This window comes from Rhamphochromis longiceps, linkage group LG17 (genome assembly GCF_057381845.1).
Source record: "Rhamphochromis longiceps isolate RC_006_pf linkage group LG17, R_longiceps_female_GT1.1, whole genome shotgun sequence".
NCBI lineage: Eukaryota > Metazoa > Chordata > Actinopteri > Cichliformes > Cichlidae > Rhamphochromis > Rhamphochromis longiceps.
This window is the reverse complement of record NC_140573.1, coordinates 34,855,394-34,977,011: the sequence shown is the minus strand read 5'-3', so window position 1 is coordinate 34,977,011 and position 121,618 is coordinate 34,855,394. Positions and strand designations below refer to the sequence as shown.

The 121,618-nt window shown below is 40.5% G+C and overlaps 3 protein-coding genes and 1 non-coding gene across 6 annotated transcripts in view; 1 reads left to right on the top strand and 3 right to left on the bottom strand.

Moving 5' to 3' along the window:
* Nucleotides 1–14,077: 14,077 nt before the first annotated feature.
* Nucleotides 14,078–57,968, top strand: pdzrn4 (PDZ domain containing ring finger 4). Of its 3 annotated transcripts, XM_085387270.1 has the most exons (10): nucleotides 14,078–14,221; nucleotides 14,360–14,589; nucleotides 40,788–41,053; nucleotides 41,837–41,939; nucleotides 48,895–48,993; nucleotides 50,524–50,586; nucleotides 53,372–53,473; nucleotides 53,661–53,768; nucleotides 55,281–56,339; nucleotides 56,431–57,968. In XM_085387270.1, the coding sequence occupies exons 2-10, from the start codon at nucleotides 14,521–14,523 to the stop codon at nucleotides 57,001–57,003; spliced, it is 2,442 nt and encodes an 813-aa protein (XP_085243396.1). In that variant the 5' UTR covers nucleotides 14,078–14,221; nucleotides 14,360–14,520; the 3' UTR covers nucleotides 57,004–57,968. The 3 variants fall into 3 exon arrangements, with proteins under 3 accessions (XP_085243396.1, XP_085243395.1, XP_085243394.1); XM_085387269.1 differs by having other exon boundaries at nucleotides 14,078–14,589; XM_085387268.1 differs by lacking the exon at nucleotides 14,360–14,589 and having other exon boundaries at nucleotides 14,125–14,221.
* Nucleotides 32,493–32,565, bottom strand: trnak-cuu (transfer RNA lysine (anticodon CUU)). The gene has a single exon. It is a non-coding gene; the product is annotated as a tRNA-Lys (tRNA).
* Nucleotides 57,969–96,147: 38,179 nt separating the features above from the next.
* gxylt1b (glucoside xylosyltransferase 1b) lies at nucleotides 96,148–103,098 on the bottom strand. Its single transcript, XM_085387056.1, has 7 exons — nucleotides 102,809–103,098; nucleotides 101,546–101,744; nucleotides 101,273–101,404; nucleotides 100,872–101,123; nucleotides 100,585–100,708; nucleotides 100,296–100,468; nucleotides 96,148–96,724 (listed from the first exon to the last, which is right to left on the bottom strand). The coding sequence occupies exons 1-7, from the start codon at nucleotides 102,997–102,999 to the stop codon at nucleotides 96,566–96,568; spliced, it is 1,230 nt and encodes a 409-aa protein (XP_085243182.1). The 5' UTR covers nucleotides 103,000–103,098; the 3' UTR covers nucleotides 96,148–96,565.
* Nucleotides 103,099–104,418: 1,320 nt separating this feature from the next.
* yaf2 (YY1 associated factor 2) overlaps nucleotides 104,419–121,618 on the bottom strand; it is a 17,889-nt gene continuing 689 nt past the window's right edge. Inside the window, exons 2-4 of the mRNA XM_085387031.1 lie at nucleotides 121,582–121,618; nucleotides 108,203–108,358; nucleotides 104,419–107,954 (exon numbers count right to left, since the gene is read on the bottom strand). The exon at nucleotides 121,582–121,618 is cut by the window's right edge and continues 89 nt beyond it. Coding sequence (XP_085243157.1) covers nucleotides 107,702–107,954; nucleotides 108,203–108,358; nucleotides 121,582–121,618 — 446 coding nt within the window. The 3' untranslated portion in view covers nucleotides 104,419–107,701. The remainder of the gene's footprint in view (nucleotides 107,955–108,202; nucleotides 108,359–121,581) is intronic.

The window sequence follows — 121,618 nt, the reverse complement described above, 5'->3', positions numbered from 1 at the left end:
AAACAATCTGTGTGCCATCGGTGTCCACTGCTCAAATGAGTAGATTTAATGTGTAACTCTTTTAAAAATACACAGGAGTGAGAGAAAAAAAGAGAGTGAGACGCTAAAAAAGTATTCTTCAGAAAGGAAATGGAGCATGATTAATAGCAATTGCTGATTATACTAAGAGTTATTTTGATATAACAAGTTACTCAAGGTCATGGTTGCCATAATGACAGAACTCTATTTGCACAATAAATTCCTTGAAAAGGTTGGGTTTTAATCAGAATCACCAAAATGTTCTAATTTTGAAAATTACCATCTCCATCTGTTGATACTTCTGCGAGTATATTGTGTAATTGTCCAGTTTAAAGGTCACATAAAATATTTCTTTTCAATTCCAGACTGAACGAGAATAGGCTACATATCAAAAGCGCTCCAGACTGGAAAAAAGTAAAAAAAAAAATTCCACACTGACAAAAATAAATGAGAAAAAAGGGAAAGTAAAGGGTTTCATATATTCATGTCAGATGGAACCACAAGAGACCTGATTATAGAAGATGAGCAAAACTGTAAAGCGTTAGCAAATTCATTAAAGGTTTAATTAGTGACAAATTATGCTTCTCATAGTATCTCACACAGTTGATGTGAGTATATTTATCTATGTGTTATTATTATTTTAAGGAAGCATGAAGCAAAAATAAAGTACAAAAAATGAATAATGTTAGTTTGTGTTAGATTATTATAATTTGTTTTAATAAATATCACAACAACTGTAGATTGTCTGGGGTTGTTCTGCTGTAGCATATTTCTGCTGGTTGTTTACACCTTTGGGTAATATTGAACAACCCAGTAACACAGTATGTGCATGCTTGGCCAAGCATGGCTCTAGTCCTTATCCATAAAGCTGAGGGATGATGTGTCCTTGAGCTTCTCAGTCTGCCTTTGAAGTTTTAGCTAAAATCTGTGCATGGGAGTGCCTGGATGGGTATGAGTATGTGTGTGTGTGTGCCTAGCCTTGTGGACCTCTGTAATCCTTTTAAGCACCTGGACAATAGAAGAACAGCTGGCTTGGCCTTCCTGTGCTCTACAGCATGGAGAAAAGTAGGACATTAATAAAGTGGCCAAATCTAAGAATATCTAGTCATCTATTTTTGTTGTATCAACTATGTTTAACTCTGCCCATTGTTCTATATTTGAGTTTGTCTTATGTGGCTTCCTCCCTTCATACCTCATGGCCCTGGTGCTCAATCCATCCTTACGGTTCAATACTGGCACAGATGTTGTGGAAAGTTTAAGGGGCCCACTTGTGCCATTAGTCCAGCAGCAGGGTCTGGGAGCAGCAGGGGAAGACTTCTCTAATCAGTTTTATTGCAGCTATTGGGTTAACACAACAGGGTCAGGCCCAGCAGCACTCCAGTGCAAATGTGTGTGTGTGTGTGTGCGTGTACACAGGGGGAATCTTTGTATGCTTATACCCTAAGGCAATAGCATAGATAGTAATGCCTTCCTATCCATTCTCTTTTGTGCTCTCTCTCTTTATCTCACACACACACACACACACACACACACACACACACACACACACACACACACACACACACACACTGGTCAGAGTGAAATGTGAGATTCACATGTGTAAGGGCTCCATTTGGTTTACATTCTGTGATCAAATAACTGCATGAAATCAGAATGTATATTATTAAAATATGATTAATTAAAATAACCGTAGCATGAAAAATAACAAAATGCAGCAACGCAGCAAGTTGAGCAAGATGAGGTCTTTGAAGCTCTGCTTAACCAGATCATCCACATGCTAATGTTAACATGCTCAACACATACAGTGTTTAGTTATAGACTGTGTGTGAAAGACAGACAGTTCATGATTTGCTTAACTGACTGATTTGTGCATTAGCTAACTTGCAATAATGTAATATTAATATCATCTTAACAAGATTGAACCTATTTTACACAATCATTTTACAAGAGAATGAAAACATCTAAAAATCTTTTTAAAAAATACATAAAAAACACAAAGCCAATAACCATTATGGTATCTCAATCATCGCAGGTTAGGGTTAAAGTTGTTTTTCTAGCCAGTTAGTTTTAGATTTAGTTGAGTGACGACTAACTTTTAAAACGGCATATTTTCTTTGCTGTCATTTTACTACCACTTCAACTGAACTGAACTGCTAAAATTTTAATTTGAAAAAAAAATCTCCTTTCATACTGTTTAAAATTTTGCTGAGTGGTACACACCTACTGCAGTATCTTACCATAACCCAAAATATTGTACCGTCATTTAACTTTATTTTGAATCTCAGCTTAAGTATTTTGTCTGTTGTTCAAATCAATTCAATTTAATTCAATTTTGTTTATGCAGCGCTAAATCACAACAGTTGCTTATGTTAAACATTGTAGCCTTTGAACATTTCTGAAGGATCCAGGTAGCTGTCCTGCTATACCGAACTTTGGATCTTACTTTGGTTATAGAACTTTAATGTAAAAAACCCCCAGAAATAATTCAGAGCTTAACCAAGAAGTAGTTATTGTTTTCAGATGATGCTTTGTGTTCTTCCAATCATAGCTGAATAGGGCACTTAACAAACAGCTAGTCGGCAGCACTCAAAGTACCCATGGCCCTTAAAGCAGCGGTCCCCAACCTTTTTTGCTCCACGGACCGGTTAATGTCCGACACTATTTTCACGGACCAGCCTTTAAGGTGTCGCGGATAAATGCAACAAAATAAAACCAGTACTGGTACCAAAAAAAAGAAGATTTATTCATAACACATGGGAAAAAACCCAGGGAAACCAAGTTAACGATAAAAACAATTAAAAACCCTGAAAACCATAAATTTCACACCCGAGCCTCAACTCTCGTGGCCAGGTACCAAACAACTCACAGACCAGTAACGGTCTGTGGCCTGGGGGTTGCCTAAAAGAACAAAATAACAACAAGTGATTACATTTGCTGTAAATTTGGGCCTTTTAACAAGGGAGTTGAGTTTATTTTTGGAATGCATGGTCAAGAAATCATTTCAAGAACTCCATGTTTTTGCTCCTTCTGCCTTGTCTTCATTTTTCAGCTCGGGAGGTTTCCACTTCGTTTCTTAAAACCTGCTCATGGTCAAAATATTTTATGTCAAAGAGAAAAGGATCATCAAAATTCTTCTAAAGGCAAATATGAATATCTTGGCAAATTTCAAGGCATTGTATTCAGTTTAAAAATGTTCAACCACATAATTCTGCAGGTCTGCAAGACAATGAATATGGAAGGTTAACAGGATTCAATCTCAAGGATTAATGTACAAAGGTAGACTGACACACCAGTGAGCAGTGGAAACCAGTGTGCAAACCAGCATGGATGAGTGTATAAAACATACTTGAGCTATCATTTTGTCAGAGCAAGTACCTTCTACGTGTTGTAGGTTGTTTCAGAGCCCTATTTATCCCTCCATGCTGCTCAGTTGTTAGAAAAAAGGCTGCTGAAGGAAACCTGAACCTGTGTCCCAGTGCCTGAGGACAACTCCACCCTTATGGGCTACTTGAACCTACTTGGTGTGAGGTCAGCCGGTCAGACGCCAGTTTGGCTGCTGGCTTACAGAGTAAAGGACGCTGTCACCATCACAAGAGCAGACTGGGAGGAATATGAGACCATAAACTGTTGTATATACTAAATAATGAAATTAGCCAAGCAGAGAGTAAAACAGCATCGGGGTGTCTGGTCAAGAGGAAGAAGAAGCTTTTCTGAATAGCTTTGTTTAATGGAGCACTGAAAAAGAAGTCAGTGACTGATTTAGCAACAATTTAACTTCTTCATATGGTTCCATTGCTTTTCTGTATTTTCTGAATTTCTGTGTATGTGCTGGCCTCGTTTTGCCTGGCTGCTCAAAAGGGACACAGTTTCTACAACAACTCATTAATGAATGATTTTTGCCCCACTGGCAGTCTGCAAATTATGAACAAACGGCTCCTCTGTGTTTTGCTGAATACATCCCAGTTAAGCTATTTAGTGTTTTTCTCACTTTTGTCGATTGACTGCCTTTTGTTCCTATTATAACTATGATCATAATTTGATAATTAAATCACTAGAATCACTTTTTTTTTTTTTACAGAGTCAGTAATTTTGCTTTAACAATCAGGATCGGGAGACAATGAGCAGAAAAGAGACAGTCATTATGAGGATTGGATCTGAGCGCTGGCCTCTTGCAAGCTAATTAGATAATAATGAATAGTTACAATGTAATTACAAGAACAAAAAAAAGAAGAAAAGAAAGCCACTTTTCAATTACTACAGTGCACCATTATTTGCTCTCATCTTCCAGTTCCCTGCTATAAGTAGCAAGCTAATCATATTTTTACCTAGATGAATGGTTCACATTGTTGAATAATGTATTGGTTATGGCTATTGAGAGCTATGTGTGGGTCGCCCCCAGGCTTTTCTCACGCCGTTGGCTTTGAGACGCCCAGTTGTCTGTACTGGCAAAAATGCCGCTGTTTAGTCTTTTAGTCTTTCCGTACATGCTGTGGCATTTAAAAGCTTTATCACTACAGGTGGCCATTACTGAATTTAGAAAATGGTCAGGTTAACTGACATTAGAACCTATTAGCATACTTTCCACTTTGGTCATAAGAAACATGGTGCAAATATCACTGCTGGAGAACACCGATCACGGTTGTCATTCTAAGGATTAATAAATGACACTTCATGAAGGACATTCTCCCAGGTTATAAAATGATTTACAAGTCCTGGAGGTGTTACCTAGTTTTAAAGATGTGCCTTTGCCTTGTCTGACTGTTGATTTGCTCCAATCAGCTGTATAGGAAAAGAAAGGAATGCTTGCACTGGTAAGTTATTTAACAGTTTCTTGGTATTCTGCTGCACAAAATGACTGTGTGATTATTATTTTTGACTAGTTCAGTTCTAATGCCCCACTACTGCACTACTCTGTCTGTTGTTCAATTCAATTCAATTCATGTTTTTTCTCAATGTATAGTGCCAAATTAATGTTGTTGTGATTTGAACATCTCAGTAATGGACCCAGGTAGCTGTCCTGCTATATCTAAGAACTCCAAACTTTCCTAATAGAACTGAATATGTAGATGTAGATCATCAATTTAAAGCTGTTAAGAGCTTAACTAAGAAGTAGTTACTATTTTCAGGTGGAGATGTGCAAAGTGCTCGATTTTCTTCTAATCATAGCTGCACAGGACATTATGTTAATGTGGTGTTAGGCTTTCTTTGAAGTGCAACACTTTCCCTGTGCCAGAGAGCTATTTTTGGTTAACCTTTGACTGGCGGACAGATCTCACTGACCGACTTTACTAATGAATATAAAGTTGCTCAAAGCCACCTCAGCCCTTCTAACCTTAAAGTGAGCTGCCGGTCAAATACTTTACTGGGTATACAAACGGAAGGGTAAGACACCACTCTACTACTTTATTGGAAGTCCAATTCTCAGATAGTGGAATCTTTTGTTTGAGGATAGCTATATTATTCTATACATAATTTCTTAATATTTGATTATAAATTCCATGGTTCTTAAAGTTATACAAGTCTTTGCAACTTTAAATGAGCACATGAGCTACAAGTTTGTCATACACCTCATCTACAAAAAAGCTATAATTCAGAATGATGAAACTGCTGAGCTGAGTTAAAGTGGTTAATATGAACTATAAAAAGGACAGGTGAATGAGGCGAATGACGCCTTGCATCTCAGATTTGCCTTAATATCAGTCCAAAGATAAAAACTGAAAAGTCTAAGATCATAAATGAAGCACTTTCTATTTTGAATTTATTGCAAAGTTTCTTGTTACTGCCAGCTCAACTGTTTGGGCCGACAATGTTAATGCTGAGAAATATACATGAGGATTAGGATATCGTAGCATTTAAAATGTTTAAGTATGAGCTGGAGATAACATGGAGTCTACAGTCTTCTAAACCATGTTGTTCCAAGGAGTTTTTTTGTGAGCTTTGTCCAATGTGGTCGAGTTCAGCCGACTATCTGCCAAGTCAGATAAAGTTAGCACTGCCTGATCTTTGGTTGTTAAATAATTCTTGTAAAGCTTTTGGGCGCGTTTGGGTTTTTTCCTCTATAGATTGTAAATAACAGATGGGATGGATGTAGCAACCATGATGTCGCAGCCCACTCTGGATTTTTATTCACAAAATTAACATATTAGCTGCTGCCTGTCCTTACTAATGCTGACAGGTAAAACACTAAAAGTTCACTAACCAAAACTGGAGGACAAAAGGTCCAGGTTACTGGTTTTTTTAATTAGCGTAGCAGAGGCAAGGCCTAGCAAGGGGCTAGCTACAGCTGGTGGTGTTTACAGTGCAAATCAAGGCAGTGATGTTATAACAAAATGCAAAAGGGTGTTGTTTTGTTTTTGTTTTTTAAAATGTTTCTTTTCTTTTCTTTTCCATGCTGTGATCACATTGATATCATAGCTCATTTGGGGCATTTTAACATACAAGTCTGTTGGGACTGACTTGCTTGCAGACCAACTTGAGGAAATTAAGTTTTTGGCACTGCTGTATTGGCTCGTTTTTCAGCTTTTCAAGTTGTATTATCATGCTGCAGTATGAATCCTTCTCTGGAAAGATACAAACCCGAGGCAGCATGTTTCTGTAGAGTTGTATTTCTCCTTGGACATCGATGCTGATTTACCAGAGTGTCCAACTCCATAGTGGCAATGACTTGCTCTACTGCTGGCTTGATACATTACAATCTCATCTGCTCGTTCGTCTCCTTATATACAGTCAGAATACTGATATGTCCAGTCCACTCCAACAACTTGTCCCCTGAGACCACTACTAGACAGCCTAAGACAGTAATGGCGTGTTACAGTCTTTATTTAGAAAAATTTGTAATGAAGTAGCTTTTCTCATGTGACCCAAGCCTGATGTATTGATCGTCTGATGGTGTGGTCACTTTTGGTCTGCCTGATCGCGCTTTAGATACAACTGATGTAGTTTCTGGGAAACGTTTTAGAGTGCCATTAGAGGCCTTCAATGCTGGAGGCACGTTTAGCTCCCTAGTCATTTATGTGTTTGTCAGCAAATCTCGGATTATGGATGAACCACAGTGGCAGTTTAACCAGAGTCTGGTAATATTGGTAATCCTTTGGTTAGACTGCAAACGTCAGCACTAAAAGAGATTTCGAGGCACTTGAAAAAAGTAAAAAAGCTAAAAGAAAATCTGAAAGTTCATTATTTGGTGATATCATCCTGAAAAGTCACCTTCAGAGATTAACAGGAAACACAATGACCTCATCAGAATGGGACAAAAGTGGTCGGAGGGAAAGGGTTAAGTGTTATCTGGGGGGATGTATCTGGATTTGCTCTGACACCCTTGACTGAACAAGTATGGTCCCTGTACCTGCATGACTAGTGATAAGGACTATGACACATCTGCGCTCTCTGCTCATAGTCTTAGCGGTGACAGCTATTCGTCATGCAGGCATGCTATATCTGCTTCTTGACTAGAAGTTCTTGTTTTTCCATGACACAGCCACTGCAGTAGATTATGTGGCAGTATAAACTGTCTGTTGCAGAGGAAATAAACTGCATACCATGTTTGCTTAGAGACAAAGGGTTTTCTTGCAAATCCTTACAAATGATCAACGAAGAATATGTTATAGTGTTCCAGTTTACTTGAAAAAATGTTATTTTTTTTATTTGTGTTGAGCTGACGTGAAAGAAATGTGTCTATACATGTATTCATTCAAAAAGAAATTACATATTTTTTATTATGCTAGTGGCTCAGGCTCACACTGAGCATCCTCTTCTTGACTGTTCTGTCCATATTTTGGTCCTGACTTACAGTGCTGCACGGAAGTCACTAAAATATTCAGCTTGTAAGAAGCCAGACTTTCTTGTCTTTTTTAAATTGGTCTGGAACAGTAGTTTGAAGCTTTCTGAATGCCTTTCAATGCTTTTCTTTAAACATTAGCTTCTTTTTCCCTTATTTGCAGTCCAGTCCTTGAGTTTAATCATTTTCAGACGAGTTTTTAAGCCACTTAACTCTGACCTATGAATCATTCAAAAATTTAAAAAAAGTTGTTCTGCAAAGGATAAACAAATGTTGTGATCAATCTATATTAAAATATAACACAGATTGGCAGGCATAAAGTGGTGTTTTTTCACAAACAAGGTGGTTTTCAAAGAGATTTTAGCCCAAAACACTGAGCAGGGCATGTATTGTGTTCTTAAGAATTCAAGGAACTAAGCAAACGGAGGACAAAAGAAGCAGCAGACCTAAAGCCATATCTTTAAGAAATAGGAATAGATCCGGCAAAGACTTGACACAGGACCCAAGCAATCTATCTGCCCCTCTATTTGAGCCATCTTCACTGAAGCCTCATCAGATATGGTCTCAGAAGAAGTGCGGTAGTCTTCCTTAAGGAAGTGAAGCAAGGAGAAAAAATTGCAGTGGCAATAAGTCTTATACAGTGATGAATCCAGATTGAAACTTTTTGGTCAAATATTGTAATATGTCTGGAGAAGGTCAGGAGAGAGGTACAACAGTGAGCCTATAGCCATCTGCAAAACACTCTGTAGGCTGTGTCATGGTTGTGGGCTGCATTTTAGCCAGTGGTGTTGAGATTAAGAACATAGAACAGTACCAACAGATTTCTATCTGCAGGACTATCTGGAAAATGTCATGATTGGGAATGGCTTCAGTTTTCAGCATGACAATCACCCCACACACTCCCAACACAGTAAAACCAAACCTCGATAGAAAAACAAGTCAGTCATGGATTGGCTTCCCCAGAGCTCGGTACTCAACATTACTGAAGCAGTGTGGGATCATCTTGACCGAGAAGGGAACAAAAGGCAGCCAACATCCAAAGAATCCAACATCCAAAGACATTCATTGTCTTTCAAGAAGGCTGGAGAACTATTTCTGAAGACTACTTGAAGAAATTACATGAAAGCTTGACTAAGAGAATTCAGGCTTTTGCAGAATAAAGGTAGTCATTCCAAATACTGACTTTCAAACTTGTTAGAATTATTTAAACTCAGTCTTTTATAAATATAAAGAACCTCAAGACGTTTGCACAGTCCTGTAAATATCTTACTAACTAAGTCACTTAGCTGCTAAATATGATATAGACATGAAACGTTCTCAGAGGACAAGTCCTGCTGTTCACTCAGTGTTCACTATACTTTTCTGCGTTCACTGCGTTTTAAAATATCACACATCAAATTACACTAAAATAAAAGGGTGACCACAGTGAGTATTTTATCTGCTAAACACCAGCATGTTGGTAATGGCACTGTGAGTGTGATAGCTCATAGCAATCCAACCTGCACTTGGCATCCCATCTGGTTTGGACCCAGGAACTGCCAAACCATTTCAGGCCCCCCCTTTTCTTTTTACCTGTTTTATGGTCAAAGTCCCAAGGGAATGTGCCAAGTGTAGCATGGAGGGGGAAATTTGGCTGATATTTGCAAGATGCTCTGATATATATATATATATATATATATATATATATATATATATATATATATATATATATATATATATCCGTCGCCCGGATCAACAAGGTCCGCGTCAGGTGTTGAGGAACCAGGGCACCCTGACGAAAAGTGGGCTACTGGAACTGGAAGGCATCGGTGGGCAAGAGACGAAAACAGGGCGTTGTTGGAATGCTACTACACAAGTAACCCCGGCGGAAGGGGCTACATGAATAGGATGAGGGACCTATGGATTCTTCGATACCCAACATCCACAATGACGGCGAAACAACTAGTAGCTCAGTGTTCCAACATTCGAAAGAAGGGACTGCTCTCACAGCTAGAGATTGACGAGGTACAACACAAATGCTACGGCAAGGAGGAGTCAGGACGCCAGGTCAGGGGGGCGATATCATCACCCCCACCCGAGATTGGGTACATAGCCCCAAGTGCGATAGGAGAAGGATCGTTGAGTGTGAGAGGAACTGACCTGAAAAATAGGATCATGGCCAAGCTTGAAACCTGGATCCCCCGTAGCCGGTTACCAAGATTACGTGAAGTACCCTCAGAAGGTCTGCTAGATGATGTTAATGCAGCACTACGGGCAATACCTACAACCACGATTACCGACACTAACAAGCTGATCTACAATATGGCAGCAGTGATCAGTGAGATGCTTGGCTACAAGTTGAACAGCGACAAGGGGCAGTACCCTCCATGGAGAAGGAGGCTAGAGGGCAAGATCAAAGTAGCACGGAGGGAGGTTAGCCAACTAACGGAGTTGCAGAAAGGTAAGACAAATAAGGTGCCTAAGAAATACAGCAAGCTGTCCATACCTGAGGCCTTGGAAACTGCCAAGCAAAGACTCACAGCCTTGGCCAGCCGCTTGAGGAGGTACACCAGAGCGATAGAAGGCAGGAGAATAAACCAGCTGTTCTCCACAGAACCAGCAAAGGTGTACTCTCAGTGGCAAGGGAACAATAAGAGAACAGCACCACCAAGGCTGGAGACGGAGCAATACTGGAAGAGCATATGGGAGAAGGATGCAACCCATAACGGCAATGCTCAGTGGCTAGAGGATCTGAGGGCAGACCACAGCGACCTCCCTGAACAGGGTCCAGTAACCATCACAGTGGCAGATATCCAAGAAAGGGTCTCCAGTATGAAGAGTTGGACAGCACCAGGGCCCGACATGGTTCACGCCTACTGGCTGAAGAAGCTGACTGCACTCCACGAGCGTCTGGCAGCACAAATGAACCAGCTGCTAGTTAACGAGAGACACCCGGAATGGCTAACCGAAGGTCGGACGGTCCTGATCCCCAAGGACCCCAAGAAGGGACCGGTCCCCTCCAACTACCGACCAATAACCTGCCTCAGTACTACATGGAAGCTCCTGTCAGGCATCATATCGGCTAAGATGAACAGGCACATGGGTCAATACATGAGCGGGACACAGAAAGGAATTGGCAAGAATACCAGAGGCGCAAAACACCAGCTACTGGTAGACAGAACAGTCAGCCGAGACTGCAAGACCAGACTGACCAACCTGTGCACTGCCTGGATTGATTACAAGAAGGCCTATGACTCAATGCCCCACAGCTGGATACTGGAATGCCTAGAATTGTACAAGATCAATGGGACCCTAAGAGCCTTCATCAGGAACTCAATGGGGATGTGGCGTACAACACTAGAGGCCAACTCCAAGCCCATAGCACAAGTCACCATCAAGTGCTCTGTCCCCACTGCTGTTCTGCATAGGCCTGAACCCCCTCAGTGAGATCATTAACAAGACTGGCTACGGATACCGACTACGGAACGGAGCAGTTGTCAGCCACCTCCTGTACACGGATGACATCAAGCTGTATGCCAAGAGTGAACGAGACATCGATTCACTGATCCACACTACCAGGCTATACAGCAATGACATTGGAATGTCGTTCGGACTGGAGAAGTGTAGCCGGATGGTAACAAAGAGAGGGAAGGTAGTCAGAACTGAGGGGATTGAACTACCAGAAGGCAACATTGCAGACATAGAGGACAGTTACAAGTACATGGGGATCCCGCAGGCGAATGGGAACCATGAAGAGGCCGCTAGAAAAGCTGCAACCACCAAGTACCTGCAGAGGGTCAGGCAAGTCCTGAGGAGTCAGCTGAATGGTAAGAACAAGATCCGGGCCATCAACACGTACGCCCTACCCGTGATCAGGTACCCTGCTGGGGTAATAGGCTGGCCAAAGGAGGAGATAGAAGCCACTGACATAAAGACAAGAAAGCTCCTTACCATGCATGGAGGGTTTCACCCCAAGTCCAGCACCCTGAGGCTGTACGCTAAGCGGAAGGAAGGGGGCCGGGGACTGGTGAGTGTCAGCACCACAGTCCAGGATGAGACAACGAACATCCAAGAATACATTGGGAAGATGGCCCCAACTGACCGAGTGCTCAGTGAATACCTCAGGCAGCAGAAACCCAAGAAAGAGGAGGGAGACGAGGAACCATCATGGAAGGACAGGCCCCTGCACGGTATGTACCACCGGCAGATAGAGGAGGTGGCTGATATCCAGAAATCCTACCAGTGGCTGGACAAAGCTGGACTGAAAGACAGCACAGAGGCACTAATCATGGCAGCACAAGAACAAGCTCTGAGCACAAGATCCATAGAGGCTGGGGTCTATCACACCAGGCAAGACCCCAGGTGCAGGCTGTGTAAAGATGCCCCAGAGACAATCCAGCACATAACAGCAGGGTGCAAGATGCTAGCAGGCAAGGCATACATGGAACGCCATAACCAAGTGGCCGGCATAGTGTACAGGAACATCTGTGCCGAGTATAACCTGGAAGTCCCGAGGTCAAAATGGGAGATGCCCCCAAGGGTGGTGGAGAATGACCGAGCTAAGATCCTGTGGGACTTCCAGATACAGACGGACAAAATGGTGGTGGCTAACCAACCGGACATAGTGGTGGTAGACAAACAGAAGAAGACGGCTGTAGTGATCGATGTAGCGGTTCCGAATGACAGCAATATCAGGAAGAAGGAACACGAGAAGCTGGAGAAATACCAAGGGCTCAGAGAAGAGCTCGAGAGGATGTGGAGGGTGAAGGTAACGGTGGTCCCCGTGGTAATCGGAGCACTAGGTGCGGTGACTCCCAAGCTAGGCGAGTGGCTCCAGCAGATCCCGGGAATAACATCGGAGATCTCTGTCCAGAAGAGCGCAGTCCTGGGAACAGCTAAGATACTGCGCAGGACCCTCAAGCTCCCAGGCCTCTGGTAGAGGACCCGAGCTTGAAGGATAAACCGCCCGCAGGGGCGTGCTGGGTGTTTTATATATATATATATATATATATATATATATATATATATATATATATATATATATATATATATATATATATATTTAAATATATCGATATATATAGATATATATAGATATGAGCATTATCAACAGTTTACAATTTGCTGGATGAGTTGAGCAATAACCATTTATCATTATGCTACTAGAAGGATATTTAGGGCATACTTGCTACTGTATAAACAAAATTGCTAGTAGAGGCTTGTAATGCCATTGCTGGACTCTCAGTTTATCTTAGCAGCATCTCTGAGTTTTCCATCCTCCGTTTTTCTTCCTCTTTCCTCTCATCCATTCTCTCTCCTTTTTGTTTCCTCACCCCTGTAGAGATGGATCAGTTGGGCTGGAAGCTAATTTGAAGCCAATCAATACTAGTCTGTGTTTCTTCCTGTGTATCAACCCAGTCCAGTGCCCTTGTCTAACTGCCGGCAGAGAGAGAGGGAGAGAGGAGGGGAGCATCTGTTTTGTGACTAACGCCCTCTGACTGTAAATCTATGGCAGCCGCTAAACACCACTCCTCCAACCATTGTGCTAAGTGCAAAAGACTATCTGATTGAATCCAAATTAGATTGATTTCAATGCCAAATCCAGTTGTTAAATGTGTGGACTGACAAAAAGCCCTCTTAGGAACTTGATTAACTGCCTTCATGGCATTTTAACTGATGTCTGAGGGTTTTTTTAATTATGGATTGAATGTTTGGTTGAGTATGTACACACAGAAAACTAACAAATGTACTTTACGGCATACAAACACAGATGCTAGTGCAGTCTGCACACTAGCGCTGTGCAATACTGCAAATTTTGATATTGGTCCGATACCAAATAAATGCAGGGCCAATATTACTGATACCAATACTGATACTGATACTTTTTAACATGTAAATAAGAGGGGGGGGGAGTTGTAAATGTATATGTCTCTAAAGCAGTTTGGGTCACCTTCTGTTATTTAAAGTAATTTAACCCAATTTACTGGACTACATATCTAACTTAGAGCATAGATAATCGATCCAATCATGCAAGTATCAATACTATGGATATTGGGATCTGTCTGCCCACCTTTACTACACACACACGCACGCATGCATGCAGCCTGTCCTTTCCTTTGCTTACACGCAACAGCACTGATGTTCAGAATCTGACTCTTCCCAAGATAAGAGCAGTCCCCTCCTCTCTTTTTCTCCCAGCCCCCTTCTCCTTAAACAGCCAATGAGGATGCCATCTATTCATGAGGTGGAGTAGGAGCAGCCATGTGTAGGCAGCCTGCCACAGGAGGAGGTGTGACTCCATGAGCCAAAAGTGTGTGTATGCACAAGAGTGTGCTCACACTGAGAGAGGAGGTGGTGGAGTATAGAGAGTGGAGGGAGAGAGTGTATGTAGGCATGCAAGTGAGACTCCAGGGAAGGAGTGACAGGCAAAGAGGGGAAGAAAGCCAGGTGCGTTTCACTCATCTAATTACTGCTTCACACAACACAAAAACACTTACAAACACACACTCACTTCACAAACTGAAGGTAGTACTTCCAGAGCCTGCGTTGAAACAGTGAATTGAAACACGTGTGTGGTGCGCTCAGAGCGACAGAGGGGATCTCTGAGGATACACGGATGAGAAAGAGGTGTGGGGGAGCCAAGGAAGAGGAGCCCGAGTGTGTATCGCCCAAGGGGGAGTTCATACACACCGCAGACAGCACACACACTCCAGCGGGCACTCGGCACTGTTTCCCTGACAACTAGAATGGGCTGCAATTTGTGCACCTTGCAGAAACGGGAGGAACACTACAAACTGCTCTACGAGATCGCACAGGTAAGTGAGACTTGAAGGAGAGTGCGCTGGCGGCAGCGGAATAATCATTGCCATAAAGTTAATGACAAGCAAAGGTGACATTGTTAATGACGGTGTTTTAAAGGGATCGGGGTCAGGGTGAAACAAAAAAAACCTCAACAACGAGGATAAACTCAGAAAATTGAGAGCAAATCTAAGAAGGGGGGTATAGGAAAGAAGCCGGGTTGAGTGGGAAACCCGGAGGAGAAGAAAAAAGACAGGGTGCATGAGAGAGATGCACAAAAATGAGTTTCTTTCAAGCAAACAGGCAAAGAGCCAGTGGGTATATGTGTGTGTGTCTGTGTCTGTGTGTGTATTTCTTTACTCCATCAAAGTGAGTGAAGCTAGTTATTTCTCCTCAGTAGCAGGAGATGTGAGAACAAGTTCAGCTCTTCTTCCCGAGCTGGCTCCGGGGGAATTCATCACATCTCCTCTGACTGTGACTGTCTAGAAGCAATACAGTTCAAAGCACAGCCAGCAAATGTGTTCTGCTGTTTTCCTTTGTGTTGTTTGTCAGAAATGGACTTCTGTGACCTAACATATGATGGGATTTTTTCCTGTCTGCTGTCATGTTAAAAAAAAAAGGAATTGTTCCAATTTAATGCTCAAGTGAAAGTCCTAAAATATAGAGTGAGAAATAAAACACATGATTAAGAAATTTTAGATACTAATGATGACGGAAACCCTGCATTACTGTAAAATGTGGTGAATGAGTAACTTGTTATATTGTACAGTGCTTGGCTGGTGGGGTGAATCTGCTGAGGAAAAACATATAGCCAAAAATAAATATTTTCTTTGACTCATTTCAGCAGGTTTCAGGTGTTTAAGACAACTTTAAACAGCAAGTGAAGGTTGGATAACCTTGTAATTTTCAGTTGCACACTTTACATCACTGGGAGGAAACACATGTTCTGGATCATCTCTTTTGTCGGGAACAGTGCTGGCAAACATCGGGCCAAAATTCATTCATCATTTAGTATCTTATACTGTTACAGACAGCAGCGAAACTAGATACAGCATGATGAGACTGAGCAGTGTTGTTGCACGCCAGTTCCTTTTGCTATGTAAAATATACTGTAATCATATACTATCATCCAAAGTGTCAATCTGGAAAATAAATAAATAAATAAATAAATAAAATAAAAAAAAAAAATAAAAAAAAAAAAAAATATATATATATATATATATATATATATATATATATATATATATATATATATATATATATATATATATATATATATACATGTACATGTGGGGTTCATACTTTAAATGTCAGCTTGTTGTCACTTAGTTGATGTTAATGATGTTTAATGACGACAAGGCAGCCGTAGGCGTCTTTGTTATGACCTCTCTAAAATGGAACAAATATACTGTCATTAACGTAACTTTCCACCACCGCATGATGCTGCTTTTATGAGCCTTATTCACAGCGCTGCAATCTCAAGCTCGTTATGCTTTCAAACTAAATGCCCCCATGCTTTTAATGAGGCGGTGGATGTTTGCGTTGTCTGCCTGGGTGGAGTGCAAAAAAATTGGTCACGTCAATTTAAGAGAAACTCTAGGAGGTTGCGGCTGCTTTTGTAGGAAACTGTTAATGGACTTGCACATACTTGCCAAAACAAAAGGCGTAGCTGTGATATGTTGGAACACTGAATGCAGTCAGTGCAGTCAGGATGTAGTCAGCAAAATTATAAGATTATGAGTATACAAGCATTTAAATCATACCCAGTTGCTGTCTTAAAAGTGTTTATATTTTTAGATTAGAGGATTGATGTCACTCTAAAGTTGCCAAGCAATGTGGTGAGCGGAGCCCATATAAAGCAGCGGTCCTAAACCCCCGAGTTGTTTGGTACCGGTCCGTGAGAGTTGAGGCTCAGGTGTGAAATTCATGGTTTTCAGGGTTTTTATTGGTTTTTAGCATTATTTTTTTAAATAATTTTTAGCGTTAACTTGGTTTCCCTGGGTCTTTTCCCGTGTGTTATGAATAAATCTTCTTTTTTTTTATACCGGTACTGGTTTTATTTTGTTATATTTATCACCTTAAAGGCTGGTCTGTGAAAATATTGTCGGACATAAACCGGTCCATGGCGCAAAAAGGTTGGGGACCCCTGATATAAAGTAAATCAGGTGACTAGGGATTAAATTGCAATGGGTGGGACTAAAGCAACTACCAATGAGAGTGCAGGATACCGCTGATTGACATGTGACCTGATAGTACATATGTTACAGAGTTACCCAGGTTAGCCCTGCGACAGACCTGGAAGGATAGATGGATACTTAGGCAACCAGATACTGAAATGTCCACAAGCAACTCCTTTCAAGGCAACGCAGGATGAGCGTGGACGTAGCATAATGCTTTCATAAAAAATCTAGCTGGAGTCTGGTTCCATGCACAGATAACACCATCATCTCTAAAACTCTAAATTCATGTACACAACAAATAAGAGCAATATTATTTGTTTCCATGTGCTTCCACTGCTCTTTGCTGCTAGCAAAATAGCTGCGGTCTTAAAAACCTGTAAGAACAGTAAATTGCCAATAAAAGATGGACATCAACATCGTGACATCATGGTTTATGGAGAACCATTTAACCCTTTAATGCCCGAATGATGAAATAATTGCCAAAAGATTTCTGGGGGTTGAAGGGGGGAAAAAAATCACACTGATGATATAGAAGTTTTAAAAACCAAAAATCCTTGAAGCCACAAAAAGCCCTGAAGTTGAAGTTTAGTATGAGGTACAGAATGTTACTCCTCTTTGCAGTCAGAAGGTAACCATGTCTGGCCATTAAAAAACTATCAGGTTTAAAGCCCAATGTAGGCTTGTTGTACACCTCACGATCTTTAAATTTCTTTTCAGAAGAAATTTCAAAAAGGAAAACTCCACAATTTCTTTTCTTCCTGTTTCAAATTCTTCTCCTGCAGTATTAATCCTGATATGGAGGGCTTTTTTCTGAGTGGCGACACCTATTGTTCATAAGATGACTGCAGTAAGTCTGGTGTGCCATCAAGTACCAACATAAATGATGAAGGGCTATGGTGACCATACGCCGATGATTTAACCAAGCCTGGTTTAGACCACCTTTCCTTCACTTTTAGGCCCAAAAGCTATATCTATCTTTATACGTCTACATTATAGACATGACATCATTCTGTTTGGCATAAGAGCAAATGCAACTCACTGATTATTACTGTTTTATATGACACAGATGCATTCATCCAAATGTCAGCAAGAGAACAAAAATGCATGTCTCCCAACCCTTTTTTTTTCGATTTGCAGTCTAGGACTGCACCACTTTCACTTTTCAAAAGGTTGGCATTGCTATGAATTAGCTTTCGAATGGCACCAAAAGTAAAATAAAAGAGAATAAGCCCACAGAACAGATAAATAAAGCATTTTTTAAAGTTAGAGCAAATGTAATATAAATCACGCAATTTGCATGGGGATTGGCTGGAACTAACACAAAAAGAAACCCCCATGCTTCCCTCCTATTTCAGCATCACACTATTGCCTAGGTCCTGGCACCATGGCAGATGTCCAAGAGTAATATAAGCCCCCCCCACCCCCTTACTGTTAAACGCTCGGTGGTGTGCATGTGACAGTCGGCGGACACCTACAGTCCTCATTACCAGTGTGAAAGAAAGTGGAGGAAGAGAAAGATAGAGGGCTCACCAGGCAGTAAGTGTGTCAGTATGACTTTGTACCAAAACTTGAGGCTGAGGGGATTCTGCAAATCCAGAGAGACTCCTCAACAATCCCACTGTCTCTCCTCCTTTTATCATTCCAGACTCATTTCTTCTCCTTCCTATTTCATACTTCTCCTCTTCTGTAACCTTCATTAGTCCCGCTCTCCCTCTGACTGGCTCCCTCTCAGCAATCTGTTGCTCCCCTCTCTCATTTTACTTTGGCACATGCACAGCGCTGCAGACTTTAAATGTGTTTCTGTTCTGTTTTACTTCCAACAGTGCTACCCAACAGGACACCACCTGCTCATTAAACAAGTGAAAAACTGAAGGATGCTTATAAGGTAGCTAAAGTGGGGCTTGGAACAGGTTCATAGTGTTACTGGACTCGTGTTTTGCATGAGTATTTTTGAAGATGTTGCGGTGCTATGTGTGTTGCACTTTTCATATTTAGTGGCCCTCTAGGTGGCTTTTGATTTTATTATTCAATTCAACTCGGTGTTTTTACATATATGCTCAAAATCACAAAAACAGTGATCTCTGGGTGTTTTATTTTGTAAGGTAACAGTGGGAAGGAAAAACACCCTTTTAAGAGGAAGAAACCTCTGGCAGAAACAAGCTTGGGGAGGGGCAGGGAGTGTGGGGAGGAAGACAGGACAAACAAAACACTGTGGAAGAGAGCCAGAGATCAATTATAGCTAATTTTTATTATGGAATAATGCTGTATAAACACATAGTCATTGAAAAAAGGCAACATTACTCCTACTGCAGTGTAATTAATAAAGGATTTTAGGGTCACCCGATCCAGCTCCAACTAATTTCTTTTGTCGTAGGATGTGTGAGTAACTATTAGTTTTGTTCATTAACTTTCTCTTAATTCAGATCCGGAAAGATGCTTACAAATCTTAGTGGCTACACAACTACACTACAAAAAAGCCCCAGAAACTATTCTAAGGTTGTCAAACCACATCTTTACTGATATACACTGATGTGTAAAAATTATCCATTAAGAGTACAGGGGAGACTGTGAAATGTCATCTTTATGGGGGAAAGAGTTAAAGGTCTAATAATAACTTCCTTTCTTATAAGAAGTTAGGAGTTAGATTGCCAGCTAGGTCACCAATTATGTCTGTTACTACAACACCAAGCCCATACAACCACAATCTCCTGGTGTGACAGAGCCTTTAGGGACTATGCGGACGAAACACTTACAAAATAGATTGTAGCTATTTTGAAGTTATGGTAATGGCTTGCCCCTGAAAATGGTCATATTGTATAGTACATGGGAACAGAGGACTTCAGAACATTTCATTTAAAAAAAAATACATAATAGAGCATTTTAAAGGCCAATTCCAGATTTCAGCCTGCAGGCTTTGCTGCTGTGTGCTACACCAGTGGCTATCTGTGTTCAGACAGCTGCACTTTTCTGACAGGACTGCTGGCTGCTCGACCCCAGCTGCCCAGCGGCCGTTGGGAGATTTATGACTTTCGTCAGACAATTTACAATTCAGTGTTTCATTTGTAATTTTGTGCATGAGTGTGTCTGCACTCTCCCGCCACAGGACTCCATTCACTATGTTGCAAATGCCATTCTGCGAATTTTGCTTGTGGCTGTGTTAAATCGTTCTAAAGCCTCTGGCCTTCAGACTCTCATAGGGCCTGTGCGCTTTGTGCTTTTAGTTGTAGCAAAGTCAGCACTATTTTACCAGACAATACTGACTGTGTGTGTGTGTGTGTGTGTGTATATATATATATATATATATATATATATATATATATATATATATATATATATATATATATATATAATATACACACACACACACATATATGATGCAACAGCCATTTGCAACCTAGTGCATTATTCCCTCATCTACATAATCCAAGGGTGTTTGCAGATACACTCCTGCTGTGTAAACCCTCTAAATAGATGTACATATTGTACATAGTCCTGCAAATTTAACTAACCTGCCTTTTTTTGTTTTGCTTTCTTTGTCCCACCCTGTGATTGTGTATTCCACCCTAATTTCCACCTGTATTTTTATCACTCAGTCTTCCTTGTGTGTATTTATAGCCTCACGTCTTCCTCCGGCCTTTGTCAGCTTGCCTGGTGTTCCTGCCTTTTTCCTTGCCTGGCTTTGTTGATCTCACTGTTTGTCACTGTTCTTTGTGCTTACTTTTTGTTTTCATTTTGGATTTTGCCGTACCTTATCCCAGCTTTTGTGTTTTCCTGGATTCTTGATCAGGCCCTACTAAAGACTCCTTTTATTTTCTCAACATGCCTGTCTGCGTGTTTACATTTTGAGCCTTTTTTGAACTGTAAAGCACAAACCAAGTAGTTTGTATTGTTTTCAATTGTATTTGCACACAGAGATGACGTACAGACATGAGCAGGATACAAAACTCAAAAAGTCACCTGTGATTTCATTCAATGAAGAACATTCAGCCCATTATTTTATTTCAGTCCAGTGTAATGAGACACTTAACTTCTGTCAGTGCGCCCCAGGGCAGCTGTGGCTACAATGTAGCTTGCCATTGCCAGTGTGTGAATGTGTGTGTGAATGGGTGAATGACTGAATGTAGTGTAAAGCGCTATGAGGTCCTTAGAGACTGAGTAAAGCGCTATACAAATGCAGGCCATTTACCATTTACCATTCTAATGGCTGATACACGTGTATTTCTATTTGCCACTAAACAAGAAAATCTATAAGAGTGCATTCTGGCAAGAAAATAGTAAAGGTTAATTAAAATTACAGTTAAAACAGCTAAGTATAGTTAAAGTGCGGTTTGGATTAGTTAAAAACAAAGAAAAAACAGTCTTGTAGATTAGATGCTATTTTGTGAACTGTGCATGCCATTGTTTTTCCTTTATTGATACTGCACTCTTGAACCTGTAAAATAACATGGGGCAGTTACTCTGCATGAGTGCCTTCATTTAAAATAATTACACCCAGCAAACACCCCTGAACTGAAGGTTCTGTGGTGCAAAAGCAAGCCTGCAACAAACGTAGTCAGAAGGTCACTTTGCTTCAAAGAGTGATCCAGACAAACCCACTTTTACAAAGCAAGAAATATTGTTCATATTATTGTAATAAACAAAGCAAAATGTATTTTCTCATATAACACATCTCTGACTGACAACTCATGAGGTCATGAGATGGTTGTAATCAGACAACCAGTCGGGGAATACTCATTTTTTCCAGTAACCAGTAATTACTAGTTGGTAACTGGTACCAGTGGGCTTATGTAAAAGGAGCCTTAGGTAAAATTCTGAATATTAAAGGTCACAAGCACAAGTCCAGTACACAGTGAGCAAGATGTTTTCTTTGTTTTCTTTTGCCTGAACTGATAAAAAGAACTACTACTAAAAATAATACTAGAAAGTCCAGTCAGGCAGTGATGGAGAATCACAGATATTGGCACTTTTTTTCTTTTGGGAACCTAAATGTTTGCTGAGCACTGGTATAATAAATAAGCTAGAAAAACAGATGATGCCACTGAGCAGTAAATAGTCATTCAGAAAAGCCTTTTAACAACAGAGAGAAGCAGTACAGTATGTGAGGCTTCCATACCGTTCACACCCTTGTTATCGCACTTCATCGTCTCGGTTATAGCACCTTGAAGTTACATTTGTCCATTTCCCCTATTTTTTAACTAGGGCAGCCTTTTTTGCAGGCACACCCTCCAGAGACAGATGCTGTGCCTCATGTCCAGCCTGTTAGACAGCATGAAGGGGGCTACATATTCACCCCTTTCCTCCTGCCACCACCTATGGTATCCAGCGAGTGCCACAGAGCAAGCGAGGGTGTGGTCAGACCCACACAGCCGTCACCTCCATATGGCCAAATCCGACCTCAACCGTGACTTCATCCCGCCGGTGTTGCCTGCGAGGTCGGAGCTTCTTCTCAACCAGTGTAGCGATGTTCATAGGTGAACATGATCAATGAAGTTGCACTAGGTGGAATACACATAACATAGAGGTCTGGGATTTACTAAAAGGTGGCATCGGTGATGAATGTAATCTTCTGCTGCCAGGCTTCAACTTTTATTGATGTGTTTGGGCCAATAAATGAGTCCCAGAGGAAGAAAACAGTTTCCTTATCAGAGGAGCACAACACACATGCTTCTTTTGTCTATATCTGTCTCCTTGATGGGATTTCGAGCTTTCGCAGGAAAGTATCGGCTGAACTGACCTTTCCATTTTTTTTCTTGCATTTTTTGGGCCCAACAAGTTGTCTGTCTGACTGTGTGGGTCACTGAGTTTGACCTTTCCACCTGTGACTGTAATTCCACTTGACAAGTCTTTCTCTCTCTCAAACACACACACACATGCACAGTTATGTGCACTTGCTGTGTGTAGTCAGAAAAAGAGAGGTCTCTGTGCTGAATCAGTGTGTACCTGCAGGATTGACAGCTTTTATGATCTGTCAAATTAATTAGCATGACTTGTATTTCCAAAAAAACAAACAAAAAAACACGTTAATCTAGTATTATGGAAATGAACTCTGCTGCTAAAGACAGATCATCTGGTGTCTTCCATCATGGTTATAGTTGCTCATTGGTGCACAGCATGGTGATAATACCACATGATTTAGAGGTGCATATGGCCTCGTCGCTGGCGCTGTGGGTAGCACGTCTTCTGGTCGCCGGCCAAAAGTGGAAACAGGAAACGGGCGATCATTCAGTGCCAGTTTAATACAGTAAACAGCGTCCTTGTGTCGCACGAGAAACAAATGAAATAGGTGGGATATCTTTGATAATAAATACAAGTATGTGTGTCTGTGTGTGAAGCTTAGCAGATTGTGGTGGACTGAAGCATAAGCGCATTTAATGTTCCTTTTTCTTTCTTTGTGCATCTGTGAGCAAACATGCTTTTGTCCCTGTGTTTGTGTCTGAGGGGGAGTCACAAAGTCAGGGGAAGACAGGTCCAGTGTGTGTGGTGGGGGAGGTTGCGGGGGCAGTAAGAGTTGTCGTTTCGCACCACCGGCCAACAATCTCCCCCTGTGTTGGCTCTGATAAGCCCAGGATGAAAGCCCTTTCTGTGGGCAGAGTGACACTCCTCGCCTCCCTCCCCCTGCAGCCCCTCCAGACGAGGCAAAGAACGCACACATGACGCGCGTACACCCAACTACACAGCACGGAGGTAGATATGCCTATTTGCGTATCACACAAGCAGAATCGCAGAGGCCATCCATTCACCAGCTTTACTGCATTTGTTCCCCTCCATTTTCACGACTGTGTAAAAATGTCATTCAAGCCCTCAGCATCTGACAAGAGGACTTATCAGTTGTTATCAGCCTTTCCCTGATTACCATACTCACTGATCAGCCAAGTGGCCTGGACAAGATAGAGGGGGAAAAGGGTGAGGTGGAGGTAAAATTGGAAGGGGAAAGCCAGCATGAGAGAGAATGAGGCAATTGAAAGCAAGGAAATGTGAGTTGTCCATCAATAAGTCTCCAAATTCTCCTGATTTTTTTCCCTTGTTAACCTCGCCCTCTCCAAAACACAAAGTGTCACCCTCGTCCTCCCCCCATCACTTATCAGTCACCAGACACTGTTTCAAGTCCGTTCCGTTTGGCTGCTCCTGTCTGTCTTTTTGCCTGTTTGTCGCTGTCTTTCTATCCGACTCATTAATACACTCTGGCATAACCCCACCGTCGGAGGTGGCATGGATTTTCTGTAGACCCTGGAAGGAAGAAGATAGCAGTGGAAGACACAGAGGCAGCCTGTCATTCACGTGTGGCACAGAGAGCCAGTAATTTTGTCTAGTCTCAGTGTGTGTGTGTGTGTGTGTGTGTGTGTGTGTGTGTGTGTGTGTGTGTGTGTGTGTGTGTGTGTGTGTGTGTGTGTGTGTGTGTGTGTGTGTGCTGTCAGCCAATGACTGTTATACAGTCTGAAGTCAACCTTGTGCCAGAATAACCCAATAATACACCTTATGGCCACACGCTGCAGGCTATGTTTTGTCAGGTTAGACAGATGTTATGACGAACCATCTGGAGCTGTTATGGATATGTTGCAGGCGTTTGCTCCTACACACTGCTGAGAAAAATGCACACATACGCGTGAAATATGCAGAAAATACTCCTCCAGACACTCGGCTGTCACAGCAAGGGGGGGGCACTGAAACACAACTTCTGAGACATAAAAACCTCACAACCTCCATGTTAGTGTAAAATCTCTCTCGGTCTTTGGAGAAGTTCATTGGCAGAGAAGGTGTGATTCTCATCTGAGACCAAATTTAAGTCATACTTTTAATAGTCAAACATCCTCTTTTTTCCCCTTTAATTTCATTGCCGGGAATTTCTCAAGCTTGCGGGATCATAATATCCACTGCAATGTTTTTCTTTCACGGCCTCCGTGTCGTCTGCTTGGCAGCATGGTGTCTGCATGTGTCTCGAAGACGCTGTTAGCGGTGTGCTTAAAAATGCAAATGGACTGTTATTGTTTCACAGTCAAGTGCGTTTTGAACCCACGGGGTGTATCCAAGGTCCAGGTGGTCTAGAGGGAGATTAGGTTACAGCTGGGAGATGGTGTTGAATTCCCACTTAACCAACTCGGGTTTAGGAGTCATTAGGCCCACTCAGAGCCTGGCATCGAGTCCAGTTACAGATAGAATAACACTAAACCATCTGCATAGTGGGGGGGTGTAACCATAAGCCTTATGCTGAGATGGGAAATGCCCTCTGGATGGCAGAGTGGCTGAAGCTCTGCTGTTGTTGTTGTTGTTGTTGTTTGTTTGTGCGAATATATATTAAGAGGTGCTTGTTGTGATTAGGGAATGCATGTCAACCAGTCTCACCAGCTTTTGTGCTGTAATACAAACCAACTCTCTGTACAGTTAAAGGCTTGTGAAAAAAGTGAAAAACAGTTCACTACATCTGCTGTTATTGCAATGACAGATAGAAACCTGAGGATGTTACGATCTGACGTTTCTCTGTGCTTGCAAGTGTCTTCATGAAAAATTAACAAATGCCCAAAGTAAAAAAAGACTTATACGTATGTTTACACACCCGCCCGCGTTTATGGTCTGGACTTTGATAAGCGTAAGACTAGAAATCCTTCTTTTGGAAAATTTGTGAAGAGACAGGAATCCCTATTTGATAAAACTGCCACACTGGTGTGTGTCTATCTTTGTGAGGGCACTGATCAGTGTAATGTATTCCCTAGCGTCTTAGCTTAACCTCAACAACCCCAGCTGTGTCTAACCCCAACCTTATTCCAAGCTTCACCCTAACACCAAATCAGTGTGAAAACATGACCTTTTTCCCAAGACGTCCAGTGATATGAAACAGAAACTTGTACCTGTAGAAACTGTGATAGCTAGGCATGACTAGGCACCCAAAGCCCACTTGACTGTTAACTCCGGATCTTTCAGTCGTATCACTTGGTCTTAATCAGTTGAAAGCTTGTTTTTATTGTCATTGAGAGTAAATAAACTTAAGTAGAGACTGTCTTGTAAAAGGATGTTACCAAGATCTTTGAAAAGATGTTGATTATTTTTGGAAAAATACAGCACTGTGGAAAAGTCTTGAGCCACCCCTCATTTCTTCATATTGTACTTGAGGGGGTGGGATATAGTTGTACATAGGAAATACACCAGGAAAAATGAAGATACATTATATAAGGCCAAAACAAAATTTAAACAGTTCTAATAAATTTGAAAGTCAATATTTGGTATGACCACCTCGTTTCTTCAACACAGCCCGAGTTCTCTTAGGCAGCTGTCTTCTTCAAATGAATCTATGATTGATAAATGGTAAATGATAAACGCTGGTTTTTATATATAGCACCTTTCTACTCTTCCTGAGCCCTCAAAATACTTTATACAAAATGCCTCATTTACACGAGCATTTTATTCAGTGCTTCATAAGTTTTACACTCCAATGGATGCATTGAGGAGAAACTTGGGGTTAGTGTTCACCACCCGAGTATATTTGGCATGCAAACTGGAGCAGGCAGGAATTGAACCACCAGCCTTGCAAATTGCAGATGATCTGTTCTACCTCCTTACTACATCCACCCTGAAAGTGAGTTGCATTGTGTGCTTTTCTATCCATGATGCTTTTATTGCATTGAGATCACTGTCATGCTGGAAACTGAAGCCTTCATGAATCAGATGCTTTCCAGGTGGTATGACATGGTGAATTGTAGTCTGATGGTACTTATCTTCCTAATTCCATCAATATTGACAAGTTCCCCACTACCCCTTGGAGAAATGTAGCATCACAGTGTTTTCTAATTTTTTTTTAAGTACACAGCATGTCGAAATATGCATGCTAATAGCTAATAGCTCTTTGGCACCTTGCTGGTACAGAAATACTATTTTACGCTGTCAAACTGTGTTAGCGTTAGCATTTTTTATAGATTTAACAAAAGAAATGTGAACAACTGGTGTTTTTGCAGCAGGCTTCTAATGACAAGGTGTCTAAAGATCTAAAGATACACAGAAAACTGGGTTGTTTTTTTTTGTTAAGTTGTTCATTATAGACACAACACTAATTCATCTCTTATTCATAGATCAGCATTAAGTGGCTTAACAAACAAAAAGCCTTTTGAAAGTGGTCAAGTACAAGGACTGGACTGAAAATCAATGAAAAAGCTGAAGTCAATGAAAGACCCGTTTAAAAATTCCAATAAAATTGTTCTTTTTGAAAGGAAAAAATACAAGAAAGTGAAAGGTGAGTCAAGCTTTTTTCACAGTACTGTATAGGTCCACAAACTACACCAGGGGTGTCAAACGTATGGGCCACAGGCCAGAAATAGGCCACCAAAGGTTCCAATCCAGCGTGCTGGAGAAGGAAGGCATCAATTTTGGATTTTTACACCAGGACGCTCATCATGATAGAGGCTGTCCTAGTGCTTAATTTCATCCAAGCATTAGCCACCGTTTAACCACTTAGAGACAACATATGCATGAATTTTAGCATTAGGTTAAAGGAACTGTGTTTCCAGTGTGTTTAGTTCAGCTCCTCTAAAGCTGATGATCAAGGCTCATGTTGTGGATGCACTTCTTCATGCAGGATACTAGAAAGCAACCCTATAAGTAATAACAGCTTTCACAACAGACCCCTTGTTGGGGAGAGCGGCCTTAAAAAACATTTTTCACTCTCTGTAGGAAAAATAACACAAAGCAACCCAGTTTGTGCCAAGAGCTGCATTGTTCAAACAACTGCTTTTGTACCTTTGAAACAAATATAATATTTCACACAGCTACAGCAAGCCCTTTTCAGGCCAGGTCATAGATCATTTAAGGCATGACCTGTGCTGTAGCCGTTCTTGTGAGGAGAGATAAACAATATGGAGCAAAAAGATGAGCGAATGTGTTCTTACTCAGTGAGCCATCATTGTTACAACATGCTTCACTGCCTTGTTATTTAGAAACTCATATGAATCAGATATGCAACACATTTTGAGAAACAATGATCTGATTTAGCGAGTCAGTTTGAAATTCGGCACAGCCCCGGCCACTAATCATCATCCGCCTTATATTATGTTGGTGGCAAACGTGATTAGATATTCACTCAGTCATATTGCAGACGTACACTCTACTGCCTGAAATGGTGAATACAGTTTAAGCCTTGATTAAGCTGGGTCGAATGAGGGGTAAATTGCACCACAGTGCGTCTCTCACTTAACTAACCAGCCATGCTTTTGGATGGAAGTATTTTTCATTGCTGGAAGGAGCTCTTCTCGCCCGCTCACAGCTAGTGAAGTGTGAAGTCGTTTTTCTTCCCCACCAAAGGGCGGACCGAGCGAGCTTCATGTGATGAATAATGCTAATGTGTTAGGTGCTTCCAGTGTGCATAAACATGCATCACTTTAAAATGAAATAGGCTAAAATTCGGTAGGAGGAGGGAAAATGTTAAGTTCACACTCTAGGCTTCTTTAGAGGAAAGAAAAAGACTTAATTTTATGCAAAAAGCAGCACATAAATCTTTGATTTTTACTGCTCCCCAGTAAAATGTTTTTACTTCCCAAGCTTTAACACTTTTGCTAATTATGCCCTCTGCATCCAGCTTCCTTCTTTTTGGGCTTTTTTTTTTTTTTTTTTTGCCTTCAACCACATTTTTGCCCATGTGAATAACTAAGACTCACAGCAAGTCTGCTTCAGTAATGATGCCTACTTCCTGAACATCTCATATTTTATTCAAACATACATACATCACAAACGTCATGGCAAAACAAATATTAAATATCTTGTTGTTAATCGCCAATCAATTAACAAATGATGTTGATATTTTCTTCTGCAAAATCCTGCAGAAAAATCTATGTTAGTTGGGTAGATGTTTGTCACTACTTGCTTCAGTTCAACAAGAGGCTAATTTCCGACAGATGTCACAGTCAGCCTTGGATTTCTCTGTGTCTCTTAGCTGATAATGAATATGGTGTCAGTTCCTTGAACCTGTTAAAACCCTAACAATGTTTCTGTATGGCTAACCCATAGCTATGGGGTTGAGTACACACAAGACAATAAAAACAAAAGGGTCCTCGAATGGAACGTGGCCACACTTAAAGGTATGAGGCTGGACAAGTTCTAATTATTTCTTATCCCACATCATTTTTTGAATACTATACATTACATCCTTTAATCCTTAAAAACAAATAATAACACTCATAATACTTAGAAGACTTAATATTTACTAGTTTCCCTAGTAAAAGTGAGAATCATAACAAAAACAGTGGTTATTGTTCAGTTTATAGAAGAAATGAGTCGACATTGGTTTAGGAGAAATGATTTGCCTGGTTTATGATTAATGCCATAAATATTAAAGTAGAAATGCTGTAATCTGATGACTTGTTTTGCTATTTGAAAAGGGCTTTCAAGGATAAAATTGTGCAAGAAAACGAGGCCATCTTCTTCTTTCCAGCTGCTTCTTTCATGGGTTGCTCCAGCAGATCATCTGCCAGCATCTCACCCTAGCCCCTGCATCTTGTTTTGTCTCACCAACCCCTCTGCTTGTCCTCCTTCACTACATCCACAAACCTTTTCTGTGATCTTCCTCGTTTCCTTCAAAATCTTCAAAATGTGGCTGGGTTTGCATGGTATTTAGTAACTAAGTGAAATCCAGACTCAACCTTTTCTAAATTTCAAAATTATGCACATACAGGAGTGTTGTTACATTTTCTCATACAGAAGTGTTACATGTAACCTCTTTGTGAACTCAACCGTCTGGATGAATTATTAGGGTCTAATCGGTGACCCCGAGAGCCTAATTCAAACTCATTGCTAGTACGTATCAAGGGGCTGGAGGAAGGGGCGCTCTATTGTTAAGCTCGGCTCGCTGGCTGTTGTTTTAATGGCAGATGAGAGATTAATGGCGATCTAATGGCTGTGGGGAGGACTCAGAGCAACAATAGAGTCCTGCTACAGTGCAGCCCCGAGTACATTAGCCAGTCAGAACAGCTATCTGCTATAAACACACACGCGTGAAATGCACACATGAAACTATTCACTTATTCTCCAGGCACCCAGACACATTCATATGTACAGATACACGAGTGAAAAGGATTCACACCGCATTTATTGATTTGTCAGTAAAGAAGTTTTGCAGTCATCCATCATCAGCGCATCCCATCTCATCACGAGCAAAACAAACAGAGCTAATTCTCAACCCGGCAACCCCCCAGTGTGACAAAAGGAGGCTAATTTATGCATTGGCGACATGGTGTGCGGGGAATAGGAGCGTGGCAGTGGGGTTGGATGCTCACTCTTGGATCGTGGTAATTGTGATTTGGTTGCTAGGATGTTGAGGGTAATGAATGTCTTGTTGATGCAGTTTGTAATAACCCGTGCCATCCCTGGCTGCTTGAGGACACAGAGCCTATTAGTTAAACACAGACACATTGGCCCTGCCATGATGTATGAGCCCACCATCTAGAAGGCATTAGTCATTTTATGAGAGAAAATAAAGCAAACTGCCAGGTTAGAGTAGGTGCTGAATAAGAAGCAAACCTCGACTCTTGCCACTAGCTTTTTTTAATCATCAGGTAGAAACTGAATGAAAGTATCTTTTAATTGAAGCTGAAATAGCTTGGATTGTCTCAGGGATGATACAGCAGGAGGCTGTTTTTTGAAACTGTAGCTCACACTCTGTCTTATGAATAAAATATTTTTTCCCCCAAAACGCACAAAATAAGGCAAATCATGTTTCATTCTAAGGCTGAACCAGTAAGAAGGATCTGTATTCATGAAGCCTAATTGAAAGGAAGCCCGTCTTGCATATAGAAGTGGTACAAAGAGCAGGAAATGAGATGGTTCTTAATGCATTCCCTGACAGATGATAACCTCTGATTTCCCCCCACTTACATCAGAAAACTGCTGCTTGGGATGACAGTCACAAGTCAACACTCTCTGATGTCTGCGTGCATGTTTTACTGCTGGTGTTGGTACACCGGGGTAGGAAAAGATAGACGTGTGGAGCGAGAGAGGAGAAAACCCTTGAAATACTCGAAAAAAGAACAAAAACAGAAACACAGAGATATGCGGCATCTGTTTATAGCAACTTCGGCTATATAGAATCTATTTTTAACCTTTTAAATCAAATTGAAATGGGTTATATGTCGACAAAAAGACGGGAAAAATACCTAGACTACAAGATAAAGAAAATCAGTCCACTGAAAAGAATTTAACAAATAAAAGTACTGATTATATCATATCAGCCATTATAAATAAAACAGAAGCAAACAACTGCTGTCAGTATTGTATTAACAGTAGGGAGAAATTGTGTGAAACCATCAACAAGTACAATCAAAAGAATATAGAGTACCATACAAATTGTGTACGAGACGACTGATGACAAAAGTTTGTAGGATTTTTTTCTTAAAGCTGAATATGATATAAACACAATCCTTTTGTAAGTGGATTTTCTGAACTATTTCTTTATATTCATCCTCCATAGCTGCTCGTCAGTGGTCAAGTGCTATTCGTGACAGTGGGGCTGTAAAAAGATGTCCGCTAATGCTCATGTTGACAGATTTGTGACCCTGTTATTTTTTTGTTTTTTGTTTTGTTTTTGTGAGCAGCATTAAACTTGAAATCCTCTCTAAATGACAGTAAATCACAAAGGTATTCAACACCTTTAAAAACTAATTTAGCGTGCACTGATGAGATGCATATTTGAAAAAGGTAACACCCTATCCTTCAAAATGTATCTGTATATGTAAAATCTGTATGCGAGGATAAAGCTACTAACACACTGGAAGCGATTTCCTCTTCTCTTTGAAGTTGACGGCTTGTTGCTTGCGGACAGTCTATGTTTCAGTTGCCAAGGTAACCTTCTAATGTGTTTACTACAAGGTCATATGCTATTCTTCACAATCATTGGTAGTCACGTCAGTCGATCACCTGGAAGTAGAGAAAAGTTTATCTTAAGCCCCGCTCACTTCCTGTTGCCTGCGCTTTTTTGCCTATAGTTGCCTTAAAGCCTAATTTGTCTGTTCAGCAGGAAACGCACTCTACCTACAGAGAAAACTCCAATCATATGACCCCCTATGAGCAAGCACTTAGCGACAGTGGGAAGGAAAAACTCCCTTTTAACAGGAAGAAACCTCCAACAGAACCAGGCTCAGGGAGGGGCAGCCATGATCAGCTGGCGTTGAAGGGAGGGAGACAGAATTTTTGCTACAGAAAAAACGAAGAAAAGTGTAGACTGCAGCTCATGTCTCTGCTTTTTGTGCCATATTTATTTACTGTTTGTTTTGATGCTTCTCCCCGTTCCCAGTGAACTCCACTCATGCTCCTTGTCCTATACTTGCCCATTTATCAACCAATCAGCATTCAGCAGATGCATATGGGAGGTGTACTTGGTGAAAACCCCACTCTGCTCAATGGCCAAATGAAAATGTATACGGGAGCGGACACATTTACGGAACCTTAAATTATGCTTCGCAGAATGTCATTCACTTCCTATGGTCACCACATCACTGTGAAATGCTTCCAGTTTGGATGTAGCTTAAGATTCTTGGTTTCTGTTTGTCAACTGAGCTGAATTAACCAATCTTATTGGAGCAGACTTTAGAGCAGAAAAAGATCCTGTCAAGAGAAGGTGGAAATGCAAAAACAAAACCATCAGAAAAAGAATACTTTGGAGAATCTCTGAGGAAGTTACGTAAAGAATTCGCAGCAGTGAACTAAATGGTTTTTTTGAGATTACAAGGGAAAGATGGACCAAACTCTATCTTCTGTACTTAAAACAGCTTCCCCCAACGTGGGGATCGAACCCACGACCCGGAGATTAAGAGTCTCATGCTCTATCGACTGAGCTAGCCAGGCTACACCTGCAAACCATTACCAACACTTTCCAAGCGCACTAAGATCCACATGGCTCCAAGTGATGTAAATTTGTGAGAGGGAAGGTCTGTGCAGACATCCCTGTGCCCATCAGTTTTTCTGAGTGTGCAGACTTGTCTGCGGAGACTTTACATTATACCCTTACAACTGTGCAAGTGCCCCAGGCAGCAGATATACACCAGGATTAACTACAACATCCTTCATGTCTCCAGTTGTCCTTGCCAGTGTCCACAACAGATTGTAATCAAAGGTTAAGTCATCAAGATATGGTTGAAGGATTCCTAGATTGTATAGTTTTTCACAAAATAAATATTACCACAGTTTGTGAAGTCTACAAACTCAGATATGTGCTGAGTTTTGATCCTTACTGGCTTCTTAATGTTTAAAAATGCTAATCAATGCATTTAAAAAAGAAAAAAAAACTTGGAACAGAAAAGGAAAAATAAGAAACTGTCTTTTAACTGTCCAAACAAACATGACAGCATATCTTCAGAGCAGAAAACGACATCTTGTTTAAGCACACTTGAGAGGTGACCATGACCCACGTTGAAGGGTTTTCAGTGCAGGATAAGTAGTTGAAGGACAAAAAAACAGCCTGTTACTTTCAGCGATTATCATTAAACAGAGACACACGGAAAACGCCAACTTCTGTAGTTTCAGACCATTTAAAGGACACTCCGCTGTAGCAACATTTCCACCATTTGCTCCCTGTGAGGCTAAGCTCCAGCAGCAACAAGCCAGCGTTGTGAAGAGTGTTTCCTTGAGGAAACACAGTCTAATCTTCAGCGCACAGGCACTGTGATGTGGAAGGGAGTGACCTGAGCGAGCTACTTAACATCCGTCCCCACAGCAGCTTTTTAATCTGTTTTTCATGTTGTCATGCCATCTTCCTCGAGCAGAACTAATTGGTTGTTTTCGCCTGTTATGCAGGAGCCAACATAGAAAAAAAAAATCACTGAAGGACACTTGTAACAACTTGAACGCACACTCACAGGACACGGATGCGATCGCAGGTGCAGACAAGTCCAAGTGGGAATTGCTTGACTCAGTTCGACAAGTAAGGGTCCTAATAAAAGCATTTAGTGAACTCTTAGCTTATCACACACACACACAAAATGCCCCCCGCCCCCTTCCCGGTCTGCCTCCCCGTCTGATTTGCATTTTGGTTAACACTCTAATTGCTTCTCATTAAATACCTTGTCACTTTGATTAATTGGTGTGATACAGAAATGTAAAACAGCAGAGCGGTACAATGCATAGTGAACAGTTTCTGATTGGAAAAGACGAACAAGCCCATCTAAAAAAAAAAAAAAAAAAAAAAAAAGCACCGGGACAATAAACAAAGTAAGTAAGTTTTTTTTAAAGAATCTGATTTATCCTGAGCTTCTCCTTCTGAAAAAAGGCCGTGCTCTAAATGTTTCAAACCTGAATTGTTTCTGGTTTGGATCAGTGCAACAATACACATTCATCTCTCCATGGACAGCTATTAAGGTGACTATAAGCATGTTAAGGTGCCCTTGAGCGCATCCCCAGCTGCTACAGTTGGTCACAAGCCAAAACAATTGGCCTGAGTTGATAGGAGTAAGCCATTAAAAACATGCTTGCCATTTCTAAACAATCAAACATAAAGTTTCCTTTTGTTAGTTGCTTAGACTGAATTAATGATAATAAAGATGGTGGAACAGTTGATAGTTGGGTGATAAGTTTGACTTTAACACACTCTGCAGTCACTCAGTGAGAAAGTGTGAGCCTGCTTTCATTACCTGACCACAAAGGCTAAGATCACTGAAAAAATTCCTGCTGTGACAGAGAAACAGAAAATACCTTGGAGCCAAAATATGAGGACCACTCATCCAAACGCCTTCACCCTCGCCAGCACACTTACCAAGTGTGAAGTAGATTGCATGAACAGTGCATGGTGAAGGACAGACACACAAACGCACAGGGACTTCCTCTCTTACATTTATTTTGCTAACAAAAGAGCTACGTGCTCAGACAATATTCTCTAATTAAAAATAGGTTAAAAATAATCACAGTAAAACTCATCTACTTCAGAGAGTCATCGCACTCGGCTTGAAGTTGGCTGTGACCGGGGTGCATTTGAACTTAAGCCGCTCTGTCACGTCTAAAAGCTATACAGATTCTCTAATGGCTTTAAAGTGGCAGCTTTTGCATGCTGTGTTTTTTCTTTTCTTACTTCAGGGCACTTTAAAAGTTTCAAGGAAACTAAACTTGACCATTTAAAGCTCAACTGCTTGGTTTTTCATATCACATAAAAAGGCACTCACGCTTTGAAAAAACTGAAGATCACTTGATCAACAAAAGATCGCTTGCGATTGGTTTTGAATTTGAGAGAAGATAGTATGTCTTATAGTCAGGCAAGAAAGCAGTGTTGTATTAACCATGTCTGTCAAGGAGAATCGTGAACAGCAAATCATAATCTCCATTTTTAAACTGATATTAATCATTGTAAGAATTGTGTTCTAGTTTAACCAAATTAAAACCTGAAGCAGTTTACAAATTCTACAGCTAAATGCAGTTAACTGTTAACAGGTTCACTTCCAGGCTAAACCTCCAAGTGTATCATATCTCATACATACATTTTTGAGTCCTCTACATTATTTATGTGAATTTTTCTATTCCTGAAAAATCCGATGTATGCATACAGACACATGTATTGCTACAATCATTAATTATGATTGCAATTAAATTAAAGTAAAGATACCAGCTTCCCAAAATTTGAATTTACAGGCAATTATTTCATGGTTCAGGCTTTACAGGGATAACTAACCATAGCCTGTATATAAAAGATGGATGTGGCTTGACTGGAAAAAGCTCCATGTGCTTAGTAAACTCTTCTTGAACGAGATCTTATTTAATACAGCATGGAATTTCTTTTTCAATTCATTAACCATTCAATCCCAACCAGTTGCAGCAAATGGCTGCCCCTTCCGAGCCTGGTTCTGACAGACGTTTCTTCCTGTTTAAATGGGTTTTTTCCATCCTACTTTCCCACAAGTGACAGTTCATCCCCAGATTGTTGGTCTTCAAAATATAAAGTGCTTTGAGGTTACTGTCGTTTTGATTTGGCCCTACATAAATAAAATTGGATTAAAAGGGTTAGGGTGCATAAGCAGTGGACTTGACTGAAAAGCTGTACGAGCGTGCAGGGATGCCGAGTTTCTCAGTAAAATGCGCTTGTAACATCTGATTTCAACAGATTAAAATAGCGAAACCAGTAAGTGGTCTAAGGTTGTTTATGAAAAATGGATGTAGCCAATCTATGTATCTGAGGCTTTGTGAAACAAGTCTATATAATGTAAACCTTTAGATGATAATATAAATCAAGGCTTTAGAAAGGCTGATTCAAATAAAGCTTTATTTAATCCCACTCAGATTTGTTCTCCTAGTTTTCCCTGGCTGCTTGTCATACATGCATCACATCTTATTCAGTTGGCCGAGCATATAGCTCACCAGTTGAACAGCCTGTCACTCAAATGTATGAAACCATGAGCTTCTTTGCTTCTGCAGCACTAGGAGATATTGCATGTGTTTTATTATTGACTTTTATTATTGAAATGAGACATTTGACAGTGGGCCCTCTCGAATCATCTCAATACAACAAAAGAAGAAAGAGAAATGAGATTTGGCAGATTACCAGGGCACACCACCTGCGTTTCCTTATTCATCACAATATGACAATTTCCATGAATGTAAAAGCAGTCTTGCATGCATTCAGCTTAGGTTCACAAAAATTGCGATTATGATCTGATCAAAAAAACAAAACAAAACAAAGCAAAAGAAAGAAAAAGAAAATACTGCTGGTGTTGAGCTTGCATCTCTTCAGGGGCAGATGAGGTCAGGGTTGAATAAATGGAGGGGGGTTCTGTTCAGGAGCTTATTGTTTCGTGGCCCATTGTGAACTTATTCAGTAGAAGATGCTGGTATTATTCAGTCAAACGTGCTTGCAGCAGCCATATCGTAGTGCTGTTTAAAGTCTGTCTGGAGCTAATGTAATGCTGGAATTGTGTGTGTGCATGTCTTCTCTGTGTGTTGGCTTCCATTTGCTCACAATGACACCATATCTGTCAGATTTAGCTGTGAGGCTGAGTGCTTTCCATCTTATCTCTGTGCAGCAAACACAACCATTCAAAAGTACAGCTAGACCCAAGCTCACCCATAGAAACATTTGCTGTTATCGCTTGGCTTTTCTTATCTCTCCTATTGGATTTCAAAAGAGGAAACAACATTTAACCATCTTAGTGGCTAACTGATAAAACCTTTTGACACATTTAAAGGGTGACCAGACATATAGAGAATATTAAATGCTTTAGGCCAGATGCTGTGCTACTTTCAGCCCGCTCTCAAGACATATAACAATCATTTCTTCATCATGGTCCACTAGTAACCCTTTATAGGCAATGGTGTGTGAAATGCCTGCATCAAAGGCAGCAAAATATTACAGAGAGCTTGGAAGTGAGGCTTGATAGTACCAAATTCTTTCTAGTCATTAAAGTAAAATATCAAAGCAAATTTTAACATTTCAGACTTGACAAAGAAAGGGACAGCTTACTTGGACTAAAGTAAGTCTAGGATAACACTGATATTCAATTCAATTCAGTTTTTGTTAATTAGCATCAAATCATAACAACTGAAAAGGCACTTTGTAATGTAAGGTAAAAACTACAATAACATGAGAGAAAAACCCCAAATGAGCAAGCACTTGGTGACAGCGGGAAGGAAAAACTTCCTTTTAAAAAGAAGAAACTTACAGCAAAACCAGGCTCGGGCCATGTGCCGTGACTGATTGAGGGTGATTGAAGGAAGACAGGAAGGGAGAAAATGCCTTGTTGGTGTTAGAGAAGAATGGCCAGACTACTTTCAGCTGATAGGAAGGTAACAGTTATTTAAATAACCACGCAAAAGATCATCATGCCTACGCCTAAAACAGCAGAACTCCACATTGGGTGCCACCCTTATCAGCTAAAAACAGGAAACTTGGACAAAAACAGAAAATAGAAAAATGTTGCCTGTTCTGATGATTCTTGATTTGGATGTTAGCATCAGAATTTAGTGTAAACAACATTAAAGCATGGATTCATCTTGCCTTTTATGGGCGTTTCAGGCTGCTACTGGTGGTGTAATGATGTGGCGGATATTTTCTTGGTATACTTTAGACCCCTTAGTACCAACTAGACGTATTTTTAGGCACCACACCATACCTTAGTATTGTTGCTAACCAGGTCCATTCCTTTGAGGTCAAAGTGTAGCTCTCCTGATGACTGCTTTTAGCAGGACCATATGCCATGTCACAAAGCTCAATTGGTTTCTTGCACTTTGCTGAATCTATGTCATCAAGAATTAAGACAGTTCTGGAGACAAAAGGGGACCCATTGATAGCGAGACGTATCTGCTGGTCCAACCTATCTGGGAAGACAGCACTAGCTAAAGATAAGCTAAGCTACATTTTCTTTACTAATTACAATTACTCAAAAATCTGTATTGATGCTGTAATGTGTTAAGACATCAGTTTGTTATAGCTACAGACAACAGATAATTTCAAGCATACTTTATATAAAAAGTACATATTAAAGATATCTTACTAATTACCTAACTATTGCAGAATTAGCAGCAGTAGCAGCATCTGCTACTCTATAGAATTTGTTTGGCACTGTTAAGCTCCCTTTAAATAAATAATTTAGATATTATATTAGAAATTAGATATACAGATATCTTGATATGTTATTTTAATTCAATTTTAAGTTTTGAAACTTTATTTTTTCTATTCATAAAATGAAGTTTGGAAAATGGTAAACCTTAAGTACAACTATAAAACGGTCAAACAGTAGGCTTTTGATACTTATTCGACTTACTGATCGTCTTATTGCCAACACTACGCTCGCTGAACACCTAAAGAAACACAACATGAACTACAGTATACAAAATTCATTCCACTCCAGGTGTAGCAGACCGCTTTGGACCTCGACCTTTCGGGAAGAATGTTTGGACAGAAAAGAAGCTTTAGTTTAAGTCTACTGGGAACGCTTTTTATTGGCAATGATAACCTTTAACTTCAGAAGTATATGAAGGCTCTGCTTAGATTGTTGGTTCATTACAGCTGTCCCCATGGGCCCCCTTGAACTGATGCTATTTTTAACACCCTCTTGGAGCTTCTGCGGGTCATATAGATGATGCAATGCTGTAATATTGTCTCTTTGTCACCTTGGTCACAGGAGCATGCTTCAGTAATGAGAAAGGGATCTTGTCATCAAAATGGAATTACTTCTTCATATTGATGGAATCTGCACGCCTATATATATGTCTTAATACACCTAGTGCTTATGGATGCACTGCTCCCATATATGCTTATTCACACCCCCACACACATACAGATAGAAAGGTAGATGCTGTGACTTAATTAAATTCACAAGTTAAAAACGCATCAACAGCAGGGAGCTGCAAACACGCAAGAAAAAGAAATACATAAATTTACTTTGTGACTCAGAAAATGTCTCCACAGTCCACATCTTAATTGTCTCAAAGCTTTAAAACATTTTTCGAACTTGTCTGCATCTCTTTATCTCCTCATTTGTGGCTTAATTATCCCAAAAGCCATAGATTTAATGCATATGATCTTCAAAATGCGCAATTCACAAGCACTTGCAGACAAACACACATGCACGTAAAACCTACACGTTCTGAGTCATTATCCCCGGTCTTTGTCACATCTGCTGGCTATTAATCTCGCCCATTTACCTCCTCAATAGTCAGGTTGAATAGAGGAACAACAGCAGGTAAACACGCCGGCAGGTGTACCCGAACAAACAGTTTCGGCCTTACAGAGCATTCCTACTGATTGGAGATTAATGTGCCCATCTGGACCTCATTAGAACTTAAATATGTGATGAAACTTTCTCGACACGTTCTTTAGGATGAGCATAAACAGAGTAAACTGGGACTTTTCAGTTACAGGTTTTGATTTCAAAGGTGTAGTTGCCAGGATTTGGTGTGTAATGATGAACTTGTGTTAGTCCTAAAAACAGCAACAAATGTCACATATGAGTGCAACATAATAGCAAAAACCAGTTGTACAAAACACAGATTTTGCTGCTAATGAGCACTTCCCAGAGGGTCGGTTGTTTGACCAATGCTAAATGTCAGCACAGGTCAAAATTCTGTAGGTCAATTCTGTAAAAGTGTTAAGGTGACATTGAGCTCATTAAAGACATAGGTACATAAGAATATACAGAAACTGTAGTGACTTGACTGGATCAACTGGAGGACCATACGTTGTTTCTGTGTTTCATTTATTTAGGCTTATAACAATTCTCCAGATCCACAGATTGGTTCATGCTTTGGTTTATCTTTAAAGGAGATCTTTACACTGTTTACACTCCAAGTTAAAGCACAAACATGTCCACCCATAGGGTAGGAATCACGACACTTTGGTAATGAATTTTTACCAGCATATCTGTTCTCAGTTGCTTCTCCTGTGGCTCAACATTTTCTGATCTTGCGATTTAAGTAAGTGCTACTTGCTAAAACTGGTGCTCCCAGTGGGGTGAAGTCTACTCACTCCACTTTGCTCATTTCCCTAAATCATTATTATTATTCTGCATCTGCATCTAATGGGCCTAATGGTTGGGATTCAGAGTAAATAATGCATCTGAGTTAGACTGATTTGCAGAAGAACATGAGGCAAAACTGCTCATTAAAGCATGCTTAGGGAGTATTCTCAAAAGCATTCTCTGTATTTTCTAGTACAGTCTCTGTGGATTTACTACCAGTTGAAAGGTTAGCACATTTTTGAATAACTGGTCAACAGTTAAAATGTTTGAACCTGCTGGGAAAAGTGTGCTGCGTTGTTAAAACAAAACAAAACAGGAGAGTGCTATATGTAAGGTGCTCTCGGCATCAAGAATTACAGGCAAAGTGCCCTTTATAAAAGCACTTAACTAATGTGGTAGTTGCTTCATTGGAAGCTATTAGTGCTTAACTGTGGAGAGTTATAGCTGTACTGAGATTTCCAGGTGTGAATGTGGAACCAGTTGCTCCTGAAAAGAGCGTGGATGGCTGTCAGATGCATCCTGGATTAACAAAAAAACACTGGGATCTTAAATACAAGGCTTGTTTCCTTTGCTTTCTCACAGTGACACATTGCAAGACTCACTTCCTGAAACTATTTGCTTTCTGTTTCCCCCCAGGTAAATGGTTTGGCCAAGGTCGAACATGATGAAGCAGTGGTGGAGGCCATCAGGCGAGACCCTATCGTTGTCCAGGTTCTCCGACGTACCCCCACCAGAGCCGCGGCGGCTGTCGTACAAAACGGCACCAGCTCGCCGCAGGACGTGTGTGTGGTCGATGTGTGCACGCAAACAGACATCACCTTTGAACATATTATGGCACTGGCCAAGCTTCGGCCTGCTACCCCACCAGTCCCTGACATTTGTCCCTTCCTGCTGTCTGACAGGTGAGGGCAAGCATTTACGTAAAGGTAAATGAGTGTTAATGTTACACAGGATGGAGATCCTTCCTCTAAATGTTTTTAACCACAACTAGGGAATTATACTCTTCCTGGCCCAAATGAATCTGAAGCTTACCGGAGGTTTCAACGCCGTTTTCTTTCATTTCCTAGTAGCTATTAAGCAGCCGTATCATGGTTTGGAACCCCCCTGGAACGCTAAGTACTCTGATATCATTATGCAGAGCCAAACCCGCATGTAATAATTGCTTCGGTGTGCTACATCCATTTTCTGTAATGGGACCTTTTGCTGGGCGATTAAAAGCCAATGGGCTGATAGAGCAGGCATTTTGATGCTACATCCATTCTGTGGCTGTTTACAGGGCTTGGCTTGGCAACAAATGAAATCACTTTGTCCCATAAAACTACGAATATGCTAGTCGTGGTCAGTGATTACAGAGAGGCTGTTACATTGTGACAATTTTGCAGAGGTCATGGCTTTATGAGGGCAATAGTTGATTACCAAATTGCTTGTTTGGAGTTTTGTGGTGAAATGAGAATCATTATTAAGAAATGTGATATAAAATAATAACTTACAATAGCTGGCAACATAGCTGTCCTTTATATGAAATTATACAGCCCTTGTGTGGTGTCTGCAATATCGCTACATGGATTTGAACAACGTCTGTCTATTTAATGATCTGACTAAACTGAAATAAACTGCCATGAAGCAAAGAGATAACCAGCACATATTTTAATGATCTTTAACATTCTACTTTTTCTTCTTTCTAGCTGTCACTCAATCCACACTATGGAACATGAGTTTTATGAATGTCCAGAGTACCTGTCTAACACCACAGCAGATGTGGAGAGGATCGTAGAGTATGAGTATGAGGTACAGTCTTGCATCATCTTTTCAGTGATCACTCTTAAGAGTATGTGTTACATTTTTTCTAACCAGCCACCGTTAGGGACCTCTTCCTCGCACCTCGCATACACAAACGTCTTTGCTAAAAGAAAACAAAATCACCTTTTTGTTTGAACCTACACCAAATTTACAAATGAAAAGAACTTAGTGGAACAATAAGATAAAGAAAACCTTGCATCCTTTAGACAAACAAACATGGGGATAATATATGCTATGAAATGATCTGGATGGACAACCTATAATGAGATAATCTGGCAGCTAGCTAGGCTAGACTGTTTAGGTTAGGTTTTAATTTTACGCTACAATTCTAGGAGTCCATAGCACTAGCAATAACACAGCCCTAACATTTGCTTTTACAAGATCAAATTTCCATTATGAGTGTTTGTGTACAACACTGAATTCAGTTATAACAAAATGAAAGCAGTTGCCACCTTGCAGTGCAATAAAGTAATTGTTTAACTTAATAGCAAAAACTGTAGCAAAGTTGACAAAATTAGCTTAAAAAAAACTGCTGTGAACTCAGACATGTAGATTTATTTACACAAGTGGCCAATCCTGCTATACAAGTACACATGTACTTCTTCCATAGGAATTAGGTGGGTAAGTAAGCCAGGTTCTTTACTACTACAGACCTCTGAAACAATGCACTTTAAACATATGATATCAAAGTGGTAATGATTTGGGTTTGTTTTGCAGCCACAGGACATGGGCACTTTGCTGTCATTGAGTTGACCATGAACTACACTGTATGCCAAAATATTCTTATTCTGGAATCAAATGTGAGGCTGTCTGTCTAAAACTTGGTACTGCAACAGGGCAATAATCCCAACAGCAGACCTACGAGAGAATAGCTGAAAAAGAAATGAATCAAGGTGTTGCAATGGCTCCGTCCAGAGATCAACCTGACTGAAATACTGTGTATGGACCTTACAGAACAGTGCATAAACACGTCTGCAAACCTTAATGAACCGAAGCAGTGCTATAAAGAATAGTGGGCCAGAGTTCCTCCACAACAAAGTGAAAGACTGATAAAATCAGACAGAAAATGATTACTTCAAGATATTTCTGGTTCTACAAGCTCTTGGATTATTGGGTTGTCCTTAGTTTTTTACAGTAATGCAGAGAGTCCTGTGAAACCTTTTCACATAACGGCACATATTTCTGCATTCTTAAAGTTTTCTCCTGGCACCAGCAGTTTAAAATTCATAAATTAAAATACCAAAATCTGATATTTGATCACGACCAATGGCATTTCCAGTTTACATCCTTTGCTTTCTGCTATTTCTTTCTTGTTTCTGCAACTGACTTTCCAATAAAAGTCCTTCAGTACGCATCAAAACTCTATCTGTACCTAAAGACAGACATTGCACAATACCTGTGGAATAAAAACCTCATTTAGCTAATGATGTTATTTTAATAAGAACAGATAAAACTTATTTTCCATTGATGTAGGAGAACAGAGGACACCATGAGTCAGTTATACACAATCTAAGAGGATAATACAAGGTTGGTCAAGATGTACGATGCTCACAAATCTAACAATACAAGAAAAATTGCAGACTGCAGTAATAGAAGAAAATTGGCCACCCCTTGTCAAAGCAGCATCTGCTCTTTAGATTGTTTTGTATAGCATAGCAAAGTCCCTGGATTTAGTGCGGAAGGCCATTCTTCATATAATTGTACAAAAAGAAAATCCCTCTCTGAAAAGCCTCCCAGTTGAATTACCTGTATGTTTTATTCACAGGCAGTTAGTTTCCCTTTTATCACGAACTGTCTGTCAGAAATATTTGTGCGCCTTTTCAGTCAGTCACTTCAAGCTGAATAGAAATTGTGAATAGAGCAAGCACTCATTGTTTCAGTGAGAGGGAAAAAAACTTGTAGATGAAATCTGTGGCATTTTAATTAAAGTGGCTAATCATTTCAAACAGCATCTGTTGTATATCATAACAAGAGTCTTTAGCCGTGAAATTCAAGGCAAGTTCTTTGCTAATGCCAGAATGTTAACATGTTCACAGTATATACACAGCTATGCAATATTTAGCATGTCAATTATAATTCTAGCTTCTTATGACTGCCTAACTAGCTATTAGCTGAAGCTGAAGGGAATTTCAATTGTGAGGTCATTGTTTTAGACCAGTAATTAACTTGTTAAAGTTAGGTGTCAGGGGACCACTTAAAATACACTAATCATTCATCACGTTTAGCTGACAAGGCATTTAACAAACAAGCACAAATGTGGTGCTGCCTTATAGGTGCTATTGTAAACGTGACGGGATCATCATTAAGATGTGTTCTCTGGGCACCAATAATGACAAACCACAGCTGTGCATATTCCAAGGCAATGCGTCCCAGATCAGGACCATGTGTATTGAGCAAGGTTTTGTTAGCAAACTGCTAAAAGAATTTATCACAACCCACTTCGGTATGTACACCTGTTTAACTGCTTGTTAATGCTAATATCTAAATAGCTCATCAAATGACAGCAACTTGATGCATTTAGGCATGAAGACAAAGCCAACATGACTACTGCAGCTAAAGTTCAAACCGAGCAAGAAAGGAGAAAGAAAGATGATTTAAGTGACTTTGAACATGGCATGGTTGGTGATACCAGACAGGCTGGACTGAGTATGAAACTGCTGATCTACTGAGATTTTTCTGCACAATCATCTCTGGGTTTATAAAGAATGTTCTGAAAAAGAAAAAATCAATTCAGCGGCTTATCTTATCTTATCTTAATCAGACTGCTTATAGCTGATAGGAAAGCAGTAGGAACTCAAATAACAGTATCTCTGAATGCGCAACACATTCACCCTTGAAGTAGATGGGCTACTTCAAGGGTTCCATTTACCATTTACCATTTACAGCAGTAAAAACCAACACTGGGTGCCATTCCTGTCAGCTGACAACAGAAAACTGAAGCTATAATTCACACGGGTTCACCAAAATTCAATTTCTTCTATGAAAATGAAACAGGATCAGAATTTGGCATCAGATTTGTCATGAATCCATACTGCCTTGTTTTGGCCCTAACTATACATTGTTTAAAGCCACAGCCTATCTAAGTATTGCTACTGACTCTGTCCATTCACAGTTTACCGGCAGTATCTTCTGTTGGCTGCTTGCAGCAAGGTAGTGTGCCATGTCACAAAGATTAAATGATCTCAAACTGGTTTCTTGAACATAACAATGTACTCAATTGGCCTCCACATTCACCACATTTAAATCCAATAGAGCACCTCTGGGATGTGGTGGAGCAGGAGATTCACATTATGGATGTTCAGCTGACTAATCTGCAGCAGTTGTTTGCATATATATACTATCGTGCCAGTATGGACCAAGTATCTGAAGAAGAATTAAAAAAGTTCTCAAGGCAAAATGGGGTCCAACCTGATACTTGGTGTGCCTAATAAAGTGCCCATTGAGTGTATATCGTTTGGTTGAGTGGATGATTTATGCTTATTGTTCTTAAATTTGCTAATCTCTAAGTTTCTTTTTCCTTCTTACTAAAATCTTGTGATTAAAAGAGCACATTTACCACGTGCACTTGCAAGGGTCTCCATTGTGACAGATGAACCGTACCAATCAGCCAGTAGACCTCAATATCATGCCAGGTGACAGTGATGGGTGATATTTGCTACTCCCGAGGTGCCTTCGCTGGTTTAATAGGCACTTCCTGGTTCAGTGAACTGCATTGTGGGTCATTAGGGTATTGTCTGCTGCCAGCTGTGGTCTTACCTTTACAGTCGTCTGGATAAAAGATTCTCCTGTGTGGGTCTGGGGAAGGTTGAGGAGCGGAGGGCTTGTGTGTGGTAATAGCAGTAGTATCAGAACAAGGTCAGCACACACATCTATGCACAAGCACACACATCAAATCAGCTGTCTACACTTTCCTCTGTCCATTCATGTGTATCTAACTGAAACATGAATTGCTTTCCTGTTGGATGAAACAGAATAGGGCTGCAATTCCCAGGAACATTACTTCTGACTGACAGGTTTAGCTTCACTTCAGTTTGATCGTACACATGGGTACCCCTGCAGTCATAATACCCTGCCAAATGTACCATACCACAATATCGTCAAGTAGCAACAGACTTTCAAAGTAGTTTTTATGTGGATGCTTTGATTACTATTCTAAAAGATAAAGTTCACAGTTGAATAGCAAGCCATTGCAGTTAGGGTACCCAGTACCATGCGGGTATGGAAATGGGTATTTTCTTCAGACACATCTTTTATATCCACCTACCAGGCAAAGTAATATTGAGGAACAACGGATTTTAATGAAGACTCAGTGTGATCACTAGGTTGCATAGTGTGGTTAATAAAGTGGCAGCTGCCTGCCAGACAGCATTCAGTTATCTGTTTGCCAAATTAATCCTGTTCTAATGTCGTAATTATGGACTGTCAACAGGTGTCAAACTTCAAATGCTGAATTTTTAATCTTCCAAACCAAGATTGAAGCAAATACTGGTATGCAAACAGATGTGCAAGAACAAAGGGTCCTATTGAGCGCTGGGTTGTGGAAGTATAAAGCAAAATGAAAAAAATGCAAAAAGGCCTAGTACCACTTTCTCTGGATCAAAATGAAACAAATTTGAAAGAATTGAGAAAAAACAAACGTACGATGAAACTGCAATATTTCTGCAGTTATTTCGAGCTGTAACTAAACTCTCTGCAGCAGGTACATTTCTGTGTTTCAAAACCCACAGCCCCAAATTTATAGCTTGGTTTTTGGACACTCTGCCCCTAACAAACAGTATTTCCTTATAAAGCTGGTAAAGACTACTACTACTACAGTCACATCCGCTTAATTCCCTAATGCTTAATCAGTTGAATTCAACTAAGCTGAAATATCTCTAACATAACTAACAGTTAAAAGCTGAAAAGCTCAGTGAAGCTGAAGCAAAATGTGAACACTAAGCCTGAAAAACAAGTAAAATACAGAATGAACAAATGTACTATTACCTATTTACCGCAATAAATGGCAATCAGTGGGAAGCCTGTCATTTAAAATCATCCACAATCTTTTTCGGATTGACTGAATTATGATCAATATAAATTCAAAGACCGCTACTTCGAAACAGCTAAAGCTGAAAGGATATCATCAGCATCATCATCAGCCACAATGAGGACACAATGAGGCAGTGAACATTACACTTGGCAGCTATTTCTTTTAAAATGAAACATGAAGTAACAGTTAAGTGCATATAAAAGTGAAATGTTACTACCAGATGTTTAATGTGGTAATAAAATGCCACCCATTGTCAATGTGTCGTTATTTCTCCCATATATTTGTAACATGTGGTAAATGTGATCCTCCCTATTTAGGCTGGGAAACCACATCAGTTGTCATATGCATTGCAAGCCGGATGAAATGACTTTTTAAGTCATTGCTGTGCCATGCTCCAAACTCAGCGGCACAGATTATGATCCAATCATCACTAATCAAATCACTTCATAGCTTTAGCACCCGTGGATCCAGGCATCCAGTAATCCACTGAAACCTGGCGAACCACCCAATGTGCACTGACGTTAGGCATTAGTGCTGCCTGATCTCACTGCATGCAGTTGTTATTTCACTGCCAGGGGCTGTACAAATCAACCAGTGTACTAAACTGCTGAGGAGTGTGGCTTGTCAAAACCAGCACATGGTGTTGCAATATTGTAAACTCCTTTGCACGCCCCACCCAACCTCTGAAGGTCAGGGCTGCTTCCACAGGGGGATAACATGCCAAAGAAATTAATTTCTTCCCCCTGTCAATCTTTGCCATCGTTGCTTCCCATGACAGAAAAAAAGGGGGCTGGGGATTTTTAATTCTTGCCCCCTATGAACACCACACCCACCCTCAGCGTCTTTATACCCCACAATCTATCCCACACAATCCATCCCCCACCCCGCCTTTCATATCACAGCAGTGAAATGAATTTGGCACTGAGGGGTTAATAAAGATTACCGTTGGAGTTATCTTATGCATTACATTTAGACACAGCTGAGATCAAAAGGAACCAGTTGTGAGTCAGGCTAAATTGAGAGAAAATTCCTGTGGGAGGGTATCAGTGAATGAAATGGTATCAAAACAGCCATCAAAGATCTGCACAGTATGCTGCCACATGTTCGGTTTACGTTTGACAGACTTTCATGTTATTGATTGACAGATCGCTTGACAGGGCTCCATTTGAGCCTATATCTATATATATGATGTCATGCGATACTTGGACTATATAAATTATTGTGCTGTATGTGTTTCTGCTTGCTTATCGTGTTTGGTGATCACTGCAGTTATATGTCTCTTTAAAGCAATACCCGGTAAAACAACGTGGAACTGAAAAACCTGCTCGGCCTGTAGATTCTCAATGCTGAAAATACCCAAATTCAAAAGGCTTCCTTACAAATCTTCTGCTGATTAAAAATTCTGTTATCAGTACGACTGACTAGCACCCTGCTAATCTGGCAACAAGCTGCAAAGACTGATAGGTTTTTGTACACGATAACACAATGACTGACTGCACTATAAGTCTTTACTCAGAAAGTATATAAAGTCAAGTAAGAAAGAAAGTTTTCAACGGACTCTGAAGAATGTGCAGTCTCGTGAAAAACTGCCTTGTGGAATCACCTTTACCTGCAATAACTTGAAGGTCTTGATTCTCTTCTGTTTTTAAGCCATTCTGTTGAAGATTTGCAGGTGTTGTAGTAGTAATCATTGTCCTGTTGCATGACCCAGTTTGGGCCAAGCATTAGCTGTCAGACAGAGGACCTCACTCTAGAATACTCTGGTATACAGAGGAGTTTGTAGCTGACTCAATGACTGCAGTCTGTGTCCAGATCCCGCGGCTGCAAAACAATACCTTTCTTTTGAGTAAAATGGTCCCGATCAAAGAGTCCTTACTGTTTTTCTTTTTATGTGTGTGCGTGTTTCTGCAACAGGAAGTGGAGCTATGCAGGCAGAACAGCCAAGAAAAGCTGGGCCTGACACTGTGCTACAGGACTGATGATGAGGAGGACACTGGGATCTATGTGAGCCAGGTGGGGACAGAAACAACACTTCTCATAGAAAACTGTCCTGCAGTGAAGCCCTTAAAAATAAAAAATGATTAAATTCAATAAGAGACAAAGCTGCCTGATCACGTAATAAACCGGGGCCCCATGATCAGCTTTGTTTGGAGTGATAAAAAGTCAAAGAAAGGATGAAATCACAGAAGAATTCTTGTTTTTACATACGAAAGCAGAGCACATGTTTGCTAGTCAAATATAAACTCAGAATAAGACATGCATGAACAAAAAAGGAAGTCAGCTTTGAAATGTGATTCCCTTCCTGACTTTCTCATTCCCTCCTCTTAAACAAGTTTGAATTGAAGGTTTTAATAAGCTCTGAGCGACAACCCCCAACACACAATATATTAAATGGCACATTTAGTGGAATCCACCATCTGAATGCCAAACGCACAAATGAAAGAAGAAATGCATTACGGATGTTCTTTTTTTTTTATTCAAATGATTTGCGCTGCTTCCTGTTGAAAAAAACCCCTTAAATAACACAAAATGAAAACAAATTATTACATTTTTCCATGACAGAGCTGAATGAATGATAGAATTATAGGGGCTGTGAAAGGAATTCAATAATGTTCAATGTTTAGTTTGACTGCAGGTGCAATTTCAATCCCATTATGAACACAAAAGGCAAGGCTGGGAAAAGTAAGAGCTACAGTGAGGATTAGCTCAGCAACATAAGGAGATAAATGGCAGAAACACAAAGACATGCAGTGTGGTTAGCTCATTTTCAGTCTTTTCAGAAATAATTTCATACACACTGTAACTCTGCGAGATGTCACTTATTCCTCCGGTTTTTCACCTGTTAGTTTTCGAAAAGCATGAAAAGGAGAAAAAAAGGGAAAGAAAAAAAGCGCAGGCACCTGCTGAACCTCGGCAGATTGTGACGGCTCCAACCGGCATAACAGATCTATTTTTATACATTTGATAGAAGGATAGAAATGCTAATTCCCAGTATTATAATGCATGCGGTATTGGTGTAACTTCCAGAAAGGCATGCTTTTTTTTCTTCAACCCCACTCCACCAAGTTTCGCTTTTTCTGCATATCGCTAAATCTCTTGATCTTCAATGCAAGAACAACAAAGTTTATGAAGTAGTTGTTGAGGGCTTTGGGTGGTGCCGTAGCTTATATGCATATCCACTGAGATGCATTTTGAAAAATATGCACTGCTGCGTCATTCTGCTAAACACAACGATGTTTATGCCACAAACACATGTTTTTAGTTTCTTCTTTCCCTTCTTTCTCTCATTGCTTTTATTCACTGCTTCGTATGTATCTCCATTTCCTTTACATGACACAAGTACCTGAGAAAATCAACCTGCATCATATCAAAAATAGGAGGCAAGAAAAATGAGTGTCATTTCTATATCAAAAAACAGACTTTTCTCCAAACATGACATAAAAGAGCGGCGGTGCAAGTGTGGTGCATCGCTGCTGTCTTTTCGAGATACAGAGCTGCGTGGTGATTGGCTGTCAGCATTGATTTTCAACTTCTTTTGTGCAGGTTGAGCCGAACAGCATAGCGGCAAAAGACGGGCGCATAAAGGAAGGAGATCGTATTCTGCAGGTGGGTATTTTCATGTCAGTGCCCGAAGTACATGAACAGCAGGTTATGTTATGAACTGACTCTGTGTCTGTGCGCAAGTATTCTTCACAGTCACATCACTGGCAGCATGTGATCTTGTACAACTGAACAAGACAAAAAAAAAAGAAAAGAAAACAGCAATACTCTGTTTTTCTATGTTTAATCTGGACGTCCGCCAGCTTGTTTTCGAGGCGGTCCTTTTTACAGAATATCCAAGCGGCTGGTGTCTCCAGTCTTGGAAAGCTTATGTATTTTTAATCACCTCGTTTTACCAGGGAAATTAAAGTCCTTAGCTGCAGTTACACCAGGCATTACATCAATTCTAGGATCGCTGTCTTTCTCTGGCAATTTCTCACTGTTCCTCGTTATGCAGAAACAGCCATGGGGTCACAGTGCGTACAGTGTAAAGATGGCACAATTAGCTGTGTATAGACGAGACGGGCTGTCAGCACTTTATTTATTAACGGTGAGAAATGTCAGTATTTTCAGTAAATTGTTGTGAGGCCTAAGGGGTTTTAAACAACAAAACATGTGCAGTTCTTTACCTTCAATTCAATGTTATATATATAGCGCCACATCACAACATCAGACTGAGTTAAGGTACTTTATATTGACTGCACAAAATAAAAATAAAAAGCTGAGAAAACCCTACAATCATGTGACCTTCTATGACCAAGTGATTTGGCGGCAGTGGGAAAGAAAAACTTTTTTAACAAGAAGAAAACTCCAGCAGAACCAGGCTCAGGGAGGTGTGGCCATCTGCCACGACCAATTGGGAATGATCAGATGAAAACAGGACAAGACAAGACATGCTATGGAAGAGAGCCAGATATGAATAATAACTAATTACTATTTGATATTACATTTAAATGTCTTAAATAATTTTCCTACTGGTATGCAGGATAAACAGTGAAAGGGCTTGCAGGTGTGTGTGACCAAGGTCCCTCGTTGGGTCTTACGCTGAGCTGCTTGATGGATTTTATGTTTTTATTTTTTGATCTACAGCCTGTTATTTTGCATTTTCTTATATTCATACACATGTTCAGATAAAATATGAATTAATATGTCAGTGCATATCAGTAAGTGCATGTATTTCTACATTTATTTAAATACCCTCATAGTACTCATGCAACTAATTCACTGTAAATGTAAATGCTTTCTGCTTCATTGGCTTGCACCAATATGTTGCTGGGCTGTTTAAGCCTCTAGAGACGCACAGTCTGTGAGGTGTGCTGCTGGCTTATAGAACTGTTTGCCTCTGGCCTTTAAGTTCTTTAGAAGACAATTAAAAAATGAGGCTTCAAAGCAATCACTTATCTTTAGATTTTACTGTGTCTCAGGAACTCACAGTGATTCAGAGGGATAAAAACTCAAGAGTTCTCAAAGCATCTATCTTAAACACTTAACGCAGACTTAATATTATTTTTTTAGCATGTTACAGAACTGATCTCTTTCTGACGCAAAATCAGATCATTTCAATCTAACAATCACAACTTTGTTGTTTTTTAATATGTCTTTACCTGCACCTTTTTCTCCCTCCCAACATCCCATCCTCTGCTTCTTTTAAGCGTGTCTCAGTATAATCCTTCACATTTCGGTTTCTGTTGTTGTCTCCCCCAAAACACCAACACGTTTTTTGTATGAATTTCCTTTGATTTTTGTTTTTAATTCCATGTGTTGAATTTACCTTCTATTATTGTTGTTTCTTCTATTTCTTGTTTCTTTATTTCGTTCTTTGTGTTTTGTGAGCTTTTACAGTATTTTCTATTTGCTACTGTTTTCACAAGTTGCAATTGCATTTGACCTCTCTGGGCCCCCGTACTTCTGGACTTTTATTGGGACAGTATCTCACCGCAACCTTACGACATACCTTGCCTCTATCACTTTACCAAACTCTCTGATGGCAGTTTTTGCCTTTTCTTTGGCAGTGGCTTAAACAGTCCTAAAGAGTGGTTGTGGTTTGCACCACAAAACAAAGTGACCCACACTGTTCCTTTTTTTTTTTATAACAAGTGGAAAATGACAGGTGGATCGTGTTACAGCCAGCAAGTGCAGTGTTAGATCCCACCACAGCAGCCTGGATCTCATTTTTCTGGTGGACACCCTGAATGTGTAGCCTATGACATTCACACAAAGGAGTTATTTATTCATATTGCATAAATCAGATAAGTCGTCTTATTATTGATGACCTCGGTAAGCAACATCTCAACTTGCTTCTAGTCTGAACAACAATATACCAACATTACTCCTCCTCCATATTTATTGCATTCAGCACTCCATTCTCTCTACACTGTTTCTGTTTCCCGGTACTATGAATGATTGTGGGGAGCAAGGCCTGCTGTACTCCTGGCCCTATTATCTTCTTCTGACAGGCCCATTACTCTAGTGAGGAAAAGATGAACGCCACCTGTCAAAGAACAGTTAATTGTATGTCTGGATGGTTTGGTGAGAGTAGACTCTTGTGAGGTCGGACTATGCACTCTCGAGTGAGTCTCTTTGCTATGAGTGCAACAGCGAAGACGTGGAGAGTGCCAAGAAAGAAATGTATTAAAAAAAGAGAGGAGGAATGGAGGAAGAAAAGGGTATAAAGGGGGATAAAGATCAAAAGACAGTGTGGTCAAGGTGGCTTGCTAAAACATTTGAATTCATTTTATTTGTGGTAGGTATATGGAGAAAAAGCATTTAATTTCTTTTGTAAGATATGCAGACTGTTGTGTATCAGTTCTTTCTCACTGACAGAACCATCTATTCTCATCTTGATGTACAGATAAATGGCTGTGAAGTACAAGACAGAGAGAAGGCTGTTGCCCTGTTGTCAAGTGAAGAAGCAAGGAGCATCACACTACTGGTGACAAGGCCAGAAATCCAGGTAAACACACATACACACCTACGCAGCCTTCCTGCCCTATCTTGACAGCCTGTGTCATGTCAAATAAAAGCACTTGCCTCCCGTTCCATTCCTGTCAGTGTGATTGGAGTTCCTGCTGACACACAAACACTTTCATTCAAAGCCAAAGAGAAAGAGGGAGGTTTCTGACAAGATGTTGTGATTTCAGTTAGATGAGGAGGCTGGATGGCTGGACGATGAGCAACAGGAGCTCATGGAGGAGATCCTCGAGGAGAGGAGGAAGCAGAAGGAACATGGCTTTGACAGGGGAGATGAGGTAAGATGGTACGCTAAGTGAAGCAACCAACAGACAAAGTGTCCATTAAAAGTACAGTGGTGAAGAGAGACTGTTTTGGCGTTGTTCTAGGCTAAGGAGGGGAGGAGGCGCGAAGGCCCCAAGACAGACCCAGGAAATGCTGGAGTGATTAGATGTCTGGGCTGTGTTGTGTGTCTGTTTCGGTGATTTTATATTGGGGTCAAAACGAACCAGACAAACAAACACAAAAACCCCCCACAAAAAATGTTTACTGAAAAATATCAAAAACTAAGAAATACCGGGGCAAATGGGTGGTAAATAAGCTATTAAGTACTTATACAGATTGTACTTGAAAAAGCAGCAAGTTGTATAAAGTATTAATAAAATATTTTTTTAGAAAATATGCAAATTAATTGTAATTTTGAACAAATAATAATAATGTTTTTTTCTCTATATTAATTACATAACTAATTATGCTTTGAGATGAAATATGTTTTGCTATCATCATCATTATTAATATTATTATTATTTTGCTTCTCACTGTAAATTAATGTATGTTACATATTTAGGTAGATGAGGGTTAAGCTAAGGTTTTTTAGCATGAGAACCTGTTTGACCGAGAAAGTGAGGTCTGGACGTTCTTGACTAGTTATTTTCACCACCTGCTGTACTTGACTGACCCTCAACATGTACTTTGGAAAACAATTCAGACATTGCCTTTGCTGCTGTGCCGATATTATCCTAAAACAGCAGTTTAGGTATCTGCAGGCTTTTAAATCCTTATGCACCACCTAGCTTAACTTCATGTAGTTCATTGAAACCTTGATGGTGTTAGTTTTTTTAATCTTTGTTTATGTCCAAAGATAAAGCAGCCAAGTACATGTTTATCGTGGTAGTTACGTTCTGAAAATAACCCATGATAGGTGAAATCAGCGAAGTAGCCAACTTTATTTTTTACAATTATTACAGATGTTTTAAGGCTGTAAAACCCCTCACTACACAGTTTATACACTTTTCTCAGACAGGCATGAACATTTTCACACTTTTCTCTCGTTTAAACACTCTCAAAGTTCAAACCTTTGTAGAAAAATAAGTCCAGTATTGTAGAAACCAAAAGCACCCGCGGTTGCCTTTGACGGTGCAAAACGTTTTGTCGACAGTGTTGTGTTTGTTGGGGAGAAAACTTACAAACACAGTACAACACTTCAGAGTCACACTGCTAGCGATCGAAGATTTATTTAATTTGACAAGCTAAACACATTCTGTACTGTACAGGAGACACGGCACGAGATTGATTGACAATGGTCTATTGCCAATCAGGACGCAGAACACAATGCGCTGTAAGGAAACAAACAAAAAAATAAAAGCATGCAAAACTGCACCAAAAAAATCTGCGAAACAGCAAGGCCGCGAAAAGTCAACCACGTTATAGTGACGGACCACCGTAAATCATTGACAACAAAGAATTTATGGTCTTACAAATGATTGAAACATTCATAAACTAATACAACTGTTTCTCTTTTAATACTCCAGAATCAAGCTGAAGAAGGGATGACAACAGACACAGCTACATGTTCTTCCAACAATCAAGACAGTGGGTTTGGACGCAGTACGGACAGTCCGGAGCACCAACCACTGCTGGCTAAACTCCAAAGAAGGAGCCCAGCTCATTGCCTAAGGGAGCGGTGGCGGGCAGAGCATCCCCACACCAAGCGAGGAGCTGTTGTCCCACGGGAAAACCAGAGCACGAGAACACTGTCCACAGGCCAAGGCCACGAAGGGGTAGGGAGTGTTCGCAATAGTGGAGGTGGGATCTTAGGTTTGGAGAATCGCTTCCAGCAACTCTTGGAGCTCAAGTGTCAGATCCGAAACGGGGGTGAGTGTGGGGTGTACTCAATTCGACACAGTATAGAGTGTAGCCTTACTGAACAAGGGGGAGAGGATGCCGATTGCGTAGATGACATAGGGGGAGGGGTGGAGCAGGAGTTGAGGATGCTAAACGAGGAACTGCGCAGCATTGAGCTCGAATGCCAGAGCATTATGCAGGCCCATCAGCTTCGCCAGTCCCATCAGCAGGAGCACTCACAGCCGTCGCCCTGTTCACCAGGAAGGAGCACCAAAGATGGACACAAGCGGCACAGCAGGCTGGCTGACATTCACGAACACCCAGAGAGGTTGGAAGCCGATAAGATGCGCGAGAAGGATAGCTCCAGTGCCTACAACACAGCAGAAAGTGCACGCTCAACACCACTGGGTATGGAGAGATCTCCTGACCACTCTCTGCAGAGACACATCAGCATTACCAACCAGAAAAACCTCAGACTGGCTTCTTCAACACCCTCAAGCCCTATTCCTATCCCCAAGCCCCAGGGCACATCTAGTCGTAGCAGACAAGCAGATCCAGGTCCTGTAATCTCAAGCAGCCCTGATCAGAGCAACCCTTCCAGGTCTGAGTCGGACCCTGCTCTGCCTGCAGATGATGAGAGGTGTGAGAAGAAAGGGAGGACCAGAGAGTCAAGGAGAGGGCTTCCTTACGCTTCTTCATATCACACGACCCCTTATCATGGCCAGGGAGGATCTAAGCAACTTCAGGTATAATGCATGTGAACCTGATGCTGCTGTGGCTTTGAGTAAAGCGCATATGAAGAACACCTCGTTGTTAACCCTGTTTTCTTTGTTGCAGAGCTACATGCAACTGCTACAGCAGCATTCATCCGTGGAGTATTCGCAGAGCCAGCTGAGTCTCCTCAGTGTCTGCCGAGATCCCGTGCACCGTAACGGACGCCCTGGGGAACCACGACTAGAGTGGAAGGTCAAAGTTCGAGCTGACGGGACGCGATACGTTGCCCGGAGGCCTGCTCGTGATCGCATACTGAGGGAGAGGGCGCTAAGGATCAGAGAGGAGAGGAGTGGAGGCATGACCACAGATGATGACGCCATGAGTGAGATGAAGATGGGCCGCTACTGGAGCAAAGAGGAGAGGAAGCAGCACCTGGCACGTGCCAGGGAGCAAAGAAAGAGGAGGGAGTTTATGCAAAAGAGCCGCCTGGAGTGTTTAAAGGAGGGACCACTGAGTGGAGCTGAAGGCAGGAAGGAGATCAATATCTTGGAGCTCAGTCACAAAAAGATGATGAAGAAACGAAATAAAAAGATCCTGGATAACTGGATGACTATTCAGGAGCTGATGAGCCATGGGGCCAGAGTCCCAGAGGGCTCCAAAGTCCATAATGCCTTTCTTTCTGTCACAACTGTGTAATAAAAGATATTAAGTCAGGTAGACAGCAATCGAGGAACTACTGCTTGTTTTTTCTTCTTTTTTTTAAGTGTACATTTCTGAGATTAAATCAAATACGTTAACGCCGAAGACGTCTGTAGCATTCCCAAAGCAACTCTGGAACTAACACTTTAAGAATGTTTGAATAGTTCAACAATCAATTGCAAGACCTCGGCCATACAAACTGTTTTTTACGCTGGCATTTTGGTAATGCTCCCTGCTTCTGGTAGCGCGTTGGTTCAAACAGATTCACGTAACAGACTGAGGGACCAACACATTAACCTTGTGTATACCATGTACTGTGTCTCCATTACTCTCGTTTCTTTTGTGTCATTGCACATGAAGCGACTTCACTTGCCTCGATCGAGGTGTTTGGCTGTTTTTTTTATAATGGGGGAAATACGATATTTTTCACACAGCTTTTTGTAAAGAAATTTTTACACTGAATGTCAAAGTACTGTAAGCATTTTATTCTAATTTCTTATTTATGTTTATTACCACCAAATCGTCGATGTCAGAAGTGACACTAATTGATTGTATTGTAGCCCGCAGTGAGAGAGACCTCATTACATTGCTAAAGGACTACGACTCCACATCTAAAACCACTGCTTTTATTGTGTTGATAAAGTCACTTGAGTCAGACTTGTCTGATAAGCAGCACTGAATTTAAGGCACTGAAAGACTCAATTTTGCCATCTCAAAAGCTCATTTTGTTCATGAGCTGGGAGGGCTTTTTTGATACAGCTTTACCTCAACTTACAGAACAAACTGACCTGTCAAGTATTTGAATTTTGGGGCAAAAGGAATGGCTGACCTTCAACCCTCCCTTTGAAACATAATCGCGTGAATTGTGTTAAACATGTTAAACAGACTCTTATTTATATTGTTTACTGTCGTTTGTATTTATTGTAAATTCCTTTTTATAGTCTGTCTAAAATGTTTCGGTGCAGCTAGCCTTGAAAAGGCAACACTTTTCAAGGTGCTGTCAATGAAAATGTATAATATTTGCAGCCTTTCAACTCAGTCTGCTGTTTTCACTGTAAAGTTAATTGACGAGGCCTTGAGTTCAGTATTTGTTGATGGTGATATTTGTAATAAAAGAACAATAAGAAAAAAAATCTGTAGAAAGATATTTTTTCAGTGAGTAATCACCTCCTGTTCAACTGCATATCTACCCAAATATCTAGTAAGCCAGTCACATTCTTAGTTATCCTGCAATAGGGTTAATCTGCTGGAGACTTCCCATGATGAATTGAGCATTTCTTTTTCACTCATCATTAGCACTCATTAAAAACTCACTCTCACTACTATATATTGCTATTTGTCCTATTCTCTTGTCCTGCTCTCTTCTCTTTCCCCTCACATCCACCTGGTGGTGGATGACTGCCACTCCCTGAGCCTGCTTCTGCCAGAGGTTTCTTCTTGTTTAAAGTTATTCTTTCCCACTGTTGCTTGCTTACAGCTTGTTTTCTGATCATCGAGATTCTTCCTAATACCACGTGCTACTCCTGTCAGCTAAGAAAAGTAAACTGAGGCTACAATTTATACAGATTAATTCAGATAGTAGGATGAGAATGTGAAATAAACATGAAAGCATGGATGCATCTTGCCTTGTATTTACAGCTCACAGTGGTGGTGTAATGGAAATATGATCTCGGCACTTTTAAATCCCTTTCGTACTTACTGAATATTGTTTAACTGTCACACCCAACCTGAGTGTTTTTGCTGACCATATCGATCCCTTTATGACCATATTCTGATGGTTGTTTCCAGCAGGATAACACATCACGTCAGCTCAAATTGTCTCAAACTGGTGTCTTGTCCATGTCATTGAGTTCCTTTAGGATGTGGTGGAATACGTTGATTCATATCATGGATCTGCAGCCAGCAAATATCTCGCAAGTGTGTTATGCTGCTGTGAATTAAGGAGTTCTGAAGGTAAACGTTTTCTGGTGAGTGTATACTGGAGCAAATTTGCATTCAGTAAATTATTTCACACAGCCTTTAAAGCTGTTTTTCTAACATAATTGTTGATAATGAAACATGACTATAGCTCTGAGGATCCCAGTTGTTCTACATTCAGATAGTAAACACTATCTGACAGGTAATAAGCACTTTTTCAGTCGGAATATATCCTTACATATTCTTACACTAAACCTATTCAGTGGCATGCTCAAGAGTGGCCCTATGAAACATAAATATTAGTTCCTAAAATCAGAATACTTGACAAAATTCATATCAATCATAGGGTGTTTCTACTATGCATATCTCTCCTACGTGTCAAAGAACCCCGAACACAATTTTTAGTGATTCGCTTTGAATGTCTTCTTCAAACAAACCATGCATTATGCATGCCGAGGACAGAAGTTTACATGTTTGGATTTGAGAGAGATTCTTATAAAAGTGTACTCTTTGCAGACTGCATTGTCTCCTGCAGAGAGACAACACATTTGATGTGCGCGGATGTGCATCAGGAAGCATGAGAGGAGGCGGGCGTGCTGTTTATCTGAGACTCATAATAAAGGAATGCGCTGTAGCTGGTGGAAAGTGAAGTGACTGATCGATACTGTGCAATCGGCTACACGCTCAAATCTTTGTGAAAGATCATAAAGAAATGATTGCTCAGTGAATTCATACAAGGTGAATAAATGCAGCACATGGAAAAACACCACACCTGCCTCAAGGCTTTACCAAGACTCATGATCTCCATATTCACAGGAATTCATAAAGCATTTTGATTATTTTTTTTTCCTTTGGTGTCTTCATTGCATGCATAGTAATTTAGCCTGTCGCTACAGTTTACAGTATTCATGTATTCATACCAGGATGACTGACTCACATTGTGGGGGGTGGGATATTGGTGCAAGGGATGGGTGTGTGTGTGATGGGGGTGCATGTCCATTTAGTGATAGGAGGCATCAAAGCTAAACTATACTCCCATTTCAAAGCATTAAAGAGACACCGGTGAAGTCTCCTCATTCCCTGTCAGTCTACTGTGTGTGTCCACAGCCCACTGAACTGAGGAATTAATGAGAGACATCCGAGTGACATCCCCATCACCAGGGCCTTTATGCATAACATTAAATCAGGTAAACACTGCACCTACTTTTCTCACAGCTCCCCATCTCCTCATATAATATCCAGCCAGTTTTATCTGTGTGACAGAAGTGGCACAGGAACTGAGGAATAATTCCCTGCAGTCAGCCTAGTATTATAAATGATTAATCCCAGTGTGCAAAGCAAAGATAATTGAATGTATTTGAATGTTGATCTATTACACACCAGTGGTGTTTGGTGGGCTAGGCATGAACAGGCTTGGATTTCCATACGTGTATGAAGCACAATAGCATGACCAAAAATACATAGCTTAATACTAAGCCTTGAAACTAAAGTTGCACACAAGCTTCAGGCTCTAGAGATAAGAGAATGACAAGCTTTGCCTTTTCTTCAGTGTTTCGTAAATAAGCTGTTATCACAGAAAATCCCCTCTTCAGAAGTAAACACGTCTAAAGTTTGAAGACTTTATTTTAAATGCACAGGCATGCAGACACTGAGGAAAGCTGGATGAATCAGATTCAGGTCACTGCTGATCAATATCTGGCTGTCCAACACAATCGGCACAAAGTCAGATCATATACAGATTCGGATAATGAGGGTAAATCCCACATTCAGCCCATAACACTTGAGCATATCTCCAAGAATTTCAACTTATGCCTTAAACAACTTTCTTGCTACAATTAGATTTGAATGTAAGCACTGCTTTAATACCAGTCCAAATATACAGACAAACATAACCCAAGTATTTCATTTATTATTATCCAAATTATTCAATTATCCATTTGTCCAATCTTAACTGGCCCTATGCAGAAACTCAAGCACAATGAGAAACACAGTCACTGACATATACCAGTATGGAAAGGGTTACAAAGCCATTTCTAGGATTTTAGGACTCCAGTGAGCCACGCTGAGAGCCATTATCCACAAATGGAGAAAACGTGGAACAGTGGTGAACCTTCCTAGTAGTGGCCAAAATTACTCCAAGAGTGCATCAACAACTCATCCAGGAGGTCAAGAAAAGAACCCAGAATAACATCTAAGGAACTGCAGGCCTCATTTACCTCAGTTAAGGTCAGAGTTCATGATTCAACAATAAGAAAGAGACTGGGCAAAAATTGCATCCATGGGAAAAGACACAGAAAATTGCAAAAGAAACATTTTGATGATCTCCAAGACTTTTGGGGAAATATTCTGTGCACTGACAGAAGATAAAAGGTGGACTTTTTTGGAAGGTTTGAGTCCTGCTATATCAGCATTTCATAAAAAGAACATCACACAAAAAGTAGTGTGATGGTTTGGGCCTGCTTCTTCTCTTAATTCTTCTCTTAAAGTTCTCTTAATTCATGGATCGATGAATTCTGCTCTCTACCAGAAACATCGGAGCATCAGTTCGTGCCCCGAAGCTTGAAGTCCCTTATGCAGCAGGACAATCCGAAACACACCAGCAAGTACACATCTGAACCGAATGGCTCAAAAAAGAACACAATTTTGGAGTGGCCTAGTCCAAATTCAGACTGAAGTCTGATTGAGATGCTTTGGCATAACCTTAAACTGACATAGCTGAAAACCCTGTAGTTATTTTCAACACATTTTTTTCTATCACCAGCTTTCTGAGCATGAAGATCATTAAATACACCTTAGTTTAAACAGCAAAACTGCACTGATTATTTGCCTATGACAGAGTAACAGAATAACCAGGATCTTTTGTGTATTCTGCCAGTTCACAGTAAAAAGCTTCAACAACAAAGTTTTGGGTAACTTTCAAGGGGTCATATCACCATGTGGGTGCCTGGTCAGAACAGGTTATGACATAAAAACCAACCAAGACAGTGTCAGAATAGTTTTCTCTCTCTAGCCTTTAATGTATTTGACCTATTTTTTGTTAATCTGTTAATTTCTTAATTAACAGATGTAATATGATATTCATTAATTGTCAATAATTCAAATAGAAACATGTACATAAAAGGGTTTAAACAAAAGGTTTCATCTATTGTTTTGCGTGCTTAAATGTGGGCTTCACTGTCCAAAGGTGCTATAGGAAAACCTGAGTATTGTTGGTTCGAGACACTGCGGTAGCAGTAATAAGTTACGCCCTGAACACAAACACACCCACATGTATTTCATCCTGGTTCGTCTTCCTTCATTCTTCTCATCTGTCTCATTCAAATTCCAGCGGGTGAAGTGAGCAGAGTGGGCCTGCTGCTGCAGCGTAGCTCATGAAAAAGCGCGGCATCCTGCCTCTCTTTAATCTAACGATGCCTTTGAAGGAGCAGCGAGTGAGAGAAACTAGAACAAAGTCAGGTGTTCTTTGCTGTGATGCTGGTTTAGACACTGTGACAGGGGATGGGTAGCACATTATGCATGTGTTTGGATGCTCACTGTGTGTGGGTCCTTGTGTGTGATTATAGTGTACAAATAACAGGAATAAAACAGAAAATTCTCAGTTGATGCTCTATTATAATAAAGAAAAAGATTATCTTGGGAGGGAAAGCATACTTCAAGACAGAACGTTAACCAGATATCATGCACAAAATAAAATAATCAAAAAAGTTATAAAAAATAAACATTTTTGTGAGTTGTTGTTGTATACTCTCTAAATTAATGTACTGTTTTTAAAATCAAGCAATTTTTACAGATGTTATTTTTTCATATTTTGAATCACTTATTGAATGATATCATTTACCATTCACTGAGATGCCCATAAGCTTTCTTTAAAAAAGTGGATAATGTACTGGCAGAAAATTACTAGGTCATTTTCTTTTCTTTTTTTTACACATTTACAGTGTTCATAATGTGTTTTTCTTTCGTATTTACATATACGCATATTGGGGGCACTTGCCTAATCTTTAATCCTAATACTAGTAAACTGAAAGAGCTGGAGATTGAACCAATGACCTTCCTATTAGTAGTGATCCACTCTATTCCTGAGCAGGAAACAGGTGCATAAGGTGGGTGTCAGAGAGAAGTCGGGGAACAATGGGAAAATGTGGGTGATAAAGAACGAAGCAAACAGTCACGCTACTCTGTTTTTGCAATTGCTAGCACAACTAGTACCTTTAATAATATCTATATACTACCACTAATAAAAACATCTATTAGAAATGTGAACTTAAATAATTCTGGGGCTTTTTTTTACTGTGAATTGTCTCTACTTTCATTCATTGTCATGGATAATAAGCTGTAGCTTTTTGCTGGTCCCTGATAAGAGAGTGTTAGGAGAAGAGATAATAATACATCCATAGCAAAAGTTGTAATTATCACTACAACAATAATAGGACAGTTGGACACATGTGTTTCATTTACACATGCTGTTTCAAGTAATTAAGGTGTTTGTAGCTGAAAGGTTGATTAACTGTGCTGCTGTGTGGTAATTTCAGCAGTTAGCACCCAGTTGTTCCAGTGAAATCGCTACAGGGCAAACAGTACAAGACTGTAGTTTACGGTCACATTAATATCTCACTATATTAATATGCCAAGCACATAACAGAGAAAAACAATTAACAACGTGAACTCAGTTTAAATCTTTGCGCGGTGTTGTATGCGTGACCTACAGATGACGGTTTGATCAATCAGCTTTGTTTCTCATGCCAACAAAATCAAAAAAAGTCTACCATACATTATAACACGCGGCACAATTAAGAGTTGTGTCTTATCATGGAATAAATGACTGATTAGAGTGGGGTAATGACTGATAATTTTCCATTCATTAAACTTCTATTCATAGCCCCAATTATGCGCTATTGGCTCATTCAGACGTCTAATTAACAAATGGATCGTTTTCGCCGTCTTTTCCCCATGAAGAAGGACAGCTGACTGTATTCTTCTGTAACTTCTGTAACGAACACAAATCGCAATCATCAGAATCCTTTCAAATATTTACAGGCCCAGGTCTTGATGCTTTCCAGGTCTGCCTGATACTCAAACAGGAATCGGTGTGTTATTACTGAGGTGGATTTCAAGACATGGAAGCCTTCACATCTATATTAAATACAGTTCTCCAAGCCAACAAACACTCAGTAGTGAAGAATAAATTGAGATTTCTTTAATCCTGACACTACAAAGTTTTTGTATGAACTTCACTGCATTGTGGGATTGTTTGGAGAAAGCAGTTGTTTTTGCTGCATTCACTTTTTTGTACATTTTTAGGCTTGAATGCAGCATAAATAAAGTTCACTAGGTAGTAAAAAAAAACACTGAGATCAATACCAGACAGGCTTGTTTTTCTCACACAGTGTTAGACGTGGGGCCTGTGCTTCGTACCGCGCTAAGTGAGTTAGCTGGATTAGATTGTTGACGATTTCGCGTGATCCTGGATCGTTCGGTTCCCCGAAGCCCATCCGGGACTTGCTGTCATAGCAACAGAGCCGTAAGCGTAAACCTGCTGGGGAGCAGGTTTACTTTATGTAAACAGGATTAGATCGTGGCCACGCAGGTATGTCCGCGTCATTCATACGAAAGCAACAGCGATATTCCACCACTGTTTCACCATAAATAAATAACATCAATGTAACTAAAGATAATGCAGCACTTGATCCTTTTATTGATTTCACACAGATACATACAGGTCATTCCCTAAAAAAGGGAAATGTACTATTAACATTCTATTACATGTATGTGATTATTACAGATGTAATTCATATTTCAGAGTAGTAATTGTAAATTACTTCGTGTAATCAAGATGAGAGACCACGGCTATAAAAGCGAAGGTGGATTTGGGAAGTCTGTCGCAGTCATATCCTGTCCGTTTACGCGAGCAACCCATTGCGGAAGGTGCAAGATTGATAAGGAGAGTCCTCAGAATTCAGTGTATATTGCGGGACAGACAGGATCCTTTAGCTCAGCGCGACAGTGTGCTCATTGAGAGATATATATTCCCGTGAGGGTATTATTCACTTAACCAACTTGTTGACGAGGGGGTGCAGGACCACCACCTGTCTTTTTGTGCTCTGCCCTTTTCTTGGTTGCTGTTATGAACAAACAAATAGAGTATTCCAGGGTCTCTTTCCAAGAGACGACAAGCAATATAAGTGATAAATATTACCATTCTGTAGAATATTCTTATATTTCACTTTTACTTGTTCCCATGTTCTAGTGGGTCCTGTTGTGGCTCTAATGTGAAAGGGGATATAATATAACATATTATAATATAATATAATGTAATATAATATTGGATAATATGGTGTGATATAATAAATCTACCCTACCGCCTACTGGTGTTGGCCAGAGGGGCCGATGGCGCGATATGGCAGCCTGGCTTCTGTCAGTCTGCCCCAGGGCAGCTGTGGCTACAACCGTAGCTGCCTCCACCAGTGTGTGAATGTGAGAGTGAATGAATAGTGGCATTGTAAAGCGCTTTGGGTGCCTTGAAAAGCGCTATATAAATCCACTCCATTATTATTGTTATTATTGGATTACTTACGAGTTTGATTTGTCAGCAACTTTCTGCCAGCCCTCTCTCCTTGCTTTTGCAGCCTTTGCAGTGTTCCCTTGCGTTTTAATTAAACTCTGAAACTCCTGAAATCCCTCACTCAAGAGTTCTTGCTCTGCTGCCGAAAAATACCGAGCGCGCTCCTTCGCCATTTTCGCCAACCAATCAGCGGGTTGCCGATCACTGTTTCTGCTATCGATGCGTATCCCCTTTTACGGCACCCAGTGATCGCACATTACTTCATCCAGCTGTACTAATCGTCAACAGCAGGTGTGTTCGGGGAACCGGATTAGCGAGCTCACGGTTAGCGCGATGATTTGATCTTGGATGTTTCATTTGATCTTGGATGTAGTAAGCGACGTACGAAGCACAGGGCCCTGTTCTTTTAAGTTGCCTTCCATTAGTATCAGTAGTACAACAGTATCCCAATGTACAGTTTCAGTTTGCTTTATTTTGTCACCGCAGTCTTTTAAAAGCCTCTACATTCAAAGACTTTGCAGCCACAGAGCTGTTACCTTTGAAAGAAAACTCACACCCAGCTGGAAGACTCACAGGAAAAATGGCTCAACTTATGCTTAATGAGTGGCATAAAATATTCAAAGGCCCAGCCCCAGTGCAGATTTAACACTTGTGGTAATTGGAACCGAAGGCAGGGTGGCAGGAAACAGAAAGTGTGTAACTTCTTTTCTGCGGGATGGTGGACAAAGAAGCAGATGATGCATAAATAAAAGCCTCACAGGGATTTCTTGGGTTTGCTAGGTGTGGCACAGCAGGTTTGTGTGTTTTGGAGAATGCTGCATTACACGATTCCCTTCTGGTTCATCATTCTCATAAAGCACTTCACGGAAAGAATCCCACGTTCTTCCTCTGAATCCCACCTGGGTTCATGCCATTCTCTATTTGGTGGTTGCACATTTCATATTCAAGTAATCTGCTGGAACTATGGGAAAAAAATCACTTAGCAACTCTTTCGAGAAACCCACATAAAAGCCCTGCTTCATATGAAGTAGACATAAAGGACAGATATGTTCCTCTTTAGGAGGAAAAGGCTATGATGGTGTAGCAGACTTTAATCCTGGAGTCTTGAGTCTCCTGTTTTAATCCATCCATCCACTTCTGCTTATTGAATTTAGTGGGGGGCTGGAGAATATCCCAATTGTCACTGGGCAAGAGGCAGATACTACTCTTATATGTTATTAGTAATTTATTTAATATATATGATTTCTTTCATTATCTAACACTATTACTGCATTCGGCTGTCATCCAACTCATAAGGTTTTGCACTACTACCTTTGTCCTGTGGTGAAAGATAAGAGTAGCCACAAACTTCCCTACAAAACTCCCCAAAGGCTGGCTCCAAGATGGGGCTTGGTACAAAGTTACTGGCTGAATAGAGGATCACCTGAATTTCAGTTGTTATTACACAGGACTAGTTTACCAGAGGCAAGACAACATAGCTCCTGGGATCACACTCATGCAAACCTGTCAACAACAAAAAGGTGACAATTAATGGATTGGTCTAACCGAGAGCAGAGCCAGTTCACACTTGAGAGATTGTGCCTCTCGTGTGGCTTGGGAGAGAGCGATAGCAGCACTCTGTGACCCATATCCAGATATAGTAGGTAGAAAAAGGATTCATTGGCTTTTGCACAGGAGACTTTGTAATTTTGGACTGTTTGTTTATTTATTTGTAGTTTCAAATTGCCATTTGATTCAGTTTATTAAAACACTGTGATTTAGAAATGGCTTTCAAACTGAAATGAGATGTTTATACTTCCACGGCTACATAATGCTGTGTTAAGAAAACATTTCATATATTTTTCTGTGACCAGCCTCTCTGAGTGAGACATTAAAAAATATTGTACGCTCAAGACAAGCTGCTTTTTATCAAATCCTGACTCTTGGGCGAAACTGCAATCTGCATTTTACAGAGCGATTTGCTCCAAAAACATAAGCAAAACTATGAATACCTACCACCTAATTTCTTGTCTTTTTAGTTTTATTCAAATATCCTCATAATAGTGTAAACAAGTCTGTAATATGAGCATAATTATTTGAAACAGTCTCTTTCAAGGACTTCTCTGTCTCAGCAATGACAATGGCAGGTGGTTGCAGCTGGTTTCATAACCCAGCAATTCTAAATCCTGGTTTATCCTGAGAGACTAAGGTATTCTGTTTCAGTCTCTCCTGTGGGGTGAAGGCTTTGATTAGACAGTGATGTGCTCAGCTATTGATCTGCCTGACTGCTCCTTATCTTGCTCAGTTATTACTGGTTTACTGCAGGCATCTTGATGGGCTTAGTGGTTCAGAGTGCTGTGCTGGGAATACCAGCTCTGCTCCGCTTGGGGGGTTTAATGCTCCCTTGAGTAGAGAGAAGACAAGCATAAAAAGAAACACCTTTTTTACCAAAAACTTTTTAAATGGTGTAATAAGCTATACATAGAATTACTCTTGTGCTAATTAACGATACTAATTCACAAATCTCATCCTTTCATAATGTTGGAAACTGAACCATTATCTTTACACGAAGGTCAGAAATATTCAGCATCTTTGGGTCACTTGACCACAGCTATTCATATGTGAAGTGGGACTTTCTGTTTTGGACTGCCAGCTGATTTGATCCTTCACATTCCCTTTAATTATAATGGATATATGGTCTCTGTGCCTGCAGAGCTGGCTACTTAAAGTGTAGCTGCTTTATCCTGTGGAGCAACACTGCAACATGCTGAGCTTTACACAGAGCCAGCCAGCCAATTACATTGTCAACTGTGGTAAGGGACACAATTACTTCCACAAACATCAGACCAGTCATTGCTGTCAATCCAAGATCTTGGATGAGCTTCTGTAGCAACAGTTTTTTATGCTTTTAAACTTAAATACTTTACTCACTACATCGCAGATTTATCTGTACATTTATATCACAGGAAGTTCATTATACTGCAAGTTTTTGCAGCCTATATTTTTTTATTAGTAGTATTTAAATTTTTTTATATTTTAATTATTTTTGCAGTAAAATAAGCACTTTCGAGCCTAAAAAAATTAATAACAACAAAAATACACATGTAACACATTAATTAAAACATATATTATAAGTATATTAAATTGAAATAAAACTGACCTGTTGTTCGAAGGCATACAAATTGAACTCTTACTCTCCCGAACACAACATTTCTTATCCATCCAGCCTATCGATCAAGGGGATATTCGAGCATTCAAGGCACTTCATACATGAAACGCCCTGTTTTCAAATGATGACTTCAGGTATAGCAACAATTTCTTCATACTGTTTAATGATATATGACTCACTATATATGACATTCACTAATTATTACAGTATAAACTCACCTGATAGTTTTTTCCAGGTACACCATGCTAGTACTGGCTTGGACCCCCTTTTATGTTCAAAATTCTTTGTAACATAGATTCAACAAGGTGGTGAAAACATTCCTCAGAGGTTTTGGATATATTGCCATGATAGCATTATGTGCATGCAGCAGGTTTGTCAGCTGCACATCCATGATGTGAATGTTTTGTTTAACCACATCCCAAATGGGCTCTATTGGATTTAGATCTGTTGACTAAGGATGCCATCTGAGTGCAGTGAAACCATTGTCATGTTCAAGAATGGCTGGAAGCAGCCATCAGAAGACGGGTACACTATGGTCACAGAGGGATGGACATGGTCAGCCGCAAAATTCAGGTAGGCTGTGGCATTTAAATGATGCTCAGTTTGTACTAAGGGACCTTGTTGAAGTGTGCCAAAAATATTTCCCACAGCATTAAACCACTATTAGCCACAAAACCAACCAAGAAAAGTTTTTTCCAGCCGTCGGTTGTTCAATTTTGGAGAACCTGTGTAAATTATAGATTTTTGCTTCATAGCTGTCAGGAGTAGCACCTTATGTGATTTTCTGCTGATGTAGCACACTTACTTCAAGGTTTGAGATATTTTGTGTTCAGAGATGCTCTTCTGCAACAAGTGGCTATTTGTTGCTGTTGCCTTTCTATCAGCTCAAAGCATTTTAACCAGCCTTCTCTGACATCAAGTCCAGTTTTGACCAGAAAACTGCCACACGCTGGATATTTGTTTTTATTTTTCCTGTTTTCCTAGAGATAGTTGATCAGCAGTTTCTAAAATATTCAGATCAGTCTGTCTGGCACCAACAACCACGTTCAGAGTCACTTAACTCACCTTTCTTCCCCATTCTGATGTTTATTGTCTTGTCTTGACTGTGTCTATGGGCCTAAATACACTGAGTTGCTGCCATGTGAGTCACTGACTACATATTTGCATTAAAGAGCGGCAGGTACACCTAACGAACTGTGCAGTCAATGTATATATAAACAACCAAAGTCTAACATTGACCTATAGTTACATCACTCAGTGTTTCTAGTTATTTTACAATTTTGTGTAATAAGCAATGTAAGCCTCTTGGCTACCAACCTGCAATAAATAAGATGATTTAAATTGTAGAACAGTGTTAGCATTATGTTCTTGTGTTTTAATAGCTGGTTACATTTATCTAGCTGTTTTGCTAGGTTGTAGAGTTCATGGAAATAGTAAGAGAGCTGAAAAAGTTGGCAACTCATTTGTTAGAATGAAACTGGAGTGTATACCAAAAAGCTTTTGCAGGCTTAAACAATGAGATACCCAGATGTTCTACAAATTTGGCCTAATGGGAGGATGCCCATTAATGTCCTTCTCTGTCATGCCCAGTAATAACTGCTGTGTGCATTTCTTTTGATCCTTTCAGCTAAGTCTATTGACCATATGCATCACTGGATGAGCTACTGAAGTGTTTTTCCAAGTTACTTCATTCTGGACAAATAGCTCCCTGAACAGCCTTCGTGAAAATGGGGGTCCTAACCAAGTGTCATTAAACCTGACGAAAGTAAATTGATTTCCGTGGCAAGAGGATTTCCAATAGAACAAGAGCCTCCATGAGATTATCTCAAACACGAAGAGAACATGTTTTTCTTCTTCATCTTTTTCTTTTTTTTTTTGTTTGGGCAAAGGTGCACAGATGGTGCCCTCTTGTTCGACAGTCCCTGTGAAGCTGTGGAAAATGAACACAGGAAATGAGACAAGTCCCACTCAAAGTAATTGATCTAGGTTTATGAGAAACTTCCCTGTGATGTTCTAGTTAAAGCACAGGGTGGGCGGGGGCTATGCTGATTTTTGGTTAAAGCCTGTTTTAAAGCTACATTATATGAGTCTCCATTGAACAGAGTGAATTTGCATAAAGGCAATAAAAAGCTGTTTAGTATGAGTTTGCTTTTTGCTTGATCAAATGGTATGTTTATACAAAAAAATATATTTTATGCTATCTTCATATGTCCTGTGATATTACAGTATCATACTGGGTATCAGAGATTTCCCATTCATTCGTCCTGTGTGTGGGGGTGAAACTATATACTTTTGAGTACTATTAGTTTGTTTCTTTGTTTAAAGTTTTGAGTGGATTTATTGCCATGTCAGCTGGCACTATGGGCGTGGTTTCACTTTATTTACCATTTCACTCCTGAGGTGGTGTGCAAGGGAGGGTCAAGTAGGGCTCAGGCTCACATATAACTCTTTCTATCACTATTGCTTCACTAATTCCAATATAATGTTATCCACCATTCCCGTTTGCTTTAATAAAATCAGCATCCACAAAGGTTCAATTTAGCCTCGCAGTGACTTAATGGTGCTTCTTGCTGCTGTTAACCATGTTGCCTGGAATTAAAAATTACAGCCTAAACCATTAAAAACCCCAAATAAAATACAAGCAAAGACAGCAAATTCACTCAAGGTCAGACAGTGCAATTCACAGAGACACTGCAAAAAAATCCTATGATATTTCAGTCAATGAGTTAACCACAAAATCCTCTGATACGACAAAGTATGCTGGACTTCAATTTATCACTATCTGTCCAACTGTAAAGTTAGCTGAAACTGGGTCATGCAATAGGACAACAATTCCAAGCAAACCAGCAAATCTACAACAGAACTGCTGAGAAACACATGAATCAAAGTGTGCTGCAGACCCATTCAAAGGCCAGGCAACAATCTCACTCAAATGCTGTGGTGTTGGATTATGGAGCCCCGCAGGAGACATTGGAGAAAAAATTAAATAAAGCTGAAGTTTTGGCCGCATTCTTCGGAGGCTGCCAGCTCGAAGCCGACCGGGAGGTCGAGGCACGATGTGCCGGGAGTGCGGCATTCCCCCCGGCTGTAGTGGGCCTCGACCTCCCATTAGCTTCGAGATAGTGGGTAACAGACGTCTCCGAAAACGTCGGAGCACTTTTGCAAATATGTGATGTCCTGATAAACCGAGCAGATATTTGACGTTTACACAGCTACATTCACGCCTCAAAACATCTTAAAAGTTTATTTTGTGACCCAGAAAGAGTAATATTAAAACTAAGTAGCTGCCGCCATTGTTGGAAACGAATTGGCTGGGCTGCGCTATGAATTCTGGGATAGGTTGGGTTACAAAGCATACACCGACTCGGCCTTCAAATGCGAGATCTCGAAAAAGTTTTGCAAGATCCCGAGTTAGTTTTGCGAGATCTCGCAAAAGTTCATCTTAATTTTTTTTCTCCCATGTGCCTTGCGGGGCTCTGTATTGGATTAAGAGAGCTAAATGCCCACAAATCTCTATGAACTGAAGCAACGTGAAGTAAAGTGGACCAAAATGCCTCCATAGCGATGTCAAAGACTGATAATGTCACAAAGAAAACAATTACTTCTAAAAGAAGTTCTACAAGGTACTGAATAATGGTGTGTACCCAGTTTTTCACACATTGCTTCTGCATTTTCACTTTTTTTTGTTGAATAAATAATAATACAGTACAGGTGTTTTCCATCTGAGGTTGTATTTACCTAATTTAAAGACCATACAATGTTTTTTTTATTGCATCCTACATCAAAAACCACTAAACCGACACAGTTAATATATCTATTCTAAGCTGAACTTCTTGTTGGATAACCGGACTTCTAGAAACACGCTCCCCCATGTCCTACTTCTTCTGCAACTTTCTATAACCAAACCAAAGCCCCCCTGCTTCATTCTGTGACTGTAATTTCTCTGCTTAGTTGAGAAAAAAAACAGGGTTTTAACTTTAAGCTCTTACTTTCCATTGTGTGCATTACTGTTTCCAGTGACAGCTTTCTTTTCACTTCAGATAATGCCACTTTTCCAATGTAGCACACTTAGCATAGTGGTGATTTGATAAATATAATAATGTTTGCATGCAAAATAAAAGAAGCTTTAAACATAAGCTAAGGCTGCTGGAATTAAGGTTTTGCATGTATTTAGTCATTAGCCAAAGGAAGACTTTGACCTGATGATGGTTCAAGGTGTAAAGTAAGTAAATGTCTCCACCAAAAATCATGCCAGTTCTGAAAGTAGTGGAAATTTCAATTCAAAGCAAAACTGTAAAAAATCAAGAAGATAAGATTCAAGATTACCAACGGTGAAAAATGATGTGGGTTCTTTCCATTATTCTTTCATTCAATCAATCAAGAATTAATATCTCTACATTACAATCTCCTCTGTGAAACTGCCCTCAAGCATCCTGAATCCTACATGAATAACTTAAAGGATATTCACTGTAGATTATCTAAATAAGATGTTACACTGGATACTGACAGGCTTGGTGTATTTTGCTGGCCCTCTGTCTCTATCTTCTGACTGCATATTACTTATTTAGTCCAAAACTAGCTGAAGGCTGAAAACAGGATCTAAGTTTTCATCACATAAAGAACACCTTCACACTTTAGAAGCAAAGGAAATAGAGTTCTGAAGGATGGGTATCAATAAAAGATGCATCTAAGCAAGGAGAGTGAGGAAATAGAAAGAAAAAATGAGCTCCGCCGGCAGCCAGCTGCGCCTGAGTGACCGAGAGGCCGGGGGCACCCCACCTCCGAAGTGGCCCGAGCGAGCCCCAGGCTCCAGGCCCCGATAAGCGGCCGCCAAGGAGTGAGCCGGTGTGTACCTGGACGCCCATCCCCGGACACAAAGAACCACCAACGCACCGATGTCTGAGGGGGTCCGCCACTGGCAGGGGAAGTGGTGGGTGGAGATAGGCCTCCAAACCTTGGAGGGCCTGAGATGTCCCCAGAGAGGTGGCGCCTGACACCCAACCTGACATATAGACACAGACATACAGGCACACACAGATACAACATCCATTCCCACCCTCATGCTCTCATATGCACTTACTCCACACTCAACCAACGTGGAGACAGACATAAAGAGACGTTGTACACACGATCACACTCCCCAAGCGTACTCTACAAACCGGGTCTAGGTGCCCCCGCCCCTGGAGGGGGGAACTGCACCCAGACCCAGGTGGTGTTTCCCTTTTCCCTGCGGTGGGGGGAGGCAGACCGCCCCGACTCCGCAGCAGCAGGAAGGCTCCACACTCCAGACCGCAGTCGGACGGCCAACTCCTCCTCCTAGTCCTAGCCCCCCTGCTCCAGCAGGTCGCAGAGAATGGGGGTGAGAGAAGACTCCAAACCTCCCTCCACCCGCTCATTGTAATGTTGATGCATGTGTGTTCTAAGGTGCATTTAAAACCCAGGAGGGCATGGAGCTACCTGCCAGAGAGCAGCAGGTAAGCGCATGGTCCCTCCTGCTAGCCCTCAATGTCTACGTGTATTTAAAATTGAGAGGTGGGCAACGATGCCAGGGGTGGGGTGTACACCCTGATGGTACTTTGGACTCCGTGTATCGTGCCCACCCCCAAGATCCTATATGTATGTGTAATGAGAGTGTGAGTAATGGGAATGTCTAAGTTGTGGGATAAAATTGAGGCAGAGGCAGCCAGAAGGGGACGGGGGGGGGGGGGGGGGGTAGCCTCCTCTGCACCCTGGTGACATACCCCTACTCCAAGGCCCTGCATGTGTGGGTGGTTGTGGTGGAGCGGGAAGAGGGAGGCAGCTGGAGATGGGGAGGGAGAAACACTGAAGAACATCAATAAAAACTGGTGGAAACCAAAAGTAGGTTGTTGTAAATCATGACAGAAGTATATGCTTTGGGATCATGCTAATTATATGTTTTTCCACAGCATTGCTCATTAAATATCAACTGAACAACTGGTCAATAAAGACAAACTCTGTACATGTTACATTTGTCTCTCCTTCTGACATTAATGTATGTTTGTTTCACACACTGATCGATTGAGTCACTATTATAAGGAGATCTTTCACCAGTCAGCTGCAGACCCTGCAGCAGACCTTCCTATTATCAGACAGTGTAACAGCCTCATAAATAATTGTCATTTGATAAAGAGTGGGGCAAATAAAAAGTAGACTCTGATGTCTACAAAATTCCCCCCAGGCTAGGCAATGCATACCAAACTTGTGATCCAAATATTCTACAATATCATTAAACGTGAAAAAGCAAAGCCTGTAGAGCAAGTTTGACGCTTTGGGCACTCTTTAGGTTCTGGGACCTTGACATTGGCAGATGGATTATTGGATGGGACCTCACTGGATTTGGGCTGGGTTCTGTATGCTTGATTAGATTGCACACTGTGTAGTTGGGAGGCCAGATAAACACTGGGCTTTTTTGCTGTGTTCTTAGTAGAGATGGACTGATCCGATATTACGTATCGGTAATAAGCAGCGGCTGAACAACAGCAACACGTTTAAGCTTGATAAGCTGTTGTTAGAATTTATTTAATATTACTTTCTACACCAGGATCTTTTTCTACGCAGCTGACGGCTGGTAACTGTGCAGGGGCGGATCAAGCAAAGTTTAGCCAGGGGGGCCGATAGGGCATTAACAGGGAAAAGGGGGCACAAAGACATACTTTTCTTTCTTATTCTCATTTAAAATGTCTAGCTTTTAATAAATAATTTTCCGAATCTTACACCCAGAGTTTTAATCTGATGTAAAATGTATAGAAGTCCATTACTGTATATAGTAACTATTAAGTCTAATATACCCTAGTAAGCTATAGTACCTTTTCCTTTGGGAAGGTACCATCTGTGCAGTCTGCAATTCTGTTGAAGAAAGATGTTGAATCTATTTAATTATTCTTGAAAAATAATTGATTTCTGTGCATTTTTTTCACACTGCATCAAATTAAAGTTGATTACGTCAATTAAGCATCATGAGGTGGAGGGTGGTTCCCTTTTTTTTTTTTTTTTTTTTTGCTGGGAGTTTTAGAACCCTATTAGTTAGGTTGCTTACTCTTTAAAATACCAGAATAGGGAGGATGGAGTAGGTTTAAGTTTATTAGATTGATAAAAAAAAAAAAAAAAGCAGCAAGATATTAAAAAAACAGTTTTATTGATTAAAAAACACACTATATCAGATTCATATCGGTATCAGCAGATATCCAAATTTATGATATCGGTATCGGTCATAAAAAAGTGGTATCGTGCCATCTCTACTTCTTAGATGTGTTCCTGAACAATTGTTGCACTGTCAATAGTGAATTTTACAGCTGGAGGAGCATTTACAGTTTTTTTAAACATAAGACAAAGCCTGACCATCTTCTGAAAATCCCAGGTTAGTTGCTGTGCACTGCCATAGTTGCCTAAAATATACTGAGTTAAACGACTTGTGTGATCCCATAACATGTAAATTGTGGAGGCGGGATGGTGATCCAGACCCCATTCTGCTTTACCTTTTATTATACCACAGTTTTTTCAACATCAACTTGACTCCTAACTAAATTATTGCAAAATAACAGAGAAATAAAAAGGATTCAGATTTCACAGACTCCTCACAAAAAAATCAAAATATTGTAATAAGTCTCAAACGCCTGGTCATCTACATCAGAGTTTCCTACACAGTTCTGAGTTAGCTTGAATTGCAATAATGATCTGGAGCTGCTGTCTGCAACGTCCTGTTGTTAGAAAGTCTTGAAGGACATCACTGAAGAAATGTTATGTGCATTATTTTTGAACTTTGCAAGTAATGGAGCAGCAGCTATAATGGAACCATAGAGAGGAACAGCCACACTCTAGTGTAGAAAGATGAACCCTGACCATCATTCATTGCATCATTCACAGTTAGAACCTCATGTTTAGTGACCCCAAAGGTCCACTGATGATTTAGGTAAATGAAATAATCCCTGTCCAGAGATTTTGAGCAATGGATAAAAGAAAACGACTCACTTTAGGAAGCAGAAATAATTGTCATGAAAGTATACTGTTTTCTTAGGTATCCACTGTAGGGGAATACTTAATTCTTTCTTTAATTAACATCATTTTGTGTGGACATTATTAAGTTAAATGACACAGCTGGTCAAGTGGAAAGGCAATTTAATTCAGACAACTTAAAAAATATATTACAATATTGCAGTAGACAGGGTTTATATTCATAAGTTCATAAGGGTTACACTGACTGCAGTAATAAATACCCTAGCAAGAATGTAGTAGCACTATACAGCAGCGGTCCCCAACCTTTTTTGCACCACGGACCGGTTTATGCCCGACAATATTTTCACGGACCGGCCTTTAAGGTGTCGCGGATAAATACAAGAAAATAAAACTAGTACTGGTACCGAAAAAAAGAAGATTTATTCACAACACACGTGAAAAGACCCAGGAAAACAGAGTTAACAATAAAAACAATAACAAAATAACGCTGAAAACCGATAAAAAACCCTGAAAACCATACATTTCACACCTGAGCCTCAACTCTCGCGGCCCGGTACCAAACGACTCACGGACCGGTACCGGTCCGAGGCCCGGGGGTTGGGGACCACTGCTATAGAGTATAGGGACATTTCACTCTGGCCCCTTCAGCTGCCATTACTTCTGTAGAGTATTTTGTCGTCTTCCATTGTTTTGGTTTTACTAGTGCTGAAGTTTTTATAAACTTTAGATGCTCTCTTGCAGCCCCAGAAATTGGAAACCCACTCAAGGGATATAAGAAATGCTAATTCTGTTCTGTCGCTTCTGGATGTGTAAACGGAAAACAGATAGCTAGCAAATTTGACATATGAACTTATTTAAGTTGTCAATATTTGCTTTTACCCACCGAAAAGAAATCCATTTGCATCACATATTGAATGCACCCTAATTTCTGTCCTCTGCTGATTACTTACGTTTTTCCTTTCACTGGCTTCTTGTCTCTACTAACGCCAACGCTTTCCCTGCAGGGCTCTTTGTAATCATGTAATCCAACCATTCACCAGATGAACCCTTCTTAAATCTCACTTATATTTACCTCCATGGCCCCCTCAGGGTGTTCAAGCCTGCTAATAAGCAATAAAATACAGCTGAACTAATACAACAAATTCTACAATTCTTCACCACAGATAGGGAAAGGACCTGAGGAAAACTATGGGGGACAGATGTATGCATGTATATGGCTATTAAAAGTAGCTCAGCTTAACAGACACAAACACCCAATTGTACATAAATACACACAAACACATAGTTAACCCTCCCCCTTCTAACTCCGGGTCCTCTGTGTGTTAATTGAAGGCCCATTTGTCTATATAGTGTGTTGTAAACAATCTAAATGCTAATGGTTAATCGTCACTTCTGTAACCCATGGCCTCGCAGGAATTAAAACACACCCCAATAGACGTTCATGTTATTTGATTAGAGCAGTTAGGTAAAATCGAATAACTGAACCTGCATTTTTATATTGCTGTGCCTTGCCTCCAAATAGCCAGGGGACATTTATGCTACATCGTAGACCTTGGCTCCTATAAGGGGTGCTGATGTGCTACCATCTAGGGATATTTGTTGTTGTATATCTATACATTTGTATCTATTACTGCATGACCATTATATAAAAGGAATGGGGATGTGGAATGTTAAAATGTGTTTTATACTATAATTTTTTTGCAATATATATATTATATTCAGTGTTTCTCTTCATTTTTCATGTCAGGGGAAGAGCTTAATTATACTTTAACACCGGCGTAGATGTTTAACCTTTTCTGACACCAATACATTAGTTGCTCTTCTTGCTCGATGTAAACACGAGGGAATAGATCCTCAGAGCCAAGCCAATTACTGGTGGGCAGTTCGAGTCTGTGCTCACTTGCACATTGTAGGAATGGAGAGGAAGAGGAGTGCAAGTCTCACATACTGGAAGCTACATGCTAATTAGATGGAAAGCTGCAACAGAAGCTGCTTTTTCTGGGTTACATGTGGAGAAATATCTGATATACCCAGACAGCTTCTACTTGATACCTTATATAACAGTACGCTGAACCGGGACTCTAAACTGATAAATATTTCATATCCTCAGTGTGTTTGGTGTGTTTTGACAATGATGGATAACTAAATATTTCCCACACAGGTGATCCGTGACTATCAAAACCATCTACTTCATCTTCTGGCTGTGCGTTATACTATGTAGTAACTTTCGAGTGCACATCCCGCTGAGGATAACTTCCATTGCTTAGACATTTTTTTGGCCAGATGAAAACAAGTGCAGAATTCTTCTGGATGAGACAAGATTTTCACTGCAATTATGCAAAAATAAGAGATTCGATTCCGGCGCAATCCCTTGTGAGGACTGAAGTCAAACTAAAAGGCTATTCGGCTTGTGTCTTGCAGCCTTTTTTTTATTTTTGAATAATTCCACACTTCCTGCATTCATTATTGCCTTCATTTTCTTGCTGGCGGGAAAGAAATCATACTGTGGTGTCAGAAAACACAACATATTCATTCCAGTGCTTCAGGCATTTGACTTCTGATGATGGTAGCTGTTTCCAAAGCTGTGCTAAAAAGTTAAGGCCATTTCCTCTTGCTGTAGTTTTCTTTATTTTTTCTAAGATTTTGGCATGAATCCTCAAAAAGTGTGAAGAGTGCTGGTTTAGTGAAGGACCAAACAGAGAGAAAGCGGGAAGTGCCATCAAGAACAGCAGATTTCAATGCATTTTGAAGGCGAACAAAAACAAACCAGATTGCTGGTTCAAAATTGCTTCGATGCCTCCCCATTAAGCTTTGTTTAAACAACTCAACGCATCACAAAGACGCCCTTTTTTTTGCGTATGGCACACACTTTTGTGCACAGAATCTGTCAAAATACATATTCTCCCCAAAGCATTCCCAGATGCCTCCATCCAAGGACAAATCAATTAGCAGCGAAAGACAGGCAGATGGTTTTGAAGGATGTCAGTGCCTGTGCCTCAGGTGAGAGGCATCGGATGGCAGCGAGCAACTGTCAAGTAGGATACTCATCTGAGTCATTCCCCCCATGTCATCCACACACACACGCACACACACACACACACCTCCCCGCGAGCCTCTGCCAATATCAGACACATGTAGCCACAAACAGCTATAGGACACTACAATCAATGTTCAGAGAGAGAAATGTGTGAATATTTCATACACATATTATCAAACTGAATCGCAGATTAGCATTCCCACAGAATTACCCCAGGTGATGCTGGAAAGGGCGCCTGGATTTCTGCGCACCTACAGAGCAAAAATGGGAGATCAAAATCTGAATAATTTAAAAGAAAAGGTTACAAAAATACAGGAATTAAACAAAAAAAAGGATATCTTAATTCTGGCTCTCAGCACTGAAGTATGCCAGTTAATGGTTTTGCTGATTTTTATACCTTCAAAGGGACAATACATCAAAGTGCTTAATTATGCGACTTCGCCTCCATCTTTCATTTTACCTTCCAACTGATAAGATAACAAACTAACTGAATCGGCCTCGCTGCTTATCAGCTGGTAACCAGGACGACCGTTCGGTTTGCTAATAACTGAGGTATAGTGGAAGCAGGTACAAAGACAGCCATTTTGGGGACCTGTGGCAAGGAATGATCTGCTGGCTGAGAGAAAGACCCACCAATTAAAGGCCCATTTTCTCCCATTCAGCCGTAATTAAGGCAGACAATGACAAGAGGATACACTGCACAGTGGCATGCATGGAGGGACAAAGGAACATAGACAAAGCATCAAACATAGGAAATCATTAATTATAAGACAAGAAAAGGCAGCACAAACAGCAGCATCTAAGAAAAAAAAGGTACAAAAAATGCTTTGTAGTGTAAATTCAGTCTGTTTGCCTAAGAAGGCTAACTTTTCACTCTTAGCACTGTTTGATTTGACTCAAATAAGACTGAAATGCAATGCAAAATAGCTATTTGACATCTTCTGGCTCATATCTCATATTTCCTCTTGTTGTTTTTCACAATATTTCCATCTTTGCGGCTCAGTAATTCTGGATAATAGACAAGCAGCATCCAATCATGGAAATGGACTATGTATATCTGCCAAAAAGATCCTAATGCTTGCTAATTGAGATTCATGGCTTGAAATACCAATCAGATAAAGTGATTAAGTCTTAGCTTGTCCATATCTTTAAATCATAACTTCCCCTCCCTGAGCATCATCATCATCTGATAGGCCATGTCTCATCATTTCATTATTAATCTTTCTTTGTTTTGGAGAGTCTCTCCCTTGAGAGCTCAGACTTGGCACAATCAGAAGATGTAATCATTCCTCTGCAGAGCTGTAAATCTCTATTTCTTCTTTGTCTTCAGTAGACTCAAAGCATGTGGGTCAGTTTCTAAACACTGTTGTGACAACATGCAGGGTGGAATTGAAATAAAGGCACAATAAAGGCTGTGGAAAGTAAACACAAAAGTTTAGCTGCTGAAAATTTGAACCTGACATATTTAAAATGGACACGTTACTGTAATTTCCAGCTCGATGTAATAGTTCTCGTTAGTCACCAAGATTATTACATAAAATATAGAAAAGCATAGCAGGTGCACTTCACATACTGTGTATACCCTTTCTTCTATGTGCATATACAAATGAGTAACATCCATCTGCTAATGAAGATGATCAAAAGGGCTCTTAAATGACCAGTTCAGCATCTGGAATCTTCTACCACAAAAACTTGCTGTTGTAACAGATGCAGTGTGTGGTTTGTGTAAGCTATCTATTCCACAGACACTGACACTCCCCTAGACAATCAGGCTATTGAACGAAGTGCTTAACCTGCATTTGTGGACGGCACGGTGATCTGAGTTCACATGCAGTGATTTCCATGAAAGAATCAAATCTGTTTTTAATGCCAAGATGACTGAGAAGCCCCTATGTACATCCAGTATTGATTTATGGTTTTATCCCTTGCAAACAGAGATTTCTCCCGATTCTCTGAATCTTTTGATGATATTATGTACTGCAGACGATGACATCATAGCCTTCACAATTTTACACTGACGAACATTATTCAGAAATTTGCAGATAGTGTTTTGCAGATTGGTGAACCAATGCCCAACTTCTCTTCAGTGAAATTTTTTATATCCAATCATCTTACTGCGCAATTGCCAATTAACCTAATCAGTTGCAAAATGCTCCTCCAGCTTTTTCCACTTACTACAACCTACTTTTCAGCCTTTTGTCCTTTGCCTTGAGACATGAGACAATGTAGTGGACACAGTCTACTACATTGGCAGAAATCCTAACCCACTTAACACACATATATACACAGTTTTTCTTTTAGTGTTTAACTATTAACACAAAGCTGCCAGCAGACTTGAATACCAGGCTAAAGGGCATTTTACAGTGATCACCATACAAAGTTTACTACAGAAACAGGGCAGAAATGAAGGTTACAATGCTACAACTCTGGCTGCTCCCCACTGCATTTGTTATCTGCTGAAGACCAAACTCCTGCTGCTTAGCTGAAGTCAACATTCACTCTGTGCCAACATCACTCTGGTTCTGAAAGCTACTAGCTTTTTATTAGCATGTTTTCTTAGTGGATGCTTGCAAAGACAAGAGTAGATGTTCGTGTTTTCACAGCTGTGTCTATCCTGGGTGCAGTTTTCACTTTGCAGTCATGTTCTTGTAGTTTTTGTGCAATAAAAATAAAAGTAATATTCAAACCTTCACTCTTCAAACGTTGTAGAGTGCTTCACCATTTTCCTCCTACCTGCTTGGAACTGAAGCATTGTGCAGCTAATTTTAAATGAACCACTGTGCAGATAATTGCAAAGGCTTTGTAACACAAGTGATATAAATGCAACTATAAGGTTAATTTAATGCGCTACATCACTATAGAAAAATGCAGCATGATTACAGTAACACATTGCATCAACATTCTTTTTTTAAACCCTACTTTTAAAGTTTTTTTTATAATTCTAATGTATGGTGCATATTAAGTACTAACTAATAATTATTTACTTTATAAGTAATGACTCATCTCAAGTTTGTTTTATCTCATTTGCCAGCGTAATATCATTAGGCCATGAAAACACGTCAGCTAATGAAAAGCAGCCTGTGTCATTTCAAGGAAATAACCTTGCCCTGCAATGACAGATTAATCACAATATTGAGCACAAATAACCCACAATCAAAATTTAAAGCTTTAATCACCGCCGGCCAATATAACAGCCTGACAGCTGAAATAGTGTTCACTTCCACAAAGTGTGTCTTTTTACAGTGGCACTGAATCAAAGTGGAATTAACCATTTTGCAAACACAACTTTTATGCGACGAGCTGGAGGTCAATTATGATGAGAAACTGTCCTCATAGTGCATTCATGGATCATTTTAGTTGCCATCTGCTTTTATTGCTCCCGTGTGAACAAAGAACTAGAGGGTCTTTTTTTTTTTTTTTTTAAAGTTTCGTGACAGTAAGTCTTCCATGAGCTACTGTGTGCTTCTCTTTTATTTAATATAATAATCTCTGAGATAAAACCTCTGCTTTTTCATTTCTAGTTCACCATATCTAAACACATCTCGGGCAAGCTGTACTGCGAGAGAATCTTTTTGCTACCAAAGTGTTAATTAAACTATAAATTCAGTCTGGCTGTGGAAAAAGCAGCAGCCCATATCTGTGATGGGTATGGGAGAAATGGAGCCCTCTGAAAAAGGGAGGGGTCCATTCATCTTGAAGAACATTAGGCTGATAGCTGAGCTCAGTCTATCCCTGTGACACTTGCGGGGAGTCTTCCGTTGGATGTAAAATTAATTTCACATTTCGAGTCATTAACCTCTTAATGAATGGGTCGGTACAATGTGGAATCCTTCCCTCGGACAGCGAAAGCATCAATGAGGGCATTGATTTCACTTCAGTTTCACCATCAAAGGAGCAGCACATAAAGATTCGGAAGCTATCACACTGTGCATGACCTTGACTGCAGTGTGACTGTTGCTTTGTGTTTAAGATGCCTGAGAACTCTCCACCATTCCTCTTCAATTGAGACGTTCCTCTCTCAAAAACCACGTGTCAGTGTTTATTTTGCTTTGTTACCCTTGCCTCTCTCCGAGTGTGTCTCCCCATCTGTGCTCTCAACAGCGGGAGCTGTTTCTCTCCTCAAAGTGGCGGCGATCTGAGCGACAGCCAGGGTTCTGCTGCTTACATAAGCTGTCAGTGGCTAGAGCTCTGTGTATTCCCAGACCAAAGTAAGGCCTGTCTGAGAAGCTGAAAAGCCTTTAATGTATATTCGTCTCAGCAGGAGGATCCACAGGCTGGGTTTTTGCCTGCCTCATTGCTGCTTGTTCAGAGCTCGGTAAAAGAGACATTAAAGTCTCAAGAGGAACACTCAAAAACCATTCAAAAACAGGTTAATCGACTAGGCAGTAGTTCCTTTTTTATTAATAGATATTAGTCAAGAATTTAGATAACATTTTGATAATACATATTATAGAATAATACAGTTGTTGTCAGACATTTACATGCATTCTTCACAGGCATGAATTTCATGTAATTTGGGGCCTTTTCTGATTTCCTTGAAAAGCTCTTTTTCCCCGAGTGGAATAAATGTACAGCACACATCTTTGATGACTGTAAGAACAACAATTGGATGCACAAGTTTAAAGTTATTTTGGAATCCACACAGAATCAAAAGTACATACAGCCTCCAATTGTCACGGTACGGGGTCCATGACCCAGTACCATGGGTTCATTATTGAACTGATAGTTCCGCCTATTATTATGACTTGTGATCTTTTGCTTATGTTACATTCTTAGTCCTTGGGTTATGGTTTCAGTGTTGCTTCCCTGTGCCTCATCATGCCTGCACTGTCCCAACCGTGTCTTCCTCTTGTCTCACATTCCCTAATCACACCAGTTTGTATTTAAGCCCAGTGTTTTTCCCTCCACGTTTTTGTCCTCCACGTTAGCTGTGTGTTCATCCCTCGTCCCGTGTTGTCAGGTTATGACATGCCACGCCAGAAGACGTGATTTTTATCTTATTTTTTTATGTGGAGACTTAAAAAAAAAAAAAAAAAAAGCATTATATCTCTGTCTTAGAAAATTCTGGTGTACATGTGGACGTAGTCCAAACATTCTCATTCAGTCTTTTCATGCATAGCCTTTTTAAACTGTTTAATGGACTTCTCTCCTTCTCCCCACCTGGGTTGTTTGCCCTGATTCTTTGCCTTTCCGTGTTTGACCAGTTCCTGTTTTTGATTAAATCACTGGATTTTGGACTTTAGTCTTTCTCCATGTGTGCTGCAGTTGGGTAATCCCCTCTGTGTACATTGCATTAAGTTCCTTCAGAGTCATATCTATTTGTCCAATTTCTTACGCTTTTCCAGTTCAGGGTTGTGGGGGGACCGAGCCCATCTTAGACCTTGGACAGGTCGCTAATCTATCACAGAGCTAACACACAGAGACAGACAACCATTCACATTCAGATTTACACTCGAATTATAATCATTGGTTAACCTAACCCCATGCATGTGTTTAGACTGTGGGAGGAAAATTCAGCAGGTATTCCGAACCCACGCAGACACAACGAGAACATGGAATCTCCACGCTCTCCATGGTGCCATCCTCTAAGTAATTAATTATTTTAAATTAATGGTTATAATATTTCCCAATTTGCCTACTGAATGTACTACCTCAAAATTCGGTAAAGATTTGACGGTATTCATTTATTTTTAATCAGGATAATGACTAATACCAACAAAACTAATGAAATTCCTACAGAGTGCTAGCTTGGCTCTAGCCTCCCAGAGTAATATATTTTATTCCGTTTTCACCAATGCCTCAGAGGAAACTGACAAAATTTGACTTGACAAGGAGTTTACAGTCATTTATTGTAAGTGAGTTCTTTTGTTTCTCTAAATGCTAATTCTGCTTTTGCAAACTGTAAATTACATCCTTTAAAATCAATCATGTCTTATATTTTCACTTCCCTATAGTATATTTGAAGCATTTTATATGTGAATGCAGTTTTGGAATAAACAGAGGTCTATCTTAAAGTGGAGGAGTGGGGTTTTTAGGTGTTATGACTGTGTTGGTACTGACCTTTCATTTCAGCGCTATTTTCCTCATCTCTCCTCAGACAGCACGAGTACGTCTTTTAGGTCGATAATTATGAGTTTTCCTAATTATATCCTGTGACAGTGTTCCTTCGTTAGGATTCCTTGCGATACTATCAGTGACTGATCACAACCATCAGCCTCATATCCTGCACCCGGAACATCAGGAGATTTAAGCCTGATAAACATCACAGATAAACTCTGAACACATTTGATTACGGAGACTTGGAACCCTGCCAGGATGCTTAGCCATTAGTCGTTATGCATTTTACTCAATGACACTGTTCAGGAAGCACAAAGCAGTCAGTGATGAAACACATTTGACAGCAAATCATCTTCATGCATCACTGCTTTTACCTGGGGAAATAATAGAGCTGTAAACAGACTGAGAGAGACAGTAACATTTAGAGTTTTCACAGGAAGTCTTGTCACTAAACTTGTGTGTTTGGTGTATGCCTAAACCCGCATGGAAATGTTCACACTCTAACCAGTCCATCACATAATATAACTAAAGGAAAAGAGCCGTAATTAACCGAATAGATCCTTTTCGGCACGGAAACAGACGGGATGTTACTAATGTGCTTCGCCACCTTGAGAGGTTTGATGGCGTGAAATCCTGTGTGCGTGCACACACAAATCATGCTTGCTTCGATTTGTAGCAAAGACGTTGCTTCGTCCTAACAGAGCTACACGTACGTGTTACACCCCTGAAAACAGGGGGGAAAGAATCACGAGAGTGATTATGACTTGCGTCTCTCATGCAGTCGTTTATTGCAGTGCAAATGAACAGAAACGTTTCACATTCTGTACTGCTTAATGTCACATGGTGGAAGAAAAACACTAAATAATAAACCAAAATACTAAAGTGCTTACTATATATATATGCCAGAACAGGTTTCCTGAGAAAATGTCTGACATTAGCAGCGTTTTTAGCTCCTGCCGTTATCTTACTGGCCATTATACAGTCCAAAACTGAGGCTCAAAACCGCCACGTATATGTGCACAAAACTGTAATACAAAGCTTACAAACCAATGAAGGATTACCTCTTAAATATCTTAACAGTGTACAAATTGAAAATATATCAACCTTTAAACACTTTTACCTGAAAACAGGGGGAAAAGAATCACCAGAGTGATTATGACTTGCATCTCTCATGCAGTCGTTTATTGCAGTGAGAACGCGCGAAAGCCCCCTAGTGGAGAATAGAGACACTACTAATCGATCCCAGAAAAGGCTTACTAGCCGATCAGAGATTTAAAGATTGCAGTTCTCTTAAATAGCATGAAAGCCATTGATATAACATGAAAAATATTAACCTCTTAACCATTTTCCTACCATATTTACATTATTTTTGTCCTTATATCAACTGATATGAATTAGTATTAACTGAACAGTTTTATATGCAGTAGTCCTTCAACCTGTCACATTCGTACAGGCAAATCGATAGGTGCTCACTACAAAATGGACTCAGGTGTAAATTAACCCACCAGGGAGCTGCCAAAAGCAGACGCATGCACAAGATCCATCAGGGCATAATTTGTACAAATATACGTCCGTTGCCTGTTAAGCAGCATGCTGATTTACGAGTTGCACTACGGCAGCCTGCAAAAGAGCATAAAGCAACTTAAAAAATGTACTTATTATTCATGAAAATACGGTTATTTTCATGTCTCTGTCTTCTATTGTTACATCTTTATTCTTAAAATGTTTAACATCTATGACAGCTGGGATAGGCTCCAGCGCCCCCCGCGACCCTGAAAAAGGATAAGCGGAAGCGAATGGATGGATGGATGGATGTTTAACATCTATTCTTTACATGCAAACGTATTGCAACCAACATGAGTAAGCTTGTTGAATGAATATTTATTTATTAAACTGTAAATTTAATAAATGACTCCATGAAATAAATAAATAAGTAAATGATGTAAATAAATTAGGTAATAATTTTAGGGAGCTCTTATTTCCAAGTGGCCTATTTCTTTATTTAAGGGGACATTAATTTTTAAATGCCTCATTTGTTTCCCTGCTTTTTGTTCCCATCTTGTAAATAAATGGGGTGCTTTTTAGAAATCAACAGGTACCAAATCAAAAGTTCCTGGAATAATTGAAAAAGCTTTTATAAGAGTGTAAGTGACTCATTTATGTTTACATTTGTATATGTGTTGATTTATTTTATAAATTTTAATTTGTCCATCATATTTACCACATTAATTTCTCATCTTTTAGGGCCTTTTATTTATTTATTGCTGACCTTAATAGTCTTCCAAACACAAGTTCTAACCTCTAGTACAAGATGCAAAGAACTGCAAGAGAATTTCACAAGATGTGGCACCAGCTCTGCTATAGTTATTATGAAATGTCAGTCTACCTTTGTGATAGCTCAGTGTGTGATCTGAAATGGTAATGCAGGAGATAAAACACCAGAGAATTTTTTAGATTTTGGTTTTTTTGTTCAGGAGCAATCTCATACTGAGGAAAAATCCATGGAAAATGATCATTCATCTTTGTGATTGTGCTTTTTTTACCTCGTGATTTTTTGTTTTAAGATCCCCAACTTTATTATTTTGATTCAGTCTCATTAGTCTTAGTGCAATTTTGAGTGAAAAAGCCCTTTGCATGAACCAAAACACACACACCATAAAGGCCAGATGACAATATTACTTTTTTTTGTCCTTCTAGTTTTCCCCACGATTGCCTCTCTTTTTGGCATAACTGATCTCTTATTACAGTGATATCCTCTCGGGGCATTAGACAAAAACTTCACAGGGCAGTCCTCCAATTAAGCATTCATGCCATTACATAAAAACAAAAAACAAATAAATTCTGCTCTTCAATTGGTCATGTCTTGGCTAGCAGAGCTAAAAACACTAGACTGCTCTGCTAGCTAAGTGATCTAATGTTAAAGTAAACAAAAGATATAATGTGATGCTAGTGGAAGTTGCAAACATAAACTGTGTCTTTTTCACAGTGAATGGTAGCAGTGATTGGAGTGAGCGGAGTCGAAACATTGATGTAGCTTCCAGATCTGAAAAATTGGTTTTCTGATTTGACTTGACTTGACAGAGGGATGCGGAAAACTAGTTCATGCATTTATTACCTTTAGGCTGAACTACTGTCAAACTGTCCTGAAAACTCCCTGAAAAGCCTTCAGTTGATCCAAAATGCTGGAGCACGAATACTGACAAGATGTATTTCTCCTATTCTGGCTTCTCTTCACTGGCTCCTTGTTACATCCAGAAACAAATTTAAAATCGTCCTCCTCACATACAAGGTCATGAATAATCAGGCCTCGTGACATCAAACCTTTATACTGTTTATGGGTGGAATCCTTTTAGGGAAGTCAGGTCTTTCTAAGTGTTATTGTAAATTTTGCACATGTCCTCTGCTGTAATTTAAATTTCGTACGTCCACTGGTCTGTGGCCTCAAGTAGCCACCTGTCTTTCCTTGTAGTAAGTGGCACCTGTGCCTGGCTGACACACCGGAGGACCAACCAAACGCTGCAGTATATATAAATATACACAAAGACACTTTTTATATACCACTTCTCCACCTTGTTCTGTCACCTCCTGCAGTAGAAAGGCTTAGACTTAACTCTTATTCCTTTAGTTACATGTGATCCCCATGTAACCCTGCTTTCTTTGTGCTGCAGATACTCCACATGTGCCAGCTTTTGTTCAGCCTGCCTACTCCTCGTTGCTTAATTCCTGCCTGCCCGCTCTCCACCAGCTCCACCACAATCTGGCGTCCTCGAACATCTTCAGAAATGTTAAAAAGGCCAGCTTTGCTCTTTTCACTACCTTGAGTCTCTCACTGAATCAAGACTGTACAGACCTACAGAAACTCACATTCACATGAATACAATTACAATCCTGCAGATATGATCATTGTAATTTTATCCTTTAATCTGTGGCATAAAAATAATCATCAGTCTCTTCAAAGAACAATAAAAAAAAAGTTTCAATATATGTTTTTAATTGGATGTAGGGTTTCATAAAATTGGGGCAAAATACTTTAATTGAGTACAGTCTGTGTGCAGAGGTGTACGCAAATTGAAGTAGCAGCTGTTTATGTGTCGCGATCAAAGCACTCTGAGATCCAATAAAGGGGAAAAAACACAACATGTCTTAAAATGTTAACAAAGTGTTTTAACAATGTGCTAAACATGCTACTTGTAGGGGGCAGTGGTCACAATACCCCAAATGTAAAATGTACATCATACACATATTCATAATTAAAATATGCTTCCAAAACTTCCTCTGTCACTGAATATGATTAAATGCACTTCGAAGAACATATAATGGACTCTCGGGAGCTGAAATAGGTGTGCGCGCCAACACACCTGCGTTGATACAAAAAGTTGCCCATTCACCCAAATATGTGCACACAGACAATAGCCTGAAACTCCCCTCCAGCCTGGCAGGTAATTGCTGTCTATGGGGGGACAGGTGCTTCTACAATAGAGCGCCAGTGTCCAGGCAGGCTCTATTCACTGCCACTGTAATTACCTAATTGAAAAGCTCACAGGGGAAAGAGAGAGTGTATTGGAAAAATATTCAAATGGCCACACCTGTATGTCCACACATAGAAGCATTCTGAATCGGATCCCTCCAGGGCTAAATATTGTAGCGAGCATGATTCAGAGATGGAGCGAAGGAGGGAGTAGTAATGGGAAATCTATTGTTGTAAGATAGGGATGCAGCAGGGAAAAGAGGAGGAGGGTCAGGGTGTGTTGAGATATAAAAGCGGCAGGGTCACTCTCATTTCTGATGTCAGCCTCTCCATCTCTGAGCCCTCTCCATGCTTTGGCTGTAAGTTTTATATGTGATATATAGTCAAGGAAGAGCAGATGGGGTCTGCGTGTATGTGGGTGTATGTGTTTCACGTGTGAATTCAAATACATACAAATATGCACCTCGGTGCTCCCATTCACTGCAGAAAAAACAATGCTCTATAATAGTTGTTATTAGCAATAATCCTCTACCTGTACGCTTCTGCAGTCAGATTAAAAGGAACAGTCAGCATTTTGGGGAATACTATTCTTTGCTGAGAGATTCATGACAATATTTCTAACATTTCCTGTCTCTACTGTAAATGTGTAGCTTATTTGTACGTGCAGTATTTCACAAAAATTACATTTCATAAGCAAAGTTACCCATTTGCTAACAGTAGCTTCATTTTAATTACAATCCAAGCAAGTGAGTGCATTTTCACAAAATATCTGACATTTCCTGTCATTGCTTTTAAAACCTTTTCTAGATTCTATATTTTGTCAATTCGGCTTTTGGAAACACTTCAAATCCACAATGAACATCCAATTTGTTGAAAGCTCATCCCAAAAACCTCACATGCTTCGAAAGAACAATAAGGTGCTGTCATTGTCCTTGGGTTTGGTCGTTGTTTGCCCTACTGTTGCAACCTTGTTTTGGCTCATTTGTGCATCCGTGGTTGACTACAAACTGAAGGAGCTCGTATGCCCAAGGCTGAGGTAGACTCATGCTGTTGTTCTTGAAATGCTCAAGAACAACTCCTGTAACAAACTCTTTGAATTCTGTTGCCTATTCTTCAAAATCACTGTGTTCGATCGGATCGGATATTTGTATTCAGAGTACAGCTGGACAGTTTGTGTGCTCTCCGATGGGTACGGGAAAAAAGAAGTCAGGCATGAGAAACTGCAGAGGATTTCAAAGGTGGATCCTTGTCGAAAAAACGGCTAAGGATAGGAATTTAGGCATGTGAGAAGAAAAGACAGAATCGGAGATATGAGTGCAAAATGAAAGGATAAAAAATAAAAGCCAGAAACTGTTTTAAGGACAAAAACAAGCAGTAGGATCACTTTTGGCTGACAACTTAATATTGGTGGGAGAATCCCAAATGCTGGCTCCCTTGAGCACAACACAGTCTCTCACAGGCCTGGATAGGCATCATTTGGCTTGGCTTCGTGGCATTTACTATGTCGAATCTGACAAACACACACTGCAAATAAGCCGTGAAGAAAATGAACCAATCTGCAGAAATTCCCCTCACTCTCTATCAGTGGAACAAATTCAGCGTCAGTGTGAGAGGAGATGTCATACTCTATCGCACTGGGCATCAAACGCACCCTGGAGTTGCACGCGCGTAAATAAGCGTAAGACATGACATGCTTCTTGTGGGGAACATCTTGGCTTAGTAATGCTCTCTTTCTCTCTCTCATGTCTTGCGAGAGTTCTATGTAAACCCCGTTAGATTTAAATGGCACCCTGCTGTGCAATCCAGCGGTGCACGTATACGTCTCCAATGTGGGGAGCAGGAGTTGCACATAGTATAGCAGCAATGTTATGTTTGTTTGCTGTGCGTACATGTTTGAATATGTGTACGTTATGTATCCATATACTGTATGCCAGATTTCATAAGTATAACAAAAGAGCAAAACTTAAAAACAAAACCCTCAACAGTAAGAAATGCTCCAAAACGTGATGATTTCTTTTGTTTCTTTCGGTGTTTATGGACAAATGAGTATTAATAAACACAACAGAAAGGCATGATTACTTTAAGTTAATATTAATTTAATATTATCGATTAAATTAAGTTGACTTTACTTAGAAACTTAAGCAAACTCATCTCATCTTTAAAGGATTTACGCAAACTTGTGCACGACTTAAAGATACGACACATGAACTTATAATCAAAGCAACATTACATGGTAGTTCAGCAAATTAGTAGTAGTTAAAGTAATTTAACTATGTCACTATTAATAGCCTAGATTTTTCATGGTATTTACAGTCATGTGAAAAAGAAGTCTTAACAGAACTCTGTGCAGTCCAAAATGCAATGCTCAGAGAAACTGCAAAAAACCAAGAGCTACGTTCAACTTCATGACAGTATATTGAGAAAAAGGCTGGACAAGTAGGCTGGTTTAGAAGGGTTGCCAGGAGAAAGCCTCTTCTCTAAAGACAACATGGCAGCACTTAGATTTGCAAAGTTGGATCTGATCAAAACACAAGACCCTACATTGCAGCATAGGACCTGGACCAAATACACAGATCTGACTATGAACTCCTGTGTATATCAAAGTATTCGAGGACAAAATGTGAGGACATCTGTCTGACAGCTAACGCTTGATAAAAGTGGATCATGCGACAGGACAACTGTCTCAAGCACAGCAGCAAATCTACAACAGAATGGCCAAAAAAAGAGGAACAAATCAAGGTACTACAGAGGTCCACCCAAAGTCCAGACCACATCCCGATTGAAATGCTGTGGCAGGACCTTAAGAAAGCTGTGAATAAGTAATGCCTGCAAACCTCAATCAAACAAAGGGCCAAAATTCCTCCACAACAATGTGAGAGGCTGATAACGTTGTATATAAACAATAAATTCAAGTTACTGCTGCCAAAGTTGGTTCTGCAAGCTACTGAATCATGCCATGTAGCTTCCTGCATGCTTTGACGGACGGACGGACGAATGGATGATACAGCACGGGCAGATGGACCATGGATGGACAGATGGATGGATGGATGGAGCATGGATGGGAAAATGGATGGATTGATGCATGGGATAGATGATTTGCCAATCACAGCGACACTAGTGGCTGGGCAATCGTGGCTCAAGAGTTGGGAGTTCGCCTTGTAATCAGAAGGTTGCTGGTTCGAGCCCCGGCTTGGAAAGTCTCGGTCGTTGTGTCCTTGGGCAAGACACTTCACCCTACAGCGAACATTTTAAAAACTTTCAGAAGTGCTCTATTCACTTTTTATTTTTTGTGATTTCTTTTTCAGTGAAAATGCCAGAATAAACGTATAAACTCTGAAGCTTCTGAAGATTAACAGTTGTGTACATTGTTATGTTTCTCCAAGCTGGATGTCCTTGTTTCTTCGGTTAACTCTGATCACAAGTGACTCCTAATCTGTGGTCCTGTATGAGCAGGCACATCACATCAGACTTTTGAAGCCTTGCGCAGGTCTCTGAGTGTTGGTGTGTCATTCATCACTACAGTCCAAGACCGAAATATCACAGCAGCTGCAGACTCTAAAGCCCTTTTCATCAGTCTGTCATTCAGATTTATCTTATTTTTACATTAACATTTCTCAAAGCCTCATTCAGACATACCCACACTGATGGAGAGCCACAGTGCCATAGGTGCAAAACAGCTGTTCTATCCCCCACTTCCACACATGCTTATTAGAAAGGGACTTTTAAACTAGCAATACCAAAAATTTACAAATTTACAGTGCTGCTGCAAATAAGAAACTTTGCCAGTTGGATAAGATGTGCATGTTAATGCCAGATTAGTAATAATACAAGCCTCATTGCTGTTTATGGCATTTTGGTGGGTTGAGAGACTCACAAAGACACACAAGAGTCATCTATCACTGGAATCTCGTGTGTATCAATTAATGAGACATTAATTGTGAAGTCCTGAAACTGATGTAAATGCCAACAGTGACCTACACGGCTCATTCAAACATGTAATTAACATATTTAGATGCAGTCAGATTCATTCATGGTAACGTGCGCTAGTTTGAAATGGGCTTTAGTGTCTCTTCCTCCATCCACACACAGCAAACAGATCAGCAGCAAAATTTGCCTAATTCACAGCAGACTGTTCTTGTGAACCTTTATCTAAACGTCTATCTATAAATCCTCATAAGTACAACTTCCAGCACGTAGGGTAACCCAACAGCTCATCGGATGTTTAGGGAAATGTAGGATACTGTGCTTTTGTGCTGGTTAAGAGATGCAATTAGTAAACAGTGTGTTGTTTCTTCCATGAGACAGCCCATAAACCTGAAATATGTTTCTCTCTGAATCTGCTTCTCTTTTTTTCTTTTGATGATACTATTTTGAGGTTCAACTCTGTTGTCAAGCAAAAGAAGAAGAAAAAAAACCTTCAAAAGATAAAGCTCTGAAGCAACAAAGTGCTCTAATTGCTGTATTGGCTATGACAGCCTCGTTCTTTTCCTTCATCACCAACACACTCCATCAGCCTTTTCTCTGTCCTCCTGCAGTGCACTCATCTCTCCTCTTCAACATTTTGTCCTGTGACAGTAGCGAAAAATGGCCGACCTTACCTGGATTTACCCCTCCCTCCCCATTATTTCTCTTTTTGTCCATCGCAAACAGACACATCTAATTATTTTGCGATGTGCCCATTTTTTTCCCCTCTGCATCTTCCACTCGAACCACTCTGAACACTGGAGGTCACATATTTAAATAGTTTCTCTTCCCATCCGCGATGAGCACAAAAAGACATAAAACCAGAGTTATTTATTATGATATAAAACACGCAGTTTCGGGAAAATGAAACCTTGGAAGATGGACATATTGAATTTTTCAAGATGGTGCTCGGTTCGAGCCATTGTCTTCCCCCTCTCCCTCGGTCTCTCTGGGGACCCGGCACTGTTACGTGTTGCATTTAAGCACACAGGTCAATAAAGGTAATTGATAAGCTCTAGGATATATTGTGATAAATGAAGGATATCTCTGGTGCAATAAATCAAACTACCTCTCAGGCTATAAATGGACAACTGTATGCCCCCGCCTAATGGGAATAAGCATAAACTCATTTCCGTATAACAGACAGACATCTATAGAGCTGTATTATTGGGCCATCACTTACACTTTATGAGCACCTCAGATACTGAGGCAGGGCCAGTGCAGCATCTCGGAAGGCCAGTTTATAGATTATTGGCAAGTCCATCGATCTGTCAGAAGAAGCCTTGGAATCACTTTTTCAACTGAGACGGGCAGAGCTGACAAGTGCCTTATACGGCTAAAAATTAAACGTAACGTAAGATGCTTGAATTTGTCTTCCTATTAAATAATACCAAGAAACTTACATTCCAGACTGATGAGTTATTTAATATTGCTTTATGGCAGTTTACTTGATATTCTCCCCATCAAAGGGTAAACTTCTTCTACAGGCACTAGTGAGCACATGAAAAACTGGTGCCCTCTAGTGGTCGCAAGCTGAAATGATCTTTATCCATTTTTATTTTGAACATAACAAAACAATGACGCACATTACTGTCACAAAACCGTCACACTCACATACACACTCGCAGTTATAACATTTTAAATTTGAACAATAAAAAAAAAAAAAAAAAAAAAACACCCAGCAGTGCAAAAACTATTTAAAACAAACAAATACTTTGGCATCAGGAAAGAGCTCACAGCTTATTTGCACATTCACCAGAATTATTTCAGCACAACTATATGCTAATATATATTTAGACAGCTATTTCACCCCATTTTTAAACTCACATTTCCATCATGTGTATACTGACACACGCTTTCAGTACATTGTACGCATTTTTTTTTCTCCATGGTCCTTTCTCATAAATAACTGCTGAGTGGTTTCTGGAAGCTGAACAAAAAAAGAAAAGTGGTCCAGTGCATGTGCCTCTCCAACTGAGCGCTGCAGAAAGCCTTTTTGTCCAGTTTTGATGAGATTATTTTCTCTTGTGGCTCACAAGGTTCAAAATAAATTCTCCAGTATGGAATAAAAAAAAAAAAAAAAATCTTCTGTTCTCAATTTTAAAAATTCATGAAAGGAAAAAAAAAAAGCGAAGTCCTTGTTTCAATTTGCGGCCAAGATCAGAGCTTTGTTACAAGCCCGTCTGGCCTGTTCTACATTGTAGTCCATTTTAGAGCTTTTGCGTCACTCTTGGTGGTTTACAAGAGCTGAGCAGTCATTAGTCTCAGTCTAAGACTAGCCCAGCTGCCTCAACTCAAGCAGCTGATGACAAAGTTTCACTCATTAGATTTTTTTTGGTGTTTAGGCTTTCAAGATCAGCAGGTACGACTTCAATTCCTTGCAAAAGCTCATCATCCATAAAGCCCGTGTCCCGTCATTGTCCTTCAGGTTCGTCACCGCTCCCGAGTTTTCCTGTTGATCTTTGCCACACTGTTCCTCAGTCTCTTCGTAAAGAGTGTGTGTGATTTACCACAATAAGTGTGTGTCGTTTTTAACAGTTCCTCTTCTAAAGGCTCCAACAAAGACGTCACTGGGTCTGTGCCGAAAGTGTACTGGAACGACAAAACAGGCCTTTCGTTAAGTCTGGCTTTGTGTTTTCAGCTTAACTTTGAGTTCAATTCCAAAGCTTTAATCTGTTTCAGCTTGGACCACGACAAAGAAAAGACGCGTGATATTTCAATCTGCAGTCTGTTCTGTATTCTATGACCTCTCTGCCTGTCCAATCCAATATATGGAAGGCATAAAGCGAGGACCTCCCTGCATATACAGAAAGCCAGAGGAGGAACGCATGTTTCATTTAATTTCTCCCTCTTGAACAAAAGCCTAAAGAACATAAAAAACACTAAAAACTAAAGAACATTCTCTTTGTGTGAATCAAAGCTCAATATCAAATTTGGCATTTCACATGTAATGGAGACCTTTGTGTCCAACACGCAGGCAAAATAACTTACACTATCCCATTTCTGTTTCTTAAGTATGCTAGTGTCCTTATGGCTCTGCAGTTGGCTCAGAAACGTGAAACGAGAAGCAGCAGAACTGATCAGATTTCCCAAGTGAGCGAGCAAAGTGGTGTGCTGAGCTGAATTTGTGCTCAGAAGATGCGTTTCCTTAGATACATTAAAAACTAAATCAGCTTCAATCATGAGGGACTCCAAATCTGATTGGTCTGCCAGGCTTGCACATAAACCGCTGGGTGTTGATGGGGGTCAGTTTTATGCTATAGGTTTACAATCCAGTAACAGCCAGGGATTAGAGGAAGAATTTCATGTCTTCCCAATAATGAAGGGCCCTTTACAATACTCTGAGGAAATCAATGGGGAATTACCATTTTTTATGCCAGCTCATTTACTTGCAGTTGGGTCTGATATTCGGTCACAAAGAGCAAGAGGTTTTTATGAGTGCATACTTATACACACCCGCTGCTCATAAAGTTGCATTTACAGTTGGGTGTATTGATTTTGTGCGGCTGATGGGGCGCTGCTGGTGCGAACGCTCCAACTCTAAAAGTGCCACCAGCTGTAAAAATTTAACTGCTGCTTCCTGGGCGCAGCTTTTTTTTGCAGCGGCGGGAGGGAGGAGATGCTTTACGACAGACAGGCCGATGTGCTGTGTTGGAGGCAGGGGCGGGGAGGGGCCGTACCCTCGCTTCTTTGTGTGTGGATGCAGAGCATGGACATTGACTTACACACACCGTCTCCGGTTTATTGGGAATATTAACTGCTAGAATAAAGATCCTGGTTAAAATATTAACCAGAAAAAGGGGGAAAGAAGTAAATCATTAGTTTTAGCATTAGCACAAATGATGCATTCAGGAGCCTTTGTCCTGCTGTGTAGCTGCTTATATATACACGAGTTGCATAACCCAGTGGTTCCTGGGCACAAAATGTGAGAGATGAAAATTGGTCTATTGTAGTAGTCTTGCAGTCATCTCACAATGTGACTGCTGTTATTATTGTCTACGTCTACAAACTCACTCATATTTAGAGGGTATGACGTACGCTTTCATTCTTGCTGCTCCTTCTGAGCCACAGTTTGTCTTGTAAATAACATCCTGAAATTTCAAAGTAAAGGCACCGTCAGAACCTGCCTTTTCTCACCGTTTCCCTAGCGATCATCACTGTGCCTCAGCCCCAAGTCACCTGACTGCACACCTGCTCTGTATTAGTATTCATTCATCATGTGCTGTTCAACCAGAAAAGGGAGTGTGGCACTTCCACTGTGGAGGTTTTGATAAGAAATTTGATAAAAGCTGCCTTGACTGGGGTCGTCTATCCTTGACATCACCGTCCATCAGCACAACCCTGCAGGGATAACGCTGCGCTTCTGCTTTCACAACAGTGACTGTGACAATACATACTTGCATACATTTCTTGGTAAATGCACATGGTACTGTCCTGCTACTATGAAGTGTAGCTGTACAACAAGCTCAAAGCATGAAATGTTTTTTCAGGAACTATTAAACGCACAAGACTAATCCATACTCTTGCATCCTTCTGGCAAACCAGACTTAAATCTATAAAAGTATTGTGCAGAATGAGTGGGTGTCTCCACCTGCACATAACCTGCTGGTTAATGTGTCTACTGCCATAATTGATCCTGTCCTGGAAAGCCACAGTCTTAACTGCAGGCCAAGGATAAGGTATAGATAAGGCATTACGCTGATCTATGTTCAATAGGAAAGCAATGAGGCTCCCAGTGTTGATGGCTTCATTAAGTAAATGCCACTCATGTCGTCAATATCATTACACTGCTGGTAAGCAACCCATAAACATCCTCGTGGGAGAAATTAGCTTTCCTCCAACCTTCTGCCAGTGGTGGAGATTTGTGTCTTCCAATGCAGACAATCTGAAGTCACCAGCACTTTTAGTCTTTAGGGTCAACACCAATCTGAAATCTCATCAAGGAGGGGAACGAATCAGGGCACGAGGTGTGTCTCTGGGTTCAGAGGGGCTATAAAAGGGCTTTCCATCAGACGTTGCGCTAAATTGCAGCTACAATACGTTGAAAAGGTTCAACACATCACTTTTTAAAGCTGGGACACTTTGAAATTAGCTTTTTGCTGCTTTTCATTCTGTCATATGAATGTAAACTTATCCATTTGTCTTCCACTAACAATATCTGTCTTTTGTATTTTTACACACCTGTTGCTTGTGAAGCTCGCACACAAGAATTTCACTCGCATGTACTGTACCAGTGTACCTGCACATGTGATGTGACAATAAAAGTGATTTGATTTTGATTTAAAAAGTATATAATCACTGTGTGTTGTTAAAACCCCTAAAACCATACACACACACACACACGACTGTCTTTTGCCGTTTCTGTTTCTAGACCCTTTCACGTCTGTCATGTGTGTTCAGGGTGAACATGCTCTCATCTGTGAAATGCACAGGTCGGCAGTGGTGGACCTGCTAATCCTGGTATTCTATGGCAAATGGCACGGCACCGACAGACCAGGCTCATGTTGTTTGGTCAGAGACATTTACACCAGTGGGCTGCTGGAGGTCATTTTGCAGCTCTAGCAGTGCTTATCCCGCTCCTCCTTGCACAAAACAGCAGATACTGGTCCTGTTGATTGATTAAGGGCCTTCTACGGCCCAGTTCATCTCTCCTAGAGTAACCGCCTGTCTCCTAGAATCTTCTCTATGCTCTTGAGAGAGTGCTGGAAGACACAGCAAACCCTCTGGCAAAGGCACCTATTGATGTGCCTTTCTGGAAGAACTGGAATACCTGTGCAACGTCTGTAGGGTCTAGGTATCACCTCAAGCTAGCAGCAGTGACACTGATACTAGCCAAACACAAAACAAGTGAAAGAATATTCAGAAAGGATAAGGAAGGAAAATTATCAGCAGCCTCCACCTGTGAAACCATTTCTTTTCATGGTTGTCTCATTGTTGCTCCTTTTTCATTAACACAAATCAGTTTCAACTGCTTTGTGTTAATGAAAAAGGAGCAATCGACCCCCTCTACTTAACTGACCAGATCAATATCCAGAAGTTTCACTGACATGCTGGTACACTCACATATTTATACCATACCACGATTGTTCCTTTAATTTTTCTGAGCAGCATAAATATCCCAGTAACACTCACATAATCCAAAAACACACCATGGCATGCTGACCTTTTTTATGGCTTCGTAAACAGCCCTGAAAGTAGGCTGTTTGTAGTCGTGGTAAACTCCTCTGTTTCCATGGAGTATGTAGATGCCATCCTCCTCAGCTGAGGCACAGTTGCTGCCATAGATGCAGTGATCCGGGCGATAGTTCCACTGGCACGGAAACTCCAGCAAGGACTCTGCAGACAGAAGCAGATGACAAAGGAGGCACAAACTTGGTATTCTGTACACTTTTACAGATACGATATGCTGTGAATTAGTAACTTAGTGTGTGTCTAAATGCGTGCAGTCATACCAGGGTTATAGTGGAAAATGATATTTAGTAGGTCCTGGTCTCCCCATGTTATGTTCAGTTTATATTTCTGGAGTAGAGGCATCAGGAGCTCTTCCCAGCGCAGCCCCACTGATGTCATGTCATTCTGTCAACACAGACAAGCACACACACACACACACAACATGATTATATTTACAGTTTTGGTGCAGGGAGGTTCGCACTGGCACTTTCATGGACTTGAGTGCAAATCCACTAGAGAAGGAGGACATCTTGTGGTCACTAAAGGTAATACACCGATACAACCTCACCTTAAAGAACATGCTCCTCATACGTGTCAGATTCATGAGCATGACCCCTGAGTTGATGCCCGTCCTGCCGTAGAACGGGTGACGGGCAAAGCGATTGTACCAGGCGATGCGGGGCTCCTCGTGCTCTGGAGCCATAGCAGCCAGCTGAGAAGAATTAAAGTCAGACAGGAACCTCCACAAGAGGTCCACCGGCTGCAGGAAGAGGATGTCTGAGTCCACATACACAATAGAGTCAACGTCCTCTAAGATGAGCTGGGAAAGGACAAAAGACGGAATATTTGTGATGCTCATGTAAGTGCAGAAAAGCATACTTCACAGACTTGAAGTAATCCAAAATAAAAATCACTACGAATACATTTTTTAACTTCACTCTTCAGAATTAAAATAATATTACAGCTTACAGGTAAGAAGAGTCGCTGTGAAGCGCAGGGTTTGAAGAGTTTCTTCCACTCTGCTGCATTCTCATTGGGGAACCTGATGGAGTAGACTCTGTAGCTGAACCTGTAGCGAATAAAACCAGGCCACGACTGGAACTGGAACACAGATATGAATGCACTGGTTTTGCTACCTGAAGTAATGCACAATATGGCATTCGTAATCATCAGCACTCAACAGAAATGGCTACCAATGTTAGGTTTCATTGTTACACTTCAAAAGCAAAGTTACCCACTCACAGCTTCAATGAAGCCGGCGTGAAGCTGATCTTCTGCAAAGATGTGCAGATGGAGGCGCTTGACGCTGAAGAGCACAGCAGACTTAATCATGGTGAGCGTCTCCTCCAGCCTCTCCCCGCAGGCCACCACAGCCAAGTGCATGGGAGGTTCAGGCCTGGTACCAGCAGCCTCCTGCTGAGCCTGCTGACGCATGATGTACCTGAGGGAGAAGACGTAATTGGAGGTGCGTTACACTCGGGCAGAGCCACACTCGAGATATTTTGGGCAAGATGATCTGAGTCCTATAACAGTAATAAACTTACCATATAGGAGGCAAGCTAGTATTTATTATATTCCTTTAGTGCAAAGGGTGGAGGATTTGGTGAGTGTGACTTGATCTCTCTAGAGCACTCACACTGTAGTTGTTTTAAGCCATGCCTGTATTTAACTGCACCCAATAATTCTAATCGTGAATAAATCCCCAAAGTAGTCATTTGTCACTACGGTGAAGAACTGTCCCTTTCTTTGTCTTATGTGAAAGAAACTTTTAAATTCTGGACTAAAAAACGTGTTTCAAAATGTATTTTCTAACCCCCTTAATAGAAAATAAAATCTCCCCAAAAATTGTGCTTCAGGCTGGGATACTTAAACCACTACGCTGTACAACAGTATTTGGCGCCCTCTGCTGGATTAAATATGCAAAGACGCTATCTAAAACGTATCCTGAGCCATTTCCCCCCATTATTTTCTGGGTACAAGTAGAAATTGTGATTATTCAGATAAATCTGTGACAGAAAATATCAACACGTTATTCAGATGTTTAATCCATTTAGTATGAAGTACCCACTTTTCTCTTCCTTTACTCTGCCCAAACCTGAACCATAGCAAACACAGCCATGTGTGGACACCATGTTGATTTAAAGCAGCGTGATAAAAACACACATTTAGGCTACGTCAGTTATTTTTGTACTAGCACATTTTTTTAATTCATTTGCCAAAGATATGGCTGTGGGACACACAATGTGTGGTTTACACAGATCCTACATCACTGACATATCGACACATATCTTTTATACATGAGACCTGCACGTTAAAGTGCAAACCTAAGCAGGTACTGTGCAGCATGTCTAAATATTTACTTGTTGAGCTTCCCTATGACCGAGTCGCATTCCTGTAGCCTGAGTGATTACACATGAGTACCTGAGCATGCTTTCTGAGTTTTACAGCTTGTCCCGTGAAGCACAACTACGTTGTTTCGATTTATTAAAACATTGAAAATCCTACCAATTGAACGAGAGTGCGTTTTTATCCGTGACCCCTCGCCTGGCTCCAGACGCTCGCAGTGGGATGAGAATCTTCTTTGCTCCGTTTCTTCTGGCGGCCACGTCCGAGTAAAAGAGCCTGCTGTAAACATACAAGCCCGAAAACACGGCAAACACCATGCACAGCATCAGTGCACGCATGTACCGCCGCATTATACAGTTTCAAAACGCAACTCTGAGCTGAAATCATTACACAGAAACTAGCATTTAATCATAGACCGCTAAGCTAGACGCCGCGGTAACGCACTTCCGGCGGGGATTTACAAAATTAAACTCATTCCAGCACCAATTACGCCCTCTGGCGGTGGTTTGTTTTGTTTTTTCTTTGGGGGGGAGGGGGTGTTGTTGTTGTTGTTTTTATACCTTTAAAGGTTTGTGGAGAACAGTCAAAAGTCTTACTTATCTGACTTTATGTTCATGTTAAGAAAATAAAATAAGAAGACAATATATGATTTGATGTATATAGCAAGACTTTTTATTATTTATTCTGACTCAGTATAATACTATTATTAAAATTAAAAATTCTGAGTATATATATATATATATATATATATATATATATATATATATATATATATATATATATATATATATATATATATATGTATGCCGTTCTGATCCTTTTATTTATTTACTGGATACTGTGTATGTATAAGGATTTATCTGATCTAACCTGCGTAATTTTTTTTTTTAAAGTACACTTAGAAAAATGGGGAAATAGGTAACTTCAGAGCCATCTTGACGAACACAAAGAACAATTCAGAGCACAGTTTCTCTTTATGTCCAACAAAATGACATTCTTCAACTTGGACACAGTAGCTTATTGTCAGAATCTTGCTTAACTAAAAAGGCAATCAATATTTTTATTTATTCATGTTTAAATAACTAACTTGAAAGCATGCCTAATAAGACCTCTTGGGAAACAATTTAAGTTGAAAAACTTACACTATGTTTTGAGTGTGCATCACAGCCGATTTCGACACTAAAAACTGGACAAATGTACAAGTCTACAAGTTATACTTTTCTTCTTATGCTGTTTCACTTTCTGTGCTTTGATGCTCCGAAACAGGTCGTGGCTGTCTTTACACTTTTATTTTGAAGGCGGCAGCAACAAACTTCCTTATCTTATCTATGTTTTGTGTGTTTAGTGTTGCAGCTTGCTCAACAGAAGCAGGAGGTTGGGGGAAGGGTGGGAGCGAATAGCAGAGTTCTCCCCCATCCCTCCCCCCTCCAGCCCCTGTCTGCAGCAACTTTCCACGGGTCTCACCTCTGAAAAGACTCATTCAGTGTCTTTGATTCAGTGTGGCTTTAAGTGACAAATCATCCTTAGTGATGTGGTTGCAACTGACAACCCTGAATTTCAATTGCATTTTCATTAAGGGACATAAAAGGTCACTTATCTGATGTATATAACAACATCAGAGCTGCTGGTTGTTTAATATTTAAGTCTTGATTTGAATTTTCAAATTAAAAGTGCAGGACTACAATATTGAGTGCTAAGGCAAGCCCCAACATGCCTTTGCCTGCATGCAACAAAGTGACAAATGAGAGCTGTGTACACAAGAAAGCAGCTTTGTGTGTTTGAATTTTGTAATTTTCTTATTCAGACATGTAATAAACAAGTTCACACATTTTAAAACAAATGAGCATGGCAACAAAAAAAAAAAAAAAAATCAAAAAACTATATCAATAAGTGACACTAACACATTTAAAGTGTTCCATTGTTGCCACAAGGAGCAAATGTTCATCAGAGCAGCTCTCCCCGGGCTCACACGCCTAGTCCCAGCTAGAGTAGCGAACCTAAGAGGAGACACTCCCGACACACTGAAACAAATACTAACAAACTAAGAGACATAACCTTTCCCACAATATACCAAGACCTTAGTATCATCATGCCATGACAGTTCTCAGAATGCGCTCTAAAATAGTGAGTAAAAATCTCAACAATAACACTGGTATGATGGATAATACAACCACATCAAAACATTGTAGTACAATAGTTTAGAAATATCTATTTCATCTGTTTAATTATTCTACATGTTTTATAAGTTATTGTGTGTAGTTAGGTTGATCTATAGTTGTTCTGCTGGGAGTTTTGAATACTCTAAAGCTCTGCCTTTTTTTCCCCCTCTTTTCTTTTTTTTCCTTTTTTGCTACGTCAGTTAAATAAAGTCCATCACACTGCAAGACATCACTCATACAGCTTGTAAAAGTGCAAGTCCACAACTCATTTTCCCCCATTGTACAAGCACAACGCTGCATCCAAAGGGTAGCTGCGGAGCAACATCAGCATCCTCTGGTTCTCCACTGGGATGCTGAACAGCACGTGAGTGAGCAAACTGCGCTTCCTGAGACTCGTATACATCTACTCGCGAGTGTCCGACTGCGGGGAAGAGCGTCGGGCTTAAGTGTGGAGGTGAAGGAGAAGCTGAAGCAGAGATTAACAGGCGAACACAGGTGTCACTTACAGCTTTACCATCTACTGTGTTTAGCTGACAATGTCCCAGTGACACACAGGATCAACCTGGTTTGGAACAGATCTTAAAGAAAATAAAAGCACAGCAAATAAAAGCTTCAAACTGACGATGTGCATCTTGTAAGGCAGCATGCTGAGTGTACATCGGTCTGTGGGTTCATGTGATCGGCGTGATCCAAAAAGAAGTCAGTGACTCGGGACAGGATTTGTTTACTTTATGTAGCCACGATGTGAAAAACAAAAAAAAAAAAACCAGCAAAGATTCACGCCGACTTTAATCTGGAAGAAGCCTGCGTAATTCTACATGCTGCATTAAGTGATTTTTTTAATAGCTAGAGGGCAAAAATATATCAACTCAATGAATCAGAGCACAGATTCTATTGATTTTAGCTCTGTCAGTAGTTTATTCATCTTGCAGATGTATACTAAGCAGCGAAGGCCTTTCCTTGGATTGGTAAATTTGAGCAACAAGAGTCCAATTTTTATTCGTCTCATAGCCCAGATATGGTCTGCTGCTACCAATCACTGTGACAATAGGTGGTTGGTGTAGGCATCATTTATGTAAAGGTCATAAAAATACAAACATAAAAGCTATATGATGTTGCAGAACTGATAAATATCTGTAGTCAGTTTTCCACATGAAAGTCTAGCTCACAATTGAACATGAGGTTGCTGTCTGGGCAGAATACATGATGCCTGCTGACTTGTGGTGAACTGACCCAAAAAAAATGACCTGCACTGTTCTTACACTGGGAGCAATAATACATAACATGGATTTTGTACTAGGAAGCTGGCATTTAAAGGCTGCTTTATGCGCCATCAACCTTCCTGGGAACTGGCATTACTAAGTAGAGGTTTGCAAGGTAACATAGAACAAAATTGGCAGCTGGGGTACATGTATGCTAAAATTACTTAGTAGTGTGTTTATATATAAAAAGATCACTTAATACAAGTTCAGGCTTGTGGTAGCTACTGCCTGAATTGAATGACACAAAGACCAGCTGATTGCATTTGAAAGTTAGTGAAGGGTGACTAATTAAAGGACAAAGAAAGCCATAATAAACTTTTTTTTATGATCACATGTCTAGAACAGCTTCAGTACACCTGGGCAGAATTCTCCAAGGTATTTGCTCCCTTGGTTATTTGAAAATGGTGAAATCTCCTATATACATGTTCAGAAAATTTCAGGCATGGTGATTGTGAAGGTCACAGAATATGATTCTGATCATTTTCATAACAAATTAATTCAGTGCTCTACAATGGAGGCACTCATGCCAGAAGAGTACGCTCCCATCAGAGAAATGGTTCATCACAAGATAAAGGTGACATCTTTGCACTTGTTCTCCCTGACCTTTTCTTCTAATCAGACAACTGCACCCAAACCATGTCAGCCAGATGTAACAGAGCCAACACTGTCCTCGCTGTAACCGTCAGTGGGACAGATTCGATTCTATTCTATTGCTGACTGTGGCACAAACTTAAAGACAGGATTTTCCTTCATACTGTGTCTTCCTGCCAGGGGATATAACAGACTTTCAGTAACCAATGGGCTTCAATCACTATGCAAAAACAACAAAAACAACAAAAAAACAACAAAAAGTGGCAGAGGGAGTGCCACCACTGTGCTGTGTTTAAAAAAGAAAATCATTACAGCAGAGGCAGTCTAACAGGGGAAGCTTAAGAGTATCAAGATCAGGTTAAAGGTTCAGTGTGGGGACACTGATGTTCGGGTTTATAACAGGTAGGTAATGAATTCAGGCAGAGGCAGAATATTCCACACAGGGAAAGAAAAAGTCCCTCTGCCATCCACTGATGTTGATGATGATTATGAAGATGAAAGCAAGGACAGGGATCCACATTTCATAGGGAAAAAAGACAAATCATGGAGGTTAGGTGCACGTGGAAGAAAACCTAAAGCATGAGGATCCAGCACTCTATCCAAAACTTTGTTTCTCCTGTCAGTTCTGAAGAAGTTCCTCATCAGTCTGTGAGTAAATATTCCAGGAGCAAGCTTTTAGACAGTGTGCTGCTTACTTACAACTACACAAAAAATAATTCCAACCTACCAAGTAGACTACTAAAACCCTTCCAAGATTTAGCAAAAGTCGTATTGCTTTCTAAATGCACAATTCCACTGCTGTAGAAAATCCGCTAACTGATCAAACTCGCCAAATCTGATGTGTCCTTGCAGCAAAAAAATTTCTAATAAAAACAAAAAATTTTAAAGAAAAAAAAAAAACAAACAGGAGAAAAAGAAAAGTTTTATTCATTATCGTGCAGCTCTAATGTAGAGGCAGGATACTCCTCTAGTGACTTGTGGACTTGCAGATGAGACGTTGATGGAGGCGGGGTGGAGGGAAAGGTTTCAAGGAGGCTGACTCAGTGAGACTCTCCGTTGACCGAGCTCCCCTCTCCTCTGGGTGAGGAAGAGCGGGAAAGGCCCTTCTCTGTGTTTTCTGAGCTAGAGCCGTTCTGGCTGTGGTGGTCGGCCGATGACACGGAGCTGGAGGAAGTGGCCGAGGTGGCTGAGGGCTTGGCCTTCTCCTTAAAGTCCGTTATGATGACTGTCAGGTCCCCAACCGTCACCTCCAAGTGCTGGGCGCTGCTGCGATCGATGTTTTTTAGTCTTGGCCTGATGAGTGAGTGGAAAAGACCATTAAGCATACAAGGCTATTTTTAAAAATCCTGCATAAAGAGAGTCTTCCTGGTGCTGCTTTGAAATATACTCCTGGTGTCTCACACTTCCCACTTCCTGAAATTCTTTATGAAACATGACAGCCTAACTCCAGGTGGCAACATAAACAGTTTTTGCACTTTTCCATGTTTATTCATGAATCCCTCTAATATCTGACTCTGCCAACCTGGCATCAGCTCGCTTACCTCATCTTCTTGTGGCTGTTCTTCTTAAGCGGCGGCTCTCTGTCGCTCTTCTCCTTCTCGACTCTCTCCTTCTTTTCCTTTTTGGGCTGTGAGGGCAGCACAAACTGCTGCGTTACCTGCTGCTGAGAAACTAGCTGGGATACGGGACGTGGCTTCCTGATCCAGGAGGGAGGAGTGTCGAAAAGGGGATGAAGGGAAAAAGACGGAGAGGGAGAGACAAAGGGAGAGACGGAGAGAGGCAGATTAATGAGAGGGAAAAGCACAATGAACACATGGCTTTGTGCTAGCCTACCACTATAATCAAGAGCCAATGATCACTGCCAGTGCTGGTTAGGATGGTGCTGCTCAAGTGCTCTTAACACTGGCAACACACGCTGAGTGCATTTAAAATAAAACCCGGAGTTCAGCCATCTGTGAGATGTGGAGTGTACCTGTGCAGGCTTGTTTTTAGCACTCACAAGACAAGATCAGTTGTGGTAAATACACAGGTGCAGTAGGAATTAGAAGTGTGCAAAACATACTGAATATAAAATATTTAGCAGATTAATCATCTGCGGAAATAATAGTTAGGCTTACTTTTGAATGTCACTGCAACTAACTGACTACAACATGGTAAATGGTCAGTATTTGTATAGCGCTTTACTTAGTCCCTAAGGATCCCAAAGCGCTTTACACTACATTCAGTCATCCACCCATTCACACACTGGTGATGGCAAGCTACATTGTAGCCACAGCTACAATGTAAAATCCTGCTTTGATATTAATAGGTGTGTTCGCCACACATTCTTTACTCAGGTAGGCGTCTGTAAGACAGAATGACACCATCCATGATCCCCCCGCTCTTATGTTGAACATGCAGTCATTGTTAACCAGTAATCGCTTTAAATGCTTTATGTACACTGCAGTGATGATACTTGTCTGTGCACGGCATTAGCTGCGATGATGTGAATACGCCCTCCATGTCTGCTCGAGTACAATTATGCTTTTCATTGTGGCCTTTCAAGAACTGGGCACCATTTTTTGGGACTTAAAATAGAATAACTTAACTGTAGTTTGTTCTCGATGCAAAGCAAGTGCCGAGTTGTTGATGTGAGGGGATGTTCCTGAGAAGCATGGATAATATACCTTCACACACAGGTTCCACAAATCGCTGAAGACAGAGCCAATGTGATATTAAATGGTCCTCCTCACATTCATACCTCCATCTTTCATGAGGGTGTAATGTCTCAGAAATAATGTATTATGCAACTGGTTGGCTACAGGAGCATGCATTAGGACTGTGATCGTATTTCTGAGCAGGACTCTGTATGTGTGTGTATTTTGGAGCTTGCCAAGAGCCCTAGCCTGAGAGGGAAGTGTGCTGAAAAGGCCATCTGTTGGGGCGGTCTACACATCTAGTGCCTTTATTAATTGCATGCACACACAAATGAATTACACACAGTATGAATGCATGCATGTCCATATACTACACTGCATGTTGTATAGAAAACAAAAGCGATTCTAGAAGAAAATGTATGTTTGCTTTTATATACAGTGCAACAGCATCCAGTGATGTACATTAAAGCATAGCATGTATAATTATATTTTTAACATTAAACCCTAAGCAGAACAATAGCTACAGATTGGTAGCATGTAATATTTGTCGTAATGACTGATGCTGGCTTATTGGACTATATGATGTCAAGTGTGTCAGTAGTTGAGGTTTCATTTATTCAATTTTGCACAGGTTAATTGTGTCACAAAGAGCTTAAAAAAAGCTCCAGTTACTGTTTCATTTGAAGATATTTTGTTGTATCTATGAATGCTTCTGAAATAAAGTAGATTTGGTAGAATTTATCATGAGTCACAATGATTAGCTCCGGTGGCTGTGTCAGAGCCAGCACGTGATGTTGCCTGTAGCATTTCAGGGGTGACTTGTCAGTGCTGCTGCTCCCCTGCATTGCTGTGGGCCGTTTCATCACCTTCACAGCATTCACCTACAGGCTCCAGAGGGTATTTACTTATTGCTCTCCGAGTCTATATGTCACAGATTTGTGGTTAGTAGCACTGGAAAGTTGAAAATGCTGATTACCTTATGGTATTTTTCTCATGTGGACGAACCTGTGCCTTATTACATTTAAGATGTGCTGCAATTACAAAATATTAGCTTCATGAAATTTCATTTTAAAAAAAGAAAAGAAAAACAAAGAATTCCATTAGAACTTCTAATACAACTTTACGGTGTCTTTCAAGTGTATGACACCTGATCCCAGATTAGTCTGACCACTGTGACTTGTTGTGCAGAAAATAGTTGCACATTTTTTCCAAAGTGAGCCCTGGTGGCCCATTTAGCCTCAGTTAAAGGTTTTTCTACCTCAAATTCCACATGGATATACATACACAGAAGCTCCTGTCTTTTTCTGAGGGCAAAGATGTTGTTGAGCAATTCTGGGATGACCTAAATTGGGGCCAAGCTTCAAAGACTCTCTCCCACAGACATTTTTTTTTAAACTTAGCTTTCACTGCCTTCACATAACTTGCAGTGATGCTAGCAAGTCTAAAGTAAAATGCAAATGGGTCTCTTGGCCTACATAACTGTCTAATAGGGAGGAGATGTAGAGATTCTCTAATATGTCTGTCTTGTCAGCAAGATGCTGCAGAAGTGCTGACTCCTTTTTAAATAAAGACAAAGGCCTCTCAGAGTCCTCTGTTCCTAGTTCGAGTAATTTGCTGCTCTCCTTGACATCTTTTTGTTTAATAGTCCTACAGCAACTAAACAGCATCTGGTGGTCTGAATGTACAAACATACACACAAAACAGCAACGGTCACAAAAGGATCAGCTGTCCCGCCCTCAGGACAAACGTTATCAGCTTCCAGAACTAAAAACTCATCTGGCTGCGTCATTCATAATATCCTTAGGCTTTTGTTTGATGAATTTAGTTTAGAACGTCATTGTGCACTTTGTGTGATTTACTGTATGCAAGTAATTAATTCCTCCTCTCATTAATGCAGTGAGTGAGTGATGGTTTTGCTTGAAATGTAATCTCCCCTCAGCCTAAAATGTTTTAGATTGAAAGCCTGGATGTGCCAGAGAGCAAGTGAGGCCACGTCTAAATACATACAGCCAACCTCCCTCCATGTATTACAGTGGAGTTGATTCTCACTAATAGAACCAGCTCAATAACCAGGAGGTGAAAGAGGAGATAGACAACCCAATATTATGGGGAGGCAAAGCGGCAGGTCTAAACAGAGCTGCCTCTGTTAACCCAATCAAATGGTGTTTATCTCTGCACTTAGGCCCTCACTGCTAGCCTCCCTTTGGGCACCGAGTGTGGGTTTGTGTATGTGTGTGTATTGATTCCAAAATAATTTCTGTCCCGAACGTAACGGTCTATTCTTTCAGACATTAATACTGCGTGTTGGAACCTCTGTTCCTGTCGATATCTGCTTCACTCATTCTGCTACAGCTAATGGAGTCCCACAATGGGAAATTAGGACATTACAGGGGGAGGCTTAAACATAGCAAATTGTATTTCCTTCAAAGAGGAGAGTACAGCAAACACACAAAGCCTTGGTTTCAATTCACAGAAAGTGATCAGCCAGTTTATTGTTACATTTATTATCTTTGCCTTCACTTGTTCTTTTTCACAGATTCTTCTTCTGCAATGTTTTATTTGTAGAACATGAGTGCAACACTATGTTAAACAAATGACCAATAGGGGGTCAACTTGAACTAATACTATTACTAATAACTAATAATAATATTTTATACTTAGATAAGCAATGATTAAAAACAGTTCCAAACCTAATTTGTTCCTACTTTACTGGTTGGTACTTATTAGCATGTATGTGGGATTCACAATTAAAATTTATAGACATAGCCTTCTAACCTAGCTTTCTAAGGCCTCGGTCATCCTGTCCTATAGTGGGCTAGAGTCAGCAACCCCCTGGCAAGTGCTGGTTGCTAAGGAAAATGTATATTCCACAACTAGTTAACGAGTGGCTGCTGACTGACACTGGGTGAAAACAGATTACTGTGGTATGCAAACACTGAAACTTGAAAAAGCGCATCACAAAACAGAAATGTGTAACATTAATTTGCCTTCGAGGAATAACTTGGTCATTACTATTGCAACCAACATGCTTCAAAAGGCACAAGTTTTCCCTTAAAGGTTCCCGTTTCCAGTTTGCATTGCACTTTACTGGGTAAGTAGTTGGCGAGTGTTTGCAGACAAGTCGGCATCTTCGATACAAACTATGGAAAACCGTGGCAACCTGCTAACAACCGAAGCAATCACAACGAGGTCTTTGTAACCAATTTCAAAACCTAAAGAAACCACTTGCCAAACGGTCCCATAATACACACTTTTCTCTAGTGATAGTTTCCAGGGGGGTCACTGACTGGTTTCCAAGCCTGTGTGACTGGAGCTTTAGTAATCGATTTAACACCGGCTAGGAGCAATGTCCAACAACACTCACAAGTAGTCCAGGAATACACATTTTTCCCCTCACGACTGGTGACTGACAGATGGTTCCTAAGCGGTCTCTACGTCTGTGTGACTAAGGCCTTATTCAATCACAGCCAGGAAAGTCTGAAACTTCAAGAAGCCAAGTTTCCTTGAGAAAGACTTTGAATCTTCCAGTTAACAAAATCATTCTTTTGACAGCCAAGAAGGCTAGTCCTGCCATCTTTATGTCCTTTTTCAGTGTAACTGTGCAGTCTTTACTAACACTAACACAATAACAACAACAGGACAAAAGAGAGAGAGATGTATAGTCATCCATTCTGTAAGTCGATAAAACATTTCTGGGCAAAAGGACTTGACTTCACGGCGATGTCACAGCACACAATCCACAACAATGCCAGCACAGATCTGAAAAGCTTTTTTTTTTTTGTAAGGGTAACACAAGTTCTAACTTTTTCAACTCGTTAAGGCGGTTTTAAAAGAAAAAAAGAAAGAAATATCTGCAGATGAATGTACTGTATTGTAGTTTATGTTGTTGTGTTTCTTGTTGATACAGCTGTTCTTTTTCTTTTTTGGCCTCTCTTGTGTGAAACAAAATAAACACAAACCTCGCTCTCAATCTCACAACCTTAAAGTTTAATCGTGAACTGGAGGCAAAGTTAGTTTATTCTGCAGAAACTGAGCTGAAAAACAAAAATGTTGCCACTGATCCCTTATGCTTACTTCAGTGACAGGGGAACTCTAGCTGACCCTTTTTACCAAATATGTCGCGCGCGCGCGCGCACACACACACACACACACACACACCATCTATCGTGTTCACACTCCTCTATCCTCTCACTTTTTTTCCCCTCCCTCCTCCTGATGCACTCGGTGACCTCCCACTCGTTCACTGCTGCCCTGGGCTTAAGAAAATATCACACAAGGATTCAAAAATGGGAGAAAAACTCTGATGTCAGCAAGTCATAAGCTGGCATAATTTTTTCTAATTAACTTCTATTTTCTGCCACAATGGACAACTGGGTTATCACCAGTACTGCTGAAACAACATGGATAGTGTTTAAGAGCACTAATCATTTAACACATCTTAGCAGAACAAAGGCAACGATTGGTATTAAACTCCTTCACACAGAATCACCTTTAACAGTTTTGAATAACTACTCGTTTCTTGTTTGCTGGAACTCAAACTGTATATGGTAAATGGCCTGCATTTGTATAGTGCTTTTCTAGTCCATAGGACCCCAAAGCACTTTACACTACATTCAGTCATTCACCCATTCACACACACATTCACACATGTATATGGCCCCAGGTGGTTTCATGTGATTAAATGTGACCTCAGTGGAATGCACATCGTACCACAGAGTTGCTACACTGAGAGAACAATGAAACGGCAACATTTCATAAGCAGGGCTGTGCCGTATCATGCCATCTGCAATAATACCAATATAAATTTTTTATGCGATATAAAATAATATCACAATATCATTGCTATAGCAACATGCCTTTACGTTCCCAACACATAACAGTGAGAGAAACCCAGACATGTCTGAGAGGAAGAGTGGTGTGTCAACCTCTGATGGTGATTTAGTAACTAATAGGGTTGCCACAACCGATTATTTTGATAGTCGACTAGGCGGCGATTATTTTTGTGATTAGTCGACTAATCAGATCATGCATCCATTTAACGTAAAACATACCGCTTATTGCACCAGCATGCATCTGCTCTTATATAACAATCATTAGCTTACAGCTTTAAGTGTTTAAGGTATGTGCTAACTAAAAATAAAGACAAGATGATAGTTTATTAAATTTTAATGAAATTTGCAGATTGTTTCGGTGAAGTTTAATAAACTCCTTGCTATCTAAAATATAACAGGACACCGGAGTAAATTCTGGAGCATCTCACACTTCTGATGATCAGCTGTCTGCTTGATGTTTATTCAGCTGTGTAAAAACTATAACTTTAATCTCAGCCAAACCGATTTACTCAGGAACAAATAAAATACTAAAAAAAAAAGCCAAACTATAACATTTTTAAGTTATCTAAGTGACTTATATATCATGTTTAACCTGAGTAGCGAAAGACGGTGGTGGGTTTGAAAGCGATTTGCTGGGAGTCCGGTGTTCTCACCGGCTCTAGTGAGCCTTGCCCCAGGCTAACTATCGAGCTGGTGCGTAACAAGACGCCTCTGAAAACGTCGGAGCGCTTTTGAAAATATATGGTGTCTTGATAAACTGAGCAGATATTTGAAGTTTACACAGTTACATTCTAGCCTGAAAATATGTAAAACGTTTATTTTGTGACCCAGAAAGAATAATAACAGTAATATTAAAACTAACCAGCTGCCGCCATTGTTGGAAACTGAGCAGGGCCACGATGGGCTGCGCTATGAATTCTGGGACACAGTTTCTTCTTCTTTGGTGTTTAACGGCAACTGGCATCCTTGTACATGCAGTGCTGCTATCTTCTGTTTCAGTCCGTTATTGCACTCTTAAATCCTACTACTTATTCCTGCGTCTTTTGGGTTCTTACAAAGCTTCAAACGACGCGTCGACTATTAAATTAGTCGTCGACGATTTTGATAGTCGACATAACCGTGACTAGTCGACTAATCGTGGCAGCCCTAGTAACTAAGAGTGATACTTTAACAACCTCCAACAAAGCACAAGACTTTGTAAATCTATACAGAAAAAAAATGTTCTTTTTTTGCCACTTGAGGCGACCTGAGGCTTCGTAGCCTGGTTGTGTAGTTCAACCAGGCTACGAAGGAGGAAATACTAGCAGCTGGTGATGCGCGACCCAAAAGTAAGCAAATGATTCAACCAAGCATCACTAACTGCATTCACTATCAGCACTCCATATGACAGGAAGAGCAAACGGTAGATGGAAATTATTAATGTGGTTAGATGGTATATGGCAAAGCAGGGCTTTAAGCAGCTGGTTAAAAAGCTCAACTAGAGATACAAAATCCCAGATTGAAAAATATTTTCTGTTTTATTATATGACAATATTAGCAAGCTCCTTACAAGTTACAAGGTTAAGCTACTTTGTTATTACTTGTATGCTTACATTTGGTATGCTGTGGCAGTTGATATAATGCCGTGCTTTTGCACTATAATTCTCCTGGGATGTTGTTTCAGTATTTCGAATTAAGAAGTCTGTCATCAATAACAGTAGCTCGCTGCAAAACAGCTTCATTTTTGTTGCACTAATAAATTCTGCTGCCTGCAAGTATTGATAAATGTTCAGAATATTTTTTTTCTATATCGTTGAAAATGTTGTTATTGCAAGTTTTCTTGAAATATAACCCTACTCAACCCAACGGTTGGCAGATATGGAGTAAACAATTATTTCACTTGTAGATTAATCTGTGGATTCTTTTTGATTAACAGTGCCTGAAAGTACAGCAATGGTGAAAAATGTCTGCGAAAAATATTATAATATTCTTTGAATCTCTGACAAGTCCAAAAATATTTTTTCATTATATAAATAAAGAAACACGATCAAGGGAACTGCTGAGGCTCTAAACTAAAAACTTGGTTCCAGCTTTGTGACGATGTATTTTAAGTTATTGCTAGTATCGTTTCGGGAACTTATCTATCAATATGCGTTCCAAAAATATCCCTGTCGACTATTGATCTAAATCCTATCAGAGTCCAGTATCCTAAATATCAATTGGAAGTGGAAGTGTCAAACACTCAGTGGTTCGGGCTATTTGTATTATCGCCATACATCATAAGCTAGGGATGTGTGCGACTATACAACCAAGCAACCAAAGCAATGTATAACCAGAATGTAAAAAAACAAGAAAAGTCCTGCGCATTTCAGAAAAATTTGAAACGTGATTTGATTAATGACAAACATGACTAATAACTGTTTCATATAACTCTTAAAATACACATGCAATATATGTTAGGCCAATGTTAGCTTTATCCATTTCAAGCACTCAGTTTTAAATGTTTTGCGAAGGGTTTCTGTATGTTAGACGACTTGACCAGTCTAATTTTTTCTCTCATTTAAATGACTGGTAAATTAATCACCAGGTACATAACTAGTATATGCAAACCATCAGCAGAGCACATGTGCCATCACTTTTTAGTGGCTATGCAGTGCATGTTCAGCCTATGGCAGAGTGAGTCACAAGCAAAACAAGGCGTCGAGCTTGTGTTTCAGGATTGTGCTCTATATAGATTTGTTTTGTTAAAATATTGAACTTCTAATGAGTGGCTCCCAAAACACAGTACAGAATTCTGCAGATGTTTGGACTGCATGCTGTCATTTATCGGGTACACAATGTGATGAGCAAACAGCCAACAGGACAGCTGATGGACTGCAAATAAGCATCAGAGCATGCTCCTATAAACAACTTTCATCTCGCTGTTCTGTGATGATTGTGAGATCATTGTCATATAGCTTATTTTATGCCCTGTTGAACACTCAATCCAGGTGTAGGTGTGTGTCTGTGTGTTTGTTTCAAATTTTCTATCAGCAGGTTGTATGTTGCTCCTGGGAGCTCCTCCAAACCTGATGATTAATGTCTTTCCCTGCCAGTACATGCTACCACTGTGTGTGTGTTCGTGTGTGTGGAACAGAGAGGGAGACAGATGGCCCTCCACGTCCTGTGGTTTATGACACCTTCTCCAGCCTGCTAGCCACACTACGCTACATTGTCCTCTCACACAAACGCCTGCCTGCACAAACACACAGAGCAGTATGTCATGCATCAGTGTCACCGCAGTAATTACAGGCTTATCACGTAGCCATAATCTTGAGCCACAATGACGTGATAACAGCCAGCTTCATTGTCCGTGGTGTGCACTCGGTGTTTGTATGCTATGTAAGCACTAATACCAGTAACCCACACAGCTGAGCCAACTGTGTCACTTATTAGAGGAAGTAATCATTCAAATGGGATTACAAGACATTGATTGTTGCTATATAGTGTTTCATACGCCAAGTTAAAAATTCAATTTACAGCCAGTCATCATAGTTGTATGAATACCAGCTCATAAAGCTGTGCTCATCTGTTGATGCCTGTTCTAATGATCTCATCTGACTTAGTCACTTGTGATCCAACGGCTATTCTGAACTCAAAGGATGCACACAACCAAAAATACCTGGATGCATTTCGTAACATTTTCCTGGGATGACTCAGTGTTACGGATCAAAGGAAAACAATGAAAGCAAACCCTGAAACCATTTCATTCTTAGCACTTAACTGCAATGGAAACACATGACTCGAGTGTGTTGCTCTTTGCTAGTTACACAGTTTGTCTGTTTATACAGAGAAATGCAATATAGCAAAAAGGGTTGTCCTCACTGTTTGTCTATAAAGTCTGTAAAAAAGCCATATTGTATGTATACTTAAAACTAGTCATATCGAGAGCTGGATTTTCACAGTGAGTGAATCAGCCACATTCGAGCCAAATGCACATTTTGAGCTCAGTGTTTAGTAATGTGGACTGCACATAAACTGTGAGTGTGAGCTTTTGTGGGGGGGGGTTGATAAAACAACATCTAAAAACACACAAAACACAGTCAAATGCTGACAGGCTCCCAACCAGCCAGAATGGTTTGCACTTGTTTAGGTGGAGCAGGCAAAACCCTGCACATCAGTCATTCTGTCACCGACAGACGCCCCAGGTTAAGTTCAATGCCTGGGAAGACACAGAAAGGGGGAGACACAACGCCAGTCGCCAAGAGAAAGAGGAGATAAGCATAGGGAGAGGGTGAACACAAAAAGGAGCTAACTAATAGGAAGCATGATCGAAGTGGCTGTCATAAATAGAGAAATATGTAGAAATATAATGCTGCCAAACAGGCTCCTGAACATGGAGCATTTCCCCAGCAGCTCTGATTTGTTGGAGCTCTGCTCATTGAACAGATGCAGGTGTGGATGTGAGGGAAGGTCACACACTGCTCTATTACACCCAGCTGAAATTGGCTAAGGACGATGTTTCGGTTAAACAGCTGTCTTTCAGCACCACTTCACATGACATTTTAAGACTTTTATTCCAAACAGCAGCAAGGAAAATTACAGCTGAAACAAATCTTAGCTTTCACTGCATTCCTCAAGGATTAGGATAATACAGGACAAGTCATGACAGACACGATGTGAGACCCTAAAATGCCTTGCTCAGGGACCATGCAGGAATCAAATCTGTGATCTTGTACTACATTATCAAACAGTCTATTTTCTACTAATGCTGTGCCAAACCTGGTGCTTTCTATGAGAGCCAATACACAGTATTACTAGCAGAAGTTGGGTTACATCTGCCAAACATTGGTAAATTTGTTACAGCAGCCCCTCCCCACAAGCACTGACAACTTTGGGAGAAGCAATTTTGTGGTGCTGTGATTCTAAATTGGGCAATGGCACTGCACAGGTGAAAAAGGGGTGTAAGACACTTCGATCGATCAGGCTTGTTTTCAAAGTGTGGGACTCAGTCAAAAGAGTTTTGGGAAGATAAAATGGTTCTCTGAAGTACAGTAATGAGATTGCATGATACGTTGTGATCCCAAAGCTCTCCAAGTCTGCCCTAATTAAACGTTGTAAGCTCGCAGCTTGTCGTAAAGAGCAACACACTGTATTTTTCCACATTAATCAGCGCAAATGACTCCATCATGTTTTGAGCGAGCGTGCACTTTCTCTTGTGCTTTACAAAAACGCAGGCCCTACTTTTTGTTCCTCCAAATTTCACTTCCTCCTCGCAGTACGGGTTTTTGAGCTGCCGACAGAATTAAAAGAACGTCAGCCAGTTCCCACTTTGTCAAAGTGTCTCGCTCTTCCATTTACTCGACCTCCTCCGATAAGCGAGACCAATTCTGCTGATGTATCCCTGTCTGCAGTCTCAAACTCACAGCCTCAACAACGTGCTTTCAATCAGCCCCGCTGGCTTTGGGCCCCTGCAGTAGATCATCTCTCCACATCACAGGGATTGAGGCGGCAAGATCTGCTAAAGCTTGCCTTCATAAAACATTTATTTTACCTCTTGACGGCAACACGCAAACACTCCTCAGCCTAAATTATTTCCACCTCGTCCTAAAACATTCTCTTTTTGTACCAGTCACTGCCTCGACTCCTTGCCAAAAACCACACAAATCCAGTTGAGCAAAGTGCCATTTTATGTGTTAGGTTACTGCCAGGCTGATTTAAGCCATCCCCACAGAACTCACATTGGCTGTGTCCTTCAGGCTGCAGGACACTTCCTCTAACCACTGGACACTCCACGCCTCTGCTGAGCATTAATTCATTTACTCCACAGCAATAGCTCAGTCATGCTTGTTTAGCAACCAGCAAGGGAATTTGCTGTGCCCCGCATTCATATTCTGCGTGTTGTTTGCCCTTTAGCACCTTGGGTTTGCTCGCCGAGAAATCCACTTGTCTGTTGTGTTTGGTCATTAACAGCTGCGACCACCTGTGTGGCCATTTTGCTGCAGCATTAGCCCATGTTTGGCTCACATGCACGTGTGTGGCGGGTACATGACCGCACTAATGCTACTACAACATTTGCGTAGCACTGCAGTTGGGAAGACAGAAGGTTATTAACATTAAATAAGACCTTCTCACGGACATTTTCTAAATTTGTCGCCTGGGTATCAGGGGTGCAAGTGAGGAATTCTCGCTCTTGTGTCCTTGCCAACTTTGGAAAAAAAAAAAAAGTCCAGATGGGGAAGACAAAGGACGCTTTTGGTGACATGAGGAATCAGACAGGTTCTTGGCAAAGCTGCAAACACACCAATCTCAATGGAGTGTCCTCTAAACAATCAACTCTCAGTAGCAATAAGCTGGACCCAATGATAACAGCATGTCTGCTCCTCATTCCCTCTGTGAGCAGCAGCTCTGCACTTTGACTGCATGTTTATGGGTGTGCATTTGCGAACAAATATGTATGCGGTCATGAGTACAATTTGCATGTTGAGTGCATCTGTACTCAGCGTGTGTGTGTGTGTGTCTCTGATGACAGCAGGCTGATTAAGCTGTTGCATAGTAATGAGCTATGGCTGTCTGTCTGGCAGCTGCTCTGACAACCTCTTTTCACAACTAGCACTCCCACACACACACACACACACACACAGAAAAAGACAGAGAAATAAACGCGGGCATTTCAGTAACACACAGAAGAAACACTCTCATGAAAAGGCATCAAAGCTGACAAGAGCACTGAAGCATTGTTGTTTATGTTGTAGTTTAATCACTGGGAAAGTCACGCTAATGCAGGAGAGGATAATTATGATGCATTAAAGAGGGAGATCATGTAACAATGCACAGCTTCCCTATAGCCACAGCTAAACAGCTACACTTCCTCTCCTTCACTCTTTGTTGTGTTTTCCTCCTGATAATGAGTGTCACTGAGGAATAACAGCCATTTCCTGCTTCAAATCACTGATGTCAGGGGGAAGTAGCAGCCACAGGCACAGAGGGCAGCTGTGTGTGTGCGCGCACGCACCTTCGTGCTGTGCATTTGTACGCTTGAGTACCTGTGAGCGAGGTCATGTGCATGCCTATAAGAGGTCTCTTACAAATATCTGCAGGGCAGTGAAATGGATGTGTGTGCTTAAGGAACAAGCTATCCCTCTTCCCTCAGTTCACTGAGGTCAGTGTCAGCTGGCAGGAACATGGAGACTAATGCACTGCTTAGAGGAGACGTGAAAGGGTGCAATTAGTAAATAAACATACTGACTTTACGGATCTTCCTTTCACAGAAAACACACCAAATTGAATAACACAAAAAAGAGGGAAAAAAAGAGGATACTTTGTTTATGTTTACTCTGAATTGTGTAGTAAGGGTTCAAAATCCACACAATTGTCAGTTAACATGGCCAGCCCCTCCATTCCCAAAGGACCCTACACCACCCCACCCCTCACACCCCCAGCGGGGCCCCACTAATGTAAAACACACCAAAGGTAATGTATATCCATCCTTACCTTGTTGATGTCCCCTTCCTGACATCACACATCATGC

Bases quoted from the DNA above. Each gene is read 5' to 3' on its own strand.
- pdzrn4 (XM_085387270.1), top strand. From the start codon at position 14,521: ATGGGCTGCAATTTGTGCACCTTGCAGAAACGGGAGGAACACTACAAA. The intron at 14,590-40,787 runs GTAAGTGAGACT...GTTTCCCCCCAG, and splicing joins TGCTCTACGAGATCGCACAG to GTAAATGGTTTGGCCAAGGT. The intron at 50,587-53,371 runs GTGGGTATTTTC...CTTGATGTACAG, and splicing joins AAGGAGATCGTATTCTGCAG to ATAAATGGCTGTGAAGTACA.
- gxylt1b (XM_085387056.1), bottom strand. From the start codon at position 102,999: ATGCGGCGGTACATGCGTGCACTGATGCTGTGCATGGTGTTTGCCGTG. The intron at 101,405-101,545 runs GTGAGTGGGTAA...TCTGTGTTCCAG, and splicing joins ACGCCGGCTTCATTGAAGCT to TTCCAGTCGTGGCCTGGTTT. The intron at 96,725-100,295 runs GTCAGCATGCCA...TTGTCGTTCCAG, and splicing joins TTTACGAAGCCATAAAAAAG to TACACTTTCGGCACAGACCC.